Here is a 121,761-nt window from a genome sequence, read left to right as displayed (position 1 = left end):
TATATCGGTTATACCTTTACGTCTGGGAGCCTACTGGGGAAATGCACGCAAAGCCTACCAGAAGCTGCACCTTGACACGGAGGAAGAGCAGGACGAAATCCTAAGTGTTTCAGAAGATCGAAACCCACGGTTGCTGCAAAGCTTATACATTTCAGCTTGATTTCTGCTCACTAGATGGCAGCAGATTCAAAAGAATTGTTGGAAAATCGCAACCTGCCCGTGAAAAGAGCGTTTAAAGACATGGTCATGCAGTGAAGTAAAGGTGTGATTGTAAAACGTGATACAAAATTTAGTCTGGGTAAGGAAAACCCCGGGGGGTGGGGGCCAGGGGGGCAGTACAGGCTCCAGCCTGGTCGGACAAGTAGAGTCTTCTGCCACAATTTCCACAGAGCTTGTGCTTTGCTTGCCCTCCCAGGCTGGGGGTTCTGTCGTTCCGCAGGCTCACCAGGTTAAAGCTAGCGTGCCTCCCTGTGCCACATCCGAGCGCTCATTCTCTGTGTCAGTAGCATCTAAGAGAATATGTTAGAATTAAGTTCCCACTCTGTGAAAGACTTTCTTGTTGTAACGTACTTTCACCTGAATACTTCCTTTGCCCTGAAGCACAGGGGCTGTAAAGGAGAGGCAAGTAAAATATATTTAGCTAACCATCATAATTACCTTAAAAAACTCTAGATGACCACCATACTTGATCTTTTCCTGAGGATGGATTAAATTGTCTCAGGTATGCAACATGCCTAACCTGTTACGAAATTGGTAACTTGAGAAATAAAGGGGAAAATTTCATAAATGGAAACGGTAACACCTTCTGCTGGCATGGATGGAGTTGGAAGAGATGTCTGTCCAGGGATGTGGATCTGTAAACTTCATTACAGTTCCCAAAGGTCTGTCAAAACCATTGTCACAAGAATCACAGAATGGCTGAGGCTGGGAAGGACCTCTTGAGATCTTTTTTACTGTGAAGGTGGTCAAAGTCTGGCACAGGTGGCCCAGAGAGGCTACAGCATCTCCATCCTTCAGGATACTCAAAATCCAACTGCACTTGCTGCAGGTGATCATGCTTGAGAGAGGTGTGGAGACTAGGTGATCTCAAGAGGTCCTTCCCAGCCTCAGCCATTCTGTGATTCTTGTGACAATGGTTTTGACAGACCTTTGGGAACTGTAATGAAGTTTACAGATCCACATCCCTGGACAGACATCTCTTCCAACTCCATCCATGCCAGCAGAAGGTGTTACCGTTTCCATTTATGAAATTTTCCCCTTTATTTCTCAAGTTACCAATTTCGTAACAGGTTAGGCATGTTGCATACCTGAGACAATTTAATCCATCCTCAGGAAAAGATCAAGTATGGTGGTCATCTAGAGTTTTTTAAGGTAATTATGATGGTTAGCTAAATATATTTTACTTGCCTCTCCTTTACAGCCCCTGTGCTTCAGGGCAAAGGAAGTATTCAGGTGAAAGTACGTTACAACAAGAAAGTCTTTCACAGAGTGGGAACTTAATTCTAACATATTCTCTTAGATGCTACTGACACAGAGAATGAGCGCTCGGATGTGGCACAGGGAGGCACGCTAGCTTTAACCTGGTGAGCCTGCGGAACGACAGAACCCCCAGCCTGGGAGGGCAAGCAAAGCACAAGCTCTGTGGAAATTGTGGCAGAAGACTCTACTTGTCCGACCAGGCTGGAGCCTGTACTGCCCCCCTGGCCCCCACCCCCCGGGGTTTTCCTTACCCAGACTAAATTTTGTATCACGTTTTACAATCACACCTTTACTTCACTGCATGACCATGTCTTTAAACGCTCTTTTCACGGGCAGGTTGCGATTTTCCAACAATTCTTTTGAATCTGCTGCCATCTAGTGAGCAGAAATCAAGCTGAAATGTATAAGCTTTGCAGCAACCGTGGGTTTCGATCTTCTGAAACACTTAGGATTTCGTCCTGCTCTTCCTCCGTGTCAAGGTGCAGCTTCTGGTAGGCTTTGCGTGCATTTCCCCAGTAGGCTCCCAGACGTAAAGGTATAACCGATATAAGGCCTCCTTCGCATTATGCCCTCTCTGGCTAGTTCTGAATCACTTCATTTTTAACATCTGGAAATTTTCATTAGGTGGCTCCCCACTAATAAATCCATGTTTGAGCAGCTCGGTCAAAGAATTGTGAACATCCAGGATTTTGACTGGGTGTACTGGTTTTGGCTGGAATAGAGTTAAATTTCTTCATAGTAGCTAGTGTGGGGCTATGTTTTGCATTTGTGCTAGGAACAGTGTTAGTAACGCAGGGACGTTTCCATTGTCGCTGAGCAGCGCTTACACAGAGCCAGGGCTGTTCTGCTCCTCACCCCTCCCCACCAGCCAGCAGGCTGGGGGAGCACAAGCAGTTGGCAGGGGACACAGCCAGGACAGCTGACCCCAGCTGAGCAAAGGGATATTCCGTACCATGTGACGTCATGCTCAGCAATAAAACTGAAGGTTACTGGGGCGGGGGGGGCGTTCCTTAGGGATGGGCTGAACATTGGTGGATTGGTGGTGAGCAGTTTTCATTTGCATCGCTTGTCTTTTCTTGGGTTCTATTTTTCTCTCGCTTGCTTTATTCCCCTTGTCCCTGTCCCTCTTTTCCTTACTATTACTATCATTATTTATTTCTAATTATTAACCTGTTTTTATCTCAACCCATGATTTTTCTCACTTCTACCCTTCTGATTCTCTCCCCATCCCACTGGGGGCAAGGAGTGAGTGAGCAGCTGCGTGGTGCTTAGGTGCTGGCTGGGGTTAAATCACAACAGTCCTTTTCGGTACCCAACGTGGGACACAAAGGGTTTGAGATAATAACAGAAATTTGACCAGAGTGTGTTAGAAGAGATTTATATCTGTTAACAGCTGTGGATCATGATACCGATTCATCTGTTCCCTATATTAGTTTATCTGATCTGTGCCATGGTCTTTTTTTTTGCTGTCCATGTTGCAGATTGGTGTTGGCTTTTGCATTTTGCTGTGCTCTGTAGTGCTTAGTGGTGTTTTGCATGGGAGATCTATTATCAAAACACTGGCCTCAAGATCAGCCTGGTTATTTGGACTGTGCTGAAGCCATTACTGTACTGTACATTACTTCAGGTACCATCTGATGGAGACAATTAACAACAGCACTTCTTGCTCTGAGGGGATTTTTGGGGAGCAAATACAGAATGGCACCTTCACCACCTTCTTCTTTGATGTTTTCTCCTTCGTTACAATAGCTTATCAGTATTTTGAACATCCTTAGGCAGTTAAAATACTTCTACTGGTACTTCTTAGGAATACTGTTCTGGCTTTTTCTAAGATTAACAAGCTATTTGAGAATATGACCCAGGCCCTGCGGCAGGGTGGTCATGGGTGGCAAGGCATGTGGGAAAATATGGGCAGATATCGAGAAAACTTCTGGTTTTCTCACCTCTGGTGGTCTGGAACTTCACTCCCAAACAAGTGCAGGATTCTGATGAAGTGATAGCATACTTGGGGGAGGGGGGGGGGGGTCGGGGGGGCAATAAATCCCTGGTTATTTCAAGGAGGTACAACTTACTGCAGCGTGCTGGGGCCTGGCCAGCACCTACCAAACTCTACTCGATATTATGCAGTGCCCTCAAGAAGAAAAGAGGGTCTCTGGATCTGAAAACATACCAACAGACACTGTGGCTAAACCAGAAACTGTACCAGTCACCCCTACAATTAAAAAAACCTACGGAATCAGAAGTCAACTCATTTAGTAAGGGATGAAGACGCTTCTCCTAACAGGGAACAGGAGAAAGAACCAGAAGGGGTAGACTGTTCTGCCACAGAGCAGTCACAGAACAGAGGAAGCAAGAGTCTGAGATCATAAATGAGACAGAAAGCGCCCAATTCCTATCCCTAAGTGACCTGTGAGATACACGAAAAGATTTTAGCAGTCAACAAGGCAAACAAATTCTCAGCTAGTGACTCCAATGCTGGGATATCAAGGCCAACAGTCAGGAATTAGAGGGTAAGGAAGCCTGGCAGCTGGGATCCCTTCCTAAAGATAAGGCCATTGACAAAGGGATTGGAAAAAGGGCAGGAGTCCTCAGTCTTTGGCGGTGACTCCTGTCAAGCGTGAAGGACCAGTATCCCTTCAAGGAAGAACCTGCAAATTCCCAAAGCAAATGGACCACCGTTGAGGGAAGTATCCAGTATCTGAGAGAATTAGCTGTGGCGGAGGAGATCTATAACAACCTGGGTAACAATCAGGCGTCCAAAGACCCAGACGAAATCTGGTGCACCCCGTGCATGTGGCAAAATTTGATACAAGGTGCACCTATGTCATATGTCGGCACCCTGACAATGACGATCTGGACAGATATGGAGGCACCAGCTACGAATGCATTGGCCAGGTAACTCCAAGAATACAAAGATAATCTTGTTTCCTCCCTGTGGGCCTGCATCTCAGCTGTGAAGGAACCGACCCAAAAGTTGTCCCAGCAGTCTGATAAGAATAGGTCTTCCTCACCCACACCAACCAGTGTCTCAGCTATTAAGCCAGACATTTTCTGTCCAAGGGAGAGGGTACTGGTGGCCTACAGCACTTGCAACCCTGTGGTTCTTCCTGCATCACCAGGGGGAGGACATGGGAAAATGGGATGGTGAACCCATCCAGAGACTAGAAGCTCATGTACTTATACATGCTAATGCGATGAAGCCTGGAGCCTTCTCTTCTGCAGCTGAACAGTCCCAGCTTGCTCACCCTTTTCTTGTATGAAAGATGCTGCAGTCCCCTCATCACCTTTGTGACTCTTTGTAGGACTTGCTCCAGTATGCCCGTGTCTGTTTTGTTTTGGGAAGCTCAGAACTGGGCTTAGCATGACAGATATGTCTCACCAGTGCTGAGTAGAGGGGAACGACCACCTCCCTTAACCTGCTGCCAGTGGTCTTCCCAGAATGCTGCTGCCTTTCTTTGCTGCAAGGGCACACTGCTGGCTCATGGTCAATTCGGTGTGCACAGACCCCACGTCCCGTCTCTGCAGAGCTGCTTTTCAGCCAGTTCAGCACCCAGTGTGTAATTGTGCCTGTCTTTGTTCCTCCCCAGGGGTAGGACTTGGCATTTCCATTTGTTGAACTTCATGAGGTTCCTCTGGGACAAGTTTTCCAGCCTGTCCACGATATGTCTTCTAGCATATCAGTCTCTCCTCCCAGTTTTGTACTGTCTGCAGACTTTGTGACACTGTGTTCTGTGGACACTGGACACTGTGTCCAGGTCATTCATGAAGATGTTGAACAGCAGCAGCCCCAGTATCAGCCCTTGGGGCACATCACTAGGACCTGGCCTCCAACTGAACTTTGTGCTACTGATCACAACCTGAAAGCTAGAAGGTGAGAGCCAGCTATGCAGGCAAATCCGCCTAGCAGAAGCTTCCATGGCCAACCTGTGGTGCAATGTGGATGGCGAAATGGGTCACGTGCTAGTACAGCCTGCAGACGTTCCCCACGTGAACTAAATGACTGACAAAGGGAATTTCTAACCTGTAGGACTATGTTTATAACAAGGCTTCTGCTGGCATAAGCAGAATATGTGATTTTTCCATGGCACTGTGAAGTGTAAACGAGGCTTACTGTGTGAAGGGGTAATGAAGCCTGGTTGTGACGCTGCCTCATGGCAGACATTCCAGGATATGTGCTCACCCCATAAAACAGATGTCTCCTACTCTCAGAGCAACCAAGGGATTTTGGCAAGATTGCTGATGTTACGGAAAATATTAAGCAATAATCCCTTCCATCAACCTAATTCCCAGTTCCTCAGCTAGCTAAAAATGTTGTAAGTCTTTTATTGTGGTGGATAGTTTTACAACCCCCACATGTTTTTGAGTTCCCAGGTTAACGGATTTTTTGAACATTATAATAAATTAGAGGTAAAGAACATGACAAGTTGCTCATTGTAAGAATTTCTTGTTGTAAAAAGTATATAGATAGTATTGACTTCCCTAATTTACTGTTTATAAGAAGCATTACTTTGTAAAAAGAATTAAATTAAATACTTCCATTTAATACAGCCTATGTATGCACAAGTAGATGTACATATATGTGTGCATATGTGATTATGCAAATATGAGGGGTCAGATACTCAGTTCATTTGAACTGACATATGTCTATTGACTTCAAAAATAGAAAATAACCACAATTCAGGAAACAGTATGTACCAAAGGTCCTTTTACACCAAGATTTTCTCAAGATGATTGCCTGTAACAACTGGCCTGTAAAATTCAGTGTTGTTTACTCTGTGTAGTCAGAAGTACTGATCTTCCTCCAGTTCAGCTCCTCCTGAATTCAGTGGTGGTGCTTAGTATCTCTAAAAATCAGGCTGGCTGTGTAAGATCCATGTGTTACTCTTAGGTGTTTAAAATGAAAATGTTTGCTTACAGTTTAAAGTAAAATTTTGTTATGGCTGTGGTTTTGTACTATGGGTTGTTGTAAGAAGCTACAGGCAGATGAAGAGGAATAAGGCTTTGTAATATTGCTCATTTTGGTGGGAGTTTCCCATGTTCTCGCTCAAAAAAACACAAAGCAGGACAAGACCCAGAAAATTATTCATCTGTGAACAGCACCACGTAGCAGCACAGCTTAGGTACAGGTGAACAGAACTGTGTTGGAAGTGGTCCCTGTGGGCTCACACGAGGACCTGCCTTTTGTCCTGTGGCACCAGACACTGTGGCAGGACAGACAGCGCGTCCTCTGTGCCCCTGCAGCAGCTCCTGCCCCTAGCAGCTCTGGATAGACAGGGAAGGACAAAGGACAGGCTTTCTGCTGTAAGCATGTTTGAGGTTGGATGCTGGATGCCCTTTGTGTGCCTGAGGGGCATGTGGGGGATTTTCAGGTGTCCATTGGGAAGAAGTACTGTGTCTCTGCTGAGGCTGTCAGATACCTGAAAATCTAATGTAGATGTTCCAAGTCCTCAAAATCTCCCCAGAAAAGATTTCAGGCTGGAAAAGAGGACATTGCTGAAAAAATCAAGGAACAGCTCTGTTTGTAGGTAACAAAAAGGAATAAAGAGGACTACTGAATAAGGTAACTTTTTTTGGACTAGTTTTCCCTTGCAAGTCTATGTGTTCTTAAGAGGGCACCTGACATGAGGAAATGCGGCTTTAGCTCCAGTGAACTTTAACGACACAGTGCTGGCATTTAGGAAATTGTTAGTGTTGTTATGGAGTGTTTTTCCAAGCAGTGGAGACACATTATCTCTATGTGGAAAAGATTTACCTTCCTCCTAAAGGAAGCAGGACAGCAATTATACATAAAAGACAAACAAATTCCACTGTGTTTTTTATATTCATATCAAAATATACTTCACAGAACATCCAGTATTAGAAATGTGTTGCATTATATTTTCACATGCATCAAGTTATTGTATTTAGGCAAGTTTAACAAGCCCCTTGCGTATATGAGGAATGTAGGAAGACGTAAATATTTCTGAAATGGGGAAACTAGGAAAGCGGACACTCGTAAGCCAAAAGCTTTAAGATTGTCTTTCTGTTGTTGGGTCATTAGATATGTGGATTAGGGGGGTATTTGGAAAGAAACAGTGAGGTTTTGCCTGGACATATTGATATATATAATTATTTCTAATTTCCAAGAAAGTGTGTAGGCAGTTTGGTTGCCAAAATTGGAGATGCAAGTTGTTACGCACAACACTGACAGTTTGTTTGATATTTGTACTAGTACATTTGCCCTTAGTCTGGAGCAAATCAGTTCTGCCTTAAACAGTTCCTTTGTGACACGTAGCAGTGAGCCAACATTACCAGTAAGCTCAGAGTGGTTTAAGGCTTCTGTGTAGCATAGGAAGAATTGAATTTTACTTCCCTGTGGGTGAGAGCAAGGTAGTTCCTTGAGGGCAGGAAAGTATGGTTTGCAGTTTCAGGGAACTGTTGGAGGGGGAAGGAGGGAGGAATAGCATTTCAGGAAAATTTTTTGAGGAATATGGCCAAAGCTGCCCAGAGTTATGTCTGGGAGAAGTAGGGGATCTGGGAGGCCGGCAGTGACAGGTACTCAGGTGGTAGGAAGGATATTAAGTTGTTAGCAAAGGTGAGCATGGTCGTGGGCAGTGCAGGCAGCTGGGTGATGGTGAAGGCAGGGCTGCAACAAGCAGCCTTTTTGTCTGGGGCGAGCCTCCCTCATTACCACATGCTCCTCCAAACCTGCATGTTCTTTATGTCTTCAGATGTTGCAGTGGTCTCTTTGCTCACCTGTTGCTTCATAGCTTTCTGACCCTTTCGTGCCTGCCGAGAATCTGCAGTAGTAGTGGGAGCAGCTGGAAGGAGGACACAACACTGCTTACGCTCCTCTGAAACACCTTGCCCACAAGACTTGATGGCACATGCCTTTCTTGTGTCATCTCTTGGTGCTTGGATGGAGACAGGTGCCAAAAGAAGGTTGCTGTTTTGGCCAAGACCACCCATTTTAAAGAATATTTTCTCACTCTTTCACCTTCCTCTTCTCTTCCCCAAATTTGCAACATCAAGCTACTGCCTACTTGGCTGAAGTTGTTCCTGAGGTTGTTAGCTTGTGAACAAGCTGAAGCTCAGAGGGAGTGGATAAGGTTGTTTATCGTATTTCAATTATTAACCAGGTTCCCACCAAACCCAAATTTATAATGACCCAAACAAACTTTACTTTGTAGTAATCCCAAAGGCTATGCTTTAGAAGAGTGCCTTCACAATCTTGAATATACAAATATACAATATATACAAATTTTGAATATACGACATCCTGAGTATACATCTATTAAAAGTCTTGAATGTACAATCTTGCATATATTTCTGGAAGTTATGTGAAACACAGTCATACCTTGATACACTTTATGCATGTTGGATTGTAACCTGCAGTAGTTTCATTAAGTTTGATACTGTGGAATTAAACATGTTTCAACATGAAAATGGAGTAGCACTATCCAGCTCTACTCAGTATTTCCCTGGAATTTCAGTAGTTGTAGTAACAATGAGAATGGGCTTGGACTAGTTGTCACACAGATTACCAGCATCTTTGCCCATCCTTTGTCTGTGCCAGGTCTGGCTGTATCTCTCTGGGAACATACATGTGTTCCCGTGTGTTGGTGTGTTTGGGATAATGCAAGGATGTGCTGATGACAGCAGCTTGTTCCTTCCAGACCACACGAGGGACCCAAAGACACGCACTGGTTTCTGGTAGCCCCTGTGAACTCGAAGGATCCGACTTGGGCTTTCAGAAAGTAGCTTGTTTTGTTTTAGTTTTCGTTTTCAGGACTTTTACTACGACTAACCTGTAAGCTTTCTGAGGGAAAGTCTGAGAAAGGCTGTTACAAAAAAGGCTGCTTTAGGTGACAGGTGATTTTAAAACAACTTTGTCATGGCTGCCTAGTGCACTTAGAAAGGCTGCGTGGCATCTAGACTGATAGTCATAAATTATATGAAGACATTAGGAGGAAAGCATCTGCACTCATGTATTATACTGTGTGGGTACATAAAAGAAAAATATTAAAGAAAATAAACATCTGGAATTTTTGTTTTATTAGTATTTTTGAACATTCAGGCGAGCAGAAAACTGCTGATGTGATAAGACAGTTCCATAAATAAGAGGAAAACCTTATTAAAAGTGAAGTTGTTCCATAACTATAATACAACTGAGACACACTGTATTATGAGTAGTAACTCCCTGTTCCTTCAATAGCTGTGCACCGCATGTGCAACCAGGGTACCTCTTCTGTGGCATGAAAAACATGTTTGGTATGGGCTGGTTTGGCCTGGAAAGAGCACCACTACCTCGATTTAGGCTGCGTCAGTTGCCTCATTAAGAAGTCCTGAAAAGTGATCTCAGATGCCTTCTCCTTTGGGACTGCTACCCTTCTCTGTCTTACACTGTGGTCAGGAGACAAGAGGCAGGGTTATGTGCACAGGGCTGACTTGTGGTGCCCATATACACTATTTTAGTCAATGTAAATAATAGCTATGTTTTCTGTTTTCCTGTTTACAAAAGTAATTTCCACAAGGAGGGTGAGGGGCACAGCCAGGGACTATTTCACTGCAGTGACAACTCCTTGTTCTGTAAATCTGTTCTGAAAATCTAATGCTAGTGAGTAGTGATGTGGCGGTTTGGCATCATTGCCAATGAAGGAATACTGTGATGCCATGCTGTATCTGGGTAGCACCCTCAGCCTGAGATCAAGCTGAATTACTACCACTAACAAACACATCCAATGTGTTCTTGGAGGAGGTGTTATCTATGATTTACTGATAGGGCAGGTGGGCCCAGGGATTGATTTCCTTGGGGTCAGGGAGTGAGTCAAGAGCAGGACCGAGAGCAGTCCCCTCTTGGCTGGATAGGAAAGGAAGTGGGTCTTCTCCACAGCCTCAGCCTTGTTCTCCTGTCACCCTCCAAGACCCCCCCTCCTTAGGCTCAGAGGCACTATAGATGCTTCAGGCATGCATCCACTGTGGAGGTACTGCAGGGACTTTTCTCTGTCCTGTACTTAGGAGAGGCAATGCCAAATTCTGCCTAACAAAGCCAATTCGTATTTTCACCGCTGTGCTGTACACAGGGAATCTACAGTATAAAGTGTGATGGTAGACTGACATTAAAGATGGTTCCCTTCCCTCTCTGCTTTTTCTGGCAACAGCTGAACATGCACCGACAACACACCTTCCATTACTAATATTTTGAAACTTAGAGCAGGAGAGTGCCTCAGACCGCAGCCTTATAACGTAATGAAGAATACGCACAGCTGCAGTAACAACCACATAATTATTTAATTAGTTTTTGACAGCTTCAAATTGCAGAGGCAAAGGAATGCATGAACCGCACATGGAAACCTGCCAGCAAAGGTTTTACACGTACACAGATGGTTTTAGCTATTGTAAGCGCAAAGCCAGGTTGCTGTACTATTACTGCAAAATCTAATAGCACATCATGCACTGCAGGAGTTATATCAGGGGAATAAAAATGGCATATGTAATTATTTCTTCTCCTTTATGTCATAGTGTTGCTTTTGTTGTATTTAACTTCCCATAAGTGAGCCCTGTGAGATCAAAGATGGGAATATTTTAGCACTAATTTAAGTAATCTGTAAAGTAACAGCTTCTTTGGGCTTTTGGAATAAGCAATTATAACACCACTAATTAACATTATATATCACTTTCTATCTCAAAGTCCTCTTATGGTTATGAATGAATCAATACCTCTGTTGGCAAGTTAAGTATTGGTTTTCTTTCTGAATTTTTATTCTGAAAAAAAGCAGGCTGAGTCTTGGAGAAGTGTAATAATTTGCCAGTCCACAGTGTGATTCAGGGACAAAAGAGACATTAAATTAAGGATTTCCTCAGTTTTTTTGACTCTGCGGAGAGCTAGAGCAAGAAACATCAAGACAGAAATGAAGGAAAAATAGCTGCCTGCAACAAAATGGATGAGGAGGGCACTAGCATTAGTCGCAATCTGTCTTTGGAAAACAGATTATTCCAAAGGGGAAGATAATAATTTAGAAGTGAAGTGAAGCCTAATGTACTGTAAATATTTGCTCGTCTGCTGCTGCAAAGTCAACACCCATCTCCCAAGTCACTCCAAAGTGTTTATAATTTCCATGTGTCACAGGCTCCATGATTTTATATTACAGGGGAAGTGATTTCTCCGGAGTGCACCTAATTAAGGCTAACAGTTAAAATAAAACATGAATTAATTCAAAACTTCTCTCCGTGCTCTAAATGAACACAAACATCTGAGGTTTAAAAAGTTAAGTCCCCCTTTTTTCCCCATAATTGTAGTTTTCATATTTTCCAGCCTTTGCTTTTTATGGTTCTGGCTGGGATAGGAAATGCTAAAAGCCCACAAGAAAAGGCTATTCCCATAGAGCTGTGTAAGATATTCACAACAAAAACCTAAACCATGTGGAACACATGTGGTTTCAAGTTTCACAAGAAAGTCAAAACCCAGACTCTGTTGAAGTTTGTAACACGGTTTGAATGAAACTGGGCCCATTTTCAAGAAAATCTGGTCAGATTCCTGGTTTGGAGTTGGAACCATCCAAAATTTACAGTGTGGAAGGTCTGAGAAGTCTTGGGGCCTGATCCCACTGATGCTTCGAGGGGGACTTGCTGTGGAAGGGTGGTGAGCGGAGGGGACCGCAGGACTGTGGTGCATAGCCGGTGTGAGAGAGCTGTGAAAACAAGCGCAGAGTTAGTGGGTCTCCTGATGTAAAGGACTGTAGTAAAGGAAGAGTTGTATGGAGGTCATGTGGCTCACATCCAGTGTGGGAGGTCTAGCACACCCCTCCGAGGTACCTTGCTATACCTTTTCATGTGTTCTCTGCACAAGTCTGAGAATAAAAGTTAGGTCACCCCAAATACTTCAGGACTGTATCCACCACTACATTCCATTTTGTAGGATTTATGTGGGTATTATTGCAGCCACAGGGAAAACAGAGCTTTATTTTACTTGCAGCGATCTCTCTGACTAAAGAAATGAAAGACTGTGAAGAAATTCTTAGCACCTGTGATGAAGCCATACACACAGAAATCTTTGAAAAAGCCAATTCCAGATTAGAATATTTGCTTCACTGTCCTGCAATAACCCACTGCAAATCAGCATCAGGAGGTACACACTTTTTTAAGAGCTGTATATAGGAAAGAGTCACTTGCTGATGCTGCAATAGCAGTCTCTAGAGATGCTATCAAAGTAAAAATTATGAGCTAAATTGTGGTATTGCAAAGATGAATATCTGAGCAGATTTTTTTCTTGTGTATTCCTAGAAACATCTTTAGCTGAGCTACTAAAACCACTGTAAATTATTGAAACTGAAAGGTTTCTCTATGGCTAATTGCTTTTAGCATTTCTGCCAATGCAAGCAATAAGAACAGGCTAGGAAACTTATTATCAAGGTTTAAATAATATGACTAGAATGGAATATTATGTTTATTAGACAGATTTATTTCTTGATCTCATACACATAAATACTAATACATTCTTTCACATATATTGCTATGTTTGGGAATATTTAACTGAGAAAATAAAAACTGTTTTCTTCTAACGCCAAAATTTAAGCAAAGAACAGAATGATGGCTTCTGAGTACATGGAAAAACAGCATATGTCTGTGTATGAGGTAAAAGCTCTGTACCAGACTAATGAATACTGAGTATAGTTTCCCTGTTTTCTCTGATGATATCTTGTATGTGCACTTCTGTGAGTTCAGCACAGTGAGGGCAATAGTCAGGCTCACAAGCGAAATTCAGTTCATTGCAGCTCCAGTTCTTCTATCTGCACTCACTTTGATTAAGCATAGGTCAGTCCTGTGCACGATAATTATTTATTACCCTCTCAGTACTACTTTTTTTTTTTTTTTTAATGCCTGTGTTTTGGCTTTAGATGACATTATAAAGTCCCTTTTGCTAGCAAGTCTTTTAATGCAGCATAGTTCTGCTCTGAATCTTAACAAATGTCCACAGTGTGCAACTTTTGTTATCCATGCCTGCTGGTTTTCCTTTTAATAAAAATACTAAAGGAAGCAGACACCATCATCCACCAACCTGCTTACCCAAGATCCAGTCTGACCATACATTCATCTTGTCCAGAATTAGCTGAAAATCTCCCAGATGACTGAGTTTTCACCACTTCCCTAAGTGACAAAAAAATGCCTTTGTGGTTTGTCATGATGCTGTTCTCTTGTTCAAAAAGAACTTGTGGGAAACACCCCTAAACCAGCCTTGTTTTCTTTTAACACCATCCGTTTTCCCTGGTGCCTCCAAGAAGCAAACAGCAGATGAGCTTTGGGGATGCTGAGACCACTACCAAGTTACTGCTGCTCTGCGCTTACAGTCTGCCTGCATCTGCTTCTAAGCTCTTTCTTTGGTTGCAAAGTCTTTCGGGTGGAGGCTGCAGGGGCAATGGTACCCCCACTGCAACAAGCTGCGAAGGAGCATCTACCACCTCATGGAGGTCCAGTCCAACGTCTCACTTCTCTTCACACCAGTCTGGCACAGGGGGCTGGTTCTGTGCTGGGCACTCACTGGGCCCACATCTGGTTGCAGAGTCCCTTAGCAGGTGATCACAGATACAACACCGGCACGAACAGAAAGTGCTGCAGGAGGAGGTTTTTATGGGGTGGAGGTTACTGGTAGGAATGAGAATTGCAATGCCCATGTGAGCTCTGCTAACAGGGATGGTAGCTTGAGAAAGCTGCAGTGTGAAAACTCCCTTTTGTGTAATCAACCTAAATGTGCTTAGAACAGAAACAGAAAATCTAAGAGATCCAATTTAGTTCACCATGGCAGAGTAGAAATGAAAAAATTCCATCTGTTCTGTTTCAGTACCAAAATCTATTTTATACTTATTCTGCAATATTTGTCAGCATAATTATAATAACTAGAGAAGATTCATTCAACAGGTGATTACAAAAATCAAGGAGTGGCATATTGTTTTTAAAAATCATATTTATTTGTAATGATTGCATTGCAGAATGGCAATATTTCTGTTTGGAAGGTTTCTTACCCAGTTCTAAGGCTCAGTTGTGCTGAATTGCTAGTATTTAACAATAAGATCAGTAGACCTTAAAAAACGGAGAGAAAAAGAGAGAAAGCAGAAGCTGCTATGGATACTGCCAAACCACTTCTCAGCTTTGTAAAATCAAGCAATGGGCGAGTTTCCCACCACAAAATCAGCATAAATACCTTTTGAAATTGCTTACATTTTTTTTTTGGCAGTTGCCACCCCAATGTTCTGATGGCACTTTGATAACTTATCAAAAAATCTTTAAATAAATTTTCTTTCAAAAGGAGATTTAAAAGTATTTTGTTGCTTGTTTGTGCAACATATCTTTTGTACTTCTTGATGTTGTATCAAAGGTCCTGGCATAGTGCTGGCATTCTCTTGCTTCTAGGAAGCCTGGTTCTGTCTCCTTTCCTCAGGTTGACTGGCATCTTACTCAACAAACAGCTTCATTCACTTCAGCAGCTTGGTGGAATTAAACATAGCACAATCTTACCTCTAACAATTAGTGTTTATTATGTTGTCTGTTCTTCCCCAATAAAAAAGAAATATCACTATTTCACAGATTTTTCCATTAGGAAGAATTGTATGGAGTTCCACATTTAATGTCATTCCACACTTGAAAACTATTTGCAGTACTTACTTTGGATTACAACTGAACAGCAAGTTTTGATTGAAAGAATGGTTGTGACCCAGTCATTAACTACCATATATGTCAATTTGAAATGATGGAAATAATTGCCATTGACAGTTTTACTTTGTAGAAACCTATTTTCCTCCCTTCAGAAACTTTTTTATCTTGGTTTACTGGGAAAAGCGAACAAACACAAGGAAATGCTTTCAAAATTATCAGCTTCAACAGAACACCAGTAATCACTTTGCATAATCCACATCTGGGCTCAATCCAGTTTTCTTAATTAGCTACAAATGCAATGTCTGCTGCTATGTCTCAAATTGTCACTGCATGTACCTATTAAAGTGGAAAATGAATTGGATTCTCAAATTAAAGACTATTACTTAGGTGGTTAAGTGGATTTAGAAACTGGCATTGCTTGTACTATAAATAGTACAAAGGTCACTATTTTTCAGCTCTTAGAACCAGGGCACTTCCATTTTGTGAAGATCACAATGGCTACATACCTTAGCAAACAGATGTTTAACCAGTCAGTAACCAGTAAATCATACACAGACACTCAGGCCTTCTATTTATCCTGTAAATACAAATATTATTTTAAAATAGTGAGTAACTGTAGGTTCTCTGAATCTGAGGTCCATGTGATTGCTTTTCGTGTTTCCCTAGTTAAGGCTGGATGTGGTATTCACATCCAACTAAAAGCCCATGCTGTGTTTACGTCAAAGTGCTCCAGTTAGCTGACCCACACTGTTCCAGAGGTGACAATGTTGTCCAAAGGATGGGAAGATCAAGCAGCTAACTTGCCCAGGAGTATCCCATTGCTCTTGAGATCTGGGGCAAAGGACACATGAAGTCATATATTTTGCCTGCACTGGGAAAAGAAAACAGGTCCTCCTCAAACTTCTAGAACTTGTTATGAAAGGAGAATGTGCCTTACTAAACATGCGAGTAGCATAGGAGTCGAGCAGGTAGGTGAAAAACTTCTTTCAGCCCTTTAGCGTTATCAGTTACATTTCTCATTATGTCATTCATGTATATATGTATATGTATGGCTTCAGGTTGCACCAGCAGAGGTTTATATTGGCTATTAGGAAAAATTCCTTCACTGAAAAGGTTGTCAAGCACTGGAACTGGCTTCCCAGGGAAGTGGTTGAGTCACCAACAATGCAGGTGTTTAGAAGACGCATAGACGTGGTGCTTAGGGACATTGTTTAGTGGTAGACTTGGCAGTGTTAGGTGTGTGGTTGGACTTGATGATCTTCAGGGTCTTTTCCAACCTAAATGATTCTATGATTCTATGACTGTATGCACCACTGTCCAGTCACAACATCCCATTTTTACCAATGGTCACCCAAACAAGAAATACGGGTGTTCCTTGGTGTCCTGTTGGCTGGAGAAGAATATTGAAGTGCAGCCCCATGTGCATAGGACCTTTGTTGTCAGCACTGCCATTGCCATCCCCAGTGCTCCCTTCACCAAGCTTTTGTCAAACCCTAGCTTTGAAAAGAGAAAAATTATCTGTTCTTGAAGATAATAATTTTTTTAAACTCAAAGCTGCAAGTGAAAACCCAAGAAAAACTTGAAATTATTTCCTGTCTCTGCCTCTGCTTTCTTTTTCCCCAAAGTTTTTCCACACTGATGCATTGTTAAAGGCATGATCCAACACTTAGTCAAGCCAACAGAAGCTTTTCCAAGGGCTTGAGCATATGACAGATTCATATCTAAATGGAAATGTAAAAATGGCTTTACAGCTGATTTTGCTACAGGAAAACAATGAAAAAGTATTTGGTACTTAGACCAAGAAACATGGTTGCTAGCTTTCACTCTGATTTCTAAATCCCTGGGAACAAATCTGGCAGGCCACTGTGCTCCTTCAGCTCCTGGCTATGACATGCAGGAATGAAACACAGTCCTCAGATTCAGGTTGGTGTGCATGTGTCCAGGGACTGGCTTTGCTTCCCTCCTGCTCCCAACCTGCACACACTGTGCGCCTCTTTGTGAAAATACACTCAATAACATCTGTAGATATTTCGCCCTGGAGCAGTCCTTTGGTACAGAGATGGCTTAATTTAAATAAAATAAACCATTCTTTGAAACTTTCTCTCCCTGCCACCCTCGGCCTGTGTAAACCTGATGTAGCTCTTTGAAACTCAGCGGAGTTGCTGTAACTACAGGACAGTGCTGCAGGGAACAGCAAGCACTAAGGAACCAAGGCTACTAAGGAAGAGCAGAGTGGCCCCAGCAGGTGTCTAAGGAAGGAGCACCAACACAGCTGCCTCCACTGCAGTTGCATGGGACAGAAGTGAGACGGGGAAGTCCAACCTGAAAGAAGGAATCTTAAAACTGAGAATTTGGAATTTGGAAGGTGTTTCTATTGTATTCTACAATAACTTCTCCCCCCCCTGCCCCGCCCCCCCCCCATATTTATGAGGTACCTGATCTCTTCTTGGGTGTCATGGAACAGGTCTGTTGATTTGACTGGAACCAGGCTGATGTATGTGAGCGGAGGCTCTGGTTGACTGTCTGCTCAGAGCTTGGCTTGTGGCTGCGAAAGTGTGCAGAAAAATCTGTCCCAAAATATGCTGTCCAGCTGTTTCATACCCCATTTATTAGTGACAGCAGTTGGGACTCAGTTCTTGTCTGCTTTCCAAAATGTGCTACTAAGGAACTGGAGATTAAAATTATTTCTCTTTCTGTTCACGTTTTCGGTTGGTTGACTTAGGTAAGATGTTCTCTTGGAAATGTTGTTTAGTAATATCCACAACTATTTCCAAATTCACTAAATTTATTTTCTATATAATTAAAAAAAATATTAATGACAAATTGGAACCTTATGGACTATTAAAACTCTCTGATATAAAGAAATGTCAGCATGACTGATATACAGAAATACTCTTTTGAAAGCCATTAGAAAGCTGTGTTCAAGTCTTTGAGCTCTTGGGAGAAAACTCACTAAATTGCTTCCCGTTGTCTAATTTCTGAAAATATCTTGCCCAAAAGCAACACAACAGCAGAATCATGCCAGGAATACAAACACCAGGTGAGCCACATGCATCAGCATTTGTGGGGAAAATATCCTTTTTTGTTTGTTATGCAAACACTTTATTAGGTAGGAAGAAGAGAAAACAATAGCTGGAATCTCTAGATGCTCTGAGTAAATTACTTGCTTTGGAAACATTACTGTGTCAAGGACACTAAATCCCATGAAACCGTGACAACCCAAAACATACCTGGCTGAACCAAAAGTAGAAAAGAAAAATACATTTAAAATTTAGTTGGTAAAGAGAGAAGTCATCCCACTGGAGTAATTTCTGAATGATATTTCAATTTTGATGAAAAGCTTTTACCCTGAAATACATACACACAAGGACCCTGGTCTTTCTTACTAACCGATGCTTTCTTCATGTACATTTCTAATTCAGCAAATAAACCAAGGGCTGTGGGGCAGTTTTGCTGAAAGCCTCAAAAATGCTGGGCTTAATTTATTCTTGAGACATAAATGTGAATTATACATGCTTGTTGCTACCTGTGAGCTGGTTGGAGCTGATGGCAGGCTGCAAGTGCTGTGGTGCCAGCCTGGCAAAATTAGAGCAGCAGCAGGCAGCTGCCTCATTTTCTGGCTTGCAGCGGTATGTGGGTGAAGAAAAATAACGTTAGCATTTGGCTAACGTCACATGATGGCTTCCAAAATATCAGTTCAGCAGGCTTCTCTCATCTAACAAAAATGGGCTCTCGCTGCGTATTAGCAGTAACACACCCACACCCACACCCATAATCAGTGGGTGTAAAATGTGAAAAGGACGTTTGCCAGGGAGCTTTCAGATCCAGAGCTGTGAATGGGAACTGCATGCTTGGAACGGAGGCACGAGAACACTCTTGCTGTTTGTGTCCTTTTGTTCCTCTGATATTTTGGGATTTTATGTGGGTGTGATGACAAATCCCCCTAAAGCTTGCAGAACCGAGTCACGGGTTTCAACGCAGGCTACCAGAGAAGGATTGCTCCTCAGAAACACGGCTGTGGGGAAACAGAGAGCAAGCCCTGGTACACGCTGGAAGGATTAAATTGTGCCCAGGCTCCCCTGGCTGGTTACACTAGAAATGAAGGCAGAGGGGGAAGCACTTCAGCCCATTTCCACTGCTGCCCCTCTGCTTATATGTAACTGCTGCTGCTGCTGCCATTGCCGGCTGCTGCCTGGCTGAGAGCCTCACGCAGGGTAGCACATTAGTACAGCTCGTATCTGTACAACTGCATTACCATTTGCACAAAAGCGTGTGCTTCTGGCTTACACTGAGCTGTAGCATAAATGAAAATCTGCTCCAAACCACTTAGGAATGCTGGTCTGGGAAGATTTGTTTTGAACGAGCCTTACTGACAGCAGTATTAGGCCATGCATGTGGCTTCACAGAGAACTTGAGAGATGGAGAAAGCAGGGAGATTTCAAGGCCAGATGGACACATAATAGTTCAGCTGAAAAGAAAGAAAGCCAGGAAGCGGGGTGAGATTTGGGGATGGCAAGTCTGAGAACCCGGCTTGGAACATGGTCCTGAGGAGGGTCGAGCAGCAGAGGGCAGGGAGCACGATGCCACAGACCGCTACTCAAGTGATATTTGTGCTGGAGCACTCCATTAGTCCAGGGAAGGACAGTGACAGAGGGACATCTTGTGAATTTTCTTATTCATTATTATACCAGATTTTGCAAAGAGGGAAAAAAAAAAAAAAAAAGACATCTCTTAGTTATGGAAACATTTCCTGCTTCAACTGAACTTCAATTTAATAACCATCAAAAAGTGAGCTAGGGGACTTGGGTGAGACTCACTCAGCAAGTGAGGAATTTCACATCTGATATTGTCATCTGTCAGTACTAGATAGACTATAGGTCTGCAAAAGAAAAAAAAAATGCTGTCAGTTGACTGTAGATAGAAAAAGAGTAGAATTCAGTTGCAGTGGACCATGCTGCTGTGTTTCAGATTTGAGTGTATTTTCTTTAAACACTTCCTTTAGTCTTATGGAAAAAGAAGTCTCCCATCTTTTTGTTTCATACTGAATGAGAAGTTACTTTGAATTTAACACTTCAAATAAGACATATGAAAGAAACAAAAATTTAGAGAATATTGCTGTTTAGATAGAAATAAAACTGAATCTGTTATGACATGGTTATAGGCCTGAGAGTTTTATTAATCTTAGAACTGCTCTGTAGCACATGATTCCAGGATATACATGATAGTGCTGATATCCAGGGTTTTAAATATATAAACACTGGCGTATGAAAATAAACATAGACTTCCCTACACTTTAGGTCATATTGTGTTTTGCCCAGGCCAGTAGGGGAGAGAAAGGGAGGCAGAAAGAGGAAAATGGAGATAAAGTGATAAAAAAAATTGAAAACAAAACACTAAATAAATAAAAAATACCCCCCCTAGAACTTACAGAAAAATTGAGAGTTGTGAGAGGGGATAAAAAGCTAAATATAAAAAATAACAGAATCCAAGGCTATAGAAGACACTTTTGCATGCTTTCTTTCTGACAATTTTTGTTTTCTTTCAGTAGGAGGAAGAGGAGACTCAAAAGTTGAACCTCAATCCACATCCCAAAGACAGTGACGGGCTCCGGGAATGTTGAGTCTGAGGTGGGTCCTTCTTCCCTCTGGGAAGTCCTGCCCCTGAAAGTCATCACATTATGCTTATAAATCAAGATTATGCTTGCATTGAGAAAGAAGCAAACCATTTCTGACTGTGCTACCAGTGATATAATGCAAATGTTTATAACTAGGATTAAGATAATTTATTTTTTATGGCCTAGAGACACATTATCTAATCTCCAACCCACTGGACAACAACTGCTATTTTTGTTACCTGTTTGACTACTTTATTCCTGATCTCTGTCATAAGCCTCAGATGTATGTCATCTGGAACTGTTCAGATGATAAATTTATTTCCATTTATTTTCTTCTGACACGTACATCTTTGCAGATATTTCATTGTTTTTACTAGTTAAGAGCTGTGCCAATATATTGAGCAGTGAAGACTAATGCAAAGAAATTGCACATCTTCTTATCAATATCTTAATCTCCCTTAATTAGCCTATATAGCCTGTCCAGTCATCAGACCTCTCCCATTTCTTTCACAGATTTGCGGATTCAGATATAACTAAGTGATCTGGTATTGTTTGTTTTTAAGCCTTATGCTATTTGCCATAGAAAATCCAGCTTAATCCTTTTCTCTCCTAGATCCTGCTCTAATTTATGTTCTTGTTTATTGACTTCATCTGTGTCAAATTTCTAAATTCTGAAGACTTTCTCTTTTCCTCAAAAACCCTGCTGCTATCTACTTACATTGATAAGTCTCTTGCTTCTCTGATTTCCTTTCTTATTCAGTGGTGCATACATTTTCTGATTCTGAGTAGTCATCTTCCATATCTAAACTACTTCTTGGGGTTTTACTTCCTTTAAGCTATCAATCCTATGTAACTAACCTCAACCTTCATAAAACATTGCTCCTTTCCTAGTCCTTCCATGCATGGCAACTGTAACAGCTGCTACTAGTCAGTGACGTGAGCTCTCATTGTGGCTGAATTAGCTCCTGCATGTTACTTAAGACTAGATCAAAACTAGCTTCACCTTCTGCTTCAAAACTCCTCCAAACAGCATACACTTTGAGTGTTAAGAAACTGGGTGTTTACTTTTGGGGCCATTCGGAGACCTTAACAGCAGACCATGGAGCTCTGTTATGAAGCTGAAAAGCTCCTTCTTGTTAAAAGGCCTACACTCCTAAGTGATTGAAATCCCCTTTTTTTCCTAACAAAGTAACTGATAGCAGCATCAGGTTGTCCTCCGGCATGTGGAGCCTGCACTGGAGGTAGATGAAATCCAGCCCAGGGAAGAGGAACAGGGTTATTCTCTGGGCTCCAAAGCAAGCGAGTATACTTTCTGCCTCTGCAGCTGCAGTTCTTCCCTTGGCTTCACACTGTCCTTACTCCAGTTCACCCTCTCCTTGGCAGGTTTGCCAGCAGCGGGGGCTCAGCAGCAGGTGCTGCAGCTCCCCAGTCTGCTGGAGGGGCCAGTGGGACCTGCTGCTGTGGGAAGGGAGGCTCCCTTAGAAGGGCTTTTGCGCACCCTATCCACGAGTTAGTAATTCTGTTCTGTTTTCCTTAGTCTTTTCCCTTTCTGTCTGCTCGCACACATCTCACCCCTGCCCCGGCCTCCTGTCCCAGCCAGCCCCTGTCCCAGCCCCCACCACAGCTAGACCACTGGCTTCCAAAAATACTTATGCCCAGTTTCCATGCCTGTATAGCTCTATCTCTGCTCCCCCACTGCCTTCCTGAGTCCCCTTACTCTGTTTTGGGCCTCTGATCGTGTCCCATCACAGCCCACACGGCCAGACACCACCCACTCTCCACTCTGCCTTGCAGCGTCACTGCCAGCTGCCACCTGGTTATCTGATTTGAAACACCCATGCACTTGACATGCCAGGACTCAGCTGGCATTTTAATTACATGCAGCAGTGAATTACAGCTGGCCATTATAATTGCAGATGAGCACACCCTTTCTGCAGAGGCTTTGCTTTCTGCAAGCAGTGATGGATGGATTTAAATCCTTCCTGTCACCACCTCCTAGCTAGGAGGAAGGAGGCCCTGACATGTCTTTCACTATGGTGGATTTGCATGTAGATGTGGGTGTGTGTCACAGAAATATTGTGGAGGCCCTGGAGCTAATGGCCCTATTAACTACTGGGGAAGCTACCCCCAGCTCCTCTAGCCAGCTTCTTGCATCACTGCTGCTGAACATGAACAATGAGCTTGGGTTCCTTTCCCAGAAATCTGTCTTGGTGCCTTGTGAAACCGGTCCTGTTTTGCTTCCTTGTTGAGAACAGCTGATTTAGTCTGGTGGTGCACAGGAAAAGAGCAGGAGCATTTGAGCTGGTGTCCAGCTCATTTTGTATTGTGGACCTTTTGGGGGCTGGGGCTGTGAGGGGTATGAATGAATCTTCACAAAAGCCTTGCTGGCCACACTTAAATGTCCCTCTCATAGGTTGTATATTTCTTGCAAACTTGATTGCCTGGAATTAGGGTCTATTTCCTGGCACTGCTGTTAAGGGTAGAAATTCTTTGGTGTCTGGAAAGCTTCTGCTCTGTGGTTCACGTCCCATCGGCAGGAGCTTGGGGCTGGCCACTGAGGTGCCTTCTGCGTGGAAGAAGTGGCATGGGTGCATTCGGAGCAGAAATCCTGGTGCCATGGATTTTTCCATCCACTGGGAACCTGCTGGGATTCCTCTAGGTGGCAGAAAGTGCATGCCCTGCTACCAGGGCGCTGCCACTGCAAGGGCTGCCAGCTGCGCTGCTCGCCACAGCTCCCCAGCCACAGGAGTTTATGAACTCGTAAGAGTATGTAAGTGAGGGTTATTCTGAGATGAGGATTACATTTTAAGAGTTGCTTGTCCACCAGCAATCTGACTGACAGACCCCAACCACGGAGCTTGTTTGCTCTGTTACCACAAGCTTTTGGTTTCGTGTTAAGGTTAGCCACTAAGCCATTCCCTTCCCTTCACCCTGGGTAATGCCGTCCAGGGTTTGCTTACCTACATAGTAAGAAGAGGTTTACATGTTTTCAAAGCAATAAAGTCAGGCTGTAGCAGGCAGATATAATGAGAACCACATAAAACACTTGGAATCTGGGTGCCTGCTCCACTGGTGTGCTAAAAAAATGTTGGTGTGAGCTTTAGTGGATTTGATTTTAAGGCACAAGTTGAAAGATTGGATTTTTTCCCCTGGCTGTGAACTCTTTATTTCTCTTTATCACAATTCACTTTACGGATGAGCATGAGAACGTGTCCTTCAAACAGGCCTGAGCATTAGTTTGGAGAGTGTCAAAACGCATAAGCAACTGTACTGAGTATGTACTGATGTGATCTGGTCTGACCACTGTGACCAGAAGGGAAGACAAAGCTGCCTTTATACCTCACTAACCCTCACCTGGGCAGGGGCTGACACAAACACTTTGCTCATGCAGGGCCCTTTTTTTGCGGTCTCTGTTCTGCATCCACTAGCAGAGTCTTCTCTCTCAACCTAAGCTCCAGCTTCTCTCCCGACAACTCCCTGCCCTAGCAGGAAATGGCAAGCAGATGATGGAAACCTATGTGCTGCTGAGGAACTCTGCTTTAGCTGCATTATTTTTCTGCAGAAAAGGCCCCTTTGGGCATGAGCTTTAAGTTCTCTTTTCTCCCCAGAGCATGATGAAGAGGACGGGAGAAGGGCTGTGGCTCTGGCTCTGGATCTTTGGCGTGGCCCAAGTTATACAACATACTGCTGTGACATCTGGAGGCTCATTTTTGGCCCATTTCTTGGGATCGTACTTAAAATCCACATGGGGAATTCTTGCTTTTAAGAAGCACTATTCTAATTTCTATTTATTCTGTGACCTCATTTGATTTGAATCATGTCCAATATATCTCTAGCTGCATCATTTACAAGGATGAAGAAACTGTTTTTTTTAATGGTGGCACAGCTTGCTTAGGTGAGCTGCATATTGATAAGACAAAATATTCCTGATGAGTAAAACATCGCTAGAAACTTAAGAACAATAAATACAACTTGTTCTGTGTAGTTAGAAAATGGCATTATTTTCATTGCACTTGTCATTTAAATGCTGTAGTTATTTTTCAAAGTGGTATCATAGAGATCTGTATTTTGGATGGGATCGGTAGTAGTATTATGCACCTGCAAGGTGATCATGAATCTAAAGAGGTCAAAGAGTTTTGCTAGCATTATTTTGGCTGCCCCGCCCGCTGTTCCAAGCAACATCTAGATAACCTAATCCCAGTTTTTGAGTTGTTCTCAAATCTGCAAAAAACTGAATGCTAATGTTCCTGCTCATTTTCCCTCTGCTCTTTACCCATAGGGCAATCATCTATTAATTCCAAAAAGCCTGAAATAAAAAGTGCTGGTTTTGAGTCAGAGGGGAAAGTAATGCTTGTGTTTACACAATGTGCAGCTGCGTGCAACTAATTAATTCAGACCTAACGCAGTACCAGGTCTGATACATAACTCAGTAGCAATCAGACATTCGTGCTGCCTGAAACCAAGCCCCAAACCACATGCAGCTTGCTCTGTTCTGTCCCCTTTATTCGCTTTCCATCTCTGTCATTGGTCAAGACGTGTCTCTCTGATAGGTCATGAACTTGTCAATAACACAAAGATGTTGCAAGTCGTATTATGTTTTAATGGCATTGTTGGCGTTCTCAGGGTTAAATCCTCAGTTTTGAAGGAAAACTCCAAAAGCATGAATAGCAATTTTAAGGCACAGTTACCATGGTCTTTAACTTCGTCTTCATTAACAAGCACTGTGTGCAATACAAGAAAACTGCAATGCAGTAAAGCAAGTTCTTTACCATCTCTTCTATCACATTTCATAGGAGCATTTAGTTTACAGTAGATTAATGTCCTAACCTCTTAGCTTATTACAGTGAAACACATTCAACCCTATGTAATAAGATTAGACAGTAGGAGCTTAACCCAGTGCTAATCTTTAGTAAATTTTCCCCAGTTAGAACATAGGATGAGAGCTAGTAGACTGGAGACTGATTATCTGTTAATGCACAGTAGGAAAGTCATCATTATTTTTCACTGACCAATGGTGAATAAATATTTCTTGTGCCTTACATTTTCCTGCTGCTCCAGCCAGATCTGGGCTTTTAGCTTTAAGAGGATAATAAAGCTCAAATGGTTGGACCACGTTACTGAAGAGGACTCAGTAAGATTCTGGGATAGGATCTGATTACCCTGCATACATGATTAAGAAATGATGGGCAGGTAACTCCAGTTTCTGCTGGAGACAGTATTTCATGTTGCCAGTTGTTCTCATCTGTAGCCCTTTATAATGAACAAAATAATGCCCAATGACTTCAGCTAATTATTCCTGAAACCCCAGTGCAGTAATATGAATTTTTTGCCATTGCTTAGTGCTGCATGTGATCTGAATTTTACTACTTGCCATTGCTTCCTTAGACCTGCTGTTTCGAAATCAGGATTTCAACAAGTTGCATGCAATCCTATCTGCCACAGGCTTCCCTGCTGTCCCTTCTCAGAGGGATGCGTACCTCTGTTGGAAGCCTGCTGTAACCTTACAATCAGGAGGGAGGATGTAATTTTCTAAGAGGTGCATGAAGGACAAAAAGCTAAATTCCTTGTGCATAATTGAAAATTCCCCATTGTGGCTCTCAGAGCAAAGCTTGCTTACCATGAGGCTTTATAGTTCCAGGAAGAGAGGAAGTTAGCTTTGCGTAGTGGGAAACCACTGTGGCTGTGTAATAGTCCCCTTAAAGAGGATTGCATGGGTTTTTTGAATTTTTATATGAAAAATCATCTCAATAATAAATTTATCATTTTTCCCTGGGCCCACATTTTATCAAAAGCCTGCAGTATAACAAGGAGTTTTTCAACAATAGGGAAGTCATTTTGTCAGTTGAACATGCTATGTAATTAAAGGATTAACATTTTCTCTGAAATGCAATTAAAACCAGAAATGGGTCTGGAGTTAATGCCTTCATGGTTAGATGACTGTCCAAGGATTTCAAGGTATAAAATTTCATTGGGAAATGTGCATTTTGGCTAGAGCTGTGCAAAATACTGCTGGTGAAGGTATTTTGGACTGAAATATTTGGAAAATTTTCTGTCAGAATTTTGATGGAAGGAGACTATTAGAGTAAGAATGATGTGAAAACCTGGAAAGAGGACAAAGAAACATGTATTTTCCAATCCAGCAACACTTCAGTCTCCTACTGCAGACAGTGATCTCAAACCCATACATATACTTACTGGCATATGCATTTACCTAAGTTTGAAAATATGCAAATATAAACTTTGAGAAAATACACCTTTTCAGTTTTTACATATTCAACATGGCAAGTCTCCAGCACTTGACAGTAATTCTATGTAACTCATTAATGGGGCAACAGGCATGTCTGAATATCAGCCACCTGCATGTGAATTTCTGGTTCTGCCCAGAACACTTTGACATCTGTCAGTCCTAGCAAGGCCATGTGTCTTATTTTATGATGGCCTTCATTATGGGCTGTAAATACTGAGACTAATTTTATCTTTCTTTTCATGGGAAATTAAACCTCTTGAAATAACCACTATAGATTTAGAGAAAAGAGTAGCATGGAAACGCATGTATATTTAAGGTGAGGTGTTTCTCACAAAGATTTCAAGAAGTTTTTTTATACTCAGATAACTAGCATCTTTTTAGTTTTGTGGGCCCTGTAGTAAATTGCAGGATTAACTGGTGAGCAGCTATTAGCAGAAGACTGCATGCACGCTCCTGCCCAGATTACTGTGAATGTCTTACGTTTCCTCTGGCTTTTGAATATTAACATGGTGCAGCTTCCCTGTCGCCGAAATAAGGACACCAATGGGCCATATCATATGCACAGAGATCTCATGCTATCACTTTTTCTCTCACTTCTTCTTTTGCCAGTGCTTATGTCACCACCACTTCTTTGCCACCAAGGTTCATGACTTGAATGGTATCTTTATGCCATCTTCTGCTTTCCGTGTAGCCTTACTTTTAGCTTGACTTGTAGCCCTTGGGGCTGTACCTCAGCTCTTGCAGCTTCCTTCACTCTGGAAGAGGCACCTTCTTTCTCTTTTTTTCTCCTCTGGCAAAGCAGTTGTCAGGGCCTTCCTTGGCCCCTCCTGTGCTCCCTGCTGCCTCCTTATGTCCCATCCATGCAGAGCTCCCTAGGCCCAGGCTCTTGGTGATGCTGTGGCTCATGGCTCCCCTTAACTGCCACTCTCATCACATTGCCTTCTGGAGTGTATTTGCTGGCCTGTCTTAAGTCACCATGGATCACAACATGGGTCCACCATGGGTTTTGATGTACATCACAGGGTCCAAGCTAGTTCTGAGAGGGCTGGTTTGGGGATCAGAAGCTCGAGTCATAACAGCTCAGGGCCATCTCGTTACACACCGCTGCTCCACTTACCCCTGTCAGAATTTGTGCTTCCTTCACAACTACACTTGCATGCTACTTTATTATGCTGTGCTGACACACTTTGCACTCAAAATGTGTAGCTTTCTTACTCAAGGCCTGGAGAATTAGCTCTTCTGCTTGTTCGGTGGTGCTTTTTACTGTTGCATGTCTCCCACTCAGTTTGCTCCATGACTTGTAACTGACATGCAGTACCAAAAACATGAAAAAAATTCTCTGTTAACTCCAAGAAAGTTTAAAAGATTGTCATAAGGCTGGGCAAGTGAAGAAATACATGCACTTTGTTTGTAGAATGAGATGTTTCATTCAATCCCTTTTTTAAAATACCAGAGCCATTAAATAAAACTAAAACTGAAGTAAAATTGAAAGACTTCATTTTGGAATTATCAGAATGCTTTAACTACATCTGCTGTCTTTGCACTAAAAAAGGCTCCAGGCATAAAACTCCAGTTAGCTGTATGCAGTAGAAGAGCTTGCACAGTGATTTGTGTGCCTGCTTGTTGCAGAGGTGTCCTTTCTGCTATCCTCCATCCCCATCACTAAACATGAAACACCTGTGGCACAGTTTCAAATGGTCTTGGCTTTCCCTCAAGCCTTTGCCTCAGACCAGCTTCTGTCACAATGTCTTATGTTAAAAAATGATAGCTTAAACCCCAGTCATTTTAGGAACATTTTGTTTGCAATGTTTTATCTTGCAACAATGCATTTTGTATGTTCCATCGGTCCTTTGTGTATATCTTGTTCCAAACAAACACTCTGCAACAGGGAAGAAGTCTTTGGATAGATCCTATCGGTACTACACCATCATTTAAATTGAAATATTAGAGTAATTTCTTAATATTTCAGTTCCTTATCACAAAGACAGATGTAGCCTCAACATGAGTGGAAATCACTGGCCCACTGCTATGGAGTGCAACATGCTCTGCAGGAAGGGCTGCATGGCAGGTCAGGTGTTCACACACAAACTCAGACATGTGTACACTGCTGCTCTGCAACACTGCAGACTTTCCCCAGATTTTTGGAAGGAAAATGCATATGTGCACTAAGGAGAAAGAGAGTCTTGCATAAACTGCCCGTGCTTTCATGGCAGACATTTCATTGCACTACAGAATTGCATTAGAAGAACTAGCACTGGTGGGGGGAAGGCTTAAGACCTTTGTTGATATCCTTTTTTGGTTAAACCTAGGCCTGCTTACTTCAATAAACAGAGGGGAGCCTAGTTCTACATTCTTTCTGCTTTTATATGAGTAAAAATTATGACACTTTATAAGAAAATTATAAGCTTCTGTTACCTCCTTTATTTTCAATAAGAAGTTCTAGTTGTTGTAGAAGCTCTTCAAGGAGCCTTGGCAGATAAACAGACCTCACATTTCCCCATTTACTTGTTTGGAGGACCTAATTCGGTGTAAGAAGTCTTTGTATACAGAAAGGAACAGAAAAAGCAGCTGATAAAGTTTGTGAAAGGTTAGCTGATGATTCCACCTTGTTCCATAATTTTGGTGCAGATCCATGTGGCTGCTCACTTCTAAATCTGAGACAGCCTAAGGGTTTAGAGGATAGACAGCAGTTTTACTTGACTGTGTCCAGACAGACACAGACAAGAAGGATTACCTGTGCAGTCCTAATGCCCTCTAGACAGGTGATTAACATGGTGCAAGATAATTACTTCTGACATCTCTCATTGCTACTTGAAAGAAACAGGGCAATGGTCTGGTGGAGTTGTGTATAGATCATGATCATGTGGCTCCTGACACTGCTGCAGTGTTCCTTTTGCTCTGCTTCATCTCACATTAAAGCCAATGGAAAAATTTCTGCTGGCTCTACAGGCAGCCAGCTAAGACCCTTCTGGAGAAAAGTCTTAGAAAGGAGTTATGAGACAGAAGGAATAAACCAGTTCCAGCACCCTTGATTTTAATGTTAGTGCTGGGTAATTGCTACAGCAGAAAATCTCCCCCTCACACTTTGTGCATGTGATTGCTAGACATGGTTTTCCAGAGTATTGCTCTTGTGTTCTGAGCTGCTTCCAAGAAGGGATAGTCTGCTTTTTTGCCATAGCAACTTCAGGATCTGCTTCTGGTAGGCTGGAACTGTGTGGAATCACTCTGATTAAGTTTCTAGCCAGTAAACAGCATCAGGTCAGTCTTAGCAAACCAAAACCCAGCTGTATCGACCGAGCCAGTCTACCATAAACTCCTTGCAGGAATTTATGTGGCTGCTTACTGTATTCAGACATGAAAAGAATACACAGAATTCAAGTTCTCTCTGCAACTTTGTGGCTCGCAGTAGTGCACGTCATTCCTGGTTTGAGCTGTGATAGTGCAGCTATGAACAATGCAAACATACTGCCAAAAATCCTGGCTCAGGTGAGGCTTCTGATGACCAGTGAAGGTGTCTGGGCAGTGGGGTCTATAATAGGGCTTGAACATGTCCTACCTCCCAGGCTGAGGCTCTTTGGCTGAGAAGAGCCACTGTGGGGAGGCTGGAGGCAAGGGGTGCCCCTTCATCCCCAGGGAGCTGCATATCGTCAGGAGTGCTCACACCAGCCTTGCAGCATGGCTGTGGACCAGTACCCATCAATCCAGACCTTGATTCAGACCTGCTTCTGTGCCCCGGCAGAGGTCTGGAGATGCTGTGGCAGAAAAAGAAGACTCTCCCTTCCTGGCAGATCTAAAAAAACATCTGGATGCATTGCAACAAAATCTTCGTGTGTGGCTACTGAACCATCCCTGGTGGTTGGAAACTGTTCCAGTGACTCTCACATCTTCATGGGGATGTGAAAAATAATGTTTCTTTCATCGTTTTTTGACACTACAGAGATCGGTCATGCATTTTGAATGTCAGCTTTCTGCTAGTATATATTGAACATAGCTTTGGGCTTTTACTTCACCACAAAATTATTAACCTGTATCCATACTGGGCCAAAACCTATATTACTGAAACTGTACAAATACACTGTAATGTAAGACTACTTCAGAATAAAATGGTTTCCAAGTGGCTGAACTGGCTAGGATTGATGGGGCCAAACCATTAGTGTGGACACTGACTGGTAAACTATATTGACCTAATTTAGGCTAGGGTAATTCCTTCTGGTTCAATTTAAACAATTTTAAAACAAATGTAGATTGAATATTAGGAGCTGAATTCTACTCTAGAAGTAGGATTTTTCAGCCTTTGAACCATTTTTAATAAAGAATCTGTTCTTTGATGTAGTTCATTAAAACATGTAAAGGGTTTCCTTTCTGCAAACTTTTTATTCTGAAAGTGAAATTTTGAGCCTGGGAGGGTGAGGTGAAGGCTGATTTACCTCTTTCAATATGGAAATAGCAAAACACTTTTAATCAAAAGGAATTTTGCCTACATCTCCAATGGGAAACATTACTTTGCTCCATCCAACATTAAAAACTTCTTCATAGCTGTGATGCTTCATGGAAATTGTAGTTCAGCTGCCACATGACACCTCCCATCTGCCAGGACATTCTGGTGGGTTGCGTAATGGAAACAATCCTTCCATGATACACCATGAAGGATCAGTCAGATTACAGTGCCTAATAAGTAATGCAACACAGTTACATAGTTGCCATGTGGGAGCAGGCAGGTCATACAACTGAAACACAATTTTTTGAAAGCCAGAGTTTGGCCATAGTTTGTGGTCAAACTGCTTCCAAATGAAACATTTCTTCCTGGTTCAACATGCTGAAATCTTTTATGTAAGTTTTCCCAAGACAAATTGTTGATTTTCAGCTCTGTTCAATGTTTGAAAAATCACGTAATCAGCTTGGTATTTGGAAAAAAAGGAAGCTATTGCCTTGGAAAAAAGGCAGCTCGATCTATTTAGTAAAATGGCAACAAACTGTTTTACTTACTTCTCCTTGACTCTTACAAGAAACTCTTCTTTAATCTGGCAAGTTAAACTCATAGCTCATAGCATATTATCATTCCAGTAATACATCATTTATCCAGGCACAATACTTAACTCAGGACTGAGTATAATGCAGAGAAAGAGAAACCATGAACTCATGAGATGGGGAAAATGTGTTCCCTAACTTCAAGAAATCACATGCTCTGCAAAATTTAAAACTTAATGGATAGCTATCAACAACTGCTGTTTTGCCTGGGTAGAAGAGGTACAGTTACATCATGTGGTTAATTTTAATGAACTGCACAGTAAAGTGAAAATAGTGGAGTCTCTCTTTGTTATTTACACGTTAAACTCAACCGGGTGCCTCTAGCTGAAAACAATGTTCTTAAACATTGCTCCTAGTTATTAATATAATATATGTAACCTAATGCCACAAGACTAATTTCTTAACTATTTACACTACCTTTACAGTAATTTATCTTTGTATTTTTTATTGAGTTTGTGTAAGATAATCTCTTCTAGAATATCTTAAAAAAGCAACTAAAGTATTAATTGAAGCATTTCAGAAGTGCAGTTTACCAAAGATAACCTTCACTTTGCTGAACCCTCTACCACGTGTTTGGTCTACATCCGTCTTTAAAGGAATTTGCAGTCTCTGTGGAAGAAGGAATAGCAAGCTGACTCATAAAATTGTACAGTTTTCCAAGATGGTTCACTAGGACTGCACATCAGGTGTGTTATGTGGCCCTTGGCCCTCACTTTCAAGGTTACCCAAGACAGCAGCTCCCAAGATTCAGCTGAAGCTAGGTTTTAAATGTACAGCTGGTCCTTAATTGTCAACAAATTAAGTAAACACCAAGAGAGCGTAAAGAGGTAGAAATAAGCAAAATGACTTGAACAGAATTAATTCATGCCACATAGGAGCTGTGCTTATGCTTTCCCACCTTGTTTTTTGTGGTTCTCCTCTTGCTGCTGGCAGTTTCTGCCTGGGCACAGAAATAACATGTCTGACATCCCACTTTGATGGCATTTCTCATGTGGCCAGAGAATGTATGGGTCTGTGGCACACCGTTCATTCATCATGGTGCAGGGGGTACTGTTTTGTGTGAACTGCGTTGGGTAAGCACCAGGATCACAGGGTGTTTTTCCAATGCAAATGAAATGCTGAAGCTTAGATTATGGCAGGTAGGAGATCAGATCTGCTGATGCCAGCAGAGCCTGCAGGAAGGGATATGACTGAGTGACAAGATGTGCCCACAGGTTTGTGCTGGGACCCCTACTCTTTCTGTCTCAAGAGCATTGTTGCATGCAGGAGGTACATACCATACCCTCGCTGTCTGTCCCTGAATGTATCAGATGTGGTGTGAGGGTTCATGCCCCAACACCTGTAGCATGCTTTTATGATGAGAAAGTTGCTCTGCTGGGATTCCAGAAACCTGTTCACTTGGTCCTGCAGGCAAATAACAGCTAAATGAACAAACCATTGGACAATAACAATAAAGAAATAACCTGGTACCAACAAAAACATTATGGAAATCACATGTGATGCTCATGGGTAGTCAGAACTTGGAAATGGAGGTACCTGATAAGGAAGATTAAAAATATTTGTTAAAAAAACTCTCTGGTTAATAGGGTTGGGATAAGGAGAGGAATTCTAAAAAATTTCTGATGGTAAAATGGTCACTTACGACATACAGAATGGAAGATGTTCATACAGCTCGCTCTAGCTGGAAAGAGGTTTTCTAACCTGCTAATATTGATTTTCTTATAAACCAACCCTGAGAGAGTAACAAAGGACTAAACATTCTGATTTAATGCTAATATTTGAAAAAGCAAGTAAGATAATCACAGTGTGTATACAGCTGGGTGGCCTGGTGTGGGTTTTTAAGGAAGTTGCAGAAAATTTGTTACAGCAAATCATTTAGGATAGTTTTTTGATAACAAGCCTTGTAACATAACCTTGGTGTCTTTTCTGAGGAAATTCGATTTTTGAGAAAGATGATAGTGCTGGAAGCTTATTGTCATGATGATTGTGTTTCACCATCATGGCGCAAAACAGATCTAGGGTTTACTCTGTGCTACTATGACATCTGCCAGTGAAATGTGGGGGGACTGGCAATAGCCATTTAAGCAGTTTGGGAGCACATCAGCCAGTCTAAGTTCTAGTGCCTTTTTATGCAGAAAACAGTGGCTCCCAGTAGACTGACCAAAGTCCTATGGAGCCAGATCTGGTATGTTTGTGTCCTATAGTCAATCAGCACAGTTAGGGTACTACAGAGCCTACACGAGCTTTTCATTATTAGTGTTGTGTTGGTAGCAAAGAGAAACAACAGAATATTTGACTGAGTCCCATTTGGTGTAACAGATAAAAGAAACACATTCCAGACCTAGCACTGTATTAAAAACAGAGAGTATAACAGACATGTATTAAAAGTCTCCTGAAAATAACTGAAAATAGAGAAACTGTGAGCTAGAAGATCATTCCTGGTATGCTTCTCAGACATCTGATTTTGGTCCAACAATGCTCGATGATTTTTCAGTGTACTGGAAGAACTTATGAAACCCAAAATGTGGAATTTATAAATAATTGCAAGGTTACACCTGTTATATGCGCTGATAAGTGTCAGTTGGCAAACAGAGCAATATGTCAGTGCTGGACTATAATGCTAGAAAACCAATAAGGATAGAATATCCTTATAAAATATGGAACCTCCCCCTGTGGATCAATCTGAAAAATACAATAAAACCCTATTAAGTGGCCCTTGAAGCATGTAGTCTTATGGCAACATAGCAGCTAGGTTTGTGAATGCCATTCTTCATTGCAGAAGCAAGAGGCAATCACAATAGGAAAAGGGGTATTATCTCTGTCTCCAACATGAATAAGAGTGTTACCAAAGTATAGACCTCATGTCCTCAATTCAAAAAGGACACAGAAACTGGAGTGTGTTCAGGAAAGGTTTATAAGCACAACTCAGGGTCTATAAAACAAACCTGATAGATTAAGATTTAAGAAAATTAGTCTGTTTTATTTATCCAAGAGAAGATTTAGAACTGAATTAATTCCAGCCCAGAAATACTTATATGGAAAAATGCTTCACATAATGGCAGAGTCTGATTTAACAGAAAAAATCATATTGATGTCAAATGATTGAAAGCTGGAATAAGACAAGCAGAAAAATGAAATTCAAATCTTTAAAAGGGAAACCACCTAAGCTTTGGAGTGATTTGGGTATTGATGTAGTGCATTTTCCCCCACCTGATACTTTTGAATTATAAATGGATATCCATTCCGAAAGATATGTGTAAAGCTCAAACAGAAACTATGATCGCAGTGCAGAAGTTATTGGGCAAGGTTTTCCTGGTTTGGAAAAAATAAGTCTCTGTGATCCTAATGCTCCTTTTGGTTGTCTGTTTTTTTTTTCTGTTGGCCACATGAACGTGATGGTAATATAGCTAAAGAGGATCTATGGTTAATTTGTAAGCTTAAAGGATCTTCTAGGTAAAGTTATTCTAGAATTCCATCTCTGTTGCCTATACAGCATTTTATGAAACTTTGAAAAACAGCTGCTCTATATTTCCAGAGCAGGACCAGCTGAAACTCATCAGAAACAAGATATGACCCTAACATCAGTTATGACGACTACTCCAACCTCATGTGATTGTGTTTCCAACGACTCAGCATGTGTGACAAACCCATTGTCCTGCTGGTCTCTTCAGACTAAACTGGGATTCATATGCTTCATATATGAACTGTGAACTCTAACATCCTGAACTCACAGGAGCCCCCCGCAACGTCTCTAACATCCTTGAATTCAAGACATCTCAGAATAACCCACTGCTAATCCCTGAGAAGCTAAATACATGTACAAAGTAATTTGAGCACTTTCAGGGGATAGATAAGAAAGTATTCTACAAGGCTATATATTGATGGGTGTATACATTAGGTACAAACACATTGAGTGATGGAGCAGAAGTTATATGTTTGGGGATTCAGTGCTATGATTTCATTGACAAAATAAAGTAGATCTGCAGATCTCTGCAAATCCCTAAATTCTGCAGTTTTGCAAAATTGCAAAACTGCAGTTTTGTTCTTCCTGTGTTATACAGACAGGTGGTCTGCAGCAAACATTTATCACTAAAAAACCCTACAAACCTACCCTTGAATAATTCAGATCTGAGTGATTCTGCGTACAGTTAGTACAGCCAAAAGATCCTATCAGCAACGCTCTGTCCTCCTTGCCAGACACCAGAGTCCCCAGCGCCCCTTTGCACACCTGCTTTCCTTCCAGTAGGAGCAGATTGACTTTATCCAAGTCCATATGCCTCACTGTGAAGAGATCAGTGGGATGGTAACAGCTGATCTGGATGGGTCAGAGGTTGCCAAAAAACTATCTGGAACAGATACTGAAGGAGGAATCATTGGGGGTGAAGGGCAGGACAGGGCTGCTGGGGTCCAAGGCAGTTCAGTGCAGCTGTGCTGATCAGCATCCTGCTGCCTTCTCCAGAAAGACTGATTTTGTTGGCCCTGAATTTACAGGATTGCCTGATTTTTCCAGCCTTCCGGGTGTTGTTGGTCCTAGATGTAGTGTGACACATCCCAGCATCAGGCCAGCACACCCCAATCTGCATCACAATGCCAGCCATCTCCAAAGAAAGATTTCACAGGGAATCAACAATCCTTCAGATGTTACCTACCACAACTGAAGTTCTCTATACAGAGCATTCTTCACCTGCCCTTTAATCAGATTAAACCACTTATTTGAAGGAAAAAGGATCTAGGGTGTTTTCTATTATTTTTCAGTGCAAGTGTTTCTGCTGGAGTTTTGTTAGAGATTAGTTGTTCACTCTTGCTGTCCTGTGCCAGGTTAGGTCATTTCTCCCAAAAGAGCAGTAAACTATTCATGCAGGATATAAATCTTTGAGGAGGGCTGTTTTTTTGCTGACCCAGTGACTGGAACTTGTTACATACATGAACTGGGTTTTACGTTCATTTTAATTCTCTGCTGTGGGTGCTTACCACTGTTCTCTCAGCAGCCTCATGAAGCACATTTGAACTGCCCATTCCCTAATTGCCTATCACTGGACACATAAACTCTTGATGACAGAGAGTAAGAAACCCTCTTAAATTCCAGACCAAACTATTCCCTGTCTGCCTTTGGATGTTTTCAATGAGTCTTTTACTTCTGTTCTGTTTTGTGGTCGTAAGACACCATGGTTGCGTAATTGACTTCCAGAAAACAGCAGCAAAGTAAAGAGGGGGTTGACATGGTCTAGTGCTGGCAATAATCCTGCTTTGAGGTGGAGATTGGACTCAATGACCTTCAGAAGTCCTTTCCAACCAGTATTTCTAGAAGTCTCTCAACTCAGGCTCAAATATATCAGCAGAAAAAATTAAGCAGTTTTACTGAGAGATAACCATTCTGAGCCAGCCTAGCTTAAAATAAATACATGTTTTTAGACACTTTTCAGAGTGTAGAAGAGACAAAGGAAATTTTATTCACAACAGTGAAAAAGCAAAGTTGTATGACAGAGCTGTTTGAGCCATTCCTATTTTTGTCCAGAACAGGTTTGCTGGCTTTGTGTCAGAAACAGTTTACATGGATTTGCAGGTCCTAAAGTGTGGAAATGTACGGATTTGAACAAATCCGTCTTCCCCTTACCCAAATCCTGTTGTGAATCCAAGGCAAGATTCAGAATTGGTAGTCCTATGGATGTTTGCATAGGTTCACTTTACACAGGATATGGCCTATAATGAATAGTGTAGTTTGAAGAAGGATTACAGAAGATGGTAGGAAAGACTTTCGAGAAGCACTAATATCAGTCACGAATTCCTGTTAATTCGTTTTAGGAAGCTAAGTTGCCCATACTATGTTTGGCTGATTGGTGTGGTGGAAATGGTGGTGACTGACTGGTTGTACAACCTTAATGCCTTCTCAAGAGGTTTATGTTACGTGGCTTGGCACTTCTGCATTTATTGATAGCAGTCAGGCAGCCCAAATATGTTCCTTTGTCATCCACTTAAACTGCTGTATGGGATCAAAGCCAACCAGCATATCAAGTTAGGGCACAACAAAATATAAGAATGAGGCTTGCATTTTTTCTGCTTTTCCTGCAAAACAATTTTAAAGGTATGGTACTGAGAGTTAGGGCTCCCTTGGTAGAAGGAGCATAAAATGGTAGTGCTTAATGCATTGTGTTGCTAGTATCTATGCAAAGAATCTAGCAAGAAAACAAATCATCCATTGATTTATAACAGCATGACTTGGTGATAGAGAAAGTGTGAGGTGAGAATCAGGCCCATACAACTTCCTTTTTTGATTCATTTGGATGAGATCCCAAATGCCCACACACTTAGGCATGATTATACTCAATTTGCTGTTTTGTGCAACTTTTTTTAGCCAACTCCATACTTAGCAGAAATTGGAGACGTTCCACTGAAGTCCTATGGAGAAAGCTGCACGATCAGAGCTCTGTAACACAAAAGAAAGTTCAACACTTGTTGGAATGTATCAACAGGAATCTCCCATCCCTCCCAAAACTCACATTAAAATCTGGAAACAGTGCTAAGGATTTAATTTGCAAGTTCCTTTCACAATAGCTCCCTCCACATGAAGACAATGGTGTCTTTCTACTATCATTTAATTAAAAAACCACTCATTTTTTGTTGCATGAAACAATAACAGCTACGCAAATTCGTTTTCTAGCACAGGCCCAGAGTAAAATCCCAGCTTTAATGAGAATTTTGCTACTGACATCAAGAGCAGGATTTTATGGACTCTGCTTGCACACTTGCATATGGATGAGAGCTTTGTTCAGTAACCCACACCTTTCTTTCTTTCTTTTGCTCTGAGAGAGCACATAGCTTCTGATAGAGATCCAGTTATCCTTTGTATTGAAATTGCTTATCAGGCTGTAAGTTCAAAATTCCCTTAGAAAACTTTGCAAAATAAGACTTCTAAAGATTTATGAAATATATCTCCAGTGTCCTACATACACATGCTGTACAGCATACCATTATATCATTTTCCTTGGGTCTGCCATAAAAGGCAAGAGCTTGAGTGTAGAAGTCAAGGGGCTGATGAATGTGTGTAATTTACTGAAACTATTGGGCTAATCCCCTTTCCTCCACCCTCTTGGCTGAGCTTTGAGAGCCATAAGGCAGCTGGTGAACTCTTTGAAAGGAGGAACAGATACAGCACTCTGGTAAGAAACAGAGCATTCACTTATCCTAGTTACAGTCAGAGAACAATCAGCACCAGATCTGCTCTCTCACAAGGAGGATGTGATTCTCTTACATGAAAGATATGACCAATACTATATTTAGCAGCAAGGCCAGATCCTTTGAAACTTATGGAAGGACCTTTAGTGGCACGCATTATCTTTTACATCAGAAACAAGGCTTTGCATGTTGTGACTGTAGTTTTTAAGAGAGTCATTTGGACCCTGCATCACCCAAGCATTTCTTAGGTATCAAATGTGTGGGGAAAAAAGGATTTTGCTTAATGAAATGCAGAAGCACAGACTATTCAAGTTCATTCTTGCATCCAAATGTTTCTCCATGCTACTGGCAAGGACAGACAACAGCATGTCTAAGACCATATCCAAATGGATTTTGGTGCCTAGATTAGAACTCAAGTGCCCATTCCAAAGCTGTGACCCTGAAACCCCCTGCAACTATAGCTTACTGTACAGAAACCTAAAAATCCTTTGCCCGTGATGCTGTTGTTATACCCATGGTTCATAACAACATGTATTGCTGAGTGTTCATGGGCATTTCACACACGACAGAGCTTTTGTAACTTGCAGCCTAAACAGCAAAGGCTACCCTTAATCCATGAAATCCTACCTATGGTTTCCAAAGGCACATGAAGTTTTAAGCATTTGCAGAAAGTACTTGTCCTTCCAGAATGCAGCTTGGAACAATGACAGTGGCAGATATGATTTTATATTTAAATAATGGTGTGTGTTAAATTGAGAGATAAAGGACAGTGTCCATTGCCTGTTATAAAATAGCCTATCTGGATCCCTCCCACAAGAGGTGGGAGGCTTTGAAGTAAATTACATTTTCTTCCTGAGGGTTTTGAAGACACATTAGTAAGGACATATTGCTTTTCTTACCCCACTGCAGGCTGGAATACTATAGAAACACTCTTCAGTCTTCTAGCTGAAGCTGAGCAATTAGAAAGTAGTCTAAAATGTATTGGTCCAGAAGAAAAAGCCTATGAAAAGCACAGAGAATGGGGGCTAGAATAAAACGCATGATCAGCTACAGAAACTAAATTGATCTTGTCGTATTATGTTGACTTGACATATCATTAGTAAAAGTCATGAAGCATGAAGTCATACACAAAATACGAAGCAATCCAACAAAGGTCCTTATCTTTTGCTTTCCATATAATTTTAGTTCTTTGATACAATTTTTTTGATTTGACAAATTTCTAGTTAAGTTTCGATTATAGCCAGATACCTGACTACTAACCATTTACAGGTATATTAGGGACAAGAACATGACTGGGAGCATGGACTTAGGAGGGGGAAATCACTCCTAACCAACTGGATAGCCTTCAATGATGAAATGACTGGCTCAGTGGACAAGGGGAGACTAGTGGATGTTGTTTATGTTGATGTCAGAGAGGCTTTTGATGCTGTCTTCCATAGCATCCTAATAGATGATGAAGTATGGACTAGATAAGTGAACACCGAGAGGGATTGAAATCTGGCTGAACTTCTGGGCTCAAAGGGCTGTGATCAGTGGCACAAAGTGCAATTGGAGGCCAGTCCCAGTAGTGTGTGACAGGCATCGATACTGGAACCAATGCTAATTAAAACCTTCGCTAATAGCTGAGACACGGGGACAAAGTGCACCCTCACCAAGTCTGCAGATGATACACAGCGGGGAGGAGTGATTGGACCAGATGGTGGTGCTGCTATTCAGAGGGACTCGGACAGGCTGGAGAAATGGGCACAAAAGAATCTCAAGAAGTTCAATAAAGGGAAATAAAAGGTCCTTCCGTTAGGCAGGAACAACCCCAGGGACATTCTGGGAGGCTACTAGCTGGAAAGCAGTTCTGCAGAGAAGGGCCTAGGGGTAGACACCAAACTGATCATGAGACAGCATTGTGTCCCTGCAGCAAAGAAAGCAAACAGCTTCCTGGGAAGCACATTGCCAGGAGGTCAAGGGAAGTGATCCCCTCTGTTCAGCACTTGTGACATATCTGATGAGACATATCTGGAGTGCTAGGTCCAGTTCTGTGCTCCCTGGTACAAGACAGAATGGGAATACTGGAGAAGGTCCAGTGAAGGGCCATGAAGATGGTTAAACAAGTGGTGTACTTCCCATACAAAGACAGGCTGAGAGAGCTGGGAGTGTTCAGCCTTTGGAGAAGGCTGCAGGAAGGATCTCACCAGTGTGCATAAATACCTGATGTGAGAGTGTAAAGGTAGAGACTGGCTTTTCTTAGTGGTGTTCAGTGACATGACAATAGGAAATGGGCACAAATTCAAATCCTGTAAACACAGGGAAAAACTTTTTTTCTGAAATGGTGGCTGAACACTGGCACAAGTTGCCCACAGAAGCTGTGGAGTCTCCATCACTGGAGATATTCAGAATTTGACAGGACATGGCCCTGAGCAACCTGGTCTAGGTGACTTTACTCTGAGCAGGGGTTAGACTAGATGATCTGCAGAGGTTGCTTTCTGTCTCAGCCATACCGTGATTCTGTAGTGTTCAATTGCCACATGACATCTGGGAGGCATGTATGCTCATGGCAATATTTTCATCCTCCTTATCACCACAGAGACAGAAACCTGAAATAAAATTATCTGGAAAAGAGTCTTTATTATAATAGAAATCTGACAAATATTTGTTTTTAGCTGTGGGGTGGACATCAGGGTATTTTTCAGAGATCCATGGCTGCATTTCAGTAAATATGAGTCACATGGAATGAGGTGAGGAAAAATAGAGATTCTCTTGGCAGCTGAAAGACTGGAGGAGAGATGAGAGAAAGTGGGAATGAAATAGAATGAATGACACATCATGGATGACTAGGTAATACCATTTCTTTAATTGCATTGCCATTGTCTTTCAACTGCTCTGTTTCCTTTCTTTCATAAATAAACACTTAGGGGGGACAAACCATACCTTGTTTAGACAGTTAAATTAGAACTAAAATTAAAAGTAAAATACTCATCTGGACCAACAACAAATCCTACTTTCACGCATGTTTTTAATCTGTCTGTAGTAAACACTGTTTTGTTTTCTACACAACTTATCTGTAGCATCCTAGAGAAGCAGTCTTAGCTAATTCAGTGCTGCATCATTTCCACATGAAAAAAAACATCAGAATTTGAAAAGCCTGAAGTAAATCATCTGGATGATGGGTTTTAACATACATTTTTGGTCCTTGCCTCATTCTAAGTTTCACAGAACGTCAAGACTGATCATTAGGCTTTAACAGTAGCTCATGAGTGTTCAGTGATCTCCTCCTCCATCTCACAAAACTGAAACAAGGGTCTGGTCTGTACCCAACAAAGGTGACTCTCACTTCAAAACAGCACTCAGGCTTCGCTGTCACTCAACTCTTCTACAGTTATGCACTCTAGAAGTTTAGTAGACCATTTCTATCTCGAGCTTTTGGTAATGAAAGTGATTTTAAAAAGGCAAATGGGGTAAACCACCAATACTACTAATACTAAAACCAGGCCTCTCCCAACCAACAACTTTAAATACAAATATTTTTCTAGACTTGTGTAACCTAAAAGACAGCCAGGAGCTGTTGCACAGTGAGGTTTTTTTCCCCCCAATCCAGGCTGTTTTAACCCTCTTTTTCATTTCTAATGGCTGAAAAGAACTAAAAAGTTCAGTTTTGAAGACAATTTCTTCCTTAAAGGATGACAAGGGCCCAGGGAAGGCCTGCCAGTAGCTCTGTGCTTCAGTCCCTGCAACTGTTCAGGCTGGTCACACAGCTTTTGCTTGGAGAGGGTATGCTGGCTAAAAGCACACCTGTGTCAAAGAAAATGTACTGCAATACCACCCAGTAGCTTTGAGGCTCGTCTTCATGTATTTTGGACAAGATAACAATTGCAGGGATTCTGAAATCAGCAGAAAGGCTAAAATAATTTCCTCGAATGGAAGGAAACCAGTGCCCCTTTGATCATTCATTACTTCTTTGAGCTGCTTCAGATTTAAACAAAAAACATTTCTTCACTCAAGGAAGGGTCTCAGTCATTTTCTGCTCTATGTCCAGAGCTTCGTGACAGGTCTTCTCCCGCATGGCAAGACATCACCCATCTGCCAAGGCAAAATTCCCTTTAAATACCTTTGGTCTGCAGAAACCGTTATTGTACTAGCAGACATTTTCTTTCACTGCTTAAACTGGCTTCCCACAGGAGCAAATTATGCTGATTAAAAGGTGTTCATGTTGGGTTTATGTTTAGATTGCGTTTTTTGGCCAACATAATACCATCTTTTCAGGTGCTGTGATATCTGCCAGCATTGGGGAAATAGTTGCACTCCTGAGAAAAGAAAGTAACAGAGAGACAGGCTTTGCTGCAAAGTTGACTGTTTAGGTTAAGTTATAGCGGTATGACTTACTTCCAGATAATCTTTCAGGCTACTGCTGGGATGTCTCTGACATGAAGTGGTTCTGTGCCACTGGAGCAATGTGAGAGAGCTGAAGGGCATCACAGAAACTCCAGGGGGGTGCTCTGTCCTCTTTGTGGGGAGGAAGGTGGAAGAAGTGTCTTTCAGCGTTGAGGAGCTGAAACAGAAAAGAAACCCCACTCCTGTAAGCACCAGCCCCTCCAGTTTCCTATTTGCTAGTGCGTAACACCTTTGGCACAGGAGGAGGGGGTTGAGGTTGCATCTGGCACACCATACGGTGGGATGAGGAAGCAGCACAGGCTGCAGCCCAAGAGGTTGTTCACTGTTTTACCTTGCTGGGGGACAGAGATCCTGCTAGGTGGCACATCTGAGGTCAATGGCTGTGTTACAATTTTTGTAATTTGAAAAGCCTGAGATGGGTTACAAGGGAGACTGAGGCAGGGGCTAGATATATCTACCTTGTGTTTAGTGTGGCAGGTATGAGCAGGCCAAAGTCAAGGCTTAAGACCTTATCAGTTGCGGTCATGAATTACACAAGATAACATTGTGACTATAGGAAAGAGTGTAGAGTTGAACAAATCTGATTTGTTTGTCCAAATATGACAGCATCTCTAATGGGTATTGCTGTTGGAGAAAAATACATGCATGTATCTACATGGATGAGAGCTACTGTAGCTGCTCCAGTAAGAAAAATGTTTTAAATTAAGAGTTGCCTGTTATTTCGTGAGAGTGTGGTGTGGTGCAAATAATAACCATATTGAAAACTTAAAGTGCTTCTTAACAAAGTACTTGGAGCCCTGACTATTTTTGGTATTCTCATCCTGCTGCTGCTCTGGAATCCACTCATAAAAGAGTTTCATAGGAGCTTCTTTTCATTTTATATGCTTTTGAGGTACAGTTAGTTCTTAGAAGAAAGTGTTCTATATTCACATGTCCAAGTTTATTTCTGCCCTTTTAACAGATTAAATCATCTATCTGTATGCCTGCTTTTGGTGGGGCAGTGCAAACCATTTTTAAATTATGCAAAATATATTTTAATGGATCTAGTTTGCTGCAGAGCTGCCAGAATCTCTTGTATCTTTTGAGTATGGTGTTGTGGGAAACAAACATGAGGAAAAGAAGCTGTGGAAGATGAGATACTGATAATGCTACTAGGACATTATGGGTAAAATTAGACTGATTTACAGAACATTCTAGAGAGGTTTTTAGTCCTGGATGTAACATGTCTCTATTAACGGGAGGTTGCACAGCACACAATGAAAAATATTTTCCTGAATAGAAGGTTTCATTTATATTTGTGCCAAAAGTAATCTCTGATTTACAGTTCTGTTGGCTGAACAAATTGTTTGGTGTGGAAACTTTGACAAATTTTTCTGACCTTACTTTTCTCATTAGGCATCTTTCTCTGTCCCCTGAAAACATACTTCAGACTGAATTCAGCCCTCTTTATTCCTCCTTTCCCTTTTCTGCTGCTGAGTTTGATCTCTTCAACATGGTGAGTTTGACTTTTAGCCATTGTATCTGCTTTTGGCACCAAAGTCTTATTTTGTTTTCATGACCAAGGCTTTTTCTCCGGTGTTCGAAATGACTTTTCTTTTTTAAAAAAATATTTTATTTAGCACATCTCTTGGAAGTCCTCTTCTTTTGAGCATCTCCATCTGTCTAAGATCCTTCCACTGCATCTCCCTGTTTAAGGTCATCTGCTTGTCATGACTACATTAGCCCTGATGCTACCTGCCTCTGGATCATTGGTACCATTTACTGCTCCAGATGAGATTTCAAGGGGTCCCATACTTTCTGTGCTCTAATATGGACATCCTTGGTTAGGACCTACTCATTCATGCTGCTGTGAATGTCATCTAACTGACCCAAGCCATCACACCACCCAGTGCAGAGTCGTAGTGAAGGTCTTCCAAACGGGCTTCAACCCCATACTGTCTTGCAGTCAGTATTGCTACTTTAGCACAGTTGGACATCCAGGCTAAATAGTCTTACATTGTAGCATGGCTAGGTAGCTCAGGCATGGCTCCATAGTGGCACAGCTATGCCCTCCCTGGGTCTGGAATGTAGTGCCACCAGTGGTACCTTAGGGAACACTGTGTTGTTCTCTATTGTGCAATCTGAACATTCTTCTGAACTTCCAGTCCCCTCTTCACACAGACACATATATGCAGATGCAGATGCACACATTTTATGTTTTTCTTCATTCACAAAGAGATTTACCTTGTCATTAAAATTTGAATCTATGTTCCTCAGAATCCTGACCTGGCAAGATATTTAAGAACATGCTTTAAACTCACCAAATTGCAATTTATAACACTTGTAGCATCCACATAAGGCACCCATTTCTCTTTTCATTGAAAAGAATGAGCACCTGAATAAATACAATCATGACAAGTAGCATAGCTCTCAAAGAAGTATAAAATTAAGTTAATAAGTGGCTTCATCTTCCATAATGTGGGTCATATTGTTGGGCAGATTCTTAAATCTCTGCTATATTGCAGGTCTGGTAGGTATGAACAGCTAATTCTAAAAATGTGACATCCCAGCTTCTTTTGCCAAACCATGTAAATAGACACACACGTGGTACTGGCAGGGCTATGTAACCTACATTCTTTCATCTCTTCCAGCAAAGGACCTTGGTGGCTGTCCCAGGAGCCAGCAGTAAAACTGTGTGGTTTGAGGGCCGCCTTCTTCATTATAGATGGCTCGGATCACTAGCAGTAGAAAGGTGCTGTCTCGAACACGTCTCTCAGGTGCAGTAGGGTCCTGCAGGCACCTCTGTTGATTCCATGTTGACTTCTGCAATAGCTAATCCCAGGTCAGACTGATTTCAATAAAATTCCTTTTTTGATTTACTAAGTATTTACAAATACAGTAATGGTTGGAAAAAGGGAAAATGATACGGTAGAAAGTAATTTGGTTACTATATAATTACTGTGGTGCATCAAGAATGAATTAACAGACTTTTGCCAAAGGGAAGGGATGTTTTATCATTTTAATTTGTCCTTCATAGAACTGTGTTACCAATGTGTCTCAGTATTCTGCCTATAAAAGACACTTAGGGTCTCATTTATTCTGCATTTCTGGATGGAAGCATGAGACACCACTCTTAATAAGAACTCATCACCACTAACTAGACACAGTCTTTGCTACTGTCAACACTATTTAGTCAGAGGGTTATGCTCCTAAGTATTTAATTACAATCTGGAGGCAGAGTTCTCACCATTTTGCAAGACCTAGCTCACAGATACCCCCATTTTTAATATTGTGTAGGAACCACCCACATCTGACCAACCCTGAGAAACCTTTTCATGGTGGTAGGAAAATGAGTGCTATCTTCAGTTCATGAGTCATAACACGTCTCATTATAAATAAAAAAAACCTCAACACCAAAACAAAGGGTCTGTCCATCAGAATTCCTCTACTGGAAGAAACAATTTGGTGTTTAAGTTCAATGGCAAAAAAAAAAAGCCCTTTGCAGTTGCTCAGCTTTGCCCATAGTCTCAGTAATGAGGACAAGGCAATTATGGGACACACTCTGGGGTACTTTGACTGTTGGTTTCCATATGCTTCTTTCCTCTGCCCTCTCTAGCAGCGCACTAAATGCACCAAGACAGGACCCTTCAGTGCTTCTGCCTACTTCAAAACAGCAGCAAGTGCCTTTTCCAGCTCCCTTTTGCTCTCCCTGTCAGATCACTGAGGAACTGTCCAGCAAATGAGCGCCTTTGAAAATTAGGATGGCTTGGAGATTTCTTTTGTGCTGCTATGTCTAAGGCCCATCAGGGAGAGAAGAAAAATACTTACAATTTTCAGACTAGGACAAAGCTCAGTAATTCAGGACTGAACAATAATGAAAAAAAGAGGGGAATCACAAAAGAAAGCTGGCCACAATCACTACTACAGCCCCTGCAGCTGTTCACGCCATGTTCAGTGCCAGAGATAAAGAAAATGTCCCAAAGAGCAGGGTATAAGTACAAGGTACAGACCTTTAAGGACATTTGTACTTGGTGGCAAAATCTCTCAGAGTCTGAGTGCAATAGACAAAACTTTTAAAATCATGACATGAATGTTAAGTTAATTAAAATACTCTTAATTCCTTAATTAGGGAATTCTTAATTCCTGCCTACTTCCTACTTCTGGCAGCACAGGTAGTGCTGGTGAAATGAACGTGAAGACACCTGTCTCCATCTGTCTAGCACAGGGCTTTGACTTAAGCACCATTTTCCTCATTTCAGTGTCCCATGCTGGTCCTTGCCATGCCAACTGGGTCGGGAGGGATGTTGCAAAGCACCATGATTTATCACTCCTCCTCTCCACTGTGGTGCAAATTGTTAAAAAGACTGAGGACAAGATCAACTCAGCACTTGTTTGAGTTCTAGGTGACTGGCTTCTTCTTAAGGGGCTGTGGTTCGGGAGGTATCAGCTGGAACCACTGGGGATTATTACAGTTTAGTCAATCACAGATTAGTGTTTGGCTGGATTGTCTAGACTTAGATAATTTTGCACAGAACAGGGCTGTTAATGGACATTTTGCTTATGGACAACTTTTTTCCCTGCCAGTGTCCACAAGTGATTCCTTCATTCTGCTTTCTTAATAAATGCAATATTAAAAATGTTTTCTGTAAAGCTGAACTGTAGGCAGACCCTATTATCGTGAGCTCTCCCCATTCTGCTGGCTCAAGAGAGTGCAAGACTCTTGGAAGTTCATGTATAATTATGAAGACAGACTGTAATTCTATGGAGAAAGTATTATTTTCTGTTACGTCAAAATCAGTGACAATTAATTATGCTTCAGAGTGGTCAAGTTTCTGGTCTTGAAAGGAACAATTTTTTCTCAGTTTGGAATCAAATATAAACAACTTTTCCAAAGAAGTGTAAGAGTGTTTGTATGCATATGCCTGCTTTTCTGATCTTTTTGTTCATCGATATTATTTTGGGCAAGAAGTATTCCTCACTTCATTTTCACATAAACTAGTCAAAAATTACTGTGAAGACTGACATTTCACTCACACATGACTCAGGGATGCTATTCTGCCCCCTTGCAAAGCACCACTGTGTTTGCGTACCCAGAGCAGCAAACCTGAGGTTGTTGGGTTGGATCCGCTGCCAGCTAGGACTAGCATTTGTGGCTGGACCAAGATGCACTACAGCACTGATTCCTGTTGGAAACAAAGTCACAGACACATGCTACAAGGGTGTATTATATCATCATCAGATGGTTCATATTATTCTCTGACAAAATAATGCGTCAGTATTTATTATGAAAGCTAACTGATTTGGTCTTGTGTCAATTTTATTTGCCATCAATACTGTTTTAGTTTTTGGTGGAACTCTGCCAACTTTTCCTGTTCTCCTTGCTCCAACCAAGCCCCTGAAAGCTGACTTTCACAGGCTGTCTGTGATTAGACAGTGTGGTCTCTGTAAGTGTGGTCTCATATGAGCAGCTGTATGTTTTTTCTGTAGAGGGAACTTGTCATTAAAGAACTGAGAAGATGAGTGGGTGGTACCTTGGGCTGTTTTTCTTTTAATTTGGCCCTCGTTTACTTTAGACACTATGAAGGAGTCTGCATTAGTTGATGGTGCCCACAATTCACTTGTACTGATGAAGGCAGCTTGACAGCTGCATAAATCACTTCTAGATACTACTAATAGATTGCTGCATACGAATTTGTAGAGGACCACCCAAGCACAGCTCCGGGCGGCCTGCAGTCACACTAGGCTTGCACATGAGTACAGTAATGCAAATTTACTTAACTCTTTGTTAGCACTTTGTATATTTTTCCTTTTAAGGAAGGTATCATTTCTCCACTTGTTCTTAGGCTTATTTGCTGGACAGGTGAAGAAAGTTGCCAGTGTCCAGTGCCTCCCACCATCAATAGTTTTGTGCTTGAATTAAGTTTTATTTGTTTGTTCATGAAGGGATACCAGCTTGCATCCTCATCTTGAATTCTACAATCTGGTGGGAGGGAGAAGGAGAGTGAAAGGGGTGGGAAAAGAGAAATGAGCTTCTAGCTCAGTGTAGGTACTTCTTGTATGCTGGAGACAAAAGGTTGGTCAGGGCAAAGCAGTCATTAAGTATGCTGCATGTCTAACAGCAAGGAATTGTATCCTACCATCTCTAATTGAAGATGCAGTGGAGGTCAGGACTTGGTAACATACCCGTCAAAACAAATAATATAAGAGCACAGGAACAGGAACTTGTTTCAGTGGCTGTATGTGCAAATCTCAACGAGGAACTTAGCTGCCACATTAAAAGCTAGAAAGCTATTGATCCATTGCTACCTGACATGAGCCAAGCCCTGGGAAGCATTAATCAATAACCAGGTTGTATTACCCATCACAGGACATAGAATTAGGAGTTGCAAAGCCTGATTCTTATCAGATCCTCTGTGTCATCTGCAGGGCTGCTGCGTCACACAACTACTGGCCCTACAGCTTTCTGCAGTGGCAGCTGCTAAGAGATTCTTGAGGGTTTGGCTAATGGCTATGGTATCAGCAGCTTTATGGCTACCACGTACTTTATTAGGGAGTACTTTTCTCACTTTAAAGACATTACTGACTTGTGCTAACAGAATTCACTTTTCTGGCATTCCCATCTCAGCCTGCTGCAGTGCTATCATAGTAAAAAATTCGGTGTCTTTCTTCCCAGTATAACATTAACCAGAATGACAATATAATATCATCTGAAACACTTCTTTCTTATCCTTATCCTTATCCTTAGTTGTTACAAGATATAAGAGTATCTTGAATAGGAATTTCCATATTCCACTATCACGGCCTGATCTCTAACCTGAATGGAGGTACAGAGAGTCAAAACTTCATAATATGTATTTCTGTAATTTGCATGTAATTACCATAACTGTGTGCAAAATGCAATTCAAACGATTTTTTGGTACAGTCTTCTGTATGGGCAATTGCAAAGACTGGGTGTATGGTCATGGTAACAGTAATGGTGTGTGGGGGGTGTGTGTGTGTGCGTGTCTTCATTGGGACTGTGTGACCTGTCTTGTCATGAACATGTATTGTATAACTCTTATGAGGGGGTCAGCAGGGGAATTAACTCTGGTGGCCTTTTATTTCTTGCCATACCTGTTTCTGCGCTAACATCTGGATATTCCTTCTTTGTGTCATGTGGTTTGATTTGAACAGGGTTTGGTATCTTTTTTTCAATTAAAAAAGACAATTAAAATCTCCTCTGGGATGAGCACCCTCAGCATCATAGTTCCCTACCCCCAAAGTCTCAGTCTGAAGGAGATGAGTAGCGAGAGAGATGACAATCTGCAAGAACTGACATGCTTGTTCACACCTGTGGAAAAAAAAAAAGGAATTTGAGCAAGCATTCATACTTACCTAAACTATTTTCCTGTTTGGAAGAAGTCTTTGTTTTTCAATAAGAGACCAGCAAGACTTTCTGTCTTAGAGTTACTCATATTCCAGTACTGGGTGTGATAAAGTAGTATGTATAATGGCATTGACCACTAACAAACAGGAGACCTGTCAATCAGGAATTTTAATTGTATGTAAAACCATTCCAGAAATGTCTACTAGCACTGAACTGAGCAGACAGATGGCCTTCGATGTGAAGATCATTTAGTGTATGTTTCTTGGCAATAGCCTAATGAGTTACATGTACTGTCAGCTTCTTTTCATACTATGCCAAAGCTCAACATCACACCTTGCATAATCATGAAAACACAAGTGGTTTTGATAAATCTAAAAGGCCTTCATCAGCTTTAAGTATTTGCTGCATTCCCACACTCAGTTATGTGTTCTGAGAAACTGGCAAATGCATGCAGCTACAAAGGATAGCAGGGGCGCTAAACAGGGTGGTAACGAATGCCATGCCAGGTCTCAGATTACATTTATGACTTGGTATGTCTAAAGTAAAGAAAAACCTTTATTAAAAAAAAAAAAAAAAAAAAAAAAAGGCCTATAACATACTTTTGTGCACATCTGGTTTGGTTTTATTTCTTTAAAATTAGATTTGTTTTCCTCCTCCACTCACAGGAAATATATTTAGGAACAATGTTCATCTTGGAATGGCATGCAGTGGTATGGCACGCTGACACTTTTTGAAATCTGTTTACTTTCCACCAGTCAACAGTTGCTAAAATGTTACTGGAATGAACAGTGTTTCTTATCCCTTGAGTGTTCAGACCTTTGCATCCAATTATAGTACTTTCTTACACTCATGGTTAACCTCCAAACTGCCTTGATGGCTGGGATACCCATTAACAGGGGGGGAAAAAAAATGCTTAGATGAGTTTGTCAGTGAAATGCTGTGTTCTTCGAGGCAGTCTCGGAGTTTTCCTGCCTGTGGTTTCCTAGGGCTGAGCTCAGAGGGGCTGGTCTGTCCCTGAAAGCAGCAATGCCAGGCTGTCCCTGTGAGACACCAGGCTCTTGTGCTGGTCCCTTTCCTGCTGGTGGCTGCCAATGCTCTCACAGTATTGCGAGAAGGCATTTCTTGGCCTTAACAGCAAAGTTGTTGCAGCTTCAGATGTGCACCAAGATAGTCCAGAAGGTAATTTTACATCATTTTGTTTCTGGCCTTTCTTGCCTGATACAAAAGACTCAGAAAAACAGCAGTAAGTTTTGGGTTCTCTCTGCTGCAGCATCTGTAAAGAAAATTTTGCCTCTCAGCTCCAGACTAGCTATTCCCTGGGTTGAGAATTTTGATCACAATGTTCCTTGCCAGGTGTGGTGGCCTCAATTAAAAGCAGGACTTCTGGTCATAGCCGGGTAGGAGCTCCCTGTCCTCCAAAGTCCATAGCAGAGCCTCGGTGGGACAGTACTGTTGGCAAGAGACCATGAGCTGCACCTCCAGGGGACCATGGACACAGCCAACCCACAGGGCTGGTTTCTACATCTCCTGAGGTGGCTGTCTAGCCTGGCTGAGCTTATGGCCTTGGGGTTTCACCAATGACTCTGCTCAGGCCCTTGTCTCCCTGTATGTAGCCTTCCCACTACTTGAGAGGTCTTGCTGGGAGATCATGACCCCAGAGGACCACCAGAGCAGTGGCACAGGTGGGGACTGATGAGAGATGGTGCAGGCACCAAGCCTTTTAACTCCATGTTGCTCACACTGCCCATCTCAGAGAAGCTTTGGCAGTTAACCATCCCCACTAGTCACCACCAAAATGACTTAGGCAGGCAAAGCTGGGTGTTGCCAGGTGAAAGGGAGTCAGTTAAATTAAAAACAATTAGAAGTTTGCATCATGACTTGTATAAATATGAGCTGATCTTGGAGCTGTGCAAATGCTCCAAAAACTCTGGGTGCTACATCTGTGCTGTGGAAAGCCTGCCTCAACAAGGAGATCCAGAAAGCTACGACTCAGTCTAGAAAGGCTGTTTCAGGGCTATCTTCAACTATATGTTACTGTATAGGGCACATGATCCTTATGCCCTTTCTGAGCTGGATGATGATCAGGAAAGAGTTTTTTGTCAGAAAGAATGTGTAAGCAACAGTCAACAAATACTGAGCAGATTAATGAACACTTAAACCATTTATATATATTCTGAGTCTTTAAAATAGTTTATTATTTCATACTACTTGCTCAGTAGCTCCTATGGATAATTCTTTGCCCCCTTGCAATTTAGAAGTTGCTGCTAGGGATTCTTCAATGTTCAAAGTCTGAGCTGTGTTCATCAGCATTTTTTTGGGTTTTTTTTGAAAGACATCATGTGGTCATGCATAGTCATGTCATACAGTGTGTCTATATTTCCTGGTTGGACAATGGCATTTAAATTGATGGAGTCAGTTTTGTTTACTAGTATCACAGTCCACAAGCATTTCCTAATTTCTATGCAGAAATTGGTGACATCACCAGCATTCCCCCCAGCACAGCTCAGTAGCATATCTAAGACCATCAAAGAACAAGGCATTCATTGCAGACCTAAGATGACTTCTGTTTCTTAATTTGAGTTAATGTTTCTGAGGTCTTTGAGCTCAAGTCCTATGCCTATGCAGAGCTGCCACTGCATGCCAGGGTGAGTGTTAGGATCCGGCTGGCTGCTTTCCGTCAAATGGCTGTTTAATGAGGCAGCCTGGCAGCTGCTCTGAGCTGCTGCATTTCCAGATGCATTGTGTTGGTGTGAGAATTTCTGTGTTCCAGTAATTTAAATGATGCAGTGGTCAGAAACACTACCTCAGTACTCAGAAACACTCAGAAACACTACCTCACTACTCTGTAAGTATAAAACCAACAGGCTGATTAACTGTGCAATAATTAGGAAATTTAACTCAAGGCATCTTTACAAACAACCTTTCCTGACTACAAAGGACAAAGGGCTAGTTGCAGTCCTCCATTGTTACCTCATAATTTGTTCTTAAAAAAGTGGAGGGGGAAAACAGCAACAACTTGTCTCTGACATCTTATTTTAGCTGTCAAGAAATCACCTAGTTTTTAAGTAATTTTTGAGAAGATAATAATATGGTAACAAATATTGAAAAGTGATTAACTGTACAACAGGCTGGATCCACCTAACAGCCTCTTTAATACGTGCTTTTAAATGTTTGTTTGCAACAAAAATGAAGAAATGAGAAAATTATAGTCAACATGATTTGGGTAAAGGCTCTTGTTTTCTTTTAATTCTTTTTGGGTGTTTCTTTGTCATTAAAGCTTGTCTAATCCCTCGTATCTTGGAGCCAATTCCTACTGACAGGGTGGAAAGAATAAAAAACTCCCACTGTCTTGGTGATAAGTTATCTAAAGAAAGATCACCCGTTACACAAACTTTCTCTGTTCATCCTTCTCGGATGTTTTGAGCTTTGGGGAGGATTAAAAGGAAAAAAAGATGAAGAAGAATACATGCTAAAACTTTAAAGTGTCCTTTGGGAAGGTATGTAGCTAAGTAAATTAGACTTACTCTCCTCTCACTTACACTAATGTAACCCCAAAAGAACTACACAGAATTAAAAAGAACAGCATCAATGTAAAAGCAGGATGAGGGGGAGAAAAATTAGTCCCAAGCTGCTTTTAAATACATTGGAGTTGCACTTAAATGGCTCAGGCTTTTCCCAGATTCTTCTGCACACTGTGCAACTCGAGTATATAGAAACATTGAAACTGAAAGATGGAGCCAAATTCTGGAGCTAAAACTTTTGAGTGCTGCAGAAGCACAGATCTGAGGTTTGCTGTTGGACCACAGTTCCATCACGGCATTGGTCAAGTTTCAAGGTCCAAATGCATTTATATTTTAAGGAGCTTGCAACAATAGGAGAGATCAAACTTTGTGGCTTGGACTTATTTCTGTTCGATACACAGTTTTATCAGTGAACTTTCCAAAGCCTGCATTGATATTTCAGCTGGAGCACATCAGTAATATTGAAATCACTGGAAGTTCATCAGTTAACCCAGCCTTACATGCACAAATTGTAACTGCTTCCCAAATCAGAATTCTACCTGAAAAAAAATTTAACTTTGAAATACTTTATAACTAGAAATGCCCAAAAGCTGAGAAGGGTTAAGTTTGTCAATTTTTTTTATTATTTTTTTAATGGATTCTGTGTCTTGTAAATTCCTATCAATTTTACTGAAATTCCACTGAAAATATATTTCAGCTGGTTATGATCTTAACTGTCCCTGCATGATCCAAACTTCACTTGCAACAAGAACTCAAAAGCTGTACAAGTCTTAGAAAGGCTTTCAGCAAGTCCAGAGCTTTCTAACAGAACACAAAGACATCTTATACGTGTTGTTAACAATCTCTCGTTCTGCTAGGGAAAGGATTCAAAATAGTTCTACGATGATAGTGCTGGTAAACACACATCAACAGGGTGAATCGTACAGTCAGTATGCCTAACTGTAGATAGGTATTTCTAAGAAAAGGTGAATCTTAGAGATACTACAAAAAAGTAGTTTGAATTTCGTACACAAGTCCTGGAACTCACTCAGACCTCCCTCTATGGATTCCCTGTTACTGAGAACTACACAGGAAGGTGTTCTTGGACTCTATTTTCCTCCAGTGCTGCATAAAAAGTGGTGTCTAATATCTTCCAAATTAAATAACAAGTTTGGTGTCCAAATGTTAGGTCCAAAACTTACATCCAATGCAATCCAGAGGAAGCTGGATCATCTTCAGAAGTGGTTAAAGGGATAAAGCCAAAGCTGACAACATCAAAGGCATGCTCTGATTCTGTTACTTATCTGGGTGAAAGGATGATATCGTATCTTGGGAAGTATCTTCTCGAGGATATATTCTCCTGCCCTCCTGCAAACATCTAATACTTGCACCTTAGCTGAGGATCATACACAGGAAGAGGTCACATAGCCACCAAGAAGTTCATTATAGAGTTGGAATCTTCAGCCTTGTGGTAAGGAAGGAACATATTGTTATCATTAGATTATTTTAACAAAGGGAATATCTGACTCACTCTCAAACTGGTGTTACCTGTATTTACAGTTTCCTTGTCCTTACTGACCTCTGAATTTCAGGAAGCAGCATGAAAAGTAAAATGAGTCATTTTGGGCATCAAATGCCCAATAAGTGCATAACTTAAGAATAAGTGCTATAACTTAACCTTTTAAGCGAATTACATTCAGGAATCAAGAACTTGCAGTGAGCGTGATGGTGGAAGTGAGGGAGTCCTGAATAAATCTTGAAAAATGAATGTCAGAAGGATACTCAGAAAGTTAGGCTAAACCACGTAATGATAATAAAAACCTGAAAGATACCTGGTGTTGCTGGAAAGAGGCTTTCCTGGAAATTCTGGATGTGAAAAGTACAGAGTTGAAAGATGCATTTATTACCTAAGTTATGCCACAAGCCCTTTGGCCACACAGAGGCAGGCAGCTCCAGACACTGCTTCAGGAAGACACTTCTGGTGTAAAACCTCTTGGAAATCAGGGCCACAAACTCCTCAACGGCAATAAGTATAAGCTGAACCTTCTAGTGAGAAAAAAAATCTCTTTCTGTGCTTCCATGCAACATGCAGTGTTAAGGTGGTATGATTGGTTACTAGCTTGCCACACATGGAAAAATTGTTAGTAGGGATTCCAGCCTTTCCTTGTGCACTCTTAGAAGAGTGTCTGCATGTCGACTGCTGTGATATGACAAAGAGGTCGCCAAGTGGCTTACTGTGACACAGGAAAATCAAAGGTTTTGTTGTAGCAAATGACACCATATCTATCCATTTCTCAGCAAATATCAGTCATTAGGAACTAGAAAAACTTTTTTATCCTGACTGCAAAACCATCCCTAGCTGGTATGTAGAAGAAGAGGTAATATGACTGGTCCCTGGGTGCCCAAATCTGCCTCATCCGACTGGTCCCAGTTGTGACTTGCAGAAACACCTGAGGTCCATCACCCTCCTGTTCTGTTTAGGCTCTCAGATAACACTAGTGGAGCTTGTACAGTGTTTGGGCTCTACCCTACTTCATCTTTCACATCAGGGTGTCTTAAAGAGCAACACAGACCAAACCTACCCTGGTCCTTGAATTTCTTGAGACTTTGCCCCATCCACATGACTGGCCATGGGAAGCAGAGGTGACTGTGCCCAGCTGCTCCATGTGAGCTGCTGAGTGTGTAAGAAGACTGAATTATCTGCACCACCTAACTTGTCATTATCGCCATTATCAGTCACTTCAGCCAGCTGATAGCCCTTTGTCAGTCATCTTGGTTCAAAAAAGCATGGCAGAGATGCTATGGCTCTGATGGACCTCGTGTTGTGTACAGAATAGCTATGAAGATTCCAGGTGTTTTCTATTTTTCTTTTCTAAAAGCGATGTTTCTAAAAACAAAAAAAAATGACCTTTTAATATTTAAAAGGCATACTTATGGTTTTTATCAAACATGAACTTTACTGGGAGCAGTTTGTAATTGTATTTTAGTAGCACTTAACTGCAATGAGTAGCCTATATGTAAATTGATGCTTGAAAAATGCTCCCTGCTGTACCATGCTACTTCCTGGGAATAATACCATGCTGGGATACCAGTTCAATGCTGATTGAGAGAGTATAGTGCTGAATGATTCCCTTAAAATCACATTCAATTCATGATCCACAAGATAACATATTACAGTTTTGTAAAAAAAATTGTATTTCATATGCTTAAATATTATATTTCCTATTCAATTCTGCCTCCTCCCTGGCCCAGGTGCCAGAAGAAAAAGGAGGACACAGAATCAATACCTTTTTTCTGAAAAGGTAAGTAATCCTTTAATTAAAAACAGATTTATGAGCAAAGATGTACTACATTCTTTCCTTTCTCCTTACAAGGGATTTAATTGTTTCTCAGTGAATCTCAACCTATGTTATGTAGCTGCTTCACATCCAAAGCTGCAAATGTATCTTTTAATATTTGTGTGCCTAAAGGAGGAAAAGATCTTGGGAGCTTCATGTTTTTATCATGCCTGTTATAAACGATAACAATTAAAACAATTTTATTTTGGGTTCAATCAATTTAGGTTGGGAAAGAATAAGCAAAACCAGCGCTGGGTGCGCGGAGAACTCAATTAGCTCCACCACACACACCCCTGAGTCCTAAAAGCAGCGTCTTCTACCCCCGGATCTTGACCAATCTCTTCTCGCCGGGTGTTCGTCCTGCTCTTTCCCCATTGGGCCGCCAGGGCACACCCTCTCCTCCTATTGGCTCCTCTTTGGCGCACTTGTTTGAATCTCAGGGTCTTTGTCTCCTTCGGCGGGCTTTCCCTGGCTGCTCTCCTTATCTCCTCTGTCGCGCTTTTCCAAGCAGGGATTGCCTCAGGGGAAGGGGAAGCCATCACATTGTCTCAAAGGAGAACCACAAGCGCCCATTCACCACAACTGCGATACGGGTCCCAGATACATACAGGCACAACAGTTACACTTATCACACTACATTCTAATTTTGACATGAATCATGACTGCATTTATCGCATGCCCAACTCCTGACAAGAGAAAAGAGTGATCTTCCTGAAGCCAGAGGGTATAGGTGAAATGAAGATACATTTGGAAACTGTGAATTCAAGAATCATCTTGTCCAGTGACAAAAACACACAATGACCAACTCTGCTAAGTCTGAGCAAAGACAAAAGCATCCTAGGATTAAAAAAGGCCCTGGTTTAGCTGTTGTGGCATCACTGTCACTACGAGCCCCATTCACTGAGGTTAAGACTTGGAATTAACAAGTGGCCTGCCTTCTCTGAGAGTACAACTCAGGGCTCTGGTCTGAGAACTGGCAGCATGGTGCCTACACAATTCTGTAATACAACCTTATACTGACATTTCTTATGGATGCAAAACGTGCCTCTGCCTGTTTTAGCCATACAAGAACTTTTTTTCACTCTGTATGGGGAAAAAAGGCAAGAAGAAAACTCCTAGGTAAACAGGTAATGGGCACAACTTTCTGAGATTGCTGTAATTAGAAAAGCCTAAATGATCCTAATCAGATTTAAGAAAATTTCTTGCAACAAGAAGCTTAGCTAAGTAAGCCAACTCTCTTGTTTTTCAATGGCAAAAATGATGAGTGGCAGCACAAGACTTAATTTCCTTTCCACTTGTTCCTAATCCTTTGTTTAGGAAGGCTTCATTGTTGTGAGAAAGGTTTTGTTAGCCTCATCAAAGCAAAACTGCTCTTCAAAACTATTCCACCTGTTTGATACAGCGGGTGTGGTAATAGGCTGCCAAATGTGAGACTGTGATGTTAAGAAGTCGGGCATTTTCATAAGGCTTTTTTCCATCATGATGCCCTTGTGCAATTTAGCCTCTGCTTGGGTTTCAGTGCCAAGCAACTATAAGACTTCTTCTGTAGTCCTTTAGCATAAGAACCAGAGAGTTCATTGATCTGTTTAACAGAAAGTATAAAAAATGTAGCTAAACATTTTATGCTTTTTACCAGTAAGTAATCAGGAAAAGAGAAGCAGGGTGGCAAAATTAAAAATCTTTGTAGCCACAAAATGGTGCTGTGATGGTATTGCTAATTCTCCTTATGCATACTATAATGAAATACATACTAAGGCTGCATTTTTTCCACCACATTCCTCTTTTCCACACAAGGTGTAATACTTCCTTGACAGTTATTTATTTTGAAACCACTTATTTGAACAAGTAATCACTTCTAAGCTATGCCTGTAGTCTGCTAATGGCTATTTAACACCACCTGTGCAATCATTCCAGGAATCTGCCTCTGTCACTTTTGACACTAGAAAGTACAAAACAATAAGATCATAAAACTTCCTCAGGCATACGTTTCACTCTGCTCCCAGTCTCACCCTTGTAAATCTTGACTAAGATCATTGATAGCAATGGGACTGTTATGAACTGACCTCAGCTTAATTGAGAGGAGGGTCTGTAAGGCATAATAAAGTTCCCCCATATTTCACACCAGGATAGAGGTGCAGTGAGGCTGATCAACTGCAAGAGCAGCATTGTTCTGAATTCCCTCATGTGAGGACTATGCAGGTGCGGTTAGCTTGGCTTCACTTCATATTTTTAGGGCTAAATTAACTGACTTTCTTTGGAAAAGTTAGTACTAGTACTTCTGTATTTTTACACCAAATTCAGGTCCTACTCAAAGCAAGGGGAACTTTCCATTTTACTTTCTGGGCAACAAGACTGGATTCCTGTTGCTTGCTCCTGTGAGATGCTGAACACCTCTTTTGAATTGTGCAAATGTTATTGAACATCTGTCAAGAGCACTCTGGGGAGACTGAGCCGACGTGCATCTCTTACCCCTGTTAATAAGCTCCTGGTTTAGGTAACTGTACACTGCATTTCTGGGTGGACAAAGGTTCCAGTGTTCAGTACACTTCATCTAGGCAACCAATTCTTTAAAAATAGCAATTGATTTAAATTGTACAATTCTCTCCAACTAGTAAATGGTTAGAGCTGTATGACCTGCAGAAATTTCAATGTTTTTCACTTTTAGGATTTTTTTTTTTAAGAGACACTCCATAATGGTAAAGGGGTTGTTACTCACAGGGCACATTCCTGACTTCTCTCTGTAAAAAAGCCTGATGGCCTAATGTCAAGAATGTGCCTGTAAACAACTAATACCTCGCTACTCCTGCCCTTGCCATACAGGTTTTGTTTTAAAAGGGCATGAAAGGTGCATACAACTGATACTTCCACGCTTGCTTCAACACTTACTGACTGGTCTTTCATTCCAATATAAATCACAGACATATGGGAGTCTGTACAGATGAGTATGAAATCAGTGTAACTAAAGAACGGGGCAGCATTTTCTATGTCACATCCCCATTTCAGGTTAGATTCAGTTCACTGTTTCAGCTGGGAATGTTCTTCAAATTACAATGCCAGATCCAACAAATGTTATTTAAACTGACATTTCAAATTAAATACTGAAATTACTTTTTTTCCTATATTAATATGATTACAAGTTTTTCATATTCAGTCTTTCCTGGTTGAGTTTTCTAAGCTACACTTTTTTCACATTTTGTTTCACAAAACAAATAAGTGTTTGGCTTTATTTGGTGCTGCTTCAAGAGGAACCATTAGTCTGAAATAATTTAGGCTTTTCCACAAGGTGGGAATTTGGTTTTCTAGGCCAAGTGAACCTATATATTGAGGCAGACTGGAATATAGTGGTGCTGTTGTGGACAGTGTGCCTGTTATGCAGGGTCCTGATTAAGTGAACACAAGGCACAAGAGACACAAGAATTATGAGGCACAAGAAATATGAAATGTTCTGAGCCATTCTGTCCTCTGCACAGAGGGTTTGTCCTGTAATTTTCCTCTTACTCTTTCCAATGTCTAAAATAACCATATTATGCACCGACTTTCCCCTACCTCTTCCAAAGTGACTAATAAGATTGTTTGTCTAGCAATGCAAGTTTTGAGTCCTGTCTTCCAACCGCCTGTCCTGGCATGGTTTCCCATAACACATTGCTCAATGCCCTGTAACAAACCTTTTTGTCTCCTTTGTCTTAATCCAACTATCCTAATGTTGCACTGGCCCACAAAGTCCCCACTCATTCATTTTTTGATGTATCTTAAAACTCTGATGCTTGTCAAAAACTTCATTGATTTGTACAGATCATCCCTTTACTACTCACTGATGACCTCTGTCTATCACTGAATTCAACTTCCTGGGGCAGGAATTAAGTTTTCCTCAGTAAAGGAGCTAGTGTAACAGCTTGAATCACTATTTCAAAAACAAATGCAGTGATTCAGCTCTGAATGCTAGTTAGGAATAACAAAGTCCGCACTGATCAATTTCCATGGATGAAATTAATTTTCAGGAGATTCAGATTTCTCACTTTTCCATTTTATCCAAGTTTTATTGGGTTTTTGTTATAATTTCTCACCATTGTCCATCCCCCTCAATGAGGATGTTTGCTAAAAATGCCATCCTTGTATACTTCAGTGCATCACACCTTGCAGAAGTGAGGCAAAGGAGCCTAAGGGGATGCCATCCACTGAAAGACTCAATTTCAAGAGCAAACTTGAGAGATATAATGATACTGAATGTTCTTGAAACATTGTTGACTGTTTAGATTTTGATAGAATATATTTACAGCTTGCAAAAGCAGCTACAGTGTTTTGGACTAATGAATGAGTTTTTCCATGAGGCAAACTGTTCAGTGGATTTTTACTTTGCTGTATTGACCTGTGCCAGAGGAAGGATGGGTACTTGTGATCCCACAGCAACAGAAAAGGAAGAATAAACAAGCATTTGTTCCCTAAATGCCATTGCTGATTTTGAACATTTCCTTCTATTTGAAATATAGATATTTTTTTTTAATGAACAAACCTCAGGGATTTCATGGCAATCTTGGTGTTTTGGAGTTTGGAAAGGTCCAGATTGTACCTGGACATCAAATCAACCTCACCAGGGGTAGACACTATTTGCAGGTGCAGTGTGTTCAGCCGCTCCGTGCTCTTCTACTAACCTGTTTTTTGTGCCTGTGCTGTGAAGTCTGCTTCACATTGGAGTTAATGGTCCAGATGTACCTCTGATTTAATTGTGACAGTGAAAAAAAATACAAATACAAAATAACATGGGAGGAGTAGCACAGAGGCTTGTGCTTCTTATCTGCTAAATGTTTTATAAGAAGCAGTATAATCAGACAAATAAGCAAATTGTCAAGCTGGTTAGTAAATAAAACTTAGACTGCATTAATATGTTAATAGCAAAAGAAACATAAAAAAGGGCAGGAAGTGCAGGGTTAAGGTGCCATTCCATCTTATGTTAGCCCTGTTATGTATAGTGACACTTCACCTGGTAAGTAACTGTTATGAAATGGTCTTTAGGATAGAGTTTCACCTTTAACTCTTGCTTGTCTGGCTCATGTAATCTTAAAGCTAGTGTATGCACCATTTTGAAATCCTATTTTTTCCTCCTGGTTTTCAAATGTAAGTCTAGAATTATTTATGCAGCTTTTCCTTACAAATCCTGACAGATGTGAACTGTGCCATACACTGAGCATCTAAATCAAGCTCAGTACACACTAGCCCAACAGTGTTTATGCTGCCAATTAAAAGCATCACTTTTTTGAATTATATAGGGAGTGAAATGATCTCTGACAGCTGTGAATTGCAGAAAAAGGGCTCTATTGTTCAAAGAACTGCCTTTAATATAGAGAAACCCTTGCTAAACTTTTGATTCCCAAGTATGGCAAACATTAATTGGCCATAAACTTAACAAGAATCGGTTCACTCATTCCACAACTTTTGCTCCACTCCCCCACTTTCCTTCTCATTACTTCCCATAAGCCTTTCCTAGCAAGTGCTTAACTCAGAAACACCCCACCCCCCACATTCCCATGTTTCCATCTTTATGCCTTCAGCGTTCTCATACTATTTTATTTAGCTCTTTCAGCGGTGCTTACTCTGCCAGATGACTTCTACAAAAAACAGGCTTGCGGAGTACAGGCAGCCTGGCAAACTCTCATGGTTTTGTACTAAGTCTTGTGCTCTACTGCTGTGTTTCTTAAAATCCAAACCCCAGAGATGTTTTAAGAGGCGAGAAGCTCATATTTCACTCCTTTGAGTGTAGATTTCTAATCTTTACAGTTTCAGAGAAAAGATTAAAAATGTTACCTGAGCACTTCCTAGAAAAAGCAAAATGTGAAAGAGCACCAAAAGGTATTGCTTTCTTTAAACCTCATACTCTTTAAGCCAATCTCATGATTTTTGGATTCAGATTTCTTAAAGGAATAGCAATCTTGTGCTAGATTGAAACTACACATGTAAATCTTTATCACCTAGTATTTGTCTAGTGTGCTACACAGCAGAAGGTAATCATAGCTTATCATAATCAAAGATAAATCCAATTCACCATTCTTCTTATTCTAATAAACTTTGAATTTTACAGGCAAACAGAAGTCTTATAAAGTATAGGAGATATTTTTAATAAATAGCTTCAAAAAACTATCAACACTGTTTTTTGGGGTTTTCAGTAAGGACTTTTCATTGTTTAGGCTTGTAAAAGTCTAGGAAGTATACAGAGCAATCTAGAATGAAAAATTGGAAACAGAAGAGAATAAATATCAGACAGTCCTATGTACTGTAGAGATGACTGAGTAGAGATGTATGCATTATGCTAATTTTATAAATGAAAAAATGTATCTCTAATTTTGGGCATATGGGTAGGAAAAGCTGCAACATGCTTTAGCAGGTTCTTCATGTGGATGTACAACTTAGATGTGTTTTGAGATCATCAAGTGAAATTAGGGACAATTGTGATAGCTGCTCTGCAGATCCATGGTACTTGCTGGGCCCCTTCTGGGTGAACTATCCAACAGAGCAGTAGAAGGGATTAAATTACATGCCTGAGGCCACAGAGATGGGGACAGTTTTCCATCTCTGGTTTCTCAGCCCCTCCTGTAACAGCTGAATGAAGTTGTCCCTCTGTTTCTCTGCCATTCTTGTCATATTTTCTTTTCCTGTGTCACCATCCTGTCTTGTAGATAGTCTGCAGTGCTGCATTTTTAAACATTTAGTACCTCCTGTGGCTATGACTAAGCTTCTACAATACTCTGTTTTTCTATTGCTGATCCTACCAGCAATATCTGCTCTGTGAACAGAGAAGGTGCTGCTCTTAACATCTTCACGTTGATGAGAAAAGTGTGCATATCCTGCCTAAAGCTTTCCTTTTCATATTGCTTTAGGGCTGGAGGTGTCTAACATAAAGTGATTCTTTATGGCAAAAAAATAAGAAAAATAGTCAAAGTTAAATTGCAAATCACCTAGAGGCAGAAATGCACAAAAGACTCATGATATTAACCAATATTACACCTCTTTTTTGTTAGGTCAGAATTGATATTATTTTAACCTATTGCCCAACGTTTGTGACTCATTACCAAGTTGTCTGTGAAGAGTTCATGAGGTGTTACGTCTGCCCAGAACAAACACAGAGCTCTTTGACTGATCTCAGATTACTTATAATTAATAATTAGGTGCCAGAGCCTATTGCTGTGATCCATGGCTGTTCAGCATATCAACATGAACAATGCAAGTGTGATAGTTACAACTATGCTGTGGGTTAGAATTTGACAGACTTTTTAATTTATGATCCCTGAGGTAACATAATAAACAGTTTATGTTAGTAATTTCCTTTACAAAGATTGAAGTGAGTTTGACTTGAAGACCTTTACTAATAGCTATTATTCTCATACTCATGAATGTTTGGATTTGTGTGGTAGTTATGAAAATATTACACTTTATGTTAATTTGTCAAAGACATGACTGTGGTCTAGCAATCAAACGTTGATTAATGGTATACTTGCTTATCTATCATGCTGAATAAGAAATGAATGTGCAGATGGTGGATATGAAGGCAGAAAATTTATTTTTATTTCCTATTCTAAATATAGATAATCCAATTATGCAAGAATGAATGTATGGCAGACATCGTTTTATGGTAATCATTAATAAAAATTGCTACTTGATGAAATTAATGGCCTAATGATGAAGTAATGGTTATAGAGAACTTGCTAATGCTTGGAAATCTGGGTTATCACACATGTTCACATACCAGCTATGTCAGGCGTATGGGCTAGTGCATTCTTGTTTTTCACACACCAAAAAAGTCTCTCTTTCATAACGGTAAGAAATGGTATTGATAAGAAAATAGAAAACCTTCCTCTTCCCCTACCCAGTTGTATAACATTTCATGTAGAATGTGAAGTGCTATCTCTTTGGGCTGAAAAATAAAAGAAAGATAAGAAAGGACCTAATAAAATACAGGCAGTCTTCTATTAGGAATCAGTTAAGTTGCAAGTCAAACTATGGCAGGTAATTGCGGATCTGCAGCCCGTCTGTTGTCTGGCTGTTCAATGGATTGCAGAGCAGTGAATAAGTCTTTCTGTTATTAAATGTGATACTTCTCACACCAACTTAATTTGCATCAGTGAAAAGTGAATATCTTTCCTTGTTAGGAGTGAAAGTCCAGCCTGGACACCAACATAAATTCTTTCAATGAGGTACACAAAAAAGCCCTTTTGAGGCCAGAGCAAGTGCAGATGTCTGTGCAAGGCCATCCTCAAGTGAAAGCCAAGGAGTAGCTGCATCTTGTAGGCAGTAGAGAGCTAACCAGGGTGGGAGAGTTGCTGCTCCCTACTTCTCTTCAGTTGTTGTGCCAGTGGATATAAGTAGACATCACCTAGAAGAAACCTTTCACAAGCATTTACAAGATTAATAAAATAAAAACCCCAGTCCTCCAAAGACAGCCCAACAGCCCTTCCTAAAAATTTGTTATTCCTTTAATACTCACAGTCTTCTTGGCCTGGAAGAACTAGACGAGATGACTGGCATTTTAAGGTATTGTCATAGAGAAAGATTTCAAGAACTGCTTCTCAGATGTCTTTTTTAACTCTGATAAATGAATTTAAAATTTAATTTACAGCTATGCATTATCTGGTGTCCAATAACACACCTGGGATACTTCACTGCTGTAGTAAGCAGGAATCCATGTATTTAACTTAATTACTACTAGTATTATTAGGATCCAACGTCTGATCATATTCCTTGGGGAAATTAATCCTCAGTTCAATCCTGAATCCAGTCATCCTCAGTATTCGATTTAAATCACATTTCACATTATTCTAGTAATTAATACACCCCAGCACTTTGTTGTCTTATTGCTGAAATGATAACCAAATAGTTGTATGTCAAGTTCATGTTATATATCACATCCTATTTTCCTTTCCTATTCCACCAATCAAACAAGATGTCCCAACTTAGTTCTGCTTCTCAGAGACTCACCTTCCATCTGTTTTGTAAGCAGCACGTTAAGTACAGAAATACTTAGGATGGTCAACAAAATTCTGTTGATATTTTAGGTGTAGACAGTCTTTGGCCTTACTGGTGAGTCAATAAAATTTAAAATGGCAAACAGGAAGATATTTTTATAGTATGATTCTCATTGCTTATCTTCATTTAATGTAGACCAGTCAACAGCAATAGCATGATAACGATTACCAGTTGCTATTGACCTGACTTCAGTTTCATGAATGTACAGCTTCAGCATTACCTTGCTTGGCTCAGCTACTTGTTTACTCTTCTGTTTCTCCAAGGTTACATTTTTCTCTACATTGACTATAAAAGGAATCAAAAGAGATTAGCTAGTAAGTCATGCACTTAGTACATTTTCAGCAGGGAGCCTCAAGGTGATGCTTCTTATGGTTATCTAGAGAAAACCCCAAATCTAAAGGATCAAAAGGCAGACTGTTCATTGTGTGTTTCCAGACAAGGCAGAGCCAACCATTTTCAAGAACCCTCAAATACTATTACATAGCAATATTGGCAAATTTCGGATGCTGAGAATGTGTTTTCTAATACTTCCCTGGGTAAAACTTGCGAGAAATCTTAGAATTGCTCATCACTGGTTGCAAGTAGGAAAGTCTGAAATGGCCAAGAGGAAAAAACACTTTGCAGTCCGTCACCAGTTCCTTAAGAGACCGTCCACAGTCCAAACCTTGCCAAGAACAGTACCTTGTTACTGACCCTGACTCCAGCATACACTTACTTAGTAATGAGCAGCTCTTTCAGTCAGTGCTCCCCTTTTCCCCTTTCTCCTTTCCTCTCTTTTTTCGCCTTTCCCCTATTTAGCTCTACATGTGAAGACTAAGCTGCAAATCTCACTTTCTCTTCTTGATTCCTCTCTCTAGACTCTTTGGATGTTTTCCATGATGAACCATGTGCTTGTCTTTGGCCAGGGTGAGATGACATCGGACTTTCCATCTGTGACACCTGCAAAGTAACATCTGTGAGAGCTTTTTGCACTTACCTGACTTGCCTAGGCAGCAGGGGAGAGAGGGAAAGATGGGTGCACCAGGCCTGTTCTTTTCTTCCCCTTCATTTAAACATGATTAACTGAGAAATGGATGTAGCCTGGCAAGGCTGTTAACACTGAAGAAATGTTGCTTGGTTGGCACCGGCTGCTTTGCCATGACTGAGGAAAATCCTCCTGCTTAAGCAGTATCCTTGCTCAGTCTCACTCTGGAGAATATCTAGACCCCTGGGGACTTCACAGACCTTGCACACTTGATCCGAAGCTGCTACTGGCTGTGACCCTTGCCTACACCAGAGATGACAGGCAAAACAGTGAAAGCCATGGAGTGTGCGACAGGAGTACTTGCACAAAGCTAATGTCAGTGCAAGGAGAGAGAGGGAAAAGGGAAAAGAGGGAAGGAGAGGGGAGGAGGGGCTTTGGGAAGACCTAAGAAAAGCTTTCCAATGCCTGCTTTAAGCATGTAGTTGAACTTCTAACCTGAATTATCTTATGGTCCTATAAGTGCTATAGTGTGTATATATATATACACACACACACTATATATATATATAATATATATATATATACACTATATATATTTTATATATATATATACACTATATATATTATATAGTGCTATAATTAAATGAAAGGCATAAGGTGACCAGAAAGCTCAGAAGACTGTGGTTGTGTGTCCCAGATGTCACTCTACTTTCTCATCAAGTTATTCTTGCATAGTCATGGAGAGAAAGCTAAAAAAGACACATACTTGGCAGTGTTAGGTTAACAATTGGATACAATGATCTTAAGGGTCTTTTCCAACTTAAATGATTCTGTGATTCTATGATTCTAATAAGCTCAGGTCCTCACTTGCATGAATGCCAGTCCTTGTTTTGATAGATATACTTAGTGTCTCATAACACTTTTTTTTAAATCCCTTGAGTAAAGAAGCAAGTCCCAAGAAGCTACAGATCTACCTCCAAGTGAAAGACAACGCCTAGTAATTATCTTTATTGCAAAGGAGGATAACAACCTGGCACTTCCTGCTGCGTGTCCTCACAAATACTTGCAGGATAAAGCCTGTGTCTGGGATGGATGCTGACCTGGATTAGTGGAAGAACCTGAGCTGTCAGATCCACTCACATAGTGCCCTGGCCTATTTGGATAGTGGTGCCTAACTCCTATGCAAAGAACATTCTAAGATGGAAAAAACAGAAATAAAACGATACAGATCTGTTAACCAAAGTGCTCCACCAAAACACCTCCACCTTCTGCATGGCTGAGGCTGTGAAAATAAAATCCCTGAACTGAGCTATCCATATGTAACTGTACATATTGCAAGACTTTTTATTTTTTTATGCTCTAGTAGTAAAATTCTGATAATTTCCTGATAGCCCAATATATTGAATTCAGGGTAATATTTTTAAAAATGTTGACTGAGAGATTGACTTTATAAACTGAGAAAACCCAAGGCAAGTAGCAGCAAAGGAATCTCTGATAATTGATTCAAGAGTTTCCAGATCAACAATTTCTTTGCCCAAATTTCCCTTACAATTTCTGTGCACTAATAGAAGTGTTATCTCTATACAGTTCACGGAGGGAGTTGATCTTAAGGGTAAATACTCACTATTTGATGCAGATTAATGTAAGGAAGACAAAATAATAAAAAAAAATTCTCCTGCTTGCTAGTGATTGTTGTGTCTGATCTCTCTTTAACGAGTTTTAAGCTAACTGCCTGCTAAGAGATAATACTTGTCAGATATGGAGCTACAATTTATGCCTACAGTTCCACTGACTTCCCTGGAGCTACCCTTGCTCTCCGCAGCTGAGTATGTAACCGCTTGAAGTCCTGGGAGGAAGTAAATTACATTTTTCAGCTGGAAAAGTGGACCAAAATCTTTCAGTCCTGGGCTCTGAGCCAAGCAGCATAGCTGTAGCCTTTCCCACATTCAGCATCTACTTGCATTTCAATAGCAAAGCCTGGAAACTGTCAAAAAACGCTCTGGAAGCGGATCTGGTCCTTGTCTACAGCTACATTACTGACACATATATCAGTGCTCTCAGTACACTTAGGGTCAAATGGCTTTAAAGACTGTGGAAACTTGTATATACATCTTTTAACAAGAGAAAAACAGATGTCCTTACAGTCAGTAATATGGGAGTCAGTGTACTCTGTGTCACCCTGAGCTGCAGGTCTTTTGAAAATTGGTCTGAGAGAAAGGGCTGTTTTCTCATGATACGTGTTTTGCAGACAAAGAGCATCAGCAAAGTTAAAATGCTCTGTGTCTTCACAAGCTGAAGCTGCCTTGCCTTTGCAAGGGGTTCTGACAGATTGGCCTCAGGTGCTGCTCAGGCCCATTTCTGAGCCCGCAGTGAGTTCAGTTTCCCTGCTATTGAGCGTGCAGATGGTACAGAGTTAACTGTGATTTCTGCAGCAAGTAAGGACAGAATTTTTTATTGAGGGAGGAATGGGCACTCAATATTAAAAGTTTAAGTGAAAGAGCATTCCTTTCAGAATAAAATTCCAAGCTTTTTCAAGTCTGGGAATTTTGCCGCTGGCATCACCGGAGCCTGTATCATCCCTGAAGTTCCTTAACCCATATCCATGCCTGCTGAAACCACCATAAGCAAGGCAGGCTTGCCTTCCTCCTATGTCCACTCTACAAGCCTTTGAGGAGGTATGTGCTGAATGAGAAAGATTCAGCTTGTTTATGAAGGTTAGAATTGCTACATAACTGGTTAGCATTCATCGTAATTGCTGTTCTTTGTAAAGGCACATTTTGGGATTGAAGCATTGCGGCCTCAGCACCTAAGGTTCTTGCCAGCATGTTTTTGTATCTATTTTTGCGTCTATTTCATATGTACACAGATTGTTGCCAAAACCACCTAGAAACACAGAAAATACCAGCGATCAGGGGGCACCTGCAATTCAAGGCTGTCCAGAGCCTGTAGGTTATTAAGTGTTAACCGGCCAGACAGAGTCCCTGCCCCAGCCACACTTCTCCAGCTCCTCACAGCCCTGCCTTGCCCAGCTGTGGGCCCCTTGAGACAGGTCTACCCACAGCCCCAGGCTTGGGCCAGGGAGGAGCCCGATGCCTGGGGCTGGGGCTGCCCCGCGACCCCCAGCTGCCCCACGCCTGGCTGGGTGCTGGAACGGGTCCTAGCTGCCAGGCCCTGCCCTGATGGGCCCCTAGGGGACCCCCCACCCCAGGGAGCCCTAGGCCCTGTGGCACCCCAACAGTAGCAGCCAGAGTTTCCTGAAGGACTTCCGTCATCTCTCATCAGTTTTGTTGCCTAGAGGAGTCTGCCATAAAATCTCTTTTCGGAATATATGGGAGAGAGATAAGTGGGAGGCTGAGGATGGGAAAAATATTCATCTGCTCCCATTTCAGGGTGCAACTGCAGATGCACTTCCACCTTGCCTTCAGGATTCAAAGAAACCAGAGAGACTGAGACAAACACAAAACTCACACAAAGCCCCAAACCAGACTCTCTTTGCGTTGGTTCTCTTTAAAATGTCACTTTCAGAAGCTCTGAATGGAGTTCAGTGTCCACCTCTTGCTGAAGCCTCAAAAAGAAAGCTCATGCAGATCTGTATGGCCCTCTCAAAGCACTGAAAAACAATGTTTGTCTGTGCCATCTTTGTCTACTAGCCCATGCCACGAAAAGTGTTCTATTCTCTGGAGTCAAAGGTAGCCACCTCCTTTTCTTGCAAACCACAACTGCCTGCTGCATTTCTTATGTCGGCTTCTGACCTCCTTCCACTGCCTTTGTTAAGCCTTACCTGACCATACTCCCACAGAAGTTATAGTCCTTTTTAGCAAATCTTTTTGTCAGATAATTTTAGATGCTAAAATAGTGATAGTATATATCTGGCTAAAGTGGTATTTACTGTTTTCGGTGAGAGTCTGCATGAGGGAATGCTTTTATTCATTCTCTGCAGAAGGGAAATTGAGGCATAGATTATAAGTGATGTCCAAAATCACACAACATGTTGGTGGCTGAGCTGGAAAAAAGGGCTTCTGGTTAAATTATCAAGCAGAAATAAAATTAGCAAAAAAAAAGCAACATTTTTTTTCATATTATGCACAATTAAACAGTGGAATTCATTGCCACACTGTATGGCAATGGCCAAAAGTACAAAAGGATTCAAAGAGGGATCAGACAGAATCTTGGGGGGAAAAGAATCATCACGGTCTAAAACATAAAAACGCACATGCAGCTTCCAGTTTATTAACTTCCTAAGTATCAGGAAGCTGAGAGCTGGGTTTTGGCAGGGAAATGACTACTCTGTTGCTGCCCTGTTCTCATCTTCTAGTAGCTATCATCAGATCTAGGATTCTGGTCTATACGTATGCATGTAAATATATATACACTTACAGATACACATGCTTTATAGATATAAACATATGTTTCTCTCTTATAGAATGTTCTTATGTGATGTCTTTTGAGAGCCTGCCCAAGGCTAATAAATTCTTAGTGATAGCTCATGTGCTTGATGCAGAGTCAGATGCATTCAACAAGACAGCCCACACAAGGAATGAAGCAAAGAGAAAGTACCTCCCCACCCAACAGGTCATCTTTGGGTTGTATTTGTACAATAATAGATAAGCATGGATCTGGGTGCCCAGTCCAGCACTGCAGTCTTGGATGGAGCCTGCTGGCCTCCAGCCAGCCTGTGGTACAGGTGGGAATCACAAGGACTGGTCTATGCTAGCACTAATGAGACAAACCTCACATCACATGGCAGCACTGCTGGATGCAGCTATGGTACTGGTATTTGAAAGTCTCTGTTTGGAGGCTTCACAGTAAATATCTGTGGAGTTTCAGTAGACTCATCTTGGGTTGAGACAAGAGATTTGCAACTTTGACTCATCATGCTATTGATACACAGTATGTTCTGGTAACCCCAGTGTGAGGACTTCTGTTCTTCCTAGCCTCCATAGTCACCAACAGTGTAGCTTGTTACCCAAGCACCCAGCTTGCAGCTGCCTCCCACTTGGGAGCACTAGGAAGAAAATTGTTCACACTGAGCACCCTGAAGCCCATGGATGTCTAGTATGCCAGCCATAATTTGGCCCAGAAGATTTAGAAATAAAGCAGTGTCCTTTCTGCTCCTGGTGCTGGAAAGGTAATTTTAAATTGCAACTATGTCACAGGATGCAAAAGGAGGGTGGTTATGAAGTTGGTTGAATTTAAGGCAGCAGATATGCATGTAGACATGATTCTTTTTGCCTACATGTCATGTTCCATTTTAGAGAGACATCCATGTTTGCACAGTCCCTTTCTGGTGCTATGTTATTTCCATTGCACTCCAGTGGCTATGTCCTCTCAGAGTAATAGCTGCACTGTTCCTGCCTTCAGGATCAGAAGCCTTCACTCATGGGAAACTGCAAGGCTCACCACATATTTATTGGAGAGTACTCTATGAAATGTCACGCTAATGGAGCATAACTCTCTCTATGAACAGAGCTTAAAGAATTGTCTGTATAGACTCAGCTTGTTTTAAACTGTTTTTCTATGGTTGTCAAAACTCTCTATCATGTTTTTCTTTTGGTTGTAGTTTTTTCAGCTGTCGTCTTTTGCCGTGTGAAGCTAATGGATGTTTACACGAGGAAAAAAATAGGCATCCTAGGAGAGGTGGCAGAAAGGAACTCAGGGTGGTTTTTTTCATTTGTTCTGTCTTACTTCAAGCTGCCCTTTTGGGTGTGATGTTTGGCTGGTTGCTCTTGCTCACTGCCTCCCCTTTCCCTACAACATGTTTTTAATGTGCATGGCATGTCCTAGGACATAAGAAGAACTGGCAGACAAGACAGATAGGAGAAGGACTCTGTAAGCTTGATTGGCAGTTTGCATGAATTTCAAAGGAAAGAGAAATATCTTCCCAAAATAGATCTTCAGGAAAAACTTAACATGGTATAAAAGCAACAGAATTCTTTCTTCTCCACATCCCCACACTCCACACTCCCAATGGAAACAGATGCGTTAAAAAAAAAATAAATTGGGGTCCAGATTTTCCATTGCATGTATGCACTATTTTCCATCATGTTATTACTGAACTCAAAAGCAAAATTGGCTAATAAAATGGCTAGGTCCCAGCTGAAAGGCAAACACTACATAAACATAGCAAAGCAAGTTGAAGGTAAATTAGATTCTAAATAGTTGGCTCATTTTCATAATTTAAAACATTTGTGTTATTTTGGGGAGAAAATGTATTTTTCACACTGGTTTTAGAGCTAGGTGAAATTATAACTGGAGACACCCCTTTAAATGGCTGCAAAATATTAACTCTAGATTTCACAACTGCAAAACACCTATCCAGTCTTGCTGACTTTACTGGAATTACTAAAACCCAGTGCCTTTAAAAATCAGACTAAATACCTAACTACTCTTGGACATTACGGGGCACACCACCTTTGTATTTGAGGAGTAATGGCTGATGGTTAAAGGCTGAAAAATTGAATCAACATATGGCCACTATTACTGGAATTTGGAAGAGGTGTATTTTCTCATTCTTTTTTTTTTTTTTTTTTTCCCTAAATGAGCAGGTTCTCATTCTTAAAGGATTCATTATTCAAGGTCTTCCAGCTCTTGAAAGCATACTGCATTCAGAAGATTTCTGTTAGTAAAGATGGCACTTTACAAAAAGAAGTGATTTCAATATATTTCCACTAATTGGGCAAAAATCTTTTCATATAGCTAGATATGATCTGGCATTTCCAAAACCAAAGGTCAACGCTTCTCTTCATGCACTTTTCATGTGGTTTAGAAAATAACCAAACTTTCCACCCCACGTAACTTGTCTCTTCTCAATGTGGGTATATTTTGTCTTTCATGTTACAGGCAGAATAAGCACATGTACCCTTCCATACTTCAAATTTTCCCTAGTGTACTCCTGATCTACCATGATTTGACAAACTGATTTAATGAATTAATGAATTAATGAAAAAAATTAATGAAAAAAACTTGAATAATGAATTAATGAATTAAAAAATCACAGTTGCTCACATGTAAAAAAAACCAACAAAGGACTATATCACATCTGGGTGAAATTCTGTGTGTGATCAGACTGACTTTGAAGTTTAGGGAACATGATGATAGGCTACCAGGCCTGCAAAGATGTGCTGCAGTGCCACCAGAACCCCATAAAGAGTTTAAACTTCATTTGGTTTTGTGTTTTCATTTTTCATTCTTCTTAAAGATGAATGAAGTTTTTGCCTCAGAGTTGTTCCTGGTGTTAGTCTGCCTGTACCAACCATAGGGAGTTCAGTAACATGGGGATCTTTGGTTGCAAAATAAGCTTGCTTTTACTTTAAGAAACTATTTTACTTTCCAGTCATCATGGTAATATGACCTAATTTGGATAAACAGTTTAACCACACCTCTGAGCACTGGGATCTCAGTGTGGACATGTTCAGCATTTCCTGTGAGGCGATGCTGTTACTGGAGCTGGAACCCAAAGTTGGTGAGCAAGCAGTGATAGCTTAGAGCAGGAGGAAAAAAAGGTATCAATGTACAGCCAGTGTAAGGGGAAAAAACAATGAAGTTTGGCTAAAACAGGATGTTAATAGCTGCTTCTTGAGGTAAGTTACACCTTTCCTGACAGCTTTCTAACCAGAAATTCACAGTTAATCACATCTGATGTCACGTAAAAGGAGTGAATACAATATACACTTGTTGTGGTTTAATGCCGGCCCAGCAACCAAGCCCCCTGCAGCCGCTCGCTCACTCCCTGCCTCACCCAGAGGGATGGGGAGAAGAGTCGGAAAGAAATGTAAAACTTGAGGGATGAGATAAGAACAATTTAATAGGTAAAGCAAAAGCTGTGCACGCAAGCAAGCTAAACAAGGAATAAATTCACTACTTTCCATGGGCAGGCAGGTGTTCAGCCATCCCCAGGGAAGCCGGGCTCCATCGCATGTAATGGTTACTCAGGAAGACAAACACCATGATGCCAGATGTCCCCCACTTCCTTCTTCTCTCACCCAGTTTATATACTCAGTAGGACATCATATGGTATGGAATACCCCTTTGGCTACTTTGGGTCACCCATGCTGCCCATGTCCCCTCCCAATGTCCCGTGCCCCCCCATCCCTCTTGCTGGCAGGGCCCAAGAAACTGAAAAGTCCCTGACTTAGTATAAACATTACCCAGCAACGACTAAAACCTTCAGTGTCCTATCAACATTGTTCTCACACCAAATCCAAAACACAGCACTGCATCAGATACTAAGAAAATTAATCTTATCCCAGCTGAAACCAGGACAGCACAGTAGTACTGCACATTCATGCCATTACCTTCCTGCATTTTGGCTACTGAAGCTGGAATTTCATGTCAAAAGGGACTAAAATTGTGAAACTGATGTTGGCAGATGATGTTTTTCTGCATGGTGATTCAGGGGGTCTGGTGTTGACAAGGGGGAGAGCTCTGAGTAGAATAAGGAAATAATAACTGATATACTATTTCACTGGCTTCAGATAGGCACTTTATGTGCTTGTTTGGTTTCTTTTAAACAAGCTTGTATCTCAGTGACCACAAGGATCATTTAATTAAGAGAATAAGATTTCTGGAAGTTAAAAGGAGACCACTAAAAAAAAAGAGATCACTCTACCAGTGAACTTATCCTAGCTGAACTATGGGCTGAGCTCTGACACCTTGCAGCTATCCAGTGTGGGCAGGAATGAGATGACCATGCTGGTGTTAGGTACATATCAGAATCAGGAACTGAAACACCCAAATGGAAGCAGTGAGAGGTCAGCTGTACATACTGAATCCTCTAGAGGTCAGGAACTATGAGCATGCCTAGCTACAGTGACTAGATGCACCACCTTCCTTGCCAAAGTCATGGCCGATGCTTGTGAACTCTTTAGCAGAAGATATGAGAAACGGCTCTTGTCTGGTAGTTCTTAGTTTGTCACACTACACTTGACTAAAACCTTGATTTGGCAAATCCTTGAAGACCTTATTCATGAAGGAATGATTCATGCAACACAAAGGAGTTGCTGGATTAATTTTTTTTTAATATGGTAAAGGGGCTTACTTTGGGTTCAGTGGTCAATGGATTGCAAACCAGGATCATGTGTGTGGTCTCTATGGCCAGTCATGAAAGACGAGTATGCCAAATACACAGAGTTCCCCACTTCTCCCTCAGTATTTTAGAAAACTAAGGCTTTTATGGGTTATAATAGCTCATAATGATGGTGTGTAGTTTCCTATCATGGACCTCCTCAGAAAGGAGTCAGGTCCTTCTGAGATGAGTGCCTACAGGACAGCTCAGCATTTTGGAACAGCTGTTTTTTAGCCTTAGGAGAGTTTCACATTCAAGCAGTCATGCAGGCTGAAGTCACCAACTGTCCTGAATTTTCAACAGCAACTCAGTGAAATTTCCTATCACTTGATTGTGCCTGTGAGCACTTGAGTTTTATTCACATTGAGGGTCTTACTTGTCTAGAAGCCAACCTGAGTTTCAGGAAAGGATGCCTGTGCCCCTGTTCTACTATTTATAGCTCTTAACTGCAGGCAAGCTTCAAACTCTTGAGAAATTTTATCTCTTGCTATTGCAAACAAAGACAACACACTAGAAAACGAGCTGCTGTTAATCCAGTGTTCACCTAAAGGTGACAAGGGCAGGAAACTGGCTGCAGCCTCAGGCTTTTCTCATGCCATTGTTACTCCATTATGCAAGAGACACAAAGTAAGATACCATGCAGTGGTGGCTAGACACCCTGGAGAAATGGACATCTTTCTTGCAGTTACTGGGGGAATTCAGTACAGTATCAGGATATGCTGCAGCTTGTTCTTGAAAATCAGGTATTGATTGCAAATCAGAGAGAAGAGACCCAGATCACCTCCTGTGGGCACAAGAGTGAGTGACTTCTCTTCTGCAATGTTGTGACTAGGGCATTGATCCGTGTCTCCATGTGAATTCCCACACTGAAATGTTTTGGAGTTTCTAAATAATTGCTTCCAAATTATTTTCTGAGGTGGATTTTTTTTTTTCTTTTTTCTTTTTCTGAAGGATCAAAGTCATTCAGCATAAACTGCTCTGCTGCACAGCTGGTGGAAGTGTTGCTCGTTTTCAGATAACCACTCATTTTGTGCTTGGCTTCTAGATCTGTGAGGTGCCCTATGCTTTAAGCCCCTGGAATCTGAAAGAAGTCCAGGAGTAGCTCATGGCTGGAGTCTCTACAAATACACTTGGGGACAGAAGTACACTGTATAGCATAATTTCCTGGGAATTGTAATTTATAGTCCAGCTTGCTGTCTTCCTGAGACTAATGCTCAATCCTCAAACACTGATACAGTGAAAATACACCCTTTCCAAAATCCCATGTCATATTTTACATACTGTTTAAACCTCGAGAGACACTTGATTGAAGAAAGTAGACTTGGACACACGCAAAAATGTATGTGCATACACACGGTATTTCTGAAACATTACTCTTCACAGGATTAAATACAGGCAGATGCATGTATATACAGTATAAACTGCCCTGCCTTTCCCTTTCCAGTTCCCTTGCTGCTCTAAAACAGTATTTGTCATGGGGGCAAACTGCAGTTCTCAGTACAGCTCATGCCATGCACTCTGGACAGTGGTTTGGCTTATCAGGCTTGCTTTGCTGTTTCTACGGCAAGGCCATTCCCTGAACCTATCGATTCCTTTTTTCTTGCTGGAAACATCTTGTATGACTGTGTCAGACTCTCTGGCTTTAGCTCAGCTTGTGCCTCATGACTTTTGCAAAATCCTTCCTCTGTATGGGAAGAAGTGTGATTGTTTCTCCTCTTCTCTTTAGCATGTCTTTCTGTTAGTCCAATGGACCTCAACTATATCCGTTCTGGGAATGATGTAATATATACTGCAAGCTCCTTGAAACGGGCATCAAAATAGACATCAATATCATAACTCCAGAAAAATCAACAGCAACTGAAAAAGTATACATGTGCAAATCCCACAAATCATCACAAAGACTAAATCATGAATGGTTGCCATGCTCCCAAACTGCATTTTCAACAAATAAATTATTTTTCTAACTTAACTCTACATATGTCAGGCTAACATACTTGAATTATATATGCAACTGGCTACATCATATTACTTGTGTATATAATATATCACCTTATATAGCTTTAATAAGTAAAGAAAAATAGTGTACTTAAAATACGTGTAGATGCATGTATGTCATATGTAAACCACGTTAAATTTAAGCCTTAAACCCCTACCTTTATCTGTATCCATAAAAACTTGCGTGTGCCATTGAAAAAGAAGGAGCTGAAGTAACTGTCCTGATTCCCTCTAGCCGCACATACACGCAATGCAGTACATCCCATACCTCCACTTACACATCATTGCCACACTGGCTTCACTGCTCCTATCCATCTGAGGAGCCTAGAAATGGGAAGGGAGAACTTCTCCTTGCGACCCACTGAACATGGACTTTTGAGACACCAGGACTGTAAAATGTATCACTGAGCATGCTTGTTCCTCTACCTTTTTTTAAACAGGGTTATCATGTAGGCAAATCTGGGTGCACTTTAGAGGAAGATGCCGCAGTGCTGTGAGTGTAATACTGACAGCTGCAAAGGAAGACAAAAGACATAAACAGGGTGCTTCCCATGAGCCAGGCTACTGTTTGATTACTGTTTCTTCCCCTCTGTTCTCTTGAATCACTCCGTCTCCTTCTTTAGCTTCCTTCTTTCTTTCTGTCTCCCTCCCACTTTCTCAGGTGCAAAATAGGACGTGGCCCCCTCAATATGTCTGTCAAACATTTTAGCTCTTCAGTTAATCTTTGACCAGACTGGACTGTGTCCCTTTCAGTGAAGCAGATGATTGGTTACCAGTTAAATCTTCGTGTTCCTAGGGCTTGGGAAAAATAACTCCAAGCACTGAATGTGGGAAAGCTTTATTAACACGTTGAAAGTGAAAGAAAAGTAATAATTGCATTTAAAGAATAAGCAAAGCAAAGCTCACCTCTGGGTTTATAAATTTGTAGGGAAGCCATAATTACAAGGGGCCTGTATTGCTACATTGCATTTGCTTTGAAAACCAGACTGCCACCCCGCTCCCACTGGATACATAATTGGGTCCTCATAGGCCTCTTGAATCAAAGTAGTGTTGCAGTAAAAGTTTATTTATCCAGTTCTCATTAAAAGAGAAGTTGAATGGAAAACTCCCACTTTGGAGATGGAATTAGATAGCCCTAGAGTATTCCTCCTCCCATGCCCTTTCAATGTTTTTTGTTTCTAAATCTGCTCAGCAAGAAAAAGTAAATTGCCAGAAGTGAGATTAGTGAAGAATATTGTCCCAAGGACAATAAGGCTTTATTGCAAGGCTGGTATGAGATCCCTGCTTCAAAAAAACCTACAAGACCCGGAGGTGTGTGAGCTCTTAATTGCCTACCTCTGATAAACTGGCAGTGAAAAAAAAAAAAAAAAAATCCCATTCAGTCATGAATTAGCCTGGATCAAGTCCACTTGCTAATCAGAGTTTAATGAGGATGCTGCTGGCCTTAACATATTCAAAATGTTCAGAACTGCCCTGGCTTCATGTTTGTGCAGTTAGTATTTCCTCTCTGCTGTCACTTTTGCATGCAGGCCCTTATGAATCTTCAGAGAAGACAGTTATGTCTGGGATAGGCATGGTAGGGGCAGTGGGAGAGTATGTACTTCAGAAGGACTGAAAATGTAAGGCTGAGAGTTACTCAGCTAATTCATTCCCATATCATCCAAATTGTCTACGCCTCAGCTGCTGGAATAAATAACCCAATTTGCTCATTGTTAGTCAGACCCATACAGCCTGGATATATAGCAGGATTTCTAATACTGTATCACAGTCAGCCTTTATCTGCTTTTGCTCTTAGAGGAATCCATAGGGTAGCTGTGTGTGCCGGCCTAGGGTTCAAGAATCACAGGTCACACCACTGGCAACGATGACTGCTGTTTGCTGTTTATGCAACCCCTGATAAAGACCAGGAGCCATGCAAATATAGCCACGGTGCCAGAGAGCTCAATGTGTAAAATCAGGGCATGTTCTGACTTTTACTTGCTATACAGAAGTTAGTGAGTTAGTCCACTGCAGTAGCTACCTGGCTGAAATCAGAGGCTTTTGTGCAGCTAGTAGGCTCCAGGGCACTGGCAGAAGCAAGTGGGCACTGGCAGGTACCATTTGATCCCCATTCCTCATTTCCATCCTACTGCTCTAAACTAGATGCTATATTGGCACCAAATTAAAAATATATCTGAACAAAGAACAAGAACTCAAGATTTTGATAACTTATAATTATGGACTTGATTTGGGATGTGGGACTGACCACACAGGGCTATAAAAGCTACACAAACCTTTCTGGCTACCCAAAGTAGTATGTGACACTGCTCTATAAGTAAGAACAGTGTCTTTTTTTGTACTGTAAGAAAATGTAAGAAAAAAGTACATGATGTACTTTTGTAAGAAATGTAGAGGAAAAAGTAAAGGAAAAAAAGTAAGAAAAAGTACAGTGTCTTCTGCTGACCTACATGATAAGGGCCATATGGTTTAGTCAGAGTCTGCTGATCAGCAAAGATGCTATTGAGTGCAGATATAGTGGGTCAAGTACATGCTGTCTTATGCTCAAACTTTAGTTTGTCCACAGCCTACAGAGCAAAGTCTTACAAATTTTATGAACTGCTTATAAGGCTGTGAACTCTGTATGCTGCAGAGCATGGGTTACCCACAGCCTGACTCACCTTGCTCTGATTTTGTACTGCTGTTGAGTTCAGCAGAGGAGCTCTTGATTTGCAGCAATGTGAATGAGAGGAAAATCAATTGTGGGAGACCAGGAGTGGCTTTCTAGCACTGAGATTTTATTGAGTATTGTGTAAAAATTGCATTAATCAAGCTTCCTGCCTGTCTTTGTAGAACAGTTCTTCAAGATGGCAGGTGAGGTATGGATTTACTATCACTTGCCATGAATAATTCTTTCTGATTTTTTTTTGTTTATTCAGAACATTTTCATGACTTTTTCTAGTGTGCAGCCACACAAAATCCAATAATGCTATTTGTTTTAGTGGAAGTAATATGTTGAGGCAGGATATTATTCATTTAAGGTTGGAGCTATGTATAAAACACACAGTAAGTACAACTGATCCCAAGTTTTCTCACCCTTAACATTCACATCATCCATGATGTGGTTAAAAATATTTCAAGTATGTTTTTTGCAATGGTATTGCACAGAAAGATCAATCAACCAATCAAATCTTGAATTATTTTTTTTCTTTAAAAACTAGAGGAATAATATCAATCTGGTGCAAGTTAGGATATTATTACTTAAAAGAGTAATATCTGGTGCTAAGGAAATTAGTGCTCATATTGATTATACAAGGGTTATTTGAAAAATTAAAACTTGCTCAGTAATTAAAAATTCCCTTACTTAAATAATTTTTATAGACATTAACATTTTTAACATAAAGGCACTTTTAATCAAAAGGCCTTTGTCCAAAAAAGATCTTCAAGTCAATATCCCATTATGGTCTCTGAGAAAAAGACATTGTGTTCAAAGAATACTTAGGCAAGTATGGTCCCATACTCCAGAAATCTAATATAAATGCAGTTTAATGTAATCTGACCCCATCACAAATAACATTTGTTATTTGAGCAATGGAACTGAGAAGAGGAAAGGCAGGAAAGTTTATACTGTATACATGTACATCTGCATATATTTTACGCTTTGAACAATAACATTTTCAGAAATGCTTTGCAAAATGTGTATAAAACTCGGATGGTTCTCTATAAAGCTTCTTCTATTCTTGCTCTAAACTTTCATCAGTTTTAATCACTGACATGCTGGAATCCCAGCATTTGTATGCATGAGTAAATATAACTACCTACAGCTACATTTTTGGAGTTTCCACATCGTTTATGATTTGGTTTTCCTTCTCTTTTTTATCAGGAGGCACACCTTATTTGAGAATCTACATAACAGAAACATTTTGTGACTCAGTATTGAAAGAAAATATGTTCACGTAATCTGAGTATAAACAGGACCTTTTTAAAAAAGTGCATAGTTCATGCACCATTTAGAAGCAACAGCTTTATTTCCAGCAAGTAAGGTGATCATATTTGATAATTCAGCTTTGATACAAAAAGGCCTATGTAAGCCCAGCCAGATATCAGATAATTGGGTTTAAGAATGCTGAAGTGTTCCATCTGGATGGAAAATTCTTAAATGAAGCATTTAGACATTGCCAGAACAATTCTTTTTTTATGTTTTCAAGCTGAAATGTTTTGATATTTCTGAATCAATCTTTTCCCTGCCTTTCATTCTGTACATTGTTTTGCCATTTTGCCATTTTGTTTCAGTTCAGGACAAAACCAAATATTAAAATATCTCTGCAGTAAGAAATTCTTATTTTGGACCAGGTCTGTTTCTGATAAATGTATGTATATGTAAAGTTGTTTGAGTTGTTACGAATCTCAAGGAAACTTTGGTTCAGATTTGCAGCTGAAGGTTCAAAACTGTTCTTATTTTATCCAAATTACAAGGTAAAGCTTGCCAATAACTTTAGAAGTCCTTTGCAAGATAGAGAAACCTTTTCCTCCAGAGTAATCTGCCAGAATTGAAAATATATAATACACTTCTAGAAGTTTTAAGGAACAGCCATAACATAAGATTTACAAGACAAACTATTCAGGCAGTGCAAGGTCATAATAAAACCCAGTGCTTGCATTATAGCTAAAAAAGGTTAAGAATATGTGTAGAAGGTCAGTGTGTAGTTCAAGATCTAAATTACTGTCATATAAATACAGTTATAGAAGGCTCCAACTTTTCTTTGGGTGATGAAAAGAGCATGTGTTGCCCAGTTCAGGCTTGACTACTCTTTTCCTACAGATGCTCTGTTTACCTGAAGACAGATACATGAGGAAAAATGGATGCGGATGATGCAAAACCAATAGTAGAAACATTGGACCTTAGAGCTTTTTTGTTTAGAGTCATAGAATTGTTTGCCCCAGGATCCAGGAGTAACTTCCACTGGAGTGAGTGAACCAGAATTTAGCTCCCAGTATGGATTTTTGCATCTGTCCTGTACATGGAGGCTGCAGGAGCCACCCTATCTGAGCACTGATGATGTGTGGCTGAATGTCTTATCATGAAAGAAAGAGGAATTCCTGGGCTGCTTGCTACTTTAACTGTTTTGAGCTACAGACCAGAACACGCAGAGCTGTATGAAAAAGCTGTATATCAAAGCAGCTACTGAGATGCTGTAGCTATCTGTGGGAGACTGGGGCAGCCTGGAATCTGTGACATGAAAAAGGTAGAAGAAAGAAAGCTTGGTCTCCTGGGAGGTGCAGGAGGTAATTTAATATCATCCCATTGGCATAGAATAAATGCGAATGAGGATAAAAAGAGGCCCACAGTTTACAATAGGCTCAGTAATACTGCATGCATTTCGAGCAGGCGCAAAAGAACAGCACAACAAATGCTTCTAGAAGTTTCCTAAAAAGCAGCCTTTCTGCTTAGGTAATTTTTCAAGGGCTTGGTATGCAGGAATGAAACAACATTTTAAAAAGAAAATTTCCAAGTCACGAACTTCTTCTTTGAAGGAGTTCCCAGCTCCTTAAAAACTCAGAAAGGATTTGTGTTCATTTCAAGTTTTGGGTGAAAATTTGGGTCAAGTTTCAAGATGGTTTCTCGACCTCTAATTACTATTATTAGCACTCCTAAATGGACTCTTTAGAAAATCCCTTGACTAAGGAAGACTGGAGTGAGCTAATGAGTATGAGAGGGAGAAGAAGGTCCTTGTTTGAATTTTAAATACTCCAGCTCACTAATTGGAGATCAACGGAGAATGCTTCTTTTGGAGTGGAGAGAGTTCAGGGGCAGGTGGGAGCAAGAACAATATTTTTTAGACCTGTCACTTTAAAATATACCTACTGCTGCTTTGACGTGGCACCAAACAAATTTTAAAGCAATAATAAGTAACCTTATCCTCCCTTTAGGTACTTGTAGGGCTTATTTATTTTTGTTTTTAAAAAATGAGCTGGGCAGGTTTTTCCAAAGTCTCATGGCTTTAATGAAGAATAACAATCACTGATGATCCTGGCAACAGGCATTTTTTTCCTTTCCAAATAAAAATAAAGAGGTAGAGAGCTTTGTGCCTACAGCTCCGTTATGTGTTAGACCAGCAGTCCCCACTGACAGTGCTGTTCCAATTGGACACTCTTACTGTCTTCCTGTATTTTTGTTTTCCCTTTTAGTGGTAAGAATATTTTTGGGCACTGTTCCCACCATTGCATGCATCATTCCCACCCTCAGGACCCACCCCGATTTGTTCCTCAGAGGACCTACAGCTGCAGTATTCTTATCCAGCATGAAGAAGATGTCCAGAACTTTTTTATGTGACAGAAATCTCTTTTAGTGATCACCACCTGAACGCAGCTGACACAAACTGTATATTTTTTCTTAAAAAAAAAAAAAAAAAAAAAAAGTATGAGGAATGCATTTACAAAAACGCATATTACTTCCTTTTTTCTACAGGACTTGTGAAAGCTGTTGTACATGCTAATGTACAACATTATGAGTCCCTCATGAACTTAGAAATTTTGTGTACTCATGTATTAGACACATGAAAACTCTGAAGATTGGGCTGTACCCAGTATTTCAGAAGGTCGTTCCAAGTCATGAACAACAGAGACTCAAAGTGACTCCCTGTTTCCAGGAACATTTTCTTCTTTCTATAAGCCAAAGAGTCCAATGAACTGAAATATTTCATTTTGACTGATTTTTGGCAAATTATTTTTTCTTTTGCAATTACACATATAGAGTCAATTCCATCCATGTGAAGCTATACAAAGTTTAAGGCTTACTTAGGGTCAACCCAGACTTTCCCTGGTGTATCAGAACTGAGTCCCACAGTTCAGTGGTGACAAGTTAGCTGGGGGTCGATGTCTGACGAAGTAAATTGCACTCGTTTCCCATCTTACAGATACGCCTCTGTAGCCCTGGTTGTTCTTCTACTGATAAAATAAAGCAAGTTTCATTTATATTAGAAAAATTTGCTTCTGTCTATGAAAATGCTTTAATACCAATGCAAGGCTCATCTTCTTTGTGTTTGCATAGAGCTGATGAATATCTGTCAAAAGTATTGCAGCCTGATTTTTTACAAAATACTAATGACAAGAATGGGAGCTTAAAGTGTTTCAGAGGGGTCAAAATGCACTTATACAGCTATGATTACACAGTGTATTGTGCCCAGTCCTGTGATGTGCTGAAGCCCATTTGTTTTCTTGGGCCTTTCCAAGGCACCTTGGCACAGACTGGCAGACTTCATAACACTGAAGTGACACACTGCTACATTGCCTGTCCTGCATAACCGTATTGCTCAGTTACACAATTTGGCTGATATTATGGTGAGAGACTGACTCTTAGGAGGAAAGATAGGGAAATAGATGCTAGGACTGAGAGGCTGATTATTTTATTTGCTCTTACAAAATGCTTTATAATACACTGCACAGAGTACCTCTTAATTTTTGTTGGGCACATTTACATTGCAATGGATGCATCTGGAGAAAAAATAGGACTCAGCGTGAGCTTGTAACTACAGTATAAACATAAGCTCTCACTCCATCTGTCAGCTCTGTAGAGATTTTGTTGCTCACTTTTCCCATTTGCTGGGCAGGCTTCACTCTGCTTCTTAGGCGTAGGCAGGCAGCTGTTTTCAATATCCAAAAAACAAACCTTGAAAGAAGTGCAAGGTGCCATCCTTGCACTGTGGCTACAGATTATGAAAAGATTTGGTCAGGAGTGGGGTGGGAGGTATGTAAGAAAAGCTGGCAGCTGCTTTCTACATAAGCTGTGCAGTAAACCTCTTGGAATGAACTTGAACAGCTTCAGAATAGGTCCTCTGAATGTATTCTGTCTTTTAGTAGGTTTAAATAAAAACAAATTTCTGTTTCTCCTTCCCCGTTCCCTCAACATCCCAAGGTAGTGCTGCCTGTGGGAAGCCAGTCACATAATGAGGGGGATGTGTGGGACATATAGAACTGGTTTACCTTGGTGATAGACATGTAATTCTTCTCCTCAGGCCTGCCATGACTTCAGTATCTCCTAATTAATTTGGGCACCAGAAATGGACTATAAAGTAATCAAAGGTTTCTTCTCACGATACATTCAGGTTCCTACAAACCCCGTATGCACAGAACATGTCTTTATCTTTGTGGCACTGTGAGCCTGCAATGAGAGGGTTTAAGTACCTCAACAAAACTGACCAACCCCATTTGCCAATGACACCTGTAGGCTTAGAAGGAAGATTGTGGATGGCTTTTAGCAAATGTTTACCCAGGTTACAATCTTTGAGGTGGACAGGAGACCTCCTTGCCACACCCGGCACACAGCTCCCAGCCAAGGAGCACTGCCGGTGCCCTTGTCACCCCAGTCAGGTTCAGAGGCCCTGGAGAGCCCAGGACCATTCAGAGATACCGATGCTTTCTTTTGTTAATGAGTTCAGTGCCAATCAGGTATTTGCAACTTCCTTAGCCTTGGGGAGGCCAGACTAGAAGTCTCTGCTAGCCCTGCTCCTGCATAGGAGTCCATATATGAGCATAACCAAGACCTTGCTAGCTGTCTGTGCAAGGTCTTGGTTATGTTTGTATTTCACAGATCCTCAGTGTTACTTGGACACCTAGCACAGCTCAAGAAATGCAAGACCTATTGATATCAAGGACAGGAACTGAAGAGATCAATACTCAAAGTTCAACTTTCAAAATCTGACCTGGAATTGTTTTAAGTAAAAAAAAAAAACATTTTAACATCTCAAAATACAGATGCTTACAACCGTGGCAGAGTGTCACAGAGAGTCATTCGCTTGGGCATAGCTGTTAATTGGTTATGGTGTAAAAATATGGGCTGATAAGTACTGTGTGTGTGGACTGTCAGCAACCATATACCTGGACATCCTATGACAAAAGTGATTTTTTTCTCCCTGGCCAGTTTGGCCTATGTGCATATGTAGGGAAGGCTGGGCTGTACCAAATGCTGAAGCAGTGCTCCTCATAAGTAGTTTGTCAGCTCGTACCATCTGCTTCTCAAGCTGCAGCAGGGCCCTGCAGCTTGCCAGCCTCTGACTGGAACATTCCAAGGTCTCAGGCCCTGGATGTAAGGAATATGTCTATGCACCTGTTGCCAGGCATCTGTACACATACATGCCCTAATTGCCTATGCAGATGATTATGTATAAGCTCTGTTATTACCCTGTTACATGCAAATCCAGCCTTCCGGGGCTCTGGTGTGTGTGTTTGCAGGCATGGAGTGGTAGAAAAAACATTATAAATCATAATTCACAAAGTAGTTTTTCAGAACAGACCTGTCAAACATTCACAGAGACTTGGATAAAGAAAGAGGGGAAGAGAGAGAGAGAGACAGAAAGAGAGAAAGAAAGAAGAAAGAAAGAAAGAAAGAAAGAAGAGAGAGAGAGAGAAAGAAAGAAAGAAAGAAAGAAAGAGGAGAGAGAGACAAAAAAAGAAATCTTCAGTATGTGGATGTTGCTTTCAGAAATGAGAGACATCTGTTTGGAAATGAGATCTGTCCAAAAAAATGAGGAGGGGGCAGGGAAAAAGGTGAAACATTACCAGTGAAATAAAAGATAATCTCAAACTTTCCCACAGAAATCTTAGTCAAACAAATGCAGAAAGAGAGGAGTTAAGAACAAAGGACTTATTTCCAAAAAGAAGCCGAGGTAAAGATTGCCAGACAGAAAAAAGGTGTCCATGGAATCATTAACACTGCAGGAACCAGGAGTGGCAGTAACCAGTATCATCCAGCAGGTCTGGATACATTTCTGTCCACCTTTTACTTTTTATTTGTAAAGCTTTAGCAGTCCCCAGGTGTGAAAGTCATTTTTTCCCCAGACCGTCTTCGGTGGTACTTCTCCCATGAGGCAGATCCTGCCTTTCCTTTGGCTGATTTATGCAGCTCTCAAGGCACAAAAAGCAGCAGAAAACCACTAGCTCTGGCCCCAGCATTTGATCCTTCCATAAAATCGTCACCATACTGACCCCTACCCTATCAGCCACAGTGGGAACCTGTCTTAGGGAGGTGGATATTTTCAGGCTCTATGCTTCCTTAGCAATCCCAGGCTGTCAAAGCAACCCATTGGAGAGCTGTTAGCCAGCAAAAAATTGTTCACCCTCCAGTTAACCTGTGTGGCATGAGCCAGCATAGTCACTGTACTAGTGTGGGAGCAGTATGTTCTAACAGCACCCTTGTCTCCAGCCCCCCAGACTGTGGCAGATGCAATTTTGTTTCAGAGTCAGAACCCACAGGTACTACCATGGCAGAAACAGTAAACTGGAACTTCTGTGCCTAGCAAACATCCTCTGGATTTTTTTTTTTTCTTTTTCTTTCTGTTATGTAGCTGATGCCCTGTTGTATTGACAGAAAGCTGACTGCCATAACAAATCTCCAGCACTGGGCAAATTGGGTATCCTGTTGTTGCTTTCAGTAGTGAGGATTTTATAGGCATTCCTGTGAAAACCCCACCTGCTGTGGTGTTGCTTTCTTCTTCACAGATCCACAATCTGGCTCCTTTTTTTTTTTTCATTGAATTACCAGGCTTCAAAGAAGAAATGCACAGTAGAGTATAGAGAGCCAGGAATCTTAGCGACAAAGAAAACAATTGGTATTACGGATGCATTGTAATACCTTTCTTTATTTGTAGTAATGCTTGGAAGAATGTAATTGTTTTTAGGAAGAGGCTGGTTTTTAATATCCTTCCTAAAATAACATAAGAAGTATGCAAAGGTTCCATAACTTTAGCCTTACATTCTGTATAATTTGAGGTGCCTAACAATTCAAAATAGACATTGTCACCATCACAAAGCATATAGAATGTGGGTGGTGAAGACTGCAGAGAATCCTCAATCCTGACTCCATTGTTGACCAGAACAGAATCTGGCAGGAATAAAAACTTTCAGAACTTCTTGGAAAATGAAAGTTTAAGTCATAAGTAACACAGGAAAAAACAAACAAAAAACAATGGCAAATGAGAAAAATATGGGAAAAATTCCAGTGTCTGTCCCTGCTCATGGCATTCCCACTTGCAAAACCATTTTTCATTCCTTTCAGCAGGGAAGCATTTATAGTTTACAAAGATGACATTAGTAATGAAAACCACCTTAAGGCAAAAAAGAAAAGAGGGGTAAAAAAAGTGAAAATAAATAAGGTACAGGAAACATGAATGGAGATTTTTCCTCAAAGAGACCCAAGCAAAAATCAAGCCAGAATTTCAAAATTCATCCCTACAAGTGTAAATTATCATTAATATAGCTTTATTAACATTAGTCCAAACAAGTTGCAAAAACTAGTGCTCTGGTTTAACTCACATCAAGGCAGTACCAGGCTGACCTTCAGGATCAAGGACCCAAAATTCATTCCTGACACTTTCAAACACTTTTAAAGCACAGCCTGGCTGTTGGTGGGAACCTGATCTGACATTTACTTTTAACATGAGCCATATTGGGAGTATCCCTGCTCTAGAGTGCTGGTAATCATAACACTACCTAGATTCAGTGTGGCACTTTTCTTTCTTAGGAGAAGGGACCACACATATTCAGAGCTTTTTATGCAATTATTACAAGTTTGAAACTGTAAAGCAACCATGTGCACTGAATTACTGATGGGAAGATCATATATTTTTAGTTTGGCAGAAACAATAGCCAAACTGCTGTGTGTTGCTCGCTCCACAGTGTTTATCCTGTACTTTTTCTCCAATTTTAGTTATGGCTCACTTTGGTTGTGTTGTTCAACCGTGCTCAACTGTATTATCAACTGTATTTAGTGTTTTCATTAGTGAAGGATACACTGATGTCTTTGCTTATCCTGGCCTTGTTCTACTATTTTCTTGACATCATCAGCTTTAAATTACTGAAGATTTACTTGGTAACAGAGGTCAAAGAGCATAGGGCAGGAATATGGATAAATAACTCTCAAACACTAGAGAAACAGGGTGACTACTGATTAATAATTATAGCTGAATTCCTTCATAATACAGATTTTGAGACCAAAGCCATAGGTTGGTTCAAAAGCAAGCCCTTGAGGCAAAGCTACACTTTGAGAGCAGCAGGAAGAACTTTTGACTATACAAAACTGGATGAAAACTGGAAATAAAGATTGAAATAGATCTTGTGTTGTTGTAATGGTCAAATAGTGAAAGCAAAAAATGTTTCTAGTGTATGTATAGATAGTAACCATGCCTTGCTCCACTAACTGTCTCATGAGCTCATGACAAACCAAAGACTTACGAGCTTTACAGGGAACACAAAGTGGCAAGGCGTTCTGTGGAAATGAAACAGGACAGTGACTGACTTTGTTGTATTACCTAAAGGAGAGAGGAACATCTCAAACTCTGGTGAACTGGAAGTTAGACACTAGGGGAAAAGTGGACCCTTCACTTTCTAATTTTCTGTTTAAATGAACCAATTATTTTGCTGACCTCAGGGTCCAAATTTCAAAGGGGGCTGAAGACAGGCTTAGGCCTGCTGCTATGGCAAATTCCAAAATACCCAATTACTGACCTCAGGAGGAGTCAGCATTCCTGAGATTAGAGTCACTGGGAGTTTACTTCACAAACTCACTTCTAATAATATACTATAGTGCAGACACCATTAACCTGCCTTTTTCAGTTAGCAAAGAAGATATGTCTCAAGGCAAAATAGTTATTAACAGCCAATGGTAGGAGTTCTATCTCTAATTGGAAACAGCAACATCAGCAGGAGAGAGTAATAAAAACACATAACAAGTAAATGTGTTAGTGGATTATGGGGACTCTAGGTAATCATTCCATAAGACAGCTTTAGCAGAAACAATATTTCAGGGCTTCATACATCCAAATGAATTCTGGGCACCGAAGAGTATCTCGAGGATTAACTCTGTTCTTACTAGCCAATTGGACCAGCATTGTATTGGCAGACTTCCCAGATTTCCTTATTATTTGCACTGCATTTATTTCGAGGTTTACACCATTTTGTGCCAAGCTAATTCTCTTCTTTTGCCCTGACTGGTGTCAGGATGCTGTTCAATAACAAAGCCCTTTCATATCAGCTGCCTGAAGTAGAGATATTGTGTCCCAGCTGTCAGTTATACTAAGACATCTTTAGGTCTGAGTTATTCTAATATGAGTGACCTGCTGTTTCTATATACAAAACTCTTCCACTGCTTTTATAATTAAACACACAAGGCAAAAGCCTGAAAGCTGAGCACCTGCTGAGCACCCACAAACTCCCGCTGAAGCTTATCATTATGGCAGATACAGAAGTTGGGATATTTAAACATACAGAAAACATTCTTTATTATTCTCAGTGTCTAAGTTTATATCTTGCCTTCTGGATCAAGCTCTACTTGACACAGCTGGAGGATTTTTCTAGACTGGTTTAAAAAAGAAACTCTGTTACAGAGTTTTTGCTAATTTCTCATTTTAGATTTTACTCAGTCCTTGCTGAGTTAGCCTCTGTGGCCCTAGTTCAGGTGACTGAAAGCAGGCTATAGCTTACATCTCTCCTGTATACCATTCTAAAGTTCATCTGCAATTTGGAGCTGAATTTCATTTTGTGCATGGCAGTGTGAGGCCTTACATTATGAATTCCCAGGTGTTGGCTGTTCTGTGGCCTAGGGTCTCTCAAGATGGACAGGAAATGTGTAGTTTTGCCACTTCTTGAAAACATGCTGAAAACAAGGCATGTTCACATTTTCTCAGCTCTGCTTCTTAAAGAGACCTAGTTGTTCACATTTTACCTACAAATACTTGTAGCATTCTCAGGATAAAAAAAATTATCAGATCTTTACCAGATCAGATCTCATGTAATTTATTGGTATGACATTTTGAAGGGCATAATATATCATCACAGCAGAGATCAATATGAAGAAAAATGTCCTTAAAACACAATCAGTTACTTGACAGTTAACATGGATCAACAGATGCTTCTCACAGAGACTCTGCCCAGAACTCTGTCCTAGAAATGCAAGAGCACAAATTTCCCAACAATATTTAGCTCTGTTTTCAGAAAGAGCAGTAAAGTAGATAAGCTGGCATCCTCTCTTTCTTACTTTTTGCTTGTTATTATCCAGAATGAGATTATATTTCCAGAACCTTTTATTCCTGTTCCATGCAAGCTCTGTGGAGGGAAGAACCCGTATCCATTCAGCAAAAGCAGGCAAAACTACTCACATGTTCTGACAAGGGAAGAAAGCATCAATTTCCTTGTCCCTGCAGTTGTGACTAGCAATGATGTTCGTATTCTCAAGTTTTGTAGAACAATGCCTCCCTTCACGAATATCCTAAAACAGGCAGCCTGCCAGCTGCATATATTGCAGCTGATATATCTAGGGGCTTTTTTGTTTTTCATTACCACCTTCTTATTTCTTGTTAAATTAGGTTTGTTTCAGTAGTACTACCACAGCCACCACAGCAATGTTTTACAGTCATTCACAGTTTAGAAGGTGAGGTGGTGAGGCATTGAGACAGCTTAGGCCTATGAGGACTACTGGAGAACAAGATGAGCACATAGCTACCTTCTGTTTATTCATAAATTTGCCCTGAGTTTTGCACAGATAACAACATAATTTTGCTCGATATCACTTAAACTTACAAGCCATAAAAAGAAAGCTAAAACCCAGTTTGAGAAGTTGATGAAATGCTTATTAAGTGTCCAAACATTCCAACTGCACTTCAGGAAGCTTTGGATAAGGCAGGTGGAGCTGGTTGTGTCATATTCCCATTGCACCTTTCAAATGCCTCTGCCAGAGTCTATGGCTCCAGACAGACTTTGTGCTTCCTGGAAAGCATGGTAGTAACTACTGGAAAAAGGAGACACTAGTGATCTGCACAGTATCCTGAACATCAGCTCTTATTTATGTGAGTTTTCTCTAAACTCCAGAATATGGAGGCTTTTCCCTGTACCTGTTCTCTTGCTGTAGCCAGATCCCCAGCCCCAGGACAGAGCAGAAGAGGTGGAAGCGGAGGGTCAGTGAATGGATGGATCTACTACTCTGCTACTGATGAACTGGGGCAGAAATCAGCCACTCTCTTGATTTGTGGACATTAAAATAAGAAAAAAATAATCTTAACATCCATAGCCTGCCCTAAGCAAGTACTGTAGTCAAATTAAATCCCTAATAAAGTATTTATGAAATGAAAACCAAACATATTTATCTTTTGTAGTTTCAGCCTCCCCTAATGGAAAATGGCTGTATTTCAGACCGCCACATGTCCGAGCTGTGGTTGTTCTCACAAGTCTGAATTCTTCCCTTAAATGGTATCCATCCGAGAACAGGACACTTGTTTCTCTTTCTGCAGACCTACATGGCAGTTAGAAACAGCACAAAGAAACACAGTCTTGCAACACTGAGGTCCTCTTCAGTAAGGCTGAGCCCTTCCAGCTCCAGATGAAGATGTTCAGACACTTGGAGAAGCCAGCAACGCTGGATTGCTCAGGACGGTGCTGGCAGCCAAAGGGTAATGGTGTGGTGAGGCATTTAGACATGCTGGCAGCATCGAAGGCAGCTTTGAAGGGCAAAGTCCCTCTAAACCACCAGAGTGGTGTAGAGAGCTGCAAGTGGGAATCACAGCTGAGCCCAGAGGCTGCGTGCAGTGTCCTTAAATGGGAGAAATCAGGCTGACTCCTTGGCATCTCCCACCTAGTTGTTCTGCTATTACAGACACTCAGCATGATGCAGCAAAAGAGAATGGGTGAATAGTTACAGGGCTCTAGTGACACTCATTTCTATTTAACTCTCTCTGCATTAATCAGGCTGTTTAAATGGGCCCCGGTGTAAATATGAATTGAGTCTCTCTGGAGTTGTTTGTTTGCTTCCTTGAGAAGCTTTTAAACAGAAGAGGCAGAACTGTCTCTTATTAAAGCTTCATCAGACCACGAAAGAACAACATACTGGAATAACTAATGGTCTGTAATAGATCGATTCTTCTGATTGCTGCATCTAAGCTTTCCCTGGGAAGCATATAGGACAGATTGCTAGAAATCGTTACCAGAAACTGATCTCAGCAACTTGCTGGTTTTCTACAGGCTCATGCTGGTTATGCATGTTAGTTCAAAGTGTCAGAATTTGACAGCTTTGCCAACTTTTTTACATTCAGCATTCCAATGCCATTGGTTTCCCAGACTTTGACATATACACTGATGTGAACTGCAAGATTTCTTCTTTCATCTGTTCATTTTGTGACAGTAAAGCAGTGCTAGGTCTTGTTGTCTCTACTTTATATGTTATCTGTAGCTCTATAAAGCTAAGCCAATGCCTTTGCATAGCAGATGAAGCTGACCATGGTAATTCAAAACAAGTATTACCTATTCATGGTAGTTAAATGTTCGCTATAATACTGATGGCAACAGTTGCTGTTCATGGATATGGCTTCTTTTCTGTGGTCTACTGAGTTTTCCATGTTGAATAACAAGCCTGTCTGAACAGCTCCTTGCACTTAATATTTCCTAATAACTACCTCTGTGTCACTCTGTGCTTTGGACCTTCCTCAAGACATGAGAATTTGTTTCTCTTCCATCATCTTTAAGGAGGTTGGTGGATTTTAGGCTGCCTCAATATGGCCCTTCATGTGCTAATTTCTTTCCTCCAGGCTGACTTTCATGCTCCATCTACTGACTTACTGTGTACACACAGGCTGCTTCTGGTGACATTAGTGGAAATTATTATGTGGGCACTTGGCTTGCCTTTGCAGCTTGCTGCTGTGTGCAGTGATCTGGAATGAGACAGCCTCTGATTCTGCCTGACCCAGGTTCTGGTTTCCTCCATAGCAAGTATTCTCTGCATTTGATTTCACTACATCTCACACAAAGGAATCCCCTTCTGGGAACCACAGAATTGGCACCATATTAGCCAAAGGTCAGTTTCTGCAGCAGCTCTGGACAGGGAAACAGCAAAACATCTCACACAGTCATCTGAAAATGAGTGACTCAAGAGACAAAAGGTATGGCTGCAAACAGCCTCCTTAAAATTTAACAAGACTGTTATGTGACATGAAAAAAAAAGATTATTAAAATTGGGCTATACAGTGCTTTGCACAGTTGAATAATAGATACAATTTCTTAGTATCTTACAGCCATCATTACAGGATAATGCAGTTATTAAACAAAATCTTTGTGTACTGTCAGTTAAAGTAGTTTTAGGAACAATTTCTCCCAAAGTCTGGAGGAACATCACTAAGAAAGTAAGTAGGAAGTGAGGGGTACTCCCTTCAAACCCCATCTCCCCAGCTTTCAACAGCACATTTCTTGCTTCCATCAGTCTTGTTTTTTCCATCATGCCCAAACACTTCAGTATGCCCATGTGTGACACAGTAACTCTGTCCTTCAATGCTTGGACATGAGTGGGCAGCTGCTGATGCTTGACACCCCTGGGCATATGAGGAGCTGCTCTGGGCACAGCCACCACCCACCAAGTCCTGCTGCTGCCACCCTGCCTGCCGAGCCTGCCTGCGGGCAGCGCAAGCCCAGCAAGCGCTCCTTGGCCTCAGTGTCTATAAGCCCTCTAATGGTACCCATCTTGTCTGTGATGTTGCCATTCAGGGCCCACTGCAGCCTCCTCAGGGAGCTGCCTGCCTTCATGGGTTGTAGTGGATGCCTGGCTCCTGTCTGAGCCTGCGCCTGTCCCGGACCTTTCCTTCGTGCAAGCACCAAGCAAAGAGCACAAGGGGATGGGCTCTGAGGAATGATCCTGGGGGTCAACTGCCACGGCAAAACCAAAATATTTTTCCACCACAACTGTTCCCACTGACCTGGTCAACCAGCATTACAGTTTTAAGAACACTTTTGCTCCAGTAAGTTGCTCTAACATTCTCCTATCAACAGCTTTTCAGAGGCTAGAAATGTTTGGATATTAAGACTTTAAGCTACTTTTTGAATTATGAATACAGAAAAAATACAGACACTTTTGTTACAGCTTAAGCCAGACTAAGTTCTTATTTTCTTCCAGGCCAAAACCATTTTTAATCAGCTCCCTCTGAACATGGCAAGAAAATGCCCCTCTGACTGGAGGAGAAGGAGTGAACATACCAGTATATAGGGCAAAAAAGGCTTTTCCCAAGCTTTAAAGGCTTGAAAACTGGGCTGCCTATTGCCATGATTTTGGCACTGTCAGAGTCCCCTCCCTTCTGGGGGAGCAAGCGAGTGGGGACTTGCTTATCGCTTGGCTCTCAGAGCACTCCCTGAAGCATGACCAGGATCTGGAGGCTTGACCCATCACCTTCACGGTCTCATATTTTAGGCCATTCTATGCAACCTGCCTGATTTTCGAGTGCTGCCTGATGAGTACTCCTGGACTGCCTGGAAAACAACCCAGCACTTAGTACTTTGATAATCCACACCTTTGATTTTACACCATGAGCAAAAATGCCATTAAGCTGCTGTGTTTGGACTGGGGAAGGTGGGAATGAATGCCTTAATAAAACAGGTAAATTAAAGGGTGAGAATGTAATGCTTGAAGTAAAAGAAGACTCTGTCTAATGAAACTCAAAATGGCAAAGTGCGGAAGTTACATTCTGCTTAAAGAGGCCACTCCATGAGACACCCAGGTGTACCAAGTTCTCTGACTTTATGAATCCTGATGGTGAGACTTTGGCTTGACTGGAGTTACTGGGAATGACGGTTCACCAAAGCCATGACTTCAGTATTAGACTCCTGCCACTGCTACTTGTGAAATCTCATGCGTGTGCTGCAGTCCTTCAGATTTGATTCTGTCCAAGTAATTATTTTTGCTTGTTAGAAAGCCATATTTTATAGCTAACTGATCTGTTTCTGACAAATCACTAAGGGAACTGAAGACCATGCTCACCACTCTGACAATTTTGGGAGGGACAGGAGGAGAGGGAGGGGTTGCTTGAGGCTGGATTTTCAAAGGTAGGTCTCAGATGCACTATCATGTAACAAGTGGATTAACCAGTTGTGCATCAGCTGAGCTGTGGTAACTAACCCTGCATGTGTTTCAGCCAAGCACAAACTCAAACCAAACACATTAGCTTACTCCTTTGCTAAGGCCACTGATGTGACCTGGAATTTGCCATGCTAAAACCACCCAAACTTGGTCCCTTATGATCACTATATCTGATTATCAGATAGGACGCAGACAGTCATGCTTAGGCTTGGATGAAGGTTGAGGGCATGGAACGGATATCAGACATAGGATACAGAGAGAGTGGGAACAACAGGAACTAAGGGATGTGCCAAATTTAGGACTGTAAACCAGAGCTGCAACTAAAGAGGTGGGAGACCATCTCTAAAGAGACAGGAGCAAGATATAAGGGTAAATCTATGGGGAATGTCAGGTCAAGTAGCTGGGTTTGCTTAATGCTCTGACCCTAGGTTGCCCAGAATAGCCAGATTTGGTGCACAGGTATCCTGGCTGGGCTGGGGCTGCAACCATTGAACCAGCTGTGGGCTGATAGATGTAATATGTCCAACACCTAAAGCTTTAGGCCTCACTGCTTATTGTATCTTTTGTTGTTTTGGTTGTTTCGGTTGCTTGCATAACTTGGAAAAGGGAGACCAGCTGATGGCTTGACAACATATGCAGGTGCCTGTCACTTATGAGATGTTGGAAAGAATGATTTCCTCAATTACTAGGATGTTTTCAATGGATAACAAAGCTCCTTTTCATCCCTCTGATGAAATAAAACAGCACAAAAAAGTCTCAATCTCTACAAGACCCTTGATTACCCTTCTGGATTTTCAGGCTCACCTAGACTGAAAACTCTTACATTTTCCTGTTATGTGATCAACACAAACAAGTGGTAAATTTCAGTCCAATAACTTTTTTTTTTTAATGTATGTTAGGAGAAAAGCAGAAGAGGAGACAACAAAAAAAAAGGATCCCTAAGAAAGCTCATTAGCTCATACCTATCCTGACAACTGCACAGAACATACAGAGCAAAAATGAGATGTGACCTTAGCATAATTTTCCTTGCTTTCATATCAGGAAGGAAGGCAGAAATGAGGAGGTCAGAGAGAAAAACAATCCTTTTAAAATATTTAACTAGCTGAGCAGCAGGTCCTCAGGTGGTGTGAATCTGCATTGCTCTGGGTGTGTGTAAACATCAGACTGAACTACCTGAGTCCTTAACAGAAAACAAATTGGAAATGAAACAAAAATTCTATTGTAAGATCTAAAATATAAATAGAACAAAAAAAAATAAACACAAAAAATCACAAAGCACAACGCTGATAATCATCTGGTGCTTTATTCAAACCATCTTGTTAATTCATATAAAATGGCAGGTCAGATTCAAGACAGTAGATTCAGAGACTAGGATGTAATGCCATCTTTTGTACTTTCTGCTTATGCCTCAGTGGGAAACCAAGAGCAGAATTCAGCCTTAAGGGGCTAAAAATATTTATTTTTCAAACTCAAGCCCTGCCTTTTTTTTTTTTCCCCAAGTATGACAAAAATAAGTTTCTAATAAAACATGTCATGGACTTACTTTATTTTCTTTACCTCTCTGAATCCAAAACAAAGACAGAGCGAAAATGTAAGTAACATTTTTGTATTAAAAGAAATTATTCCTGACAATTTTAATGTCAAGTTTCAGCTTGATGTGATTTAAAATGGGCAAGTTACAAAGCCCTAAAAAAATGGGGTTTTATAATGGAAATGCTGACAGACCCTTAACTACAGTGGCGTTGCTGGGCGCCACTCTAATAAAAGGTGGCAAGGATCCAGAAGTCTTCACAGCTGCATGTCTAAACTTTATTAAGTATCTGACTATAGTTTGCAGGTCCTTGCCAGATCATAACTCATTTATTTCTGACACATTCCAGTTTATAATTAGTGTTGTACTAATATGTTCCTAACCAGTACCAGGGTATTTTTAAATATTTTTTCCTGCTGTAAAACAAGGCTGTTCCCCAAAACCAAAGATGCACTGACTTTTGGCAAGAAGTAAACCTTTTTTTTTTTTTTTTTTTTTTTTTTTTATCCTTGGGCTAAAATAATTCAAATGCTAAAGGTCGGTGTCTGCAACGGAAGCACAAAGAACACTGAAACATCTGTAATTCCCAAGGCAGGAGAAATAAAGCAATTTCTAACTTTCTCTAAGCAAAGTATTTTACTTGCCTTTAGCATCCAGCAACAAAGCAAATTGTTCTTAAAATACATCAGTAATGGCTTGCAATTAGGAAATCATTGTAAAAGCAAAATAAGCAAACACAATTGTTTTAGTCCTTTGCCAAGTAATGAAAAAGCTCTACTAATTCATGTAAGGTATAAACTTATTTAAGTCTACTATTGGGTGCCTGCCACCAGAAAATCACGACATTTTTGGGTAAGTGCATACTTCCATAGCTTGTTCATGTTTCATGATATTACTGATCTTTCTTTGGAACACAACTGATCAGTTGCATGCAGGCTTGATCATTACTGATACTGAAATCTCAGCTTGTGTTGGTAGCTGTTGTTCGAGGTTCTTGGCTGCTTTTATTTCCAGCTGCTCTTATTTATTTCCAGGCTGCACCAGCTGTCTGTGCAAGTATCTGGGCAATGCCCTCTGCTAATGGCAGTCTCAGAGTGGTCAGGGAAGGTGGACTAGAATAGCATGTAATACGTATTTCCAGATATAGAGAAGCTTGTCCACACTGTTCTGGAAAGCTTTCTGAAGTCTTGGGTGGCAGCATTCTGGGCTTTCTTTAGAGGGTGCTCCCACCAGGAACTGAGAGGGCCACAGGGCTTTATCACCCATGTGGGACTAGGGTCTTCTTTTAGGTTGCTCTACCCTTACGGCAGATCATTGAAAGACACTGAATTTTGGGTCAGAGTCATTCCATTCCTCCACAGAGGGATAGCCATACCATGCCTTTCTGCAGGAAGAACCTTGTTGTTCTTTATAGCTAAGATCCTAAACACAACCCAAAGCAAAAATCTAGCAGAATTTTACGTCATGCTGCTTAAATTAATAGGGAACAAGTCTTACAAAGTAATAAGCTTTTATAGGTGACTCTGTATTGGCCACAGAGACATAAGCTGGTACGTTCAGTTGCTGATCCAGTAAACCATTTCAGTGTTTATGGTAAAACACAGGACAACGTATTTACGTTTTATCAAGTATAACAATAAAGAATACAAACAGAGAAATTGGATTATGATAAGAATTAAACCATCATTATGGCCCTTTTCTTTGATGGTGTTAAAGGGTAAGAAAGATCATATACTTGCATGGTGATCAATATTCTATTTCTAGTTCTTCAAGTGCATGCTTTTGAGTCTATGAATAACTATAACTGTGGAAGTTCCTTTAACATGTTGGCTTCCTAACTTTGTGTAATTCTTGCAGTGTACCTTAGCTCATCAGCGGCTGAAAACATAGAACTTTTTCTAATCAATTCATAGAGAGAAACCAAGGTGGAAAAACTTGTCACACTTATAACGTGGGACTTCATGAAGCTGAAGAGAACTAACTTTCTCTTTCATCATTGACTTTATTTTACAAAGAAGGCTTCACATTCACTTGAAATGCTGCCCATTTTTTCTGTTTCAGGGCCACAGGGATAACACACAGCTGCTCAGCACCCAGCCCAACATACACCTTATAACTTTCAATTAAATTACAGGCTAATGGTTGACTCACATTCAGACAAGTATGAACATACATGCAGATGACAATAGGTGATAATTCTGCAAATTTCAGAAGAAATAAAACGAAATGAAAGAAAAGAGAAGAAAAAAACCAAGAAGAGTAAACGAAAGATTCAGCTCCATATTTAAAGAGGCATTTGTCACATAATATCAAGCATTCACTTCTATCAATATATTTTTACATTTCCCAAATTACTGCTTCGGAAAGTGAAACAACCTTACAAGTCAGAAGTGTGTTGTTACCTAGCTGCCCAAAATTTGTACACTGAAGCTGAAGTGTTTGCTACTGGCAGAGTTTTATTAACTTTATTTCTACATTATCAAGAATTTTAAAATGCTCTTTTTGGCCTCATAGTCTGTCTAAGACTCCAACTGCCAGTCTACAATCACTAACCTAAAGGGAATAAATTATGGATCTACCATAACGATGGATGTGCCAAGCTTTACACTGAAAGGAAGGAAAACAATCACTCTTATTATGTGTGAAAAATTCAGCAGATCAGTCCCAGAGATATCAGACATGCTTTTTAGGTATGAATGAATTTTCTTAGAATTTACCAATACATTATTAATTTCTTTATGAGTTAAGATAGGTTTTAAATTATTCTAAAGCTACCTTTGAAGAAAGTTGGCATAAGGTTCAGACCTGGATTGGGTTCGAAACTATCTGAATGAAAACATGAAAACACTTCAAAAATTGTCCCATACACTGAATTTTTGATGTTTAATCATTTGTGTTGCTATAGATCAACAACAGCGTCTCTCCCTCAGTTTTTTACTAGACCTTTTCAAAATGTTTGCTATATGAGCTGTCAAAAATATTTCCAGTATTTCTCAGAAAAAGCATGCCTGAACCAGATCTAGTCTCCAAAGGTGAGGCCCAGTTACCAGCCTCCTCCAGCTGGGTCCAAGTGTGGCATCTACCACCATGATAGTAAAGATGACACAGATGAGACATAGGCACTTGGTTCCACCTGAGACACCATTCAGCCTCTGAGACAGCCTTGCAGGGCTCACAAAATGCCCACAGGACTTACAGGAGGTCCTCATTTGGTATCCTGGAGGGTAATGCAGGGTGTCTGATGTTGCAGTAGGCTTTCACATCAAGGCAAATGTCAAGATCCTCATCCTGTAATACAGGCTGTAGATGGGATTTCCAAGAGCTCAAACTGATGTCAAAGTGCAGCTTCTTCCCCTCTGCAGTGGAAGAAATGAAACAACAGGGAATCCAGGATTTTTACCACAGTTGCCACTGCACTTGCGCTGTACCACAGTACACTGCACTTTCCAGCACTTTTCAGGTCACCAGATTGCTACCAGAACTCTAATAACGAAGAAATGAAACATAGAAAAAATATGCAAAACCAGGGTTTGTAGTTTGGAGCTCCTGATTGTTCCCTTGCTGCAGGCATTATTGTTTCAGTCAAAGCATCAATAGGTATTTAATTGCACTAACTATTATGAGCTATGATGGATGATCACAGAATGAACAGAAGAAAAAGAATAGGCACTTGCTCTTTGTCTGCTGCTCTCTCTGCACAGTTGTTTGCTGTTTTGCTCTTTCAGGTTCTTTCTGTTGGTCTTCCACACCTAGGAAGCCTGATTTCATTTCTAAAAGAACCAGTCTAAGTATTCAGGGCTTCGAAACCTTCATGTAATATGAACCGAAGTTTCTCTCTGTACATGATATTCAGATTATTTTTTCTTTGTTTTCTTAGTGGATATTAAGATTGACACAAGGCATTTGAATCTTCACGAAATACATATCTTGGAGTTACTCATTGTCTCTTTCTACTCTGAAATAGAAAATTTACTAAATCTAAGTAGGACTTACTTTAATCACTGGCCTTTGTGTATAAGGCAGGGAGACATACTGATTGACTAAAATATTAGTTGGCAATCATTTTGTCTTCAGTTATGGATTAAATTGTTTTGCGTGCATAATCTTTCAATATATCATTAATATTTTGTTCTTTCGTCTTCTTTTTCCCGTTTTGATTTCAGTTTTCTGTTGCTGGAGACTTTGAAGGGAGAGCCAAAATGACTATTATCTAGAATTATCAGCTGTATGAGCAAAAGTACTTGTCCAGCACTTCTTGGTGATTTTCACTTCCTTTTCTGACATTCTGTTCTCCACACACACATGCATTATGTGGTGTGTATCCAAGTCCTCTGCAAGGATCACCTCCACCTCTGTGGATGTAAAAGCACAACTGTCTTCTGCTCCAAATGATCCTGGTTTCATGTATAACTTTTGTTAAGGTGATGATACTAGAACCAACTGTACATAGGCAGAGAGTTTACAAGACTCCAAGACTGATCTTGAAGATGAGGAAAGGTCCTTTCTCCTTATATTTAATTTACTCTGAATTTCTTGTTTTAAATGAGGTTGCAAGATTTCATAATGTTCAAAGCATGGCATCTGGTCTGCACTTGTCTGAAATTTTGCTGAATTTTCTTCAGTTCAAGCCAAGAAGATAGGTCCCAGAGCAGTTACCACAATTGACAATAAGCTGGATTTGCTGGGTCATGAAGGAGAAAACCAAGAAGCAAGGAACCCAAGCATCCATGTCTGTGGAGAGAATTATGAATTGAACTTACCAGGACTTTGATGATGGTGTACCCAACTCTTTCTAAAATCGTGGTTTCCATGGGAAAAGCCAAACTATGACTGTCCCTGACATGCTGGAGGGGCAGAGGCGCTTCTCTACTCTGCAAGACAGCATGGTGATGAGCACAGGATAACTGACCCATGCAAGCAACAGAGAGGCTTAATCGTATTTAAACACCAAGAAACTGAGGGTGAAATGACCACATGAGAGGAGCAGGGTCTTCCCCTGCCTGGTGGGCCTCTGCAAACCATCTTTGTCTTTCCATGATCACACAGGTCTCACCACCACAACCACCCTCCAGTCATCCCAACGTGATGGACTGGGAGGGTGTCAGTGCTTCCTAAGAGCTATAGGACCCCATCAACTCATAGTGCTCCCATGTACAGCAGCCTCTGCCCTGCCCTGAGTGGGACCATTTTGCCCACCGTGCTTATAAACCCTTCCAGTGCTTCTCCTTTACTGCTACTTTAACAAAACTGAGCTCAACTTAAGAAAATATATTGTATTTCTTTAATTGTAAAATTTTACTGTGGGATGTGATTAAATCATTTTCAAGCATCGTTGAGTCATGCAGAGCTTTATTTTCCAGTTTAAAGCTATTGGTAACCAAAGCCAGTTTTATATCCAGACCACATGGTGCAATAGTCATAAGAAAAGAAAACACTCTAAACCTTTACAACCTAAAATTCACTTGCAAAGCATTATTATCATACATCTTATTTAAAGTAGGGTAAAATGGTTTTTCTGGAGAATAAGGCAACTTTCAAAATCTTCCATTCACATTCATTTCTGGTACAGCAGAGTGCAGGGAACTGTGAAAGAGCAGATGTTGTCCAAATGGGAATAATTTACCCGGACTGTTATTTTAAAACATAGTGAATGCGCATACAGCATTTCAAATTGGTCATGCCTAGGGCAATATCTTTTGCTGAACTTATATTAACAATTTTAAAGGTATAGCAGCCTACAAAAGGTAGGGTTAACTTTCCCAGGCCCTGTGAGAGCTGGAGGTCCTCCTTTAGCCAGGCAGTTTTTGCTTTTGTAATCTCTGTTTTTACAACTAGTGCATTTGTGCACTTTCACGTGCTCTCAACTTCAGCTCTGAGCATGAGGCCTATAGCATTCTGGGCTGGCCAAAACATCTGTAATTTTACTTATGGCATTTCATGGTCTGTTTCTTCACCCTATTTCTTCAGTCTTTATAAAGAATAATAGTCACATTTTCTCTGCAGAGTTGTTACTTTTTTTGACATCAAAGCTCCTCTTTGCCACTTTTGTCTAAATTTTCCATGGAGGAGCAAACATTTCCTGAATAGTTCCTGCTGCGAGTTATCAAAATGTTCAAAATGCATGGAAAGGTTGTGCAGGCTGTAGTGTGCCTGCAGAGGCATTTGATTCAGCTTATGCATTGAACATTGAAGACCATAACTATATAGGTTACTCCGCTACCTTTTCCTGAAGGGTTTATCAGCTCTTACAAAGCATCTCGGGAACGGACAGCTACAGCAAAGCAGGGAACAAGGGAAAGTCAAGGCTGCTGCTCAGGGAGGCTGCAGGACATATGAGGAACAGCTGCAGTTTGCATCCACAACATTCATCACACCTATGCATGGGTGTCTGCATCCTTAATGCATGTGCCTGTCCCTCCCTGTGCCACCCCCCACCTCCCCCACTGCTCTCCACAGCCCTCACTGTTACGTGGAGGCTCATGATTGTCATGCAAAGCTAGCAGAGTGCAGAGTGGCCACAGGAGTAAGAAGCAAAAATGAAAGGATGGGGTCTGATGGGCTGATGAGACTGTGGTGGCAGGGGAAGGAAAAATTGAAACCACAGGACCTCTGTTACCCCAAAATCCCACCCAGGACAGCTAGGGATTTTCATGCCTCTGTCATAGAATTCCAGCAAGGCCCTTGCAGGAAGCATGCAAACTGTATACTTTATGTTGCATTAGACATCTGCCCTAATTACACAGAATTACCCTGTGCCTGGGAAGTGCCAGCATCTCTCTTTGTTGACTCTGTAGGAACGTAATGTTGATCCTCTGAATCATGCCTAAGTGAGATGTCCAAATTTGATGGTGTGAATAACCCTCTAGGAGCAATAAATAAAAACCTGCATAGCTTACTACTGGCAGGAGGTGTGTTTTGGTAGCAGTCATGTTTACTGTTCCCGACTGAATAAGCATTACTCTTAGAGTCGATGTTCTTGTGAGAAGACTTATAGTCTATAATTTCAGTATCTCTTTCTATAAAATGCTGTAAAGTTTACTTAGCATTTCAAGTGGTTAATGCACTGTCCTGGCCAGTAACGTTTGCATGGCCAGAGTTTGGAAAAACACATATTTTTAGGCTGCTACCCTGCACCCCAAAAATTTGATTTTGTAAAGTGATTAATGATGGCTAATGTCTCCATTGGTTTTCCCCAGTTTGAGATACTGAAAGCCCATCTGACCTTCTGGAAGAAGGTTTAGTGTTCCCTGAAGGCCAGGCTCCATTACAATGTCTGAGGATGACTATCCCAAATCACTACTCACTTTTGAGCTTTTTCTTGTTGTTGAGCTCTGATTATAAGAGATGAAATGTGCTCCTAGCCCAGCAGTCTGCTACAGGATATAGCAATTCCAGAGGTCTTCCCTGGTCACTCTTCTGCTCTTCAGCTGTGTTGCTTTCAACCCTAGCCTAATCAACTGATTTTTCTACTGGTTACCTCTGAGATGACACACAATGCCAGATAAAACCGTCTGAATGTTGCAGAAAGAATAACCTATCTGTAGATTATTTAGTAAATTAAAATGTAAATGAGAAAAAACATGGAGAGAACGAATGTTCTCCCAGAGCAGAAACAAAAAGCAACTACTGCATAATAGGATTTGAAGATGTGAAAAGTTTCTTGCCTGCTGCAAAAGCGCTGCTCTTGGCTTTTCCTTGTTCTGCATTGACTGTGCCTTGGCATCTATTTCTTTAGCTAGCAATAAGGGTGCAGTTTTTGTCTTCCACCCCTTGCTTTCTTGCTGGTTAAATCATAAAAACTCAAGGCTGGAAGCATTCTTGTCTTCTCTACATATGTTACCACTGTTTTTTTGCTGTGCTCTAACTTCTGTATCTCATACGTCATATATTTGTCAGTAAATGGGCAGTGTTAAACTCTTTCAGCACCCATGTAATGCACAAAGAGCATCCCTCAAGATTCCACTTGTGCACCATTAAAATAGAGAGCAGTGGACATGCTACCGTTCTTTGTCATACTGTATTGTTGGAGATGAGAGAGAATGGCCCATTGAAGCTACTTTTGCCCCTTCAAACTATTCACCAAGAAGGAAGACTGCTTTGATACTCAAGAGCTGAGAGAGATCTCGAAATAAATGTTTCCTGCTGTTACATGCATTGGTTTGTGTTAGAATATGGCTGTGGGGTCAGGTTTGCATACTGCAGATAGGCTTCTTGGTCACATCAGTAACTGTGGAAATCTTAAGTGTCATATCTGGGTTCATCTTCTTTTAAAAAAAGAAGTGCACCAATGTGGAACAAAGCTTGTTATATGTGATCCAGGAACCTACAACAAGAATAGGTGCCTTAGAAAAGTAGACAGATAGAAGGAGGGAGAAGGAAAGAGAGACAGGCACGCACACATGCAGACATTAGAAAATCTGTCCTTGACCTTCATATGCCAAAGAAATTATTTTCGTTTGAGGTGGGGGAAAGTCAATCCCTTAAGGGAAAACAGAGGAGGAGAGAGAGGTAATAAGGAAATGAGTCAGACACAAAGAATTATTGGCAAATACAGACACTTCCTAGTAAAGGAGGACGGTTTTCAGCTGTTCTAATGTAAAAAACCACAGATAGTATGTGCCTGGTTTTTATTTAGTCCCTCTTGTAGCTAGAAATATTAGAGTTTAATAAATGGGGAAAAGGTGAGAAGCAAGACACATTTCTCTCTCTTCACTGCTTCCCCACATCACCCAGGGGAGCAAGCTAAAAGTCTGAATCAGTGTTTTTCTTTCGTTTTAGCTTTTTTTTTCCCCCTCCCTAGATAGAAGCTCTGAAAAGTGGTTCCACTGTAACCATTTAAAAAGAGGCAAAACATGTGGTTTCTCCACAGGGCTGTTTCTAATCAGATTGGATTAACTTGGGTAACTGTATAATTATAATGATGATAACTGATATTTTATTTTAGATTTTATTAACCAAGGAACCCTGAAGTACTCTAGATTCATTGATAAATCCCTGAGGTCCTCCTTGCTACAGAGGCTGGTGAGCCTGAAACAGCATCCCAAACAGAGACCTTCCCAATACTTCCCAGCACTCAAATTAATTGCAGTCTGAGGGGCTGGCTGGAGATCTACCCAGCTTCTAAACATTACAACCTAACCAGTATGAGATCTATCAAAGCACAAAGCCTGTGGCTTATCACTATTGCTGAATCAAAGTTGAAGTTATGAGCAGCAGAAACATTGGGGGCAGCAGCAACTCAAGTAGAAACAGCCACGGTCAAAAACGAAGGGGGACTTTTTTGCTTGCTTGGAAATGAACTAGGAGGGAAAGACAGGAGGTTATGTACTCAGGAGTATATAACTGCAGGCAAGGATAGCAAAAGTTGAGCAAATAAGGAATATGAGTGGAAGATATGTAATTTGTGAGAGAAGCTGAGCTGCAAAAACATTGGTTATTTGATTAATGTATGGGTGTTAGCCTTTACTGTAAAGTGGAAAAGTCAGAATCTTCAGCCAATAAATGTTTTTCTGCTTTCTCCTGTGAGGTACTGACTGAATTTACTGTTCTGATTTAAGACTGAATTTACTCTTTTGATTTAGCTCCTTTTAGTCTGAGGGCCCAGAAATTAGAATGGCACACCTGTACCTTGGCCCCCAAGGTACAGAGGTGCTATACACCTGGAAGGCAGAACTGTTTCTCTAACAATGTCACTGGGATTTAAACAGCTGTGCAGCAAGGTAGTTTTTATTAACCCCATTGCCCATAAGGCAATTACTGCAGTCCCATTCTCTTGTGATGTGGAAGTGTGTGTGTGCGCGTGCGTGTGTGTGTGTTTTTCTTTAGTACAATTGATCTGTAGCAGCTCTTTGAGATATGGACCCAGACCATTGAAGGCAGGTTTGATTTGCCATTCACAGAGTAATGCATCATTTTCATGGTAATACGCTGACAGCAGTGTAAAGTCACTGTATTGGCTGTTCTTGGGGGGAATAGAGAGGGCGAGGGAAGGGAACCATAGCTTATAGGGCCTGGCTGCCTTCCTATGGCATGTGTTTCATAGGAGGTCAGACTAGGTTATATTTGGCCCTTCTGGCTTTGACCTACAATTTTGTGAGTTCAAGCTGTTGACAAAATTCCATTATCTTCTTTCTTTGCTACAGCTATGAAGACGTGCTGTCTCTAGATGAGGAAAACTATGCATAAAGAAGAAAATACCATAACCTCTTCCCTTGAAGGCACAAACACCCCTTGATGCAGTGTTTATTATGGGCTAAGGGGAGACATTTTTATCACACCTTATGGCTAAAACACTGTCATTATAGTGAATGAGTGTAGTGACATTTCTTTATTGTTTACAGTCTTGTTGTGGGTATTCCAATATGCTTTTCTTCCAAGAGGCAAACATTTCTGCCTAGAATTGCAAAGGTGTTGGTCCTCAGTTTTGCTCTGCATGTCAGACAGAGGGCAAATTCAGCCAAGCAGCACCCTCTCCCACTGTCCTTGATGTTGCTAAGATGCACCTAAAAGGATGCCTATATTTGCCTCATCATTCTGCATACATCACAGCTAATGGCACATGCATCAGCTAATGGCACAGAGACATCTCCACTGAAAAAACCCTACAGCAACCATCCTGCCCCATTGCAATTCAGGATAAGAGAACTCAGTATGATGGGCTGTTCATCCTGGCTGCTTATAGTAAGCCCAGAAAGCCTCAATGTCAAAACCAAAATTTATCGAGAAATTAGTATTGGCATTATTCAAGACGCATACTTTGTACTACAAACGTTTCAAAATGGAAAATGGCTCCAAATGCATTTGCAAATATATGTATGAGACAACTCAGCTTTGTGCTTTCTGTGAGTTACAACATAATCATTCTGCTTGGTTTTGTTCCTTCTATTCTGTGATTGCTATAAACTTTGGCAACTAAACCTTCTAGAGAAATTACCCCAGGCACAACTAGTTAATTGACTCATTTATTGGTTGCCTAAAAGTATGCAGCGTTAGCAATTCCTCCCATTCATTTCTTTTAGTCTCTGACAGAGTATACAATGAAATGTCACTGGATGAACTACCAGAGGTTCATTCCACTCCATTGTCTTTTTAAGCTCCTTTGGTTGTGGAAAAAGTACTGAAGCAAATGACTGCCACTAACATAAGTACTGATTCAGCCTGTGTAAGTAACCTTACACTGACAGGACTCAGTCAGACCGGTGGTACAGGTAGCAGTCTCTCAGGAAGAAACAACAATCACCACAAATGTTAAAACTTTTTTAGGAAACAAGATGTGCTCTATTCATTTTAATTATTTCAAATGTGCTCCAAAGTATTTCAGAGAGCAAAGAGAAAAAACAAATGGGCTGTGGTGTGCTCCTTCCAACTTTCTATTATCTGTCATCACCTGGGATATTGAGCCTTGAGCCACGACCTTGAATCACTTTGTAGATGGAGGTACTACTGATGTTAACTGGACTTGTGAGAAAAGATGAAGGACACCAATGTTGGTATTTTCCTGTAAAGCTTCAGCTCGAACTTTTGATTTACCAGTGCTACTCAGGGCTTTCAAAAATAATAACAGGGATGTTTGACCTGTAAAAGAATCAATAGGTAAAATATTTCTACATCCAGGTACACTGGAAAAAAAACCCATATCAACCAGCATATTTGTTACCAACATAGGTGCACATCGACTAGAGTTTTAATATAGATCAGCATTTGAGAGACAGTTTTGTTTCCAGTCATACTTGTGTAAACCTACTAAACAACGAAGTTAAAAAAAATCTGGCTGAAAACCACATTTGGCCCCATGTATTCACTAAGCATCAAAAGATTTGTGCTTTGCTTTGTTTGACATTGCTGAATTTAAGGATATACTTTCAATCTTTCAAAGAACAATTACACTGTCAGCATCTAAATTGGAAGCTGTTGAAATACAGGCACTACTGTTCCATTTTCACCGAGGGTTTGTGTCTCCACAGAGGCGCACGGCTAACCTGATGCGGCTGTTGCACAGAATAATCTTAACTCTTGCAGCTGAAGTCCCAGTGAATCAGCTCCATTGTGTGGAAGTACTAGGACATGGCCAGCACTAGGTCCTAATTTTATATCTTTGTTTCAGCACAAAGACACCACATTTGGAACAAAACTGCAGCACCCCTGTACTGTCGATGCTTGCCCTTACCGACTTGCTTGAGTGGTGGTAATTGGCCGCTGTCAGAGATGGAGGAGTGGGCTCGGTGAACTGTTGCAGCATTCCTGTGGGTACCCAGTGTGCCCCTACAAGGCAGGGTACCTCCACCTTCATGGGGAGTTAGGCTGAGAGAACTATGACCCTCATTCTGATCAAAAAGCCTTCAGCAGACCAGTAGCTCCACTGATTTTAGTGCATATACTTGATAAAATAAAGTGATCCATATCTGGCTTGTACAGCCATGTTTTTCAGGGTAAACAGTGACTGCCTTGGAATGGAAAGCATTACTGTTAAAAATCTGCTTATACAAGCAAGCAGGAGAGCCAATCAGATATGTGGCATTTTCATGGGATTCTGGCTGTCGGGCTACCTATCAAATGCATCATTAGTGAGTCAGGTTCTGGCAAAAGCACAGGAAGACCTCAGGAGAAAAGTGAGGATATGAGCTGGCATTCCTGGTATTGGTGTCCCTACTTTTTGCCATGAGTTTCACGAAGTGTTAAAGGGCAAAAAGCCAACCAAAGACAAGAGCCCTGCCTGAGTAGCTTTGCCAGAAACTGTCAGTGTATAATTCTTTTCCAATGCTGGACACAGAGTGCAATGTTGCTCTGCGTGCTCGAGGTCCTTCACTGCCTGGCATTTGTTTCTCAAGATGGCAAAGGGAGCTAGACCACGCATATGGCATCACCCTGTAGCTGCTGTCTCATCCAGTCTAGCTCTCCTCCCATGCCAAGGAGAAAGAGGCAGGAGCCAAAGGCATACTCATCCCCCTACTCAGCTGGCAGTCTTTTACAAATGGTAAATTAATAAATTTTGGTAGAAAACAGAATAAATAAAGACTGACAGAGAAAGGCCAGAAGCAAACCATGGAAGAGATTTTCCTTTTTTTTTTTTTTCATAAACAAATAAGTAGAAGGGCACATTGATGATGAAAAGAACATGAAGAGGAGCATAAGGAGGAACAGGAGCAGGGAAAGATCACTTCAGGGTGATGTGTGGTGAGTGAAGAAGACAGGCAGAGTAGGAAAGGAAAGGCACTATTGCAATATCTTGCTGAAAATGAGATTAAGTAAAAACATTATCTCCATTCTGCTTTTATTATCATGCTTGCTTCTTGATGTAACAACAGATACCAAAAAAAAAAAAATCTTCTAAATTGGAAGTATGAAAGCATCAAACACTTTAGGAGGGACAGGTAGGGGAAAAGAGGAGGGGGGTGTCTCCCCCCATGTCAGTGACCAGCTGGAGTGCATGGAGCTCTGTCTGGGAATGGATGACAAGCCAACTGAGAGCTTATGGGTCAGGATTAAAGGGAGGGCAGGGGCAGGGACAGGCGACATTATAGTGAGGCTCTGCTACAGGTCACCCAACCGGGAAGACTGAGTGGATGAGGCCCTTTATAGGCAGATAGGAGCTACCTGACGTCCATAAGCCCTGATACTCATGGGGAACTTCAGCCAACCTGATATCTGTCGGAGGGAAAACACAGCAAGGCCTAGGCAATCCATGAGGTTCTTGCAATGCATTGATGACAACATCCTTCTCCAAGTGATAGAGGAGCCAGCGAGGAGAGGTGCCATGCTGAACCTTGTTCTCATCAAAGAAAGGCAATGGGGAAAGTGAAGCTCAAGGGGAGCTTTGGCTGCGGTGACCATGAAATGGTAGAGTTCCAGATCCTTAGGGCAGCAAGGAGGATGCACAGCAAGATCACTAACCTGGACTTCAGGAGAGCTGACTTCGGCCTCTTCAGGGAGCTGCTTGGTAGAGTACCATGGGATAGAGCCCGGGAGGGAAGAGGTGCCCAAGAAAACTAGTTGATATTCAAGGATCACCTCTTCCAAGCACAGCAGCAATGCGTCCCAACAAAGACAAAGCTGGGCACAGACACCATGAGGCCTGCATGGATGAACAAGGAGCTTCTGGACAAAATAAAATACAAGAAGGAAGCCTTACATGAGGTGGAAGTAAGGGCAGGCAGCCTGGAAGGAATACAGAGAAATTGTCTGAGCAACCAGGGATCAGGTTAGGAAAGCTAAAAGCCTGACAGAATTAAATCTGTTCAGGGATATCAAGAGCAACAGGAGAAGCTTCTATAGGTATGTCGGTGATAAAAGGAAGACTAGGGAATACATGGGCCCTTTCTGGAAGGAAACAGCAGACCTGGTTACCAGGGACAAGGAGAAGACTGAGGTACTCAATGACTTTTTCACCTCTGTCTTCACCGGCAGGTGCTCCAGCCACATTGCCCAGGTAAGGGAAAGGGACTGAGAGAATGAAGAACCCACAGCAGGAGAAGAGCGTGTTTGAGAACATCTAAGGAACCTGAAGGTGCACAAGTCCATGGAACCTGATGAGATGCATCTGTAGGTCCTGAGGGAACTGGCACATCAAGTGACTAAGCCACTGTCCATAGTATTTGAGGAGACATGGCAGTCCAGTAAGTTCCCATGGACTAGAAAAGAGGAAATGTAACCCCCATTTTTAAAAAGGGAAATAAGGAAGGCCCAGGGAACTACAGACTGGACAGTCTCACCTTGGTGCCTAGCACGGTCATGGAGCAGATCATCCTCAAAACTGTACTAAGGCACATGAAAATGAGGACGTGATTGGTGACAGACAACTTGGCTTCATTAAGGGCAAGTCATGCCTGACAAGTTCTGTGACAGGGTTACAACGTTGATGGATCAGGAAAGAGTGACGGACATCATCTACCTGGACTTCTGCAAAGCTTTTGACATTGTCCACATGATATCCTTGTCTCTAAACTGGAGGAAAGACATGGATTTGATGGGTGGACCAGTTAGTGGATAAGGAATTGGCTGGGTGGTTGCATTCAAAGAGTTGTGGTCAACAGCTCAATGTCTAAGTGGAGACTGGTGCAGAGTGGCATTCCACAGGGGTCTCTACTGGGATCAGTGCTGTTTAACATCTTTGTCAGTGACATGGAGAGTGGGATTGAGTGCACCCTCAGCAAATTTGCCAATGATACCAAGCTGTATGGTGTGGTTGACACACTGGAGGGAAGGGATACCATCCAGAGGGACCTTGACAGGCTTGAGAGGTGGGCCTGAGCTAATTTCATGAAATTCAACAATACCAAGTGCAAGGTCCTGCACCTTGGTTGGGGCAATCCCCAGTATCGATACAGGCTGGGCAGAGAATGGATTGGGAGCAGCCCTGAGGAGAAGGACCTGGGAGTGCTGGTGGGTGGAAAGCTCAACATGGCCCAACAATGTGCACTTGCAGCCCAGAAAGCCAACTGTATCCTGGGCTGCTTCAAAAGAAGCGTGGCCAGCAGGTCAAGGGAGGTGATTCTCCCCCTCTGCTCTGCTCTGGTGAGACTCCACCTGGAGTGCTGTGTTCAGCTCTGGGGCCCCCATAAGAAGGACATGGGCCTGTTGGAATGAATCCAAAGGAGGGCCACGAAGATGATCAGGGGGCTGGAGCACCTCTTAAACAAAAACAGATGGAGAGAGTTGGGGTTTGTTCAGCCTGGAGAAGAGAAAACTCAGCGGAGACTTTTTTGGAGCCCTCCAGTACCTAGAGCAGGCCTGCAAGAAAGCTGGAGCGGGACTTTCTACAAGGGCATCTAGTGTCAGGACAAGGGGGAGTGACTTTAAACTGAAAGAGAGTAGATCTAGATTACATATTAGGAATAAATTCTTTCTTGTGAGAGTGGTGAGACACAGGAACAGGTTGCCCAGAGAAACTGTGGATGCTCCCTCCTGGAAGCGTTCAAGGCCAGGCTGGATGGGGCTTTGAGCAACATGGTCTAGTGGAAGGTGTCCCTGCCCGTGGCAGGGGGTTTGGGACTAGGTGGTCTTTAAGGTCTCTTCCCACCTGAAAATTCTGTGATTCTATGATTCCTCTTAGTTAAGATCTTAAAATCCAGCTTCACAATCTGGAGACACCTTTTTCCTACTGCAACTTATTACAGAATGTTCTTGTTCATTTGAATATAAACTGAAGAATTTCTGTTTAAGCAGTCCTACATGCACAACATTATGTTTCAGAGCAAGGTAAGTGTAGAAGCATTTGGTAAAATAAAAAAAAAAATTAATGGTACCAGGCAATACTGGTGTCTTAGCAGAGCTCTTAACAGAGACTCTTACTCTGCTAATCAGGTAAAGCTTTATTGATCTGTAATTGTTTCTAATGATGTCATTACTACTAAGGAAAAGTGCCAATGTCTCTGTTGGAAACATCTGGGTTTTATACATTATTATGCAAGTGATTCTATGATTTGTAGTTCTTTCTGCAAAGGAACTTGGCACAATACTACTTTGACAAATTACAGGGCATACTGAGGAAGTCTTTTGCCTTGGGCAAGCTTGTGGGACAAAACTGACCTGAAAACTTCATTCAGTCTGATGATCTTCTTTCTTTCTAGGATGAAAGTTCAAGTAGTCTAGAGTTTCTACCGTCAGAGGCAATTTAACAATGGAACCTCAAATCTTAAAATCCCTTAGCAACTGTGGAAGCAGTAGGCAGTGTCATAGCTCCTAAACTTTGCCTTATCATCTTTCGGTTTCTCATATCCATGTTACTTTTTGTCTTCTCTCCTGAATCAGTGATCACATTGCATCATTTTTACTGTTTTTCTGAAGTAACAGGACAGAAGCTGGGGTGTTCGCTGGCAGTTTCCAAATTAGTTCATGTTATGTTACGTCAATCAGGAACAAACAGATGATCTAGAGGGTAGAGATGCCAAGGAATCCAGAATTTGACCATGAACATAGTATTCATTTTGTCTCATAAAGCAGGGTCTGCTGCAGCATCTTTTATTGTTGTCCCACCTATCCATTTCAACTAACACAGCTGGAGTGTGGGGGATGACAAGTAGGCCGCTAAGGATAGGACTCAGATGTTTTTTTTTTCTGGGTTTGTGTACCACCTGATAGAAAAAAAAAATTAGAAGATAACCCTTGCAGAATGAAGGATGTGTTTTATCTTTGTGTGCTTTTTGTTCAAGCAGTTCCGTTGTGCAGCTTAGCTAAAATAAAATTATCCTTTTCTTCTAATTTTGATTTTAACAGAAGAAAAAAATAATTGCCACAGGGGGCTTTCCTCTAACTTTGTGCCCTGAAGGTGAGCTTCCAAAAGCAGCTCTGAAAGGTTTCTCACCTTGAGGCACTGATAAATTCTACCTCCTCTGCCCGCTCACGTATTTTATTAGTGTGCATTTATGCACACTCACTCACAGAACGTAACTGTCTGAATATCACACTCACAGGAAACCAAGCTAAAAGAACAGCTCTGATTTTTCTGCTACTTCTAAAAAGCTATTTTAAAGCACCTATGGGGTTTTTTTAGTGTTTCACAGTTAGGCTAATGAAAGATATTACTTCAAAGTTTAAAGTAATTTTAAACTTTTTCTCACCAAGAAGGTGAACTTAGATTCTGCAGATGTTTTCTTTCTTTTCTTGAGCCATCTGACTGTACCCCATTTGCTTTAGATTTTGGTCTTTTCTGATTTGTATTCTACCTTTTTCCCAGTAGTGCAATCTGAAATACTAACCAAGCACAAGCTGTTATGAAGGTTTTCTGTGACCGGGACACCAGCAACTAAAAGACTTAAATTAGAGTGCACAGGAAAGAGGCTGCCTTGTTTGACATGTTGGTGCAAGATCTTTCTTGAAAACTTCATCACAGCAAAGGAGGCATGTTGGCAACAGGCAGCCAAGAAGAAGGCTCATGCCATTAAGCTGAACAATTGGAGACTGTCTCTATCAGTGCTGAAGAGTGTTTTGATGTTTGGAAATAGTGTACGGAGTAAGAGAGAGACAGGGATGCAAAGGACAAGAAACAGCATTTACAGTGGGTGTTAGAGGAAAGGCTGATGCCTTTCTGAGCCACCTCAGAGTCTTTTCTTCAGTCACATTTTGAAGGTGCGCCCAGACGGGGTGATGCACACAATGAGGTAGTGATTCCTCATTTCCAGGTCTATGTGCTAGCTGCAGCACCAAGCGAAGATGTGATTTTCTAAAGAGACACAGGCAACGCTCCATTGGTGTGAGAAAGGCACAGTTGTAATGCTTTCAGCACAGCTTGGATCGTTTACATTGGCTCCAGAAAGTCTTGCATGATGAACTCACATTCTCATTGTGGCAGAAAAGCACAAACCATGCAAAGACATTTTAGGGGGTTTTGTGTCCCCACAACCATAATTTAAAGTGGCCCTTCATGTGAAGGAAGGTGCTGTTCCAGGCACAACCTATGATTTCTGAACAATTTCTGAGCGTACAATTTCTGAACAGGAAATTGGTTCAAGACACAAGTTACCACTGGCAGACCTCATCTATATGCAGAGAAAATATCACCTACAGCTTTCCTGAGATTGGCCCATGCTCAACATGTCTTCACTTATCACATACGTTGCCTGCAGCTGCATTTTGATTGCACACGCTGTATCCCCAAGCTCTTTCACAGCAGAGGGTTACACAGAACATGCTGTTCTGTGAGAGCCTCCTTTTAACAAAAAGTCTGTCTTCTCTGCCATATCTGTCATACCAGACATAAATCAGTGTCAATATACCACTCCAAAAATAGTCTGGGCCTGCTCTACCTTCAGGCAGCCTTAGAGAGTCAACACACGCTGCCTCTGTCCCAAGACCTGGAGAGAGGCAGGTGCTTCTCCAACACTGCTGAATTATGATCATTTGTCAACCAAAAAAGAAAGATTAGTTTCATGAAGAGGCAAGACCTTCCTGTATTTGACCCTGAGAGGTTTTTTTGCTTTTCCTTTTTGGCTCTGTGTATCTTATCAGTGGCTTTTTATGCCCTCCCAGTCTAACTAATTGATTCCTTTCTCTTGTGATGCTTTTGTAATTGGATTGTAATAAATTATACCCTGCTGTTTAAGAATGTGTCAAATATTGTTTCAACTTGTCCAACACAAAAAATTGAGGACTGGAGCCTAAATCATAAAACGACATAGAATTTTGCTGGGATTAAACAGACACTTAATAATTTTGCTGTCACTTACATCTGCATAAATCCAGTATGACTCCACTGGCCTCAAGAACTTTCTCAGCATTTACACCACTCTGAGTGATGGCAGATTTTAACTCCTCATTCCTGTGGTGAGATAGATGGACTACAGGCCAAGATATACAGACTGCGTTGGGAAAGCAATGAGTAATGCTACACAATAATTTGAAGAGACTAAATTAAAAACACTGACAATTGCCTGAGGATGCTGTAGTCATGAAGAGTGGTGGCTAAAAAGTACCCTTTTGCCTGCTACCTAGTATTGCAATGATTCTCTCCCATGGATAAACCCAGAAGTTCTTAACATATGTTCCCTTAAACTCGGTAAAGTATTATTTCCCCTACTGACAGGACTCAGATAGTACAAACACGCTGCAAGGCAAAGACTAGACATTTCTCAAGAGAGCAATTGTCTTCCCTATCACTGTGAGTCAATTTGGTCTCTGGACTGCTCCAGTCTCCTCTGCCTGCAGCAGACTGGCCAGCCGCGCCAAATTATGTGTCAAGGTTTTGGCCGTGCAAAGTATTTCCCACAGAAGACCAAACAGAGATGTGCACTCTTCATTTAAGTTACTGACTGGACTGCAACCATTGAGCTCTTTTATACAGGATAGAGAAGCTCATGTTTCATCTGATACTTTACATGGGGACTTCTTTTTCCATTATTGCGGTCACATACCACTGGCAGTTGTACAGAGTAAAAACAATGCTATAATCCTCCCCAGGCCCTTGACAACACTGTCCACACATCCTACAAGTAAACATTTTTTTTAATCTACTGCTTCAGAATTTCATTTAAAAAAAATATCCTAGAAAGTAGATTTGATGTTTTTGTACTGCTTTACCGGCAACAAAGAGGTGCATTCATTCTCTTTGTGCATCTATTTAAAATTCTGGGTGTGAATCGTTATGAGTGAACATAGAAAAGCAAAGAGGATCGAAGCCTATTTTCATTCTCTCTCTAAAATGATAACAGAAGTGTTTGGTTAGCAGTGACTCATTACAGACCACAGAACCTTAGCTGAGGGGTTCGAACTTTAAGATTTAGTTACTAAACCTGAAGAATGACTGCTGGTTTATACGCTCATTGGAGATTCATTATAAGGACTCCCTTTAAATGAGGAGTAGACAGGCTGCTACCTCTGTTTATATCCCAGTATCATGGCAAATGCTCTTGATGGCATATGTTAGAAGTCAATTCCCAGCTAGTAAGACGGATAACTGCTATGGTCCTAGCACTCATCTCAGCATGGACCCGGAACTGCAGAAAGTCTTGGTGCTGGTGGTTTAGAAGTGGAACTCTACAGTGCTATGAGCAGAACTTCACCTATAAGAAGTATGCTTTGGTTCTTGTTCTGGTGCCTGTAGTTCATGTTCTTTGCCTTTTAATTTAGGATGTGAAAAAGTGCATGCATACCTTTGACATACCTGGTACAAGTTTTGTTTGAGAGGAAGTGCTTGCTCTGGAGCCAGAAGGAAAAATTATACCAGGTTCTGTGCATTTCCAGGATGTATGTGACTGTATGATACAGACTATTTTTGAAGGCCTTTGGTTTTGTCTTGTATCATATTCAGGTCTGCATTTCTATTTAGTGGCTTTAATTTAGGAATATCCTCTGGTTTTCTGTCCACTCCACATACATCTTGGAAAATAAATGAAAACAGGCATGACTCAAGCAATAAAAAGTTCTAAATAAGGAAAAGACAGATAGGCGCTTTTGAAACTTTTAAATGAAAACCTGATACAGGAAGAAGAAATGAGTCTAACAAATAAACTTCCTATGTGTTGAAAGATCAAATGGAATCAAAAGTTGAGCAGTTAATATAACACATATTTACTGCCTATGCTGCAGAACAGCACTCTCCTAGCAAGCAGAATAATCAGAAGGAGCCTGCAAAACTTATCACTCAGTGCTTCATAGTTTATTCTCTGTTGTTCACATTCACATGCAGCCAAATATTCAAGTCTTGACCTACATAATACTCAGCCCCTGCCAATACAAAATTGACATTAGCCCTATATTGTTGCTAGTGCTAAGGCATATGAAGCACTAAGGGCAGTGTTTTCACAGCTACCTTTTCTCAATAGTGTGCCTGGGAACTTCATGCCTTTTTGAAGTAGTTCAACATCTTGTTCACAGCAAAGTGCAAAAGACAGCCATGCACCTAAATCACACTACTTTATAAGGACTAAACTGAAGTCATAGGAGCTTGATGAGAGAGAAGCAAGCTTTCAGGTGGGGGTCCTATAGAAGTTATTTAGTTTACGACCCAAAGTGAGATTCCTATGACTGCCAACCTGCTGCATGCCCTGGCTTGTGTCTGACAGCTGTGCTGCACTGTCTCACATATCATCGGCGCAGAACTTGGAGTGGGAGCTGCACTGACAGTCCTGCTGGCAATGCTCAGGGCAGGGTGCATGTCGTTCCTCTCTCACAGCAGAGTTGGCTGTACAGCATGGTTGGTCGTCGAAACTCGCTCTGGTTGGTAAATGGAGTAGGAGAGACCTGTAAGATTCACAGGGAGAAGGCACTTAGCAACCTTCCTCCTCTGTTTTAATGAGCACTCTCTGAACACAACAGATGCTACCCCAACAACTCTTGATCTTCTTGTGATGCCATGCACAGTGCCAGGCCTTACTAGAAGGAAATACAAATTCCCATGCCATGCTTTTTATTTCTGCAGATCTAGCTAAGACAGTGGGATAGTCACCCTTTTGATATTTGTAAATAAGTTAGCATGGCATTTTCACTGTAGGAGTTAACCGAGTACCTAATTACAGCAATGGAGAACTATCCTTTCATAACCTAATTAGAATATTGGAATACTGTACTTAGCCTCCACTAAGGCCCATGTATGTCTGCATGAACAGTCTTTATTTTGAAAAACGAAATCAAAGCATCAAAATCACCTATGGGCTTATGTGTTAGTAAAAAGACACGAACAAACTTGCATATAGTATGTCCTACCATGAAGGTATTTTCTGTGAATTGGGCTGTAAGATTGCAATTCTAAGCAGCCACACAATTAATTCTTCAGTTATGCAGTCCAATTAGGACAAAGGCTTCCTTTCTAGTTTAATTAGAGATGGGTAAGCTCGTTTGAGCTTATTTGTATAAAATATGTGCTCATTAAACAAGGCCTGGATTTTGTTCAGCTTGTTAGAAATGTGGAAAAAAAAAGGCTTTCTCACACTGCCTCTGGCCTTTTAACCCTTTAAAGACCACAAGTCTGACAGTTTATCAGTTATCTTCAAAGTACAGTACACTTGTTTCAGCCAGAAAAAGGGTGATTGTGCTACAGCTGGTGTATTTGTAAACTTCATGCGGCCATAGAGATAAATATCTTCCACCCTCGGATATCACTCATTGCAACATGTCTCCCTGTGGGCTAATGCAACTGATGATGGGTTTGCAGCATTTGCTAATCTCCTTTTCA

The 121,761-nt window shown here is 41.1% G+C and overlaps 1 long non-coding RNA gene across 1 annotated transcript; it reads left to right on the top strand.

Annotated features, from left to right (window-relative positions):
* The first annotated feature begins 2,499 nt into the window (after window positions 1-2,499).
* LOC130143125 (uncharacterized) lies at window positions 2,500-104,450 on the top strand. Its single transcript, XR_008819649.1, has 3 exons — window positions 2,500-2,521; window positions 20,654-20,735; window positions 103,322-104,450. It is a non-coding gene; the product is annotated as an uncharacterized LOC130143125 (long non-coding RNA).
* Window positions 104,451-121,761: the final 17,311 nt, after the last annotated feature.

This window comes from Falco biarmicus, chromosome Z, assembly GCF_023638135.1.
Source record: "Falco biarmicus isolate bFalBia1 chromosome Z, bFalBia1.pri, whole genome shotgun sequence".
NCBI classification, from domain to species: Eukaryota; Metazoa; Chordata; class Aves; order Falconiformes; family Falconidae; genus Falco; species Falco biarmicus.
The sequence above is the reverse complement of the archived record's forward strand: the minus strand, read 5'-3'. Positions and strand labels throughout refer to the sequence as shown.